General features: G+C 48.1%; 4 protein-coding genes, 1 long non-coding RNA gene, 1 other non-coding gene and 1 pseudogene across 11 annotated transcripts; 4 read left to right on the top strand and 3 right to left on the bottom strand.

Annotated features, from left to right (window-relative positions):
- Positions 1-24,022: 24,022 nt before the first annotated feature.
- LOC136157723 (eukaryotic translation initiation factor 2 subunit 3 pseudogene) lies at positions 24,023-25,445 on the top strand (annotated as a pseudogene).
- Positions 25,446-30,128: 4,683 nt separating this feature from the next.
- Positions 30,129-42,766, bottom strand: C2H19orf18 (chromosome 2 C19orf18 homolog). The gene is made up of 7 exons (XM_065919516.1): positions 40,328-42,766; positions 40,182-40,294; positions 39,589-39,627; positions 36,563-36,646; positions 35,624-35,726; positions 31,219-31,385; positions 30,129-30,477 (listed from the first exon to the last, which is right to left on the bottom strand). Exons 1-7 carry the CDS (start codon positions 40,486-40,488, stop codon positions 30,359-30,361), a joined length of 786 nt encoding a protein of 261 aa, XP_065775588.1. The 5' UTR covers positions 40,489-42,766; the 3' UTR covers positions 30,129-30,358.
- A 4,421-nt stretch (positions 42,767-47,187) lies between these two features.
- On the bottom strand, positions 47,188-69,466 carry LOC136161846 (zinc finger protein 606). Of its 4 annotated transcripts, none has more exons than XM_065926965.1 (7): positions 69,073-69,466; positions 67,936-68,045; positions 67,130-67,186; positions 66,563-66,651; positions 56,105-56,231; positions 55,764-55,862; positions 47,188-51,393 (listed from the first exon to the last, which is right to left on the bottom strand). In XM_065926965.1, the coding sequence occupies exons 2-7, from the start codon at positions 67,964-67,966 to the stop codon at positions 49,406-49,408; spliced, it is 2,391 nt and encodes a 796-aa protein (XP_065783037.1). In that variant the 5' UTR covers positions 67,967-68,045; positions 69,073-69,466; the 3' UTR covers positions 47,188-49,405. The 4 variants fall into 4 exon arrangements, with proteins under 4 accessions (XP_065783037.1, XP_065783038.1, XP_065783039.1 ...); XM_065926966.1 differs by having other exon boundaries at positions 47,204-51,393; positions 69,435-69,464; XM_065926967.1 differs by lacking the exons at positions 55,764-55,862; positions 56,105-56,231; positions 66,563-66,651; ... (1 more) ...; positions 67,936-68,045; positions 69,073-69,466 and adding exons at positions 53,876-53,980; positions 54,377-54,401 and having other exon boundaries at positions 47,205-51,393.
- Positions 69,467-75,757: 6,291 nt separating this feature from the next.
- Positions 75,758-88,763, top strand: ZNF135 (zinc finger protein 135). Of its 2 annotated transcripts, none has more exons than XM_065926983.1 (5): positions 75,758-75,877; positions 77,212-77,296; positions 82,621-82,747; positions 83,462-83,557; positions 84,306-88,763. In XM_065926983.1, the coding sequence occupies exons 2-5, from the start codon at positions 77,264-77,266 to the stop codon at positions 86,021-86,023; spliced, it is 1,974 nt and encodes a 657-aa protein (XP_065783055.1). In that variant the 5' UTR covers positions 75,758-75,877; positions 77,212-77,263; the 3' UTR covers positions 86,024-88,763. The 2 variants fall into 2 exon arrangements, with proteins under 2 accessions (XP_065783055.1, XP_065783056.1); XM_065926984.1 differs by lacking the exon at positions 75,758-75,877 and adding an exon at positions 76,206-76,329.
- Positions 88,764-94,056: 5,293 nt separating this feature from the next.
- Positions 94,057-106,717, bottom strand: ZNF329 (zinc finger protein 329). Of its 2 annotated transcripts, none has more exons than XM_065926997.1 (2): positions 106,595-106,717; positions 94,057-96,625 (listed from the first exon to the last, which is right to left on the bottom strand). In XM_065926997.1, the coding sequence occupies exon 2, from the start codon at positions 96,603-96,605 to the stop codon at positions 94,986-94,988; it is 1,620 nt and encodes a 539-aa protein (XP_065783069.1). In that variant the 5' UTR covers positions 96,606-96,625; positions 106,595-106,717; the 3' UTR covers positions 94,057-94,985. The 2 variants fall into 2 exon arrangements, with proteins under 2 accessions (XP_065783069.1, XP_065783068.1); XM_065926996.1 differs by lacking the exon at positions 106,595-106,717 and adding an exon at positions 102,710-102,834.
- Positions 96,498-106,675, top strand: LOC136161878 (uncharacterized). Its single transcript, XR_010661784.1, has 3 exons — positions 96,498-96,632; positions 102,718-102,841; positions 106,598-106,675. It is a non-coding gene; the product is annotated as an uncharacterized lncRNA (long non-coding RNA).
- An 841-nt stretch (positions 106,718-107,558) lies between the features above and the next one.
- On the top strand, positions 107,559-107,664 carry LOC136162074 (U6 spliceosomal RNA). The gene has a single exon (XR_010661924.1). It is a non-coding gene; the product is annotated as a U6 spliceosomal RNA (small nuclear RNA).
- The last annotated feature ends 542 nt before the right edge of the window (positions 107,665-108,206 follow it).

Raw genomic sequence — 108,206 nt, forward strand, 5'->3', positions numbered from 1 at the left:
CGAGTGTTTGGCTTTGGGAAAATGCAGGATGCTGTCCTCTGGGAAGGCAGTTAAGTTTCCTCAGGACCTGCTGGGAGGCGCCTCCCTGGGGGGAAAACTTGAGGAAACTGGGGGGGGTGCTGCTGGCTGGGGCCTGCGGGCAGAAGGAAGTCCAAACGCCCACAACCAGCAGAGGAAAGCTGGAGGAGGCAATCCTGACTTTGAGTGAGCTTTGCGTGTTGTGCGTAAGGAGGTGTGCTTGGGGTTTTTTGGCAGGGGTTGTGATGTTTCACGTTCTGGGTTTCATCTTAGAGTGATGGTGCTTTCACAGAGCAGGTCTCCAGCTTGCCGTTAAAGGAGTTGGACCACATGTCTGTTGCTTCCTCGAGTGTCTTGATGCCTCTTTTTTGACCCGTGAGTATATTGCTGGAATATCCTTTCAATTCCAATCATCTTTAAAAGGTTCATCTTCATGTCAATTTCATGGTGTTTTATTCTTGTGGGTGTGGGAGGCACATTTGAAATTTCAAGGTGCCAGCCTTCAAATGTGACTTTTTTTTCCATTTGCTTTAGAGGAGTGGACTGTGCTGTAGTTTCATATTGTGGGGTGTGATTTTCCGCTTTCCTTCAGTGTATGTATTCTCATCACATCCCCCTGACTGATGGACCTCCTCAATTTCTTAAGGTTTAGAGTAGGAGTAGAGACTCCATGCAAAAGAGCCCTCTTGTTTTTCTTTGGACACTGATTGGGAATACAACTGTGTGAATGCTTGCTGGCCTGATGGCTGGTCTGCAGGGGTGAGACTTGTTTGGCTTTGAAAAGGCTGCCTGTGGTTGACTTGAGGACACTTTACAGGTGTCCCAGCCTCGAGAAAGTAGAGTTCCTGCTACCTCTCATGCTCCACTAATCCGAATTGACCTTTCTCGAGGAGGGAGGCACTTCTAAGTGGTGTGTAATGCTGTCTTCTTTATGTAATTTGCCATTCCCTTGGCTAATACCGTGTGGATCATATTCCTCTCGACTTTCTCATTACCTTTTTATCTTTTGAGGAGAGGGCTCTCTTCAGATCAGTACTCATTGTGAATGTAGTTGTTTGCTTTCTGGTTCTTAGCCTAATGTGAGTAAAAATTCCTCATCTGGTGTGATGGGGAATACATTTTTTCCCCACTCTGTGGCTTAGCTCTTGGTCTTTGGAAGGAGGTTTCACCATGCAGGACCTTTTGTGTGTCTAATAAATTATGTGTATGTTCCCGACCAGAACTCATGATCTACCTGACCCGTGGCTCTGTCGGTCTTCCTCTGGGGCATCCTGTCCAATTTTTTCTTTGGTGACGTAGATTTTAAAATCGCTTGGGGACAATCTGGATGCCTTTTGGTGTGAGCCCTGAAGTGTGTTCCTAGATAGGTTTTAGGCCACGTGTTTGCTCGTTGTCCTGAAGTTAGGGTTGTGGAAGTGCTGGGATGCTGGCTTCGACCCATTTGAATTTCCGTAGTGTTGTGCCTTGAGCAGGACTGGCAGGAGAGACCTCGGCCTGCTCTGCAGTGGGAGCGGGCGCGGCCTGCATTCTCCCAGTTGACCCGCAGAGGGCGGCAAGCCCCTTCTCTTCCCAGGGCAGACCTGTGCGTTCAGGCCACAGGCTTGGCCCGGGCGCAGCTGACAGGCATTAGGTCTCCTCAGGGCGGGGCAGTCTTAGCTTTGGGAATATGCGGGGCTGCATGCATGTGGACGGTAACTAGTAACTAGATTTCCTCAGGACCTGCTGGGAGGGGCCCCGGGAGAAAAACTTGAGGCTGCGTCCTCAGTGAGGCTCGGCTCTGCTCCTCACAGAGTCCGGCTCGCTTCTCACTGCAGTTCCCTTCTCCTCCTCCCTGAGGCTTGACTTTACTATTCTGAGGCCTGGCTCCAGAGCTCACTGAGGCCCAGGTCTGCTTCACACTAAGACACGGCTCTGCTCCCCACTAGGGCCCAACTCCAGTCTCCAGTGGGCCCCGCACTGAGGCCTGGCTCCAGTCCACACTGAGGCCTGGCTCCGCACCACACTGGGGTCCAGATCTGATAATCAGTGAGGTCCAGCTCACTTCTCACTGCTGTTCCATTCTCCACCTCTCTGAGGCCTGACTTTGCTACTCTGAGTCCCAGTTCCGGTACTCATAAGTCCCGGCTCTGGTCCACACAGAGGCCTGGCTCCGGACCTCAGCACTGAGAGCTGGCTCTGCTCCTCACTGAGTCCAGGCTCTGCTCCCCACCGAGGCCAGGCTCCATTCCTCCCGGACATTAGGCTCTGGTCCTCAGTGAGGTATGCCTCCAGACCCGGCTTGCTTCTCACTGAGGTTCCGTTCTCCTCCTCCTTGAGGACTGACTTGTCTACTCTGAGACACGGCTCCTGTCCACAAGAGGCTCTGGGCACCACTGAGGCCAGGCTCAACTCTTCACAGATCCGGCTCCCTCCTCAGTAAGTGAGGGCTAGCTCTGCTCCACACTGAGGCCTGGTTAAGGTCCTCACTGAGGCCAGGCTCTGCTCCCCGGCGAGGTTCGGCTCCAGTCCTCAGTGAGACCCAGCTCCTCCCGCACTGAGGCCTGGCTCCGCTCAGCACTGCCGCACAGCTCCGCCCTGCACTGGGGCCTGGCTCTGTTCTCGGTGAGGCCACAGTGCTGTCCTCAGTGAAGCACGGCTCCAGTCCACGCCCAGGTATGCCTCCGGTCCTTCGTGAGCCCTGGCTCTGGTCCTCACAGAGATTCGGCTCTGCTTCTAACTGAGCTTTGGTTCACCTCCATGAGGCCTGCCTTTGCTACTCTGAGGCCAGGCTCCCCTCCTCACTTGGGGCCGGGTCTGCTCCTCAGGAAGGCCCGGCTCTGCTCCGCACAGGGGCCTGGCTCCAGTCCTGAGTCCCTGCTCTGCCCCCCACTGAGGTTTGGCTCCACTCCTCACTGAGGTTCAGCTCCAGCACTGAGTCCTGCTCTGGGCCTCACTGTGGTTCGGCTACCCTCCTCACTGAAGCCCGACTTTCCTTCACTGAGAGCGAAGGTTCACCTCCACTCTTCACTGAGGCCCAGCTCTGGTCCTCCTTGAGGACGGAATTTGCTTCATTCCATTCAAGACTCCATTCTGCACTGAGGCCAGGCTGCACTCCACATAGAGACTGGGCTCCAGTCCTCTCTGAGGTCCAACTCTGTTCCTCAGTGAGACCCAGCTTCTCTCTGACTGAGGACCGGCTCCACCCGCACTGGGGCCTGGCTGGGTTCTCACTGAGCCCAGCTCGCTTCTCACTGAGGTTCCGTTCTCTCCCTCCCTGAGGACTGACTTGACTACTCTGAGGCCCAGCTCCAGACCTCACTGAGGCCAGGCTCCGCTCCGCACTGGGGCATGGCTACAACCTCAGTGAGGCCCGGCTTGCTTCTCACCGAGGTTCCATTCTCCTCCTGAGGCCTGACTTTGCTACTCTGTGTTCTGACTGTAAGGCAAGCACGGAGAAAAAGAGAGTGAGGCGGGCAGTCAGGCAGAGAAATATTTATTATAGGAAGAAAGTGACTGGCTTTAGAGAGAAATCAGTGTTCTCTTTTCACAGCCAACCCTGCTTATACCGTATCGATGGGGAGTTGTGCCCCGGAGGGAGGAGTCTCAGTCTGTCTCTAGCCTGCAGCCGGGGTCTTGTGGTCACGTAGTTGAGGGGGTCTCACGGTTGGGTGGTCATGTAGTCGAAGGGGTCTCATGGTCCCATGGTGATGTAGTCTTGAGAAACTGGCACAGCAGGGAAAAGCAGGATGCCCACAGGGCGATGTGGCCGCCATGACTTCACCCCTCGGTTGTCGGGTCGCCACAGTGGGCCATATTTTAACTATAGCTGTGAGCCCCTTGTGAGCCCTAACACCGGCTCCGCTCCTCAACAAGGCCCAGCTCTGCTCCTCACTGAGACCTGGCGCCAGTCTTCCCTGAGGCCCGGCTCCCGTCCTCACAGAGGCCAGGCTTGCTTCTCACTGCAGTTCGGCTCTGATCCTCCCTGAGACCTGACTTCACTCCTCTGAGGCCCAGCTCTGGTCCTCCTTGATGCCAGACTTTGCTTCTCCGAGGCAAGGCTCCATTCTGCACTGAGACCCGGCTACACTCCACACAGAGGCCGGGCTGCAGTCCTCAGTGAGACCCGGCTCCTCTCCGCCCTGCACTGGGGCCTGGCTATGGTCCTCAGTGAAGCCCAGCTCCGCTCCTCACTGAGGTTTGGCTCCGGTCCCCACGAGGCCAGGTTTGGGTCCACACAGAGTCTGCACACTTCTCACTGAGGTTCCGCTCTCCTCCTTGAGGCCTGACTCTGCTTCTCTGAGGCAAGTCTCCGCTCCCCAGAGAGGCCCGGCTCTTCCTCCCTGAGGCCCTGCTCCACTCATCTGTATGACCTGGCTCTGCTCCTCACTGATTCCCAGCTCTGGTCCTCATTCTGACCCGATTATGCTCGTCTCTCAGACCTGACTATAACAAGTCTCCATCGGTATGGAACTTAAAACCACAACCTTCACATATTTTAAAACTGTTATATTAAAAATAAATGAAGATAATTTTTCGCAACAATGTATAGAAATTGGAACTTCTAAATGTTAGTTGTTGAAATGTGATATGGCACAATCTACTTATGCAAAACTTTGTCATCTCATCAAAAATATAAAAATGCAGTTATCATCAGTTTCAAAAAGTCCACTCTTAGAAACATACCCAAAGAATTTTAAATAAGTGTTGAAATAAAAGTTGTATAGCAATATTCATAGCAGCACTGTTCTCTAAGGCCCTCTGAAAAAATAACCAAAATGTCCATCACTGGGTTATTGGATAAGGAAAATAGGGTAGATCCATAAGCCATGCTATTTTACCATATAAAGGAAAATAATAAAATGGAGCAGTATCTGTAGAAATCAGTAGGTGGGGTCCTCAAACACTAAAACATAAAATTAACAGAGAACTCCTGGATTTGCCTACGGCCATGCCTCCCTGACCACGCCTAATCTCGACTGACACCCTAAGCTAAGCAGGGTCTGGCCTGGTTAGTACTTGGATGGGAGAATCCCTCAATTCCACTCCAGGCTATACCCACAAATATTTAAAAGCAAGGACTGGAACAGGTATTTGTACCCCATATTCACAGCAGCCAAAAGGTGGAATCAAAACAAGTGTCCTTCAGCAGATGAATGGATAAACATGATGTAGTATATACAGAATGGAATACAATTCAGCCTTTAAAGTAATTCTCACACAGGCTACAATGTGGATAAACCTGAAGTCAATATCCTAACTGAAACAAACCAGACACAAAAGGACAAAGGTTATCATTCCACTAGTATGAGACATCCAGATGAGCCAAATTCAAACACAAAGTAGAATAGGGTTGCCAGGGGTTGAGGGTGGTGAGTGTTTGTTTAATGGTTACAGTTTCACTTTAGGAAAATGAAGATTCTGGAGATGAATGGCAAGGATATTTTTACAACAATGTGAATGTAATTAATGGTATAGAAATGTATACTTAATATGATTCAAATGATAAATGTTATATGTCTTAATCACAATGAAAAGCTACTGATATATGTTACAAGGGAAAACACTGAAATTATCCTCAGTGAAAAAAGCCATACAGAAAAAGCCACCCAGATCATATTCATCTTATAGACTTTAAATCCATGAAGACTTTTAACATGAGGGAAAACCCCAGGGATGGTTCCAGAAAAAGAAAATTGCATTAGAATGGAGAAAGACCTTTGCACAAAGCTGGGGCACCTGGCGAAAGCTGATGCGGTCTTGTGGATGGGATTGCAATGTGGAAAGCATAATTACCCCTCAGTGTGGAGCTATGTGCTGGGAGAGAGGCCCTGTTTTGGGTAAAAGACACTCTAGTAGCTGGTATGAATGCAGCAAACTTTGTACTGCTATTTAAAATTTAAGTATTTGAAGCCGACTAGAAAATAAATTACTTTTCAATACAGCCATGTCGGGAACATGCCAGAAAATCCGAGATGACATCAAACACTGCTAGTAGCGGCCAAGACTGACTAACCCAATTCAAATTCACCCAAAGTGGTGATGCTAATTGCCTTGTAGAAGCCCACACAGCATAAAAGGCGCTGTGGGAAGAGTATGTTAGTAGCCATGTCCTGGGTGCTGGGGATGACCCTGATGTAGCTGAAACCGTGGGATTTCCGAATTCTAGTTTTCCACATAACCCCACCAAAAGATGCCAGAACTAAAAAATGAGCTCAGTAAAACTGCAGGATCATTTGTGATTCTCTACACTAATAAGGAAGTATCAGAAAGAGAAACTAAGAAAACCCACTTCCATTTACAATTGTATCCGCCAAAAAACTAGGAATAAATTTAACCAGGGACTTAACAGGGCTGCACGCTGAAGATGCTGACATTGATCAAAGAAACTGAACAGGCACAAAAAAATGGCAAGATATCCCATGCTCGTGAGAGAAAATATTGTTAAAATATCTATTCTACCCAGAGCCACACACACATGCAACCACTACCAGCATTTCAGTGACATTTTCCACAGAAACCATCTTAACATTTGCATGGAGCCACAAAGGACCCAGAAGAGCCACAGTGACCCTGAGAAATGAGAAGAGGCTGGTGGCCTCTCCCTCCCTGACTTCGACCCACATTAAGCAGTTAATGGTTCCACAAGACGTGTGGAACTGACACAGAAACAGGCAGAGATGAGAGCCCAAAAATAAACCTACAGGCCCATGGTCAGTCAGTCCACAAGAAAGGACCTAAGTGAATACACTGGGGAAAGGCCAGTCCTCTCAATAAACCAAGCTGGGGAAAACGGACGCCACACTCAACACTGGACAGCTTCCCATACCCTGGACAAAAACTGAGTAAAATCCCACGACTTCCCACATCAGACTCTCCAGTCCTGAGTCCTCTGAGGACAGACACACTCAGCATCAGCCGCACACAGAAACTCTATCCCCAATTTCCTCACCTTCTCTTTCAATGGCATCTCCTCTCTGCAAGTCCCGAGGAGACCAGATTCCCGTCAGCCTGAACTGAACCCCACCATGTCCCAAAGCTGAAACCCCAGCGGGTCCTGAGGAGACCAGGCTCCCATTAGCGTGGACTTGACTCCACGTTGTCCCAAAGGTCCCAGGCTTTCAGCGTGGACTCAGCCACGAGTGTTCCGGAAGCCAAAGCCCCAGCAGGTACGAAGGAGACCAGGCTTCTGTCCACTGCCCCAGAGAGCCAGGTGCACGGGCAGAAGGTGCAACGCCCAGCAGGTCAGGGAGGGGAGCTCTGCATTCCCTGCCAGCCACTGAGCAAGTGCAGACCCAGCTGCCCTCACAGCTTGGGGGGGACCCCGCACCCCTGAGGGCAGTTCTACTAGGTCCATTAAAGTGTGGAAATGCAAACTGAGACAGAGCCAAGGATCCCAAAACTTCTCCACAATAGTCAGGGAACAATTAATTTATTGGCATAAACACAGAAAATCTACATGATCTTGGGTTTAGCACACAACAAGTCAGTCCACAAAAAATATTGTGGACTTTAAAAATTAAAGATGTCTATCCTGAAAGATCTTATTCAGGAAATCAAAAGGTAACCCACAGACTGGGAGAAAAATATTTGCAAAACTTGTGTCTGGTAAAAGATTTGGACTCAAAACAGACCTCTTGAACCAAATCTGCAGACTAAAGGCAAATGGGCCTTTCATAGACAGTGGGCTTTAGTTTACCGGATTCTTTCCCAGGTGCAGTAGCTAACAACACCCAAACCTGTGCACATGAAACCAGACAGAAGCACCGCACAGGGCAGATGAGAGCCAGGCTCCTCCGGGGGATGGGAAGGGGCAGACACACGCGGTCTCATAATCGTCAGCTAGAGGCTACCGATGGTTTTGATGGTGCCACCCAGGAGAGGCAGCTTTGCAAGGTAAGCCCTGCTAGACTCCACACCGGGCCCCTTTCCACGGACAGGATGGGGTGGCTGTTTTCACGGGCCCTGCGGTGGGAGAGCTCACCTTTCGATGAGGCCAGGTCTTGATCTTTCCAGGTGATTCTGGGGTCCTCATTCTCCCCAGATGCCCACCCACCTGGCTGCTGTCTGTGCTGGCCTATACGGGGCTGCGGTGATCTCCTAAAATGAGGGTTATTTTATACACAAATAATGGGCTGAATTGTGGCCCCAAAAGCTGAGTCCCCCCAGAACATGTAAACAGGGCCGTATCTGGGGAAAACATCTCTGTAGATGTAGTTAAGTATCTCAAGGTGAGGTCGTCTCCGGTTAAGGTGGCCCTCAATCCAACTGACCGGCTCCTTATGAGACAAATGAGGGAAGACACAGAGGAGAAGCCAGGTGAAGACGGGGGCACAGATGGGAGGGAGGGGGCCGCAAGCCCAGGGACCCCTGGAGCCCCAGAAGCTGGGAAAGGAAGGACCTTATCCTGGAGCCTCTGGAGGTACCTCAGCCCTGCGCCACCTTGATCTCAGGTGTCTGGTCTCCAGGACTGGCGGAGGATGAACTCCCGTTGTTTTAATCCACCCAGCTTGTGATCATTTGTTAGAGAAGCCACAGAGCACCGGCACAGACCCTGCTCTGTGGGATCCGAGAAGTGTGGGTCTCAGTAAAGGCAGATGGTGGGTGGATTACAGAACCCTTGGAGTCAGCACTGGGCTCCCCCAAATCCTGAAGCAGTGGCTGGACCCCAGAATGTCGAGGGGTCAAGTCTGAAGCCTGTCCCTAGGGGCACCAGCTGCACACGCCTCCCCAGGTTCTTACACTGGTACACGTGGTGTAACGTCTCAGCCCTGACTGAGGACATTTAATGTCAACGGTCACGTTGCTAATTAACAACCCACCAGTTACACAGGTGAAAATCAATCAGGGCGCCTGCTACACAGACGGACAATTCTGAAAGTGGCCAAGGGTGAGGACTGACACGCAGCCAGCCGCCCTGCCACCCTCCCACTCACCCATCACCCAACTCCCACCGAAGGGAAGCTGGGGGACCCCACGGAGGCCTAAGTAAACGCTGACTGACCTCCAGGCTGGTTGGTCCTGAGCCTGCTCCAGCCTTCCCAGCCAAGACTCCTGAATATGAGCAAAGACCCCACAGGCTGGAGGGAGGGGCCTGGAGCCACCCCGGCGACAGCACGCTTGCTGAGTTGGTCCGTGCAGGCCAGGCAGGACGGCGCCGACCCCGGGCTGCAGACCTGGCGGGGTGGTGCTGACCGCGGGGTCTTCTGGAAGCTTTCCGTCTTCCTACCTAAGTTACTCCTCTGTCCTGCTCCCACTGCCAGGTTTTCGCTTCCTCACCTCTGCCTGGGAAGACTTCCAACAGCAGGTACCAGCGACACAGGCTCTTCCTTTTCAAGCGGCAGCCTAGCACCTCCTGCAGAAGGCCCAGCGGAGCCCCACGCAGGCCGGACCCCCTGACACGCCACAGCCCCTGAGTCCCCCTTGCAAGCCCAGCCCCATAGCCTCTGACAGCAGAGAAGGGGGCGTCTGGTACCGCTGCAGGCGCCCTCCTGCCTGGAAGCAGGGCCTCAAGCAGGCACACCGGGAAGGGCTGGCCAGCTGGGTCACGCGCTCGGGTCGGCCAATCCTCGCCCACCAGGGGCTCAGTTACAGAAAATGGGCCCTGCTGTCCCAGGTCCAAGGACCAGCCGTGTCCTGAGGGTCAGGATGGATGTGGGGCTGCAGCTCTGGTCTGTCTTCTAAGTATTTTAACTGGCCTACAAGTGGGAGACAATTTCAAGAAGACCTGCTGGGCGTCCCTGGTGGTCCAGTGGTTATTAATCTGCCTTGTAAAGCAAGGGACACCGGTTTGATCTCTGGTGATCACTGGTCCAGGACGATCCCACAAGCCTTGGAGAGAGTGAGGCTGCACCCCAGCTGCTGAGCCTGTGGTCTGGGACCCACGTGCTGCAACTGCTGAAGTCAGCCCATCTGGAGCCTGTACTCCAGGCAGGAGAAGGCGCCGTGATGGGAAGCCCGCTGACCTCAGCAAAGCGGAGCCCCCACTCCCGACAACCAGAGAGGAGGCTTGTGTGCAGTGATAAAGACCTATCACAACCAAAAAGTAAAATAAATGAATGAATCTTAAGAAAAGAAAAGACCTCTCCCTTGGAGAGGAGCGCAGGAGTGAGGAAGAGGAGGGGAGATGGGGAGGCCAGCTAAGCCCCACGGGCTGCCCGGGCGAGTCTCGGGTTCTGGAAGGCACCTGCCCGGGTGGGTTCCCGTCCTGGAAGTGCCTGTTCAAAAGTGCCCCTTGCCCTGGGGCCGTGGGGGAGGAGCAGCTTCTCTTTGCGACCAGCACTTTCTGACAAACAGCCCTGGGCAGCGCTGGGGTGAGGCGAGAGCCGGGAGCTCTGGGCTCCCGAAGCCGCCTGGGCACATGCAGAGATGGCGGCCGGAGGCGGCGATGGCGGTGGCACCGGTGGCTGCTCAGTCGCTCAGTCGTGTCCGACTCTTTGCAACCCCCTGGACTGCAGCACACAGGCCTCCCTGTCCCTCGCCAGCTCCCGGAGCTTACTCAAACTCATGTCCATTGAGTCGGTGATGCCATCCAACCATCTCATCCTCTGTCATCCCCTTCTCCTCCTGCCCTCAATCCTTCCCAGCATCAGGGTCCTTTCAAATGAGTCAGCTCCTCGCATCAGGTGGCCAAGATATTGGAGCTTCAGCATCAGTCCTTCCAATGAATATTCAGGACTGATCTCCTTTAGGATGGACTGGTTGGATCTCCGTGCAGTCCAAGCGACTCTCAAGAGTCTTCTCCAGCACCACAGGTCAAAAGCACCAATTCAGCCTTCCTTGTGGTCCAACTCTCACATCCATACACGACTACTGCAAAAGCCACAGCTTTGACTATGCTGACCTTTGTCAGCAGATGTCTCTGCTTTTTAACAGGTTGTCTAGGTTAGTCATAGCTTTTCTTCCAAGGAACAAGCATCTTTTAAGTCATGTCTGCAGTCACCATCCGCGGTGATTTTGGAGCCCAAGAAAACAAAGCCTGTCAATGTTTCCAATGTTTCCCCGTCTCTTTGCCATGAAGTGATGGGACCAGATGCCATGATCTTAACTTTCTGAATGCTGAGTTTTAAGCCAGCGTTTTCACTCTCCTCTTTTACCTTCACCAGGAGGCTCTTTAGTTCCTCTTTGCTTTCTGCCATAAGGGTGGTGTCATCTGCTTATGAGGTTACTTTCTTCTGGCAATCTTGATTCCGGCTTGAATTTCATCCAGCCCAGCATTTTACATGATGTACTCTGCATATTAGTTAAATAAGCTGCCCTGGTACCCGTTTTTAACGTAGCTGCTTGTTTCACAGCACTTTATATTATGCAAGTACAAGTTCTTTATCACACATGTATTTTGCAAGTATTTTTTCTTCATTTCTGGCCTGGCTTCTGACTTTCTGGACAAGTTATTTCACCAGTACAACTTTCGATTTTAGAAAATGTGTTGTTTTTTCCCCTTTTCTGTGGATTTTCCTGTGATTTGTTAGAAATAAAAGCTTGTGATCTACATGAAAAAAGCCACAGTCGGTTTTCTTCCTTAATTTTTAAAGTTTTATATTTTAAATTTGCCTTTAGACAACTTGGGGTGTCTTTTGGTTTGAGTTGTAAAGTCTGTTCCTACACTTCTTCTCTGGTTCCTAACTGCTCTGCAGTTAGGGTTGCATACGTCCTGGGATAGTGGCCTGGACCGCTTTATTTCCAGAGTGTTCCTTGAGCAGGATGGACAGGAGACACCTCGGCCCGCTCTGCGGTGGGAGGGGAGCGGGCGCGGCCTGCATTCTCCCGGTTGGCCCGCAGACGGCGACAAGCCGCCGCTCTTCCCAGGGCAGACCTGTGCGTGCTGGCCACAGGCTTGGCCCAGGGCGCAGCTGGCAGGCGTTAGGTGTCCCCGGGGCCGGCCAGGGCTTTGGCTTCGGGGAAATGCAGGGCTCTGTCCACGCAGAGGGTGGCTAGCTTTCCTCGGGACCTCTTGGGAGGGACCCCCTGGGAGACAGAGGTGAGGCAAGGTGGGGCGCTGCTGCCTCTCGGGGCCGGGGGCGGCACCCGCAGATGGCAGCCTGCCAGCAGACGCTGCTGTGGACACCCCTGAATTCTTTGCTGAGCATTGGGGGGCGGGTATGCAGGCAACAGGGGAGCGGGTTGTTCTGGTGGCTCTTGAGCAGAACTGGGGGACAGCGGCTCAGTCCCCAAACCTGAGATGTGCTTCCAGAATGGCAAGAGGCGGTTCTTCCACCTGCCAGGCATGGAAGAAGTGCGGGCCTGTGGGCTACCCTCATTCTCGGCGACCTTCTAGGAGGCTCACCGGGCTCGGCGAGGCTGGACGGCTCAGGCTGTGCGGTAGGGAGGGGCTCCTCCAGCTTCCTCGCGACCCCTCCTTTCCTCAAGGGTCTCGGAACGTCTCCCCTTCCAGTGACGGAGGGTGGTTCCCCAGGAAAACTCATTAGAGCCTTGACCCCCAAGTGGCCTAGTCACGTGGTGTCCACCCTCCCCTCCAAAACGCCAGGCCGCAGAAGGGGAGCCTCGCTCAGTAGGGACCACGTGGCGTGCAGTGGTGGTGCAGGGGGCCGCCCCTCAGGGGAGGGAGCTTGAGGGCACGAGGAGGGTGGTTTTCCAGCTCTCCTCAACTCTGCCACCAGCAGCCCCCGATCACCCCTTCCGCCACCCCCTGTACGCAATCCACAAAAGCCAGAGTCTGCGTCAGCACCGACCAGCCCAAAGTGAGCAGTGAGGCCCACACGGCCCGGGCGCTGCCATCGGATGTGCGCTGACCTCTCCGAGCCGGCAGGAGAGGCCCTCTGTCCTCTCTGGGCAAGTCGTTTCCTTCTTGGGCTACATTTATTCCCAGGCCTTAAGTCCTCTTGACCTTCCTGTGAGATGGTTTTCTTTCTCTCTGATGCTAATTAGTGTCTAGCAACACAGCTGATCTTTGTGCACTGATTTTTGTATCATGCAGCTTCACATACCACTGGTGTTTTCCGGTAGCTGCACATTGAAAACCACAATTGGAACAGCCAGGTCATCCAGAGCATCAAGACACACCATGCCCTTCCAACCTACACCATTCTACAGTGGTAAACCGCGCATCACTCTGGGGGAGCGGCCTGGGTGGGGCTTGGCCTTTGAAACAAGTTTTGATGTCTTCTCTAATTTCCGGCGCTTCGTTGACATGGTTGTTTTGAAAAGAAACGTAGGTAGCTTCCAAACTCTGGAAAATTGTCCACAGCAGTAGAATGGGCTCCCATTTGCCATCTCACACAGAATTCAGCCCTGTTTTACACAAAGTAGAAACCCTCTGCCAGGGAAGTGGCATGTGACCTCCAAGGGAGGACTTTATTTTGGTTTCTACATTATGATCCGATCCACAGGCCCATGTCCACTTCCACCAGTTGCCCCGATTCTAGAGAAATGTCTTTCCCATTCTGAGCCGTGTTTCTTTCTCTGGAACCATAAACAGCTACTCGCCCTCCTTGTCACAACCCTGATGGACTGAAAGTGCACCAGATGAGCGAGATCTGGGTGGCCCTTTCTTACGGTAACAGGGATCAGTGCTTCGTTCACTGTGACTAAACAGACATTGCACTTACCGTCTGAACCATTTTATGTACACAGTCCTATGGCATCAGCCACACGCACATTGTTGGATAAACATCCTCGGCATCCACGTCCAAATCTTTTCCATTTTCGCTGGTGAAACGCTACACTCTGTCTACTCTGTGCCTTTGAACCGCACGTCTCTGGATGCCGCCTGTACGAGGAGACTCACCATGTTTGTCCTCCTGTGACAGGGCTGTTTCACTGAGCATGCCTTTGAGGCTTGTGTATGCTACAGCGAGCATCAGCATTTCCTTACCTGTGAAGGCTAAATGGCACTCCTTTCTGTGTAGACCACACGTGGTCCATCCACTCATCCGTCGACGAACACTCGGGTGGCTTCCGCCCCTTCATATTGTTACAATTCACGGTGCTCAGAACGTGGATGTGTACCCACATCTGTTTCAGGCCCTGCTTTCAGTCTTTTGGGTATGATTCTCTCTGAACGGGTGTTTTAAAACTTTTTAAAAAACATTGGACAGACTTCCCAAATATCAGATTCTATTTAAAGTTCTTCTGAACTCCAGCTGACTTTAGGGTGCTTCAAAGGGCCCTGGAGCATCTCAAAGAGAGACCCAAGCTAACTAGGTTCATTTGGAGGGTTACACTGCATGGGAAACACTGTCCAAAGTTGCCGTTGCTTGTGTCAGAAGGAATCATGAGGCTCTCCCCAACTTTATCACAGCCGCCAAACAGGGGAAAGGATTCAGGGCGTCTCCCGCTGTCTATTCTCTCACCTCACACAGTGTCCAAGAAATCTAAAGAACTTCTTCATTTCCTGGCCTTCGGGTCTTGAACCCCATGCTGCCTTCCAGAGTGCCTAACTCTACTTTCTCCAGGGGTTCCTCTCTGCATCAACTGAGTGCCTTTCACTCCAGTCTCCTGGACTGGCCGCTGCCCATGTTATAATCTTTATAGATGCTCAATCGTAAGGAATACACCCCAGGGTAGGGAAACTTGCTGTTGGCTCTGCGCTTTATGCACAACAGATTCCCCCCAGGGAGAGCCTGGCAGTGCCCCGGCAGTGTGCAAATGCCCCTGTTCCCCCCCACTGGGGACCCGTGTGAAAGGCCTGGGTCCACCAGAGACATCTGGTTAGGCAACGGGAGACTAGAGGATGCTCAGAATCCCCCTGGGGGGACTTCCCAGGTGGCCCGGTGGCTAAGAATCCACCAGCCAATGCAGGAGACACAGGTTCGATCCCTGGTCCGGGAAGATTCCACGTGCTGCGGAGCAACCAAGCCCATGCGCCTCAACTACAGGGGCTGCATGCCACAACTACCGAAGCCCACGCACCCCAGTGTGCACCCCAAGAGAGAAGGCGCTGCAACGAGAAGCCTGCACACCACAGCTAAGGAGAAGCCTTCACTCTCTGCAACTACAGAAAAACCCTCGCACAGCGACAAAGAAACCAAAATAAGCGCAACCAAAAATAAATAAATAAATGAAATTTAAAAATGCATTAGGTTCAAAGGGGATTCGGACGATGCTCTGACCCCTTCAGGTTAAAGCCTCCTGGTAAATGTTTCCCGGACGCTGGATTCCATTTCTACGAAAGTCCAGTTGCAGGTTGTTCAATATGGGAGGATCCCCTTCTAAGCCAGAAGAAACACCTCTGGAGTGTATCCTTAAGAACTGGAAGTTCTTAAAAATAGTTGGGCTAAGAAAGGAAACACTTAAAGTTTATTGTAAGAGTACCTGTCCTTTATGGAAGCTGGGAGGATGGAGAGGAACTGGCCTGAAAATGGGTCTCTAAATTACATTATCACCTTGCAATTGGGTCTTTACCGTCACAGGAGGCGAAAATGGACCAAGGTTCCCTGTGTTCAAGTCTTCAAGATCCTTTCCCCAAGTCCCACCCTATGTGGCTTTTTTTTTTCTCCCTATGTGGCTTTTGTAATTAGAGCCCTGGGGAATCAGAAAACACTCCTGACATCTAAGGTGACCCCCTTCTAACCTGCCCCAGCCCTCAGTGGGGAAACCGGCCTCCCCTGCTCCTCAGGAGCCAGCAGCCTTTCCAGAGCCATCTATTCCTCCGGACCCCTCCGACTGACCCCAAATCCTACTTCCCTGGAAACTTTCATACCCTCCGTTACCCACGGAGGGCAAGCCAGCCCCTCCCTAGTGGGGAGCTCCTCTCGTCCAGGATCAGGGAAGGTGACAAACGGCGAAGGACGATCAGAGCATATCTGCCCTTCTCTCTAACCAGCAGAGCCCGACACGTAGATTAAGCTGATCTTCTAAGGAACCCGGTAAGTCTGCTGGACGCTTCTAGGCCTGACTCTGGCCTCTGATTTAACCTGGAAGGATGTCCCCGTAGTCCTACCTGCTGGGCTCAAGGGGAGGAAAGCACCCGGCCTGAAGCGCAGGCGCTTGCTGACCAGCCCGCCAGGGCCTCCATGCCGCACCCACCTCTGCCACTGTTAGGCCAAACAGGGAATAGGAGGCGCAACAGACCTGGGAGCAGTAACTGAGGCGGAGGCCCTGCGCCTTCCCTCATGGCTGGCGTGAGGACCGTGCCGCCACTGGGGAAGGGGGAGACGCAGTGGACCCTCACCCAGGGAGGCGGGAGTGCCCAGTTCTCCAGCGTCGCATCGCAGGACCGGCATCCCTGAGCCTCTCAAGGAGACCACACTCCTCCGGGAAAGATGTACGGCCACGTATTCAAAGGTCATGTCATCCTGCTCTGATGGTGACAGACGAAGCCACACAGCCACGACCCACTCTCCACCCGGCCCCCAACATCGACCCCATCCTCCTCCCACGGCTTTCCCACGCAGAGGAAACCCAGGTCCGGCGCCCCGTCTCCTCGCTGCATAAAGCCCTCGGCAGCAGGACGCATCTAAGCTCTGGGTGGAGAGAGGAGGAAGAGCCACCTCCACAGGACAGCACCGCGGTGTGGCCACGGCCACGCGACCCTCAGGGCGGACCAGCAGACGGGCGCCAGGCCCCGCGCCAGGGCCAGCGCGGCCCCCGCCCCGGCCACCGACGCCTCCCGGCCCTCCCGGCCCTGCTGTGCAGTCACTTGCCCAGTGCGTGGCCGCGCTGGGGACAGTGCAGTTTCCGCAGCGCGTGACCAGACGCGTGAGCCCTGGCAGGGCCGCATGCAGCCAGCAGCCACTTACTGACCCCAGGATGACAAGTGGGAGATTGCGCACAGGGCCGCCGGCAGGCTGCCCTCGGGACAGCGACCGGCCACGGGGTGTGGGGTGCGGTCTCTGCGGGACCAACGGGGTTGCATGCGCCGCTCCCCGGAGGACGTGGCTGGCTTGTTTAAATGCCTCTGCATGTTTGTAGGGAGCCAGCGCTCACTGCAGACAGACAAGCAGGAGCTGCGCCTGTTCCCTTTGATGGAAAGGGCTGTGCGCTTAGGAGACGTTACCTGTGAGACGACTGGAGGAAAACGCCTGCAGGCACTGGAGGGCATCCTTGTTTCACCGGGTGTCGGGGCACCGTTTCCATCAGCCTTCATTTGAAAACTCACAGCTTGGCAGACAGCAGCCAGAATATCACTAACAGATCTCACAGGAGCCAGGAGGACCACAGACTTCCCACGGTTCCCCGTAGTGATGGCAGCCGCAGATCACAGAGAACCGAGTGTGATCTCAGATGCCCATCGTCCTGCTTTTCCTATACTTGCTGTGCCCTCAGAAATTACAACCTTCCTCCCTTCGTCCAACCATCACCCAAAGCCCAGCCACACCGACGACCCACCCCAGGTCTGGTGACTTCCACAAAGGACTGAACTTGCCCCTGATCACATGCACTCGGCCAAATGAAAGACCCAAGACTCTGGCAAAATCCTCACAAAGTCTTGGTGAGTCCTCAAAATGGTGAATTCCAAGTTTCAGCCTGAGTATGTCCTTAAGATGCATAATTTATGGTAACACAATTAGTTAATCCTCATCTTTCCACAGATTCAGTATTTGTAAACTTGCCTACTTGCCAAAACTGTGGAAACCCCCCAAATCAATACTTACATTTTTACATTCGTTCACAGGTATTTCGTTGCTTAGCTGCTCAGCTGTGTCTGACTCTGTGACTCCATCAAGTGTAGCCCACCAGGCGCCTCTGTCCATGGGATTTCCCAGGCAACAATACTGGAGTCGGTTGCCATTTCCTTCTCCAGGGGATCTTCCTGATCCAAGATCGAACCCACGTCTCTTGCCATCGCCGGCAAATTCTTATCACTCAGCCACAGGGGAGGCCTCTCACAGATGTACAGACACACAAAAAATCTGAGTCACCCAGTGATGCTCTGCCTTCTCATTTCAGTTCTCACACTGGAAATAAGCATTCTTCCCATGATGTCTTTGGTACCCCATTTATGCTTTTTCTTGGTGATTTTGTGGCCCAAACAGGCCTCCAAACCTGGTGCCTACATGCCACCTAATGTTCCTAAGCACAAAGAATGTGCCTTAAAGAAAACACATAATATGTTAGCATTGTTCAGTCATGAACCAGTTGGCCATGATTTCAATGTTAACAAATCAACAGTATATAGTAAATGAGTTGCTTATTTAAAAAAAAACAACAGGAAAACAATGTTATTTACTGACTGGTGGGCAATTCTGTGACCAGAGGCTCTCAGGAAATTGTTATTTCCCCTAGAAACAATGGTTGTGCATCGATTAACTCAGTGAATTACAGAAAATGACTATTGTGAATGACAACTCATTGTACTTCAACAAAGCTGTTTTTTTTTTCAAATAACCTCTTAAAATTTGTAACTTTCTAATTTACTACACTTTACCATTATATATATGTTCTTGAAATTATCCATGTCTACTGTAGCATTACGGAGTCGACAGAATTTAATGCGGTACTTTCTCTGCATCTTTCTCTCTTCTCAGGTTGCCACAACAAAACCCCTGACTAGGTGGCTTCGAGGGATGTACATTCTCATATTTCTAGAGGCTGGAAGTCTAAGGCCAAGGTGCCATCAGGATTGCTGTGTCATTAAATGGCTTTTCCTCCTACAGAGAGCACGTGAGCACCTTCTGGCGTCTGGTCTTCTTATGAGGACACAAGTCACACTAAGAGGCCATCCTTGTGACCTAATTTGTCCTTAATCATCCGTCTCCTTATAGGCGACACCTAAAAATTCCCATTGGGTATTAGGGCTTGAACTTACAAATTTTCAGGGACACAATTCAGTCTATAACAAACTGACCAATATTATATAATTGTCTCTATTCCTTGTACGTTCTGGTACTTTAGCAGACTAGGGTTAAAGGTAAAGGACCTCCATTCGCTAACCTCTAAGGTCTTTCTCTAACGTGAACTTTCCGGTGATTAATGAGGTTAGAGCTCTGGCTGAAAGACTTCCCACACTCACTACATCCGTAGGCCTTTCTCCAGTGTGACCTCTTCGATGCTTAATGAGGTTAGAACTGTCACTGAAGATCTGACACTCACTACACTCCTAAGTCCTCTCTCCAGTGTGACTTCTTTGGCGGCTAATGAAACTAGAGCTGTGGCTAGCAGATTTCCTGCCGTCACTGCACTGACAAGGCCTTTCTCTAGTGTGGATTCTCCAGTGCTGAAAGAGTGTCAAGCTATAGCTAAATGACTTCCCACATTGCCCACAATCATAAGGCTTTGCCCCGTGTGAATTCTCCAGTGTGAAATGAGGTAAGATTTGCAGCTGAAGGATTTTCCATAGTGACTACACTCAGATGGCCTTTCTCCAGTGTGAACTCTCTGGTGTTTAATGAGGTTGGATGTGTTGGTAAACTATTTTCCACATTCATCACATGAGACCTTAAACAAGTGTGAACTCTGTGGTGTTGGAACAGGTGGCTGAAGGAAATAAAGACTTTCCCATTCACGGCACTCATAAGGCCTTTCTTCAGTGTGAACTCTTTGCCGTTTAATGACGTGACAGCTCTGGCTAAAAGACTTCCCACATTCCGTGCATTCATAAGGCCTTGTTCTAGTAAAAATTCTCTGGTGAGTAATGAGGTCAGACTTACAGCTAAAGAATTTCCCACATTCACTGCAATCATATGGCTTTTAACCAGTAGGAACTTTCTGATGCATAATGATTGCTAAATAATTTTCTACATTCATCACACTCATGAGGTCTTACTCCAGTGTAAACTTCCTGGGGTTGAAAGAGGCCAGAGCTTTGTCTAAAGGATTTTCCACATTCCCTACACACATAAGGCTTTTCTCTAGTGTGAACTCTCAAATACTCCCTGAAGATAGAGTTTTTTTTCCTGCACATGTAAGATCTTTCCCTCGTGAGGACCCCCTGGTGCTGAACAAGTCTGTGTTTGGGGCTCCAAGCTTTCACGCGCTCGAGTCAGTGAGTTTTTACAGTGTGGAAGGCCACCGCACACTCGGCTCTGCTGTTTGGCTTCTCCCTGGTGTGAGGGGCCTGCTGCTGAAGATGTCCTGAGCTGCCCAGGAAGTCCTTCCCGACCTCCTGAAAGGTGAAAGAGCTCCCTGACACTTGGAATTTGCAGCTCTTCAAAAACAAGGCTCGGTTGATGTTGTTTTTGCAGTGTTCCTCTCCAACATGCCGCTTGTGCTTCTGATAAAAGGTCTGCAGTGAATGAACTCGATTTCCACGTGCACTACACACGTGCAGGTTCCGTCTGTGCAAACTGTGTTCAGCCAAGTGCAAACTGTCTCTCAACATGGGCCCACACCTCGCACAAGTGTGCCTTCTGGGGAGACAGACCTGCTTTGAGGGCCCCGTCCTGCGGCATGACATCGGCAGAAACGCTCTGCTCAGAGGCTTCCTTACCCTCACTACACACCAACAACCTGAAAGAAAGAAATGCTGGTGAAGTGCATGTGGACTCAGGTGAGACAGGGTAACCTGTACAAAAGTGTGTGGGGGACATACCCAGGACCAACCGGTGGGGTTGTTCTGAGGACTAGCCTTGGGGGTAGGTTGAGAATGGTCTGCTCAGCGGCACTGGGCCTCTAAAGAGCACAGATCAGAGGTGGACTCAGGAGGATAAATACACCGCCACTGTGCGACAGGAAGGGTCTACATCTTCCCCAGGAGACAACTCTCAGGAGACCTGGGCGTCGGCTGACATGGATGTGTTACGTAGAACAGTGAGTTTAGGCCCAAGAAAATGCAACCGCAACAGAGTGCTGGTGTTCAATGACTGTCAAAATACTACGTGTGTGAGAGCCTCGGGGGTGCGGCCCCGCCCAGCAGACCCGGGCGGCAGCAGGCGGCAGCAGCTGTCAGCCCCCCAGGCTGGTCTGCTGGGCTGCCCCCCGAGGGCGCTGAGCTCCCTGTGTGCTGAGGGCGTGGCCCGGCTGCAGCCTCCCACCCGGCCCCGCCCGGCTCTCTGGAGCCTGACTGTCCCCCTTGCCCCAGCTTCCCCCAATCCAGCTTTGCTTCGACATCGGATCACCTCTCTTGCCTTTGGCACCTGCCCCTCCTCTGCCGGGCTTTGCCGACTGGCGTCATCATCCAGGTGTGGTTCCCATAGCAACGTGCGGTACAGCGGTGGCCAGGGCCCTCCAGGAGAGCTGGGTGGAGGTGGCCGTGGGGTCCCCTCTCCCCCAGGGCCAGCTCCCTCGTAACGCCCTCTCCCGGATCTCCAGGAGGACGTCCTGCCTCATGGCTGCCGGGCTCTGTCCTGTGAATCTTACCGACCCAGGCGGCTGCCTGCACCGCAGAGCCCGCAGCTCCTCCCAGCCTGAAGCCGCCCTGTAAGTTACTCAGACAGAACAGCATGACTCTGCATGACTTTAACTCTTGGGACAAAACAGTCATTCATACCTGCACGCACACACTTGTGTGGTCTAGAATATGCACTATTTCCGGCCCAGTTTGGTGGGGGTGGGTGCCGGGGGTGGAGGGCTTGTTTGGAATCGGGAGGGAGACCCTGATGGAACATGTGTCCATCCCGGCCCTCCCGGGTGCACGCAGACTGCGGGCTTTAGGAACAGGGGTGCCAGAGGGCAAGAGGAAGGTGGTGGTCAGACCTGGCCTGTTGGCAGGAGAGGCACAGATGCCCACCAAGGCCCCTCAGTGTGCGGAGGAAAATGGCAGGCGCTGTGGGCCACTGACCTGGGCCCCACGTGCGGGATTGTGGAGGGAGAGTTCTCGGAGGCGCTTTGAACAGAACCGAGCCTGGTTTCCCGAGGGGACTTTTGTGCCATTTGCAGAACACTGTACCAACCCTGCGCTGCCCTGAACATTCTCCCTGGAGGCGCCTGGTCCCTGATCAGCAGTGGGAGTTTTGTAGATTGTACAGAAATTGGCACACTGTTTTCTTGCAGCTCTCAGATTTTGTTAATCTGGATTATACAGAGTGACGTAAAGTGTTTCCCGTTCAGTTCATTTCAGCTGCTCAGTCATGTCCGACTCTTTGCGACCCCATGAACCGCAGCACGCCAGGTCTTCCTGTCCATCACCAACTCCCAGAGTCCACCCAAACCCATGTCCGTCGAGTTGGTGATGCCATTCAATCATCTCATCCTCTGTCGTCTCCTTCTCCTCCTGCCTGCCCTCAATCCCTTCCAGCATCAGGGTCTTTTCCAATGAGTCAACTCTTCGCATGACGTGGCCTAAGTATTGGAGTTTCAGCTTCATCATCAGTCCTTCCAATGAACACCCAGGACTGATCTCCTTGCAGTCCAAGGGACTCTCAAGAGTCTTCTCCAACACCACAGTTCAAAAGCATCAATTTTTTGGCGCTCAGCTTTCTTTATGGTCCCACTCTCATATCCATACATAACCATTGGAAAAACCATAGCCTTGACTAGATGGACCTTTGTTGGCAAAGTAATGTCTCTGCTTTTTAATATGCTGTCTAGGTTGGTCATAACTTTCTTCCCAAGGAGTAACCGGCTTTTAATTTCATGGCTGCAGTCACCATCTGCAGTGATTTTGGAGCCCCCACAAAAATAAAGCCTGACACTGTTTCCACTGTTTCCCCATCTATTTGCCATGAAGTGATGGGACCAGATCATCACTCGGATGGATTCCCCACGTCCGAGGTCAGGGGCAGCAGCCGAGAGGAGCAACACCACCTCCAAGGAGTGGCGGCTGCGCGGGCACAGGAGGGCCGAGAGGAGCTTCTCCACGTTCAAGGTCAGGAGCGGTGGCCGTGAGAAGATAACCCTCGTCCAAAGTAAGGAGCAGTGGCTGCGCTTTGCTGGAGCAGCCGTGAAGAGATACCCCACGTTCAAGGTAAGAGAAACCCAAGTAAGACGGTAGGTGTTGCAAGAGGGCATCAGAGGGCAGACACACTAAAACCACAATCACAGAAAACTAGCCGGTCTGATCACAGGGCCACAGTCTTGTTTAACTCAGTGAAACTAAGCCATGCCTTGTGGGGCCACCCAAGATGTCGGGTCATGGTGGAGAGGTCTGGCAGAATGTGGTCCACTGGAGAAGGGAATGGCAAACCACTTCAGAATTCTTGCCTTGAGAACCCCATGAACAGGAGGAAAAGGCAAATTGATAGGATACTGAAAGAGGAACTCCCCAGGTCGGTAGGTGCCCAATATGCTAATAGAGATCACTGAAGAAATAACTCCAAATGAAGGAATGGAGCCAAAGCAAAAACAATACCCAGTTGTGGATGTGACTGGTGATAGAAGCAAGGTCCGATGTTGTAAGCGCAATACTGCATAGGAACCTGGAATGTTAGGTCCATGAATCAAGGCAAATTGGAAGTGGTCAAACAGGAGATGGCAAGATTGAATGTCGACATTCTAGGAATCAGTGAACTAAAATGGACCGGAATGGGAGAATTTAACTCAGATGACCATTATATCTACTACTGTGTGCAGGAATCCCTTAGAAGAAATGGAGTAGCCATCATGGTCAACAAAAAAGTCCAAAATGCAGTACTTGGATGCAATCTCAAAAACAACAGAAAGATCTCTGTTTGTTTCCAAGGCAAACCATTCAATATCACGGTAATCCAAGCCTATGCCCCAACCAGTAACGCTGAAGAAGCTGAAGTTGAACGGTTCTATGAAGACCTACAAGACCTTTTAGAACTAACACCCCAAAAAGATGTCCTTTTCATTATTAGGGGACTGGAATGCAAAAGTAGGAAGTCAAGAAACACCTGGAGTAACAGGCAAATTTGGCCTTGGAGTATGAAATGAAGCAGGGCAAAGGCTCATAGAGTTTTGCCAAGAGAATGCACTGGTCATAGCAAACACCCTCTTCCAACAACACAAGAGAAACTCTACACAGGGACATCACCAGATGGTCGACACCGAAATCAGATTGATTATATTCTTTGCAGCCAAAGATGGAGAAGCCCTATACAGTCAGCAAAAACAAGACCAGGAGCATGATCTGTGGCTCAGATCATGAACTCCTTATTGCCAAATTCAGAATTAAACTGAAGAAAGTAGGGAAAACCACTAGACCATTCAGGTATGACCTAAATCAAATCCCTTTTGACTATATAGTGGAAGTGAAAAATAGTTTTAAGGGACTAGCTCTCCGGGCAAGATGGCGGGGGGGGGGGGGGGTGAGGCTGGTGTGACTTTAGGGCAGCCGCAGCTTTCTCGGCAAGATCTCGCTACTTTGGATGTTTCCAACTTGACGCCACTTTCACATGAAGTTATCAGCAGACAAGCCACAATTAATATAGGTACAATTGGTCACGTAGTTCATGGGAAATCTACAGTTGTAAAAGCTATTTCTGGAGTCCACACTGTCCATTTCAAAAAATGAACTGGAAAGAAATATTACAATCAAACTTGGCTATGCTAATGCTAAGATTTATAAACTTGATGACCCAAGTCGTCCTTGGCCAGAATGTTATAGATCCTGTGGAAGCAGGACACGTGGTGAGTTTCCCACAGACAATCCAGGGACCAAAGGGAACTTCAAATTAGTCAGGCATGCTTCCTTTGTTGACTGTCCTGGCAACGATATTCTGATGGCTACTATGCTGAACGGTGCCGCAGTGACGGATGCCACTCTTCTGTTGATAGCTGGTAACGAGTCTTGTCCTCAGCCTCAGACATCTGAACGCTTGGCTGCTATAGAAATCATGAAACTGAAGCATATTTTGATTCTACAAAATAAAATTGATTTGGTAAAAGAAAGCCAGGCTAAAGAACAGTATGAACAGATCCTTGCATTTGTTCAAGGTACAGGAGTAGAAGGCGCTTCTATTATCCCAATTTCTGCTCAGCTAAAATACAATACTGAAGCTGTGTGTGAGTACCTAAAGAAAATTCCAGTACCCCCAAGAGACTTTACTTCAGAACCCAGACTTATTGCTATTAGATCCTTTGATGTCAGCAAACCTGGCTGTGAAGTTGATGGCCTTCAGGGGGGTGTAGCTGGTGGTAGTATTCTAAAAGCAGTATTAAGCTCAAGCTGGAATCAAGATCGCCAGGAGGCCAATGAGGCAGATTGAAGAACAGGGCCGGGCACACACGCCCTGGTCCTACCCCCCCCTGAACCCAGCAATCCTCACTGCCAGCCCCGGGCTGGGACGCACTGTGTTCCAGGGCCCGTGACCGCCGTGTCTCCCTTCGCCGGGCAAAGCGGTGCAGACAGTCTTCTCTGCCTCGCGGAGAACTCGAGCTCCGAGGTCCCATCCCGCAGCTCTGCAGGGGCCGCGCCTTCGGCGTCACACCTACAGCCGGGCCGGGCTGCAGGCACCGAGCAGGCGCCCCGCGCTCTGGACGGCAGCGTCCGGTGGGGCGAGCGCGGCGCGGGTCCGCGGGACGCGCATCCGCCCGAGATGCTCGCGTGGCGCCGGGCGCGGGGCAGCGGGGGACTCGGTGCAGCAATCCCCATCCCGGGCCCGGCGAGGGGGACCCTGGGCCACGTCGGAGCCTCAGACCCGCCCCTGTGCAGTGGGGACAAGGCCTCTTCACAGACCTTCTGGGTCCCTCACGTCTGTCCGAAGCCTTAGGCACCGGTGCCCAATCAGGCCTGAGGCAGTTATAACCTCAGCCACTAGAGGTAAACCAGAAGTCCCGCCCCTGTGAATTGGTCCCAAGACGCTTGCTCCCTGGAAGGAAAGTTATGACCAACCTAGGCAGCATATTAAAAAGCAGAGACATTGCTTTGCCAGCAAAGGTCCGTCTGGTCAAGGCTATGGTTTTTCCAGTGGTCGTGTATGGATGTGGGAGTTGGACCATAAAGAAAACGGAGCGCCGAAGAATTGATGCTTTTGAGCTGTGGTGTTGGAGAAGACTCTCGAGAGTCCCTTGGGCTGCAAGGAGATCCAACCAGTCCATCCTAAAGGAGATCAGTCCTGGGTGTTCATTGGAAGGACTGATGTTGAAGCTGAAACTCCAATACTTTGGCCACCTGATGTGAAGAGCTGACTCATTTGAAAAGCCCCTGATGCTGGGAAAGATTGAAGGCAGGAGGAGAAGGGGACGACAGAGGATGAGATGGTTGGATGGCATCACCGACTCAATGGACACGAGTTTGAGTAAACTCCAGGAGCTGGTGAAGGACAGGGAGGCCTGGCGTGCTGCAGTTCATGGGATCGCAAAGGGTCGGATACAACTGAGTGACTGAACTGAACCATCCTCCAGTAAAGGAGGCAAATCTCCTATGGGAAATGGTGCCTCTGGGTTTCCAGGCAGAAGCAGGACTTCGCTCCTTCTTAAAGAGGCTGTACTCAGATTACTGGAGTGTCCTGTCTGCAACTGAAAACTCTTAGGTGTTTGGCGACCTATTTATTAGTTTGGACTCCAGGAAGTTCAGCATGCCCTCAGAAGCTAAACAGATTCAGATTCTCACAGAAGCTACAGATACAATGTACCTGTCCTCCATAGAATCACAAAAGGTGTGTCCACTAGTAGAGAAAACTTATAGATATCATGTGCAATTCAAGCGTCAAAATTATAAAAATTCAACCATCTTTTGAAATTCAAGAAATTATCTTTAACAATATGACAATGACCATAAATTGACAAAAGTAATTTATGTAAATTTAGAGTAATTGGTCTGAAAGAAATTGAGACATAAATCTAGAGTAAAAATTGCCAATTACAAATTGGCAGTTGGTGGCTCAGACGGTAGAGCATCGTCTGCAGTGCTGGAGACCCGGGTTCGATCCCTGGGTCGGGAAGATCCCCTGGAGAAGGAAATGGCAACCCACTCCAGTACTCTTGCCTGAAAAATTCCATGGACAGAGGAGCCTGGTAGGCTACAGTTCATGGGGTTGCAGAGAGTCAGACACGACTGAGCGACTTCACTTACTTACTTATCTACCTCTATGAGGATTAACTCATGTGCTCTGCAGCTGCTGACTTTCAACATCTCCTCGAAAGGAGTTCAAGGTGCAGAGCAGAAATGAGGCACTCTGCTCGGGGAAAATTAGCAGAATAGGTATTCAGATAGATGTTTTCAGGAGCCAATTTTATGAACCCCATTCTTGTATCTCTTCATATCTAGAAAAGCACTAAAACCCTTCACTGTGATGACTGCTCCTTGTGACTAGTGCTAACCTTGATGAGACTAGCAGAAATCTTTTGCAAAAAATGTGCTTGATGGCATGTACTCCCCCTTCACCAAAATTACATATATACTGACCTTCTCCTCTGCCTCTTTGGAGCAGTTTGTTAGCACTATCTGAAATGCTGTCTCCCAGGTTATAGTCCTCATTTTGCCCCAAATAAAACTTGATGCACAACTTTCACGTTGTGTATTTTTTTAAGTCAACAAAAACAAACACGGTGACGTTGGTATAGAGACACAAAACTTAAGTCACAAACGTAACAGAATGAACTCCCCTGGTGGTACAGTAGTTAAGAATTTGCTTGCCAATGCAGGGAACACAGGTCTGATACCTGTTCAGGGAAGATTTCACTTGCTGAGGAGCACCTGGGCCTCTGTGCCACCACTACTGAGAAGCCCACGCACCTAGAACCCCTGCTCCACAAGAGGCCACAGCAATGAGAAGCCCGCACACGGCAACGGAGAGTAGCCCCTGCTCAGTCCAATTACAGAAAGCCTGTGTGCAGTAATGGAGACCCACCCCAGTAAAAAATAAACTAATTTTTTACTTTTTATTTTTATTTTTTTAAACTAATTTTTTAAAAGGCCTATATTATTTAAAAATGTAACAGGACAGATTACGAAGAACATTTAAAGGCATGTGTATATTTTGATCCTGGATTTATGGGTAGAGTGGTACCAGATAGCAGTGAGAAATGTAAACATTTAAATACGGTCTGCATGCCACAACGAAGATCGAAGATCCCACATGCTGCAACTAAGACCTAGAGCAGCCAAATAAATAAATAAAACTAAATATTAAAAAGGAAAAGAGTTCTAAAAAAAAAAGAGTCAAAGTTGAACCAGAGGGGCATCAGTAAATGGCAGAGTAGGAAATTATAGGTCCTTGCTCCCCCTAAAAACTCTAGATAAACAACATCATGGTGGTCAAAATAGTTGTTCAAATACTGTAAAAACCAGTGAAGGATCTGCAGAAACTAAGCAAGCACCCTAACCAAAAACATTCCACAAATCAAAATGATAAATTTGGGGAATGTCCCAGAAGTCCAGTGCTAAGACTGCACTTCCAGTGCAGGGGACACATGTTTGATCTCTGTAAGGGAACTAAGATGCCATATGCCATGAGTCCAGAGGTCTAATGGAAAAAAAGATAAATTTGAGGGCATTTTCAACGGCTCCATGCCCTCCTCCCAGGCAAGCAGAGTGAGGTGGAGGCTGCCTATTCTCAATTCTACTTTGGGAAAGGAAGGAAAAGCTTGGCACTTAACTGCAATATTCTGGTTTGTCCGAAGGCTGACCAACAGTCTGGTTTCTTACCTCAGTGCCGCTGACAACAGTGGCGATAGTCTGAAAGTCAGGATAGAGGCCAGTAAGCCCCCTGGTAGACTCCAAACCTTGGGAGAGCAACAGGGAGATGGCAGTCCTGCCATGTCTGGGGATAAAAAGACTAGGGCAGAGGAATTTGATAGAATGTTTAATGCCCTGAGAAAAATCAGGTGTGGGGGAGTGAGACTTTAGGGAAATTAAGACATTTAATGCAGCATCCTGTATATGGCAGAATTGGGGGAAAATACTCACCTACACAACAGGGAAGATGCATGTCCAGAAAAAATCTGAGAAAGGGTTGATTAGCAAAGGTCTTTCCCTGCATGGGTTGTGGCTTCCCAGATAGCCCTAGTGGTAAAGAACCTGCCTGCCAGTGCAGGAGATGTAAGAGATGCGGTTCAATCCCTGGATCAGCAAAGATCTCCAGGGAAGATCCCCTGGAGAAAGAAATGGCCACCCACTCCAGCCTGGAGAATTCCATGAACAGAGGAGTGGTGGGCTAAATAATAAAGTCCATAAAGACTTGGGAGAGACGGTTTAATGTAACAATTAAGAGTGACAATCCCATCACCTTTGCCTAATCACAGGACTGACATCTGTCATATTCCAAGACCCACACTCAATGGCAGGTGTGTACACACAGCTGGGTACACTGGGGAGCAGGATTTTCAGGGGCTGTCTCAGAATTCTGCCTGCCACCCTGGTTTTGGCTAAGACATGTCTGCCTGAGACGATTTATGCTCTTCTCATGTCCTTGATACCTGATAAAAAGTAGTCCAGGGATTTCCCTGGTGGCCCAGTGTTTAGGACTCAGCACTTTGAATGCACTGGCCCAACTTAAATCCATATATCTGAGTCACTTTGCTGTACAGTGGAAATTAGTATAATATTGTAAATCAAATATAACACTTGTGTCTTGAGTATTGGCCTTTGCAGCAGTGAGCAGCTGAACTTGGGTTTGGTGCCAGCCTTGTCCAGTTACACTGAATTTTTTTGGTAAAAATTTTCATTGCCCTCAAAAGAATACTCATACCCACAAACCATTTTTCTGTTTTCTCCCCACCCCAGCACCTAAAACCACTTGTCTACTTTCACCCTCTGTGGATTTGCCTAGTCTGGGTATTTCACATAAGCAGGATCATATGATGTGTGACCTTTTGTGTCTAATCTCTTTTACTTACGCATAAGGTTTTCAAGGATCATCTGTGTTGGAGCATGTGTGGGTGCTCCTTTTGTCCGGCTTAACAACACCCCACTGTACAGGGGGACCACATTTTGTCCACCTGTTTATCAGCTGATGGACAGAAGTGGTGTTTCTGCCTTTCTGCTCTTATGAATAACGCTGCTGTGAATGTTTGTGGACAGCTTTCTCTTGTGTGCAGGTGCATATATTTTCAATTCTTTCAGATATATACCTAGGAGGTGCTGGGTCATGGAGTGACTCTATATTTAACTTCTGGAGGAACCATCAGACTGTTTCCCAAATCAACAGCCCTGTTCAGATTAAATCTTGCCTCTTTTCATGTTTCCCACACCTCTCAGTGACTCCTAGCTCTGGAAATGTTTTCAGCTCTTTGCCAGCAGGTTTATTTCCCTCACCAGGTCCCAGATCCTTAAAAACAAAGGTTACTGTATCTTAATCTAGTGTCATATTCATTTTGACATTCTCACTCTCCTCATAGTAAAATGGAAGCAAGCTACCGGAATTGACAGATAATGTCACTGGGGAAGCTTTATTTTATGAAAGTGGTTCCCTGGCATGGCCTGGGAGACTTGCCCAAAGAAATTACTGGTTAGGAGTGAGAAAAGAAAATCCTGACAATTTCTCTTTCACACTTACAAAGTCAGATTTCTCTTCCAATTAAGCAAGAACTGCCACATCGTGTGAATTTATTTCCTGCTCTCACGTCTGGCCGTCATCATTCAGGGCGCTCCTGTACAAGGTTCTCCAGAAGCAAGCCAGGCGCGCTCCCAGCCCAAGTCCCCCCGCAGCTGCCCCTCCGCGCTGGCGGGCGCGTCCTGCTCTCACAGGCCCCCCGCTCTGGCAGGCCGTGCGGGATCCTTTACTTCCACTTCCTTTACTAGGGTTTGGGCTGCATTCAACCTCTTCTTTTCAAGATGCTTTCTTCTTTTCGATCTAATAACTAAAATATAGACATCATGTTGCTGAGATACTAATAAGCGAGGAATTATAAATGGAGACAAAAGAAGTGAGGAAAGACATGGAAATATAAAGGAAGGAACAACGGAATTTTTAGGCTACACTGAATGCTATTTGCCTGATAAGGAAAACGGCACTTTGAAATTATTTCCCCACTTTCTGTACTCAAGCTTTGTAAATTCCCAGTTTTAACAATGCATAATATTGTAAGTCAACTATACATGTTTTTAAAACTTAAGCAGCTTGGCAAGCCCCCCACACGAGCATACATGTTGCTATCTCCTCACGAGAAGAGGCAGGGGTGGCGGGCGACTCTCAGCAGGGGTCTCCGACCCGGGGACAGTGACCTGCTTTGTGCGCTTGGATCCCATTTCCACATCAGGCTGAGGCAGACGGTGTAGGAAGGCATCTGCCTGGCATTCAAAACTCGAGAATAACACAACATCAATAAGTATGTGTGAGGGAAATGTTTAGTCCAGGGAAGGTTTCGTCTCCTGAACTCTCTTTCCAATCCTCGGAATCGCCTTGCAAAAGGAACCAAGCAACCAGACAGCTGTCTGCCCCTCTGTGTGACTGAGGATGGTTTACCCCCGCAGGTGTGGCTAGAGACGTTCATCTTTCTCACCTCCCACTTAGCTTTGCTTTTGAGAAAACCAAAGCCTCACTGTCAGCTCAGCTTTCCTGCAGTTTTGGATCTGACAAGATAAACTGGCTGACCACCTACCTGAATGAATGAAATTTTCCAGTTCCTTCTCATTCTCTGGAAGCAGGTACGTGGACTCGTCCTGGCTCTCATCCTCAAGGAATTCCTCTTCATCTCCTAACGATGGGATCTTGATATTTTTATAAAGTGATGCAAGTTGTTGTTTTTCCTCAGCCTCTACCAGTCGACTGCAGAACAAAATACATAATTTCGGGGGAAGGCTGTGCCCTATGGCTCGCAGAACCTTAGTTCCTGACCGGGGATCAAACTGTGCCCTGTGCAATGGGCGTGCTGAGTCTTAACCACTGGGCCACCAAAAGAATTCCCAACACAGAGAAATTCCAAAGCATACTTTTCACACTAAATCATCAGGTCTTAATCCTTAGTGCTGTGATTTTCTGACTAAAAAGCAGTCACTAGTACATGGTGGTACTAGTACATGGGGAGGGAGGCAGAAATAGACTTTGAACAAAATGTCAACATTTTATATAAAGATAGCATACGTACTGTTGGTTTTTCCTTTTGCTCAGTCTCCAATATTTTTTGGCCTGGCACTGTTGCTGATCCTGTATTTAAAATGTTCATCATGGGGCTGGGAATGCATAAATTTAGATTAAAAAAATACTGTATTATTATTTATCTTGACTACCAAGTTTTTGGCACTGCCTTAAATTTTGCACCTGAAGCGAGTGCCTTGTTCACCTCACCTAGATCCAAACTTGGAAGTGGCTCATTGACCAGATATTTCTGTGTGAAGTGGAAATGGATAATACAGTGTTTAATTTTTTCTAACATATGTACCTTCTTAATTATGTTTGACTTATGTAATAATGGGCTTCCGGGGTGGCTCAGATGGCAAAGAATCTGCCTGTAATGTAGGAGACCTGGGTTAGATTCATGGGTCAGGAAGATCCCCTAGAGAAGGGAATGGCTGCACACTCCAGTATTCTTGCCTGGAGAATTCCATGGACAGAGAAGCCCTGCAGGCTACAGTCCACGGGGTTGCAAAGTGGGACACGACTGAGCAACTAACACTACATGTAATAATAAATCATTTTAGGCTTAGCTTAATCGTGTTCTAAGGAGCTGAGATGGAGGAAAGGGTGTAGGGGTAACATTCCAGAATCATGCTGTGCAGCAGCAGAACTGATTTGACTGTAAAAACTGCTGCAGATAGTCAGAAAACTGGGACAGGAACAGGATTTGGGTGAGGAGACTGAGGTGCTCACTTCATGTGAAAAATTTAAGGGGGTGCCAAAAAACTCAGTAATGATGATAAATATTTTTAAAAACTGAAATGAGTGAATTCCCTGGCCGTCCAGTGGTTGGGACTCAGTGTTTCCACCGCCAAGAGCCCAGGTTCAATCCCTGGTTGGGGAACTAAGATCCCACAAGCAATGCAGTGTGGGTAAAAAAAGGAAAAAAACTGGAAAAAAACACAATAAACCAAATATCAAAATTTAAAAAGCAGGATCCATCAGCACTGTGATGAACTGCATGAGAGCCTGAGTCAAAAGGGAAAATATTGAGTCCCTATATACATGCTTTTATGTATTATTCTATGGTTCTTCTTTTCTAAAACATTAAAGTAGTTGAGAATATATTTTAAAAAATTGAAAAGTCCTCTATCAAAACTCACAGCATTATTTTAAGTTTAAATACTTTATATCAGAAACAAAATTTATTATAATTTTACTTTCCTGGTTTAAATGAAATAAAACTCACTAATATGACTGTGTGGATCACAATAAACTGTGGAAAATTCTGAAAGAGATGGGAATACCAGACCACCTGACCTGCCTCTTGAGAAACCTGTATGCAGGTCAGGAAGCAACAGTTAGAACTGGACATGGAACAACAGACTGGTTCCAAATAGGAAAAGGAGTACGTCAAGGCTGTATATTGTCACTCTGCTTATTTAACTTATATGTAGAGTACATCATGAGAAACACTGGGCTGGAAGAAGCCCAAGCTGGAATCAAGATTGCCGGGAGAAATATCAGTAACCTCAGATATGCAGATGACACCACCCTTATGACAGAAAGTGAAGAGGAACTAAAGAGCCTCTTGATGAAAGTGAGAGAGGAGAGTGAAAAAGTTGGCTTAAAGCTCAACATTCAGAAAACTAAGATCATGGCATCCAGTCCCATCACTTCATGGCAAATAGATGGGGAAACAGTAGAAACAGTGGCTGACTTTATTTTTCTGGGCTCCAAAATCACTGCAGATGGTGATTGCAGTCATGAAATTAAAAGACGCTTCCTCCTTGGAAGGAAAGTTATGACCAACCTAGACAGCATATTAAAAAGCAGAGACATTACTTTGCCAACAAAGGTTCGTCTAGCTGAGGCTATGGTTTTCCCAATATATGGATGTGAGAGTTGGACTATAAAGAAAGCAGAGCGACGAAGAATTGATGCTTTTGAGTTGTGGTGTTGCAGAAGACTCTTGAGAGTCCCTTGGACTTCAAGGAGATCCAACCAGTTCATCCTAAAGGAGATCAGTCCTGGGTGTTCATTGGAAGGACTGATGCTGAAGCTGAAACTCCAATACTTTGGCCACCTGATGTGAAGAGCTGACTCACTGGAAAAGACCCTGATGCTGGGAAAGATTGAGGGCAGGAGAAGGGGACGACAGAGGATGAGATGGTTGGATGGCATCACTGACTTGATGGACATGGGTTTGGGTGGACTCTGGGAGTTGGTGACGGACAGGGAGGCCTGGCGTGCTGTGGTTCATGGGGTCGCAAAGAGTCAGACACAACTGAGTGACTGAACTGAACTGAATATATTTTCATTTTTTATACTTATTTATTTATTTAATTTGGCTGCACTGGATCTTTGTTGTGGCATGTAGGATGTTTAGATGTGGCATGTGAACTCTTAGTTGTGGCTTCTGGGATCTAGTTCCCTGACTAGGGACCGAACTCGGGTCCCCTGCATTGGGAGCACAAAGTCTTAACCCCTGGACCACCAGGGAAGTCCCTCATTGATATATATCCAAAATATACTTCTGGAAAAAATTAATGGCTAAAAAGTACATAAAAACGTGCTCTGGGGCACATATTTTTCCTTTTGCCTCATGTTTTAAAATGTCACTATGGGTAACACAAACTTAAAAGCTATAAATGTTGACATTAGCTCAGTAACTTAATTTCTCACTAAGAGTTCAGGATGAAATGCTTTAGTGAGTCATTTTAGGAGTCTTCATATCTGTTGACATCTTTGTTTATACTAATGAAATAAACTGAAATTGAAGTTCCATAAATTGAGTCAAAGGAGATCGTCAGATTAGAAAATCCAGAACCAAACATGCTGGTGACACTCACTCATTAGCAAAGTCTCTTCAATTTCACCTTTAATTTTACCTTCATTTGATATACTTCAAGCTAACCTAAAATGGTTACCTTAAAAGATATTCCATACATGGCAATGTATTTCCCACGTGCACACTTAATCCTAACAAAGAATTTAGAACTTCCTCAAGATGTTTCTGATGGGATATAGTGGAATCCTGGAAGTAAATCCTAGAATAGGAATCAACGTGCTGCTCCTGATCACAGTCACATGATGTCACAGTGTGGCTCGCTTTTGTCTGATACTAATTTCAAAATGATCACATAAACTGGCTTCGCCACAAGCTTTATTTGTGTGAACAAGATGAAGTGTCTTCCCTAAATGCCACTATCACCCCAACCACAATGATGATAAGTTTCTAGTGAAAGAGACAGTGGTTACTTTTCTGCTTTGCGCTATTAAGATTTCTTTCCAAAGCATCAAGTTCACTCTAGAAAATCACATTGTGAGAGGGTGCCAGCATCTCAGAACATTTTTGATCATGAGCCACAGTAAGAGATAACTTTTTCTTTTAATCTTTTTTCTTTTTTTTATTACAAACCCTTGTTTGGAGGGCTGACTTTCAATAGATCGCAGCGAGGGAGCTGCTCTGCTACGTACGAAACCCCGACCCAGAAGCCGGTCGCCTACGAATGGTTTAGCACCAGGTTCCCCACGAACTTGCGGTGCCTGATGGGCGAGGGGGCAGCCGCCTTTCCGGCAGCGCCCCGTGTCCCGGGACGAGAGATAACTTTTACTTCACAATCTTAAGTCTGAAAAGTTGAAAAACAGCATTTCTATTCTACTAAATTGTATTTATTCTGTCCTGTTTCTTTTTTGTTATTTAGTCATACTTTTTATTTATTTTTTATTTTTTGTCATGTTTCTTTTTATATTTTTCATTTATGTCATGATCCACCATGAATATAGGCCATATTCTGAAAAACACTGAAAATTTATAATGACTGTAATTATTCAGTGATTATAAGAATTACCAACATCATCACCATTATTAACATTACTACCATGAAATAATCTAGTTACTTTATGTCTTACTAAAGGACAGTAAAGATTATTGAGCATAGACTTACTATATCACGTAGGAAATAATGGTCCCAAATATCAGGGCAATAGTGAGGGCTATACATGCAATTGTAATTACTTTAACAAGAGCAGGTCTATGAGGAATCCATGCTAAAAATAGAAGGAAAAGAAGTTTTCATAAAATCTCATTTTAGCTGTGACTATCAGTTATTAGGGCTTCCCTGATAGCTCCGCTGGTAAAACATCCACCTGCAATACAGGAGACCCTGAATCAATTCCTGGGTTGGGAAGATCCCCTGGAGAAGGGAAAGGCTACCCACTCCAGTATTCTGGCCTGGAGAATTCCATGGACTGCACAGTCCATGGGTTGCAGAGTCAGACACGACTGAGCGACTTTCGTAGGCGGCGCTAGTGGTAAAGCGCTCACCTGGTAATGTAGGAGACATAAAGAGATTGGGCTCAATCCTAGGATGGGGAAGATACCCTGGAGGAGGGCATGACAACCCACTCCAATATTCTTGCCTGGAGAATCCCATGGACAGAGAAGCCTGGCAGGCTACAGTCCACAGGCTCACACAGAATTAGACACGACTGAAGTGACTTAGCACACACACATGTATCAGTTAATGTATTGTTTTAGGGGAATGGGAGAGAAAATCAGAAATAACATTAAAAATAAAATTCTTAATTTACAAGAAAACCACGCAAGCCAGATTGCACAGCCTGTGTGAGCAAGTATAATTTGAATTCCCACCCAAACCCTGACTCCTTTTTTCATCTGTCTCCTGTCTTTGGCCAAAGCCCTTTCTTATGAGACCGGTCACTGATGCATGGCAGAAACCACCACTGATACAGCTGCAAGGAGAGTGGCCTCACACTCAAGTGGTTTTACAGCTCAAGTGTCGCCGGATGGCCTTAGGTTGTACACTGCTGTTTTTAAATAAAACAGGATATTACAGGGCAATTTGAGATCTAACCCCACAAACCTGCATTCCAGGGACTGGTGTTTAGGCCCATTGAATATCCTATAAAACCAAGGGTGGTCCTTGCAGGCTCACTCTTCTCATCATCTGAAATGAAAATAAACAGAGCTACTATAGGTACAAACTGAACAAAGGCGCAACTGACTAAGTACATTCCTCAACCATTTGTAAATTCTGACAAACTGAGGTGCCTCCTCCTCGTCTCACACGGAGCGCTCCCTCGCTTTCTTCCCCTTCTCGGGCCCAACAACTGAGCTGAGAAACTCTTCGAGACTGGCACCTCAATGTGAAGTCAGCTTGACATGAAGAAAAGAACCTGGACTATGAAAATGCTCAAAGATTAAATGCTTAAGCTTTCAGTTCAGTTCACACGCTCAGTCGTGTCTGACTCTTTGCGACCCCACGGACCGCAGCACGCCAGGCCTCCCTGTCCATCACCAGCTCCCGGAGTCCACCCAAACCCATGTCCATTGTGTCGGCCATCCAACCATCTCATCCTCTGTTGTCCCCTTCTCCTCCTGCCCTCAATCTTTCCCAGCATCAGGGTCTTTTTAAATGAGTCAGCTCTTCCCATCAGGTGCCAAAGTATTGGAGTTTCAGCTTCAATATCGGAACTTCCAATGAATACGTGGATGTTCATTTAATGATTCTCTCCATTTTTCTGTACATTTTCAGGTTTTCATAATGAAATACTGACGTGGAGGACAAGGGTTACAGATGGTTTCAAAACCGTGACTACTGCAAACTGGCTGTTGGACTTGGCAGTGGGAAGGTCATTGCAGACCTAGTCAAAAGTGATATTACCCATGTGCATGAGTGACAGAAGGTCACGAGAGAATAGAAGGAAAGGGATTACAGAGAGGAAAAGTTTTGAAAACTTTCTGAAGACGTTTGCTGTCATGGCAGGAAGAGAAATGAAGGCATCTCCCAAAAGGGGCTGAGGGATCGGGAGACAGGTTTTGCTTTTTAATACAGAAAAATTGACATTATGATCTCATGAGCACAGGGACAACACTTTAAATTGTGATGCTACTGGAAAGGGAGAAAGAATCGACCAGCGTCCCAAGGGGATGGAAGTTGGTGCAAAGGTGAAGGGTCAGCCTTGACCTGGCCGGGAGGAAAGATGAGAAAGTGTTATTCAACTGCTAGTCAGGGAGATGCAGATGCTCGCTCAAGTGCTTCTGTTTTGTCAGTGATGGTGGGAACAAGGTCATTCTGTAAGATCAAGGCTGGGGTAGATACGGTGGGGGTGTTTGTGAAGCAGAAAAACAGAGGAGAAAGTCACCAAGCAAAGGGGAAGGGCACCTGGACTAGGAAAACAGACCAGCATACTTTAAATAAAATTTCCTATAAACAGAAGGGCTGGGTACACTGACTATTTTTTTATAGCCACTCCTGTACCCCGGAGCCCACCAAAATTATTCAAACTATGCAACACTAGTCAGTCCTAAAGGAAATCAACCCTGAATATTCATCGGAAGGACTGATGCTGAAGCTGAAGTTCCAGTACCCTGGTCACCTGACGGAAAGAGCTGACTCCCTGGAGAAGACCCTGATGCTGGGAAAGACTGAAGGCGGGAGGAGAAGGGGTGACAGAGGGTGAGATGACTGGATGGCATCATGACTCAATGGACATGGGTTTGAGCCAACTCTGGGAGATAGTGAAGGACAGGGAAGCCTGGGTGCTGCAGCCCATGGGATCACAGAGAGTCAGACACGACTTAGCGACTGAACGGCAACAGTCACAAGTGCCACACTGAGCTCACCCCATGTACCTGCCCTGCCTCGCCCACTCCTTTCCCCAGACAGTCACCAGGAGCTCCGGGTCATGCTCCCCTCTTTCTGCCCCCTGCCTCCTGACAAGGCTGGTCCTTCCCCACAAGGCTTGGCATGGTGTGCCCTGCCTGCCGCTTCTAGGATTCTGTGTGTATAACCTTCCTCCTTCACAATGATCATTTCTGAGTCTGTGGGTCTTATCATACCTGATTAAAACAAATCCTGGGTGTATTTCAAAACTGTGGGTCAAAAAGTGAATGCATTCTTCTTATAAGAACTCCCAGATTGCCCTCTGAAGAAACTGCACTTGTTCCTGGCTTACACACAAGACAGATTAACTTTCCCTACTCCTTTGCCGGTACAGTTTGAGATATTTTGCCCACTTTCAACATAGCTCAAAACTGGAATTAGAATGTATTTTCAAGGTGTATTTTCCTTTTATGAGGTAGGCATCTTTCCATGTAACCGAGAGCTGAGAGTTACAGGAGCAAATTGGAGTCTTCCAGTGGTCCAACTAGAGAAACAATTTTGTCTTCTATGTCTGTATCATAAATTACACTTGGGACTGAAAGCTCAGGGATGGCAGAGGACTCAGCAAACCTCTAGGGCCACCTCACAAGAGGTTAGTGTTGATAGTTAGTGTCAAGATAGACTAGAATGTGGGCCTTCTAACACTTTGACCCAGCTTCCTTTTCTGGACTTTGGTGGTGGTGAAGTGAATGGGGAAATGAAATACTATAGCTGAGCTGTGTGTGTGCGCGCGCTCAGTTGCTCAGTCGTGTCCAGCTCTTTGTGACCCCATGGACTGCAGCCAGCCAGGCTCCTCTGTCCATGGGATTCTCTAGCCAAGAATACTGGAGTGGGTCGCACGCCCTCAGAGGATCTCCCCAACCCAGGGATCAAACGTGCATCACTTACAGGTTCTTTACACTGAGCCACCTGGGAAGCCCATGGCTAAGCTTTAGGAAGAGTAATAAAGAATGTCTTTGGGATGGACAGATGTATTAACCGTGATTTTTTTTTCTATATTTCCTGACACTTTGACATCTGTGCTATTTTCTAATCTGTCCCTAGCAGCATGGTTACTAACCCAGCCATGGGGGGCAAGGCGTGCCTTTTTCTAATTTGCACGGAGTAGGGGGGAGCTGTACAGGTTATGGAGCATCATGGGACGCCCTCCTGGAGGAGCCATACGACACAAGAGCTTTGCAGATATTCATGGATCCCATGTGCACTCCCAGATCCCGACTCACCAGTGCTCGCTGGGGGCTGCGTGGGCGTGGTACTCGGAGCTAGATGGCCATTGACGGGGAGCAGAGAGGAGAGAGAGGTTTAGGATACATTTAGGAAAATTACAACGTAACTTGGTATTAGATGACAGGGCATGACACGTAGTTTCCAAGTATTAATTGCTGAGATGGTAAATGCTCTTAGCAAGTTTACTCCAGTGCCGAGCAGATGCACGGGGTTAGCCTGCAGAAGAGCGGTGCTCTGCTCGCAGCCAGTGTTTCCTCTGACGCACATGGACATCTGGGTGTGGCCTGCTTCTGCAGTCACGCAAGCTGGGAACCTCCTCCCAAGCAGAGGACCGAGAGAAACGGCGCAGAGCTGAAGGGCGCGGTGCTGTCATCAGCTCAGAGAGGTGGTGCCGGGAGGCAGTGACAGCCTTGCCATCACCCAGCTCACACAGAGAGAACACAGATCTAGTTTCCAAGCAACGTCTATCTAATCTTATTATTTTATGGATCACGATACTAACAAAGAAGACAAGACACATTGAATAGCAGCTAGGAGGAGCACAGAGTGCAGTTCCCATTCCACTGACCGAGTAGAAACGACGACTCACCTCTGGGTCTTGGGATAGCTCCATGGACCAAACGAAATTGCTTACCCAACTGTATGGGTTGTTTGGTGACGTTTGGCTGTCGTTCTAAGGGAAAATGATCTGGAAAAGAAAACCTACAGCAGTGAGGTGTAATCACCCCTTCTTACTTCCCCTGAAACGAGTGAAAGCAATGGTTGAGGCAACCCATTCGGCCTGTTGTTTGTCTGACTGGTTTGAACTCACCTCCATAAGGCACACACAGATGAAGTGGGTACTCCATTAAAAACAAAAATAAAACAGCAAAAGAAATTGGAACCTTGTCCATCATTCCAAAACTGCTAGTTTGTTATCGTGTGGGTGAAAGGAAGTATTTAGCTACCTCCACCATCTGCCCTGTATTTCTCTGAGACTCAAACTAAGGAGCTCTTCTCCCTACACAATGCCTCCGTTCTGACTGGGAGCCACCAGTGTGAGGTCAGCTCGCGTCGCTACGTGGCATTCTTTGATGGAACCAAGTCAGCCAATGGGGAGCCTAACAGAACGAGAGGGTGTGCTGGGAGTGAGTGGGACCCTCAGTGCCCAGACTCTTGAGGAGACAGAAGGGAATCAATTATAATTCAGTGTGACACCTCACAAGAAGCAGACGGAGGAGACAGCGGGGCTCTGTAGGCCCACTCTAATGCTTACCTCTGGCTTCCTGGATGTTTGAGCTTCATCAAGTTACTTAACCTCTCTGAGCGTCAGCTTCCTCATCAGTAAAACAGGAGGAGGAAAGAATACCCGCTTCACAGGGTTACAGGGATGGCTCAATAATGCAATCCACACAACGCTCGAGAACAGGCTGGGCACTGAGAGTGAGTCAGTTCTGGATGTAAAATGTGAGTGTGTAATCTTTGAAAAAAAGCAGTTTGGTACGCCTCCAACCTCTGGGGTACCGTCCAGAAGCCTAGACCCAAGTGGCTGTCTGCAAAAGTTTAAGGGAGAGATTAATTGAATCATCTCAGCCTGTAGAAAGGGGATTGAACAGTGAGATGGTGTAGAAGGCTGTCTCCTGGATTTGTCCTCTGCCCAGCCGGTAGTTCACATGATACACAAAATAGGCTCTCATCCCTCCTACCAATGGTGGTAAGAACAGCCCAGACACCTCTTGGTGCTTATACAGCCCCGAGGACCAGGAGCCAACTCCACCTGTGCTGCAGCCCAGAGGGCGGCTGCCCCCCCTAAATGTCTGGGGGATGACAAGGCTAGGACCCGCCCCCCCCCCAAGACTTCCTCCCGCTGTGGACAATCAAGGGGGCCTTGCTCTGTTCTCTCAACACCCAACCTGTCTTCCCGCCATCATGCTGTGCCCCCGGGACGAGCCTGGTAAGGATGCGGCTCCCATGATTTCCAAATCCCAGTCTCACAGCTGCCTCCGATCAAGCCCATCTCTTTTGAGCTTCGTATTGGCCTGCCTGTGGGCACTGTTCAGACTGGACTTAGGACTGTCAAGGTCCCTGGGGACACTGCTGTCTCTGGAGCTGGCCTGGAATATCGCTCTCCCTGTGCTCACTGCTGCCTTGCCCAGTCCTTCCCCCTGGGTCTGTGAACACCGGGCTCCTAGTCCAGGTTTCCTGGAACACAAAACGTTGGACAGAATAAACTGTGTGTTTTCCAGGAGCCTGGAGGTGAAATTTCACACCGCCACCCCGCATCTCCGAGTTCCACCCCACCTGTATACTGGAGCCCTTCAGGTGGCCCCTCTAGGCCATGAAGCCTAGGCCACCACCCTCCTCCACGCTGTAGTCGCTGCATGGGGCCAAGTTACAAGTCCCTAGCACTTTGCTGGGGTCCTGCGCAAAGTGGACCCACAGTGACCTCAAGCCAAGCTGCTTCCTCCCTTGTGGGGTATAAACCGTGTCATGTCCCACTAGACGTCTGCTCCCAGGACGATAAGAACCTCCAGACCCCTGGTTGAAAATACATTTCTGGGGCCAGGGGGAGGGGCCTGTACTTTTAAGATGCCCCAAGTAACTTTCAGGATAAGAAGTTTGGGGAACAAGACCAAACTTAGTGGTTTCTGGCTGGAAAATCTCATCAGGGTCCTCATTTCTCCACCGGGACACTCCCTCTTTGGGGCACGAGTACTTCTGCAGACCCTTCACCGGTTCCTCCCACCGTGAGGACCCGCCTTGAGCAGGGTGCTGCCCCTAAGCGCCACACCTGCTCCACCCGCCGAGGGGTTTCGTCTTTGTGATGCCGCGAGGAGGCACTGTCCAGCTTCTGCAGGGGAGGCTGGCGTGAGCTCTGGCTCTCCTGACTGAAGGCTGTTGCTGGCAGCGCCCAGCACTACCCACATTCCCGGGCCCTTCTCTCCTGTCCACAAGGCAAGGCTGCCTCGTTGCTTCTGAGTTAATTGCTTTTTTTTTTTTTTTTTTTTTTAGCATTTAAACACTTATTCTTCAAATTAAGAAATTAGACATTTTGATAATGGCCATTGTCTTCAAAGTGTCATTCAGTTCCCGCACATTTAAAAGGATAATGCTGATTCTGACCAACTCCTGTAACTGTCTCCTTGATATCCACCCCCAGACCCCATCATATGGCTGACCACTCCTTCTCCCACATACAGGGCTTCATGACCATCTGCTGAGACCGCAGAGCCCTTCTCCCTGTGCTGCACCCCCTCAAGTCCCCCCACATCTCCGCGGTCAGGAGATCCAGGTGAAGAGGTTGAGAAGCACAGCCGACAACCTGCTGGTGTCCCGAGCACTTCCGGAGCCACAGTGCCATGCTGGGCCCCACAGACATGGCAGACCAGGGTCAAGGAGGTCCCCACTCCACGGAGCACAGAGCCTGGTGCGCGGCACTGGGAGACAGAGTGGACAGTAGGAAAGGAGAAAATGTACGAGCTGATGCCAAGCACTGACGCATGCAACGAAGCAAGTGAAGAGAGGGCGGTGAAGTGGGAAGTGAGCAAGGCGTGCTGGTTGGATGGTCCAGCATCAACACGGCCATGAACGGCCCCTGGTCCAGGTTGCTGAGGGGTGGAGTCAAGGCTGGGCAGTAACCTGTGCTTGGGAGTAGCTGAGAAACAGGCAGAGACTCCATGACACCAGGCACAGGTTTTTCCACCCTGACTCTACAAAGCCCTGGGCTGGTGGATCACACTTCAGAGTAACCTTGGGAGGTGAGGAGTCACTGACTCAGTTACCTTGGGAGGTGAGAAGCCACTGACTCAGAGTTACCTTGGGAGGTGAGAAGCTACTGACTCAGAGTTACCTTGGCAGGTGAGAAGCCACTGACTCAGTTACCTTGGGAGATGCGAAGTCACTGACTCAGAGTTACCTTGGGAGGTGAGAAGCCAGACTCAGTTACCTTGTGAGGTGAGAAGCCACTGACTCAGAGTTACCTTGGCAGGTGAGAAGCCACTGACTCAGTTACCTTGGGAGATGCGAAGTCACTGACTCAGAGTTACCTTGGGAGGTGAGAAGCCAGACTCAGTTACCTTGGGAGGTGAGAAGTCACTGACTCAGAGTTACCTTGGCAGGTGAGAAGCCACTGACTCAGAGTTACCTTGGGAGGTGAGAAGCCAGACTCAGTTACCTTGGGAGGTGAGAAGCCACTGACTCAGAGTTACCTTGGCAGGTGAGAAGCTACTGACTCAGTTACCTTGGGAGATGAGAAGCCACTGACTCAGAGTTACCTTGGGAGGTGAGAAGCCACTGACTCAGAGTTACCTTGGCAGGTGAGAAGCCACTGACTCAGAGTTACCTTGGGAGGTGAGAAGCCACTGACTCAGTTACCTTGGGAGGTGAGAAGCCACTGACTCAGAGTTACCTTGGCAGGTGAGAAGCTACTGACTCAGTTACCTTGGGAGATGAGAAGTCACTGACTCAGAGTTACCTTGGCAGGTGAGAAGCCACTGACTCAGTTACCTTGGCAGGTAAGGAGTCACTAACTAGCTTTCTGGTGCCTTCACCTTCCCATCCTAGGATCCATCCTCCCAACCCTGAACTCACTGGGGTTCATAGGGACCAGGATCTGATCCCATCCCATGTATGCATAAAAACAAGCAGCTGATGAAAACAAGAGAAATAAATGTGCTCACTGGCCAAGGAAATAAGCAATTTTCTAAGCATACTTATTTCCAAAAGAAAAACAGCACACTGGATTACGGATTCTATCAGAGGCACACATATTAGAAGAGATGGACCAAAATTTTAAAGTAGTCACATACATTTAGAGAGATAAGGCATGACATTAGCAATAGGGAATGAAACTAATAACATATAAAAGAGAAGCAAGAAGAAATATTAGATATGTAAAACAGTTGTTGAAATGAAGATACAGTAGAGGAAATAAGTAGCAAATAGATAGCTGAGAAACAAATTAGCAAACTGGTATAGGAAACAGGAACTGTCCAGAGGAAAGAAAGAAAAAGGAATTAGAGAACATGAAAGCAAAGGTAAGACATACTGACAGCAGACACAGACATGCTAACATCTAAGTATTAATAACAGAAGTCTTAAAAAGAGAAAAAATTTAAATATATAGATGAAATCTTAAAAAAAGAAGAGATAAATTTCCCAGAATGTAAAACAGAATAAAGACAATCAGATGAAAAGGCCCGTAGAAGTAGCTTAGGAAGTTAAATATATACTTACCATACAACTCAGCTATTCCACTGCTAGGTTTTTGCCCAAGACAAATGAAAAGCTGCACACACACAAAGCACCGAAAAGGAACATCCATAGCAGCTGTATTTACACCCGCCCAGAGCTGGGCTCAAGGTAACGTCCATCTACAGGTGAACGGGATGACTGCCTGTGGCTCATCCATGCAACGCAAAGTAAGCTGCTGACACAGTACAACGTGGAGGAGCCTTCAGAATCATGCTGAGCAAAGTATCTGGATACAGAATGTAGGATACGAACAGAACACTGTACAATCCTATCTGTATAAAACTCTAAGAGACAATTCTTATGTGTATTCACAAAACAGACATGTGACTGCTCAGGCCTTAGGGTTGTGGTGGGGATTAACTGTGAAGAGACACGGGGAACTTTCTGGAGAGGGGAAAAAATTCTATAGTTTTACTGTAGTGGTGGTTACAAGGATATGGACTTTTTTTTTTCAAAACTCACCAAACTGCAGACGTAAAGGGAGATTTAACAGCATACCTGTGGTATTTATAGAGCCTCAAGACTGGATGAGGTCAAGGCAGCGTGAGCAGACGGAAAGTGGGGAGGAAACAGCAAAGGGGACCTGAAATGCAGGCCAGAGGGGTAGGGGTTGAGCCCTGAAAGCCAGGTATTTCAGGAAGCAAATGACCCATCACCTGAGGATTTGAGATGCTGCTACTAAAGTCAAGGAAGAAAACAGAACTGACCACTGGATTTAGCAATGTGGAAGACATCTGGCAGCAAGGTAGGTTTTGGAGTGGGTTCAAGAAAGAACGGCTTCCCCAGGGCCTCAGTGGTAAAGAATCTGCCTGCCAATGCAGGTGACCCAGGAGACGTCAGTTCAATCCCTGGGTCGGGAAGATCCCCTGGAAGAGGAAATGACAACCCACTCTAGTACTCTTGCCTGGGAAATTCCATGGACAGAAGAGCCTGGTGGGCAACAGTCCATGCGTTCACAAAGAGACAGACACAACTGAATGGCTGAGCAGAAGAAAGAACGGAAGGGAAATGAAGACAGCAAGAAGAGACCACCTTTGAGAAATTTGGCTTTCTGTAACAAAGCAGAGAATGATAAAGGAGCTAGAGGGTTTTCTTTTCCTTTTTTAAAGTATGTTTGCACGTCCATGGGGATAACCCAGTATATATAGAAAACCTGATGATACAACAGATAAGGGAAACGCAGGAACAATGTCCTGAGGCAGTGGACATGGAACAGGCTCTGGCACCAACCCAGTCAATTTGTACAAAGGCAACAGTGGGAAGGCACGGATGTTACCAAAAGTGGGTAGAGGAGGTGGAGACCTCCGATGGAAGCCTCTGCTGGTGGCTCCTATTCACTCAGGAAACAAGAAGCAAAGTCATCTGCTGGGAGCAACCCGGAGGGAAGCTTCAGGCAAGGGATTGTTGGAATCTTGGTACTAAACAGCCAACTAGCTGAGGAAAAGATACTTGGAACAGATGGTGGGCAGGTCCTAGTCCTGGTAATGGAATGGTCCTGGGATGACAATGGCAGCGTCTGCTGCAGGCTGGGTGGGAGGCAAAACCACTGGCAGAGAGGTCGAACAGCTGTGAGGTCAGGACGCAGGAAGGTCGTCTACACGCATAATGGGACTGGGAGTATGATGGGGTGGTTTTAGACGCAGTACTGCAAGAGTAGAAATCTTTGCAGACAGGTGAACCATTCATAAGATGACTGCAACAAAGAAGCAGGAGTGATATGACAGTCTGATGTTCCAAGAGTCAGAACTGTTTTAGAGAAAAGGGAGGGAGAACAATCTAGAAGCAACGAGTGAAGAAGAGTAGGAGAGAAAGCAGCCACTCCCTGCAAGGATCTTAAGAGGCGCTGCGCAAAGAGGAGACTCATGTTTCAGCAGATGATGGATGAGTGGAGACTTCCAACCGGGCCCAGAAGGTTTCAGAGTTGGGGCAGAGTGAAGTAGGGCTATCAAAAGGGCAATGAACTGAGCCATGTATAGGTGAGAATAAGGGAGGTGAGGGGACCTCGGAGTCCTGGACACACAAGCTTGTATAACAGGTGGTAGGGAGATAGGGAATCCTCCTAGGAGGAAACACAAGACTGGGATCCTTTTAGAAGGACACTTTAGAAGTCCAGGAGGCCCTTTTAGAAATATTTTTTGGGGACTTCCTAAAGTGGTCCAGTGGTCCAGTGGCTAAGACTCTATGCTCTCAATGCAGGAGGCCTGGCTTCGATCCCTGGTCAGGGAACTAGCTCTCACATGTCACAACTAAACAAGATCCTGCATGCTGCGACTAAGACCTGCCGCAGCAAAATGAATAAATAAAATTTTTTAAAGAGAAATACTTTTTAAAAAATACTAAGCTTGGTAATATAGTTACAGAAGAACTTACCAGGATGCTTGTGGAATATGTGGAATATTGTATATGACTTCCAAAACCCTCTGGAGTCACTAAATCAAGAGAATCTGGGTTCACTCAAAGTGTATTTCTTTGGGTATTAGAATACAATTCCCATATATTGGCAGTATGACTCTTGATACATTAGATTGCTTTCTCTTACAGAGATAACGCTGATAACCCTAGACTTCAACGATCTTTGCACAAATCACATGAGAAATCCAATTAATTTACCCCTGCGACATTTATTGGGTTAACTATACATTAAGGTAGGGATCAGATGTTACACACCTGTATGAGCACCAGCTACAGGTATCAGATAGTGAACACAGCATCCCACAACACCAGCAGGCGACTGCTTCTCAGCCCCTGGAGCGTCACGGACCCCTAGAGAACTAGATGGACCTTCTGTACCCTGGATTTCTAACCAGTAACCTTGAAACCTATCCAGGAAGGACTGCTGGTCCCAAATTATAGCCCAACTTTAGGGAAACACAAGAAATATTTATTAACCAAAGAAACAGCACCCAAGTCCTCCTATTCATCTTATCCCCCCTTTCCACTCTGAGTGCTCAAGAGAAACTGCCTCACTTTATGAGATGATTGATATCTCTTCCCTTCTGAGTCCTCCCTACTATCAAGCAATCTTTTCATCTAGAGAAGATAAGGAAACACTGCATCCCAGGGAGACCTTGAAAAACGGGGATCTCCTGTGCAGAGGTGTTTCTTGTCCTCTGCCTCATGAAGGGTAATTCTAAACCCATCAAGGGGCATTCCTCTGACCTGCCCAAACCTCCAGTGAGTCCTTCAGCCCCTGGCTGACTATCATCTTCAGGGATGGAGGTGGTGAAATTCTTGGGAAACCAGAACCCAGAAAATGCAGTGATTCTCAATGTCCAATCCAGACTTCATATTTCAAAGGGAGCTTTGCTCTCATATTACCAGAAATTCCACAGGCAAAGAGCCAGGTAACTTTATTTCTCATTGTTTAGGAATTTGATTTTTATTATCAAATATCTACTATAAAAACAGTGAAGAAAAATTTTAAAAACACATTAAGGGGAAAAAAAAATCACTGCAGAGGCAGCGTAACACAGTGGTTATAAACATGAACTCTGGAGTCAATCTCTCTACTCCTAACTAGTTGTGTGTCCTTAGGCAGGTTTCTTATGATCTCTGCCTCAGTTTCCCCACTTGTAAAATTGAGATAATAATAGTTCCTATCTTATAGAATTAAGGGGATTGAATAAGTTAATATCTGAAAAGCATTTTTAAAAAAGTCTAGTACGTGGTAAGTGCTGTGTTTTTAAAACTTAAAATCTTAATTAGGTTAATTTACCCATGAGTATTTCAAGTCCTTATGCAAATACACTTTTCAGATGTTCTAGTGGATATATACATACAGTTCTATGTCCTCTTTATTCCTTTATGCTATGCGTTCTGACTCAGTGTCCATAATTATAACTTACGTGATGGCCTAAAACAGATTACAAACTAATTGTCCAACTGCAGTAACGAGTAAACCATGGACACCGACACACTGGGTTATTAAGGATCAGCTTTTGTTCCAAGAACATCAGTCTCATACTTCTGCACAATAACCTTTCCATCATTAGTAATCTCATTTACTACTCTAAGGCTAATCCTGATTAAAGTAAATATCCCATTCAATACTATTTTTCTTCTTAAATTCAGGTTTAGTATTCCATATTCTATTCTTAAAGGGCACCCGGACCCTCCTCTTACAATAGCACAATCTGTGTTTCCATAATGATGCACAAATGTTATTGTAAAGCTTCCATTCAATACTCCAGCTTGATGCAAAAGAGTGTATTTCCAGTTGAAAATACTTTTCTAGGATAAAGTTTTTCCCATAACAATGCACTCTGAGCCACAAACAGTAGAGATCTCTTACTAAAAGACGTTTCATTCCCTATGTTCATGTTGCTCAAGTAGGATTCCTGGTGAACCATGAGGGGAGTCTGGAGTTCTCTTCACTGTACTTATTTGATTTTAAACAAGGGCTACATAACTGTGGAAGGCTTTTACTTATTCTTTTCATTCACAGGTTTCTTCTACAAAGATAATTTCTACTGATTAATAGGGGAGAAGTCTTACTAAACTCTTATTAAAATTTCCCCACTTGATTATACTTATAGGGTTTTTTCAGTGTGTTATCAAGTGTACAATAAAATAAAAACCTCATCAATTCAATTCACAGAGTTTCTCTTCAGTATGAATTCTCTGGTGTTGGAGAAGGGTTGAGTGACCACTAAAGGCTTTTCCGCAGTTGTTGCATATAAAGCGTTTCTCTCCACTATGCATTCTCTGATGAATAATAAGAGATGAATTCTTACAGAAAGCTTTCTCACAATGATTACATTTGTAGGGTTTTTCTCCAGTATGGTTTCTCAGATGTACAATAAGGGAAGAACTCTCATTAAATGCTTTTCCACACTCATTACATCTATATGGTTTCTCTCCAGTATGAGTTCTCCGGTGAGCAATAAGATGAGAGCTACAGTTAAAGGATCTTTCACACTGATTACATTTGTAGGGCTTCTCACCGGTGTGGATTCTCCGATGAGCAACAAGGTGACAGCTCTGGCTGAAGGATTTTCCACATTTATTGCATTCATAGGGCTTTTCTCCAGTATGAGTTCTTTGATGTCTAACAAGGTGAGCCATTTGGCTACAGGATTTTCCACATTTATTACATTCATAGGGCTTAATCCCAGAATGAATTATTTCATGTTTAGTGAGGGCTGAACGTTCTCTGAATGCTTTACCACATTCCTGACAGTTATAGGGTTTCTCTCCCGTGTGAGTTCTCTGATGGGCAATAAGGTGAGAGCTCCAGCTGAAGGATTTTCCACATTCAGTACATTTATATGGTTTTGCTCCAGAGTGAGTTCTTTCATGTTTACTAAGGGCTGAGTAATCCCTAAATGCTTTTTCACATTCATCACATTTAAAGGGCTTCTCTCCAGTATGCATTCTCATATGGGCAATAAGATGGGAGCTCCAGCTGAAAGATTTCCCACATTCAGTACATTCAAAAGGTTTCTCTCCAGTATGAGTTCTCTGATGCCCGATAAGATGGGAGTTCCAGTTGAAAGACTTCCCACATTCATTACACACATAAGGCTTCTCTCCTGTATGAATTCTCTTATGTACAATAAGATGGGAATTCCAGCTGAAGGCTTTTCCACATTTATTACACTCGTAAGGTTTTATTCCAGTGTGAGTCCGTTCATGTTTAGTAAGGGCTGAACGATTCCTAAAAACCTTTCCACATTTATCACATTCATAGGGTTTCTCTCCAGTATGAGTTTTCTTATGTTGGATAAGGTAAGAACTCCAGATGAAAGACGTTCCACATTCATTATACTCATAAGGTTTCTCTGTAGCGTAGGTGCTTGTATGTTGTGTAAGGAAGGAGTCATACCCAAAGACTTTCTCCCATTCGTTGTATTTAGATGCTTTCTCTACAGTACCAATTTTTTGATGTTCCATAAAGGATGAAAAATAAAAGATGTTTTCATATTCTTTGTAATCATACTGGTTTCCTCCAATATGAATTCCTGGATGTTCACTAAATGATGGGCTCTGGTTAAAGATTTGATGGCATTCCTTATATTCATAGAGTTTTTCTCCTGTATGCATTCCCATATGATCACCAAAATGCAGTATGTGATTGAAAGATTTAACAGCATCAGTACATTTTAAAAGATTATCTCCAGTTTGTACACTTGCAGGGTGAACAGGCTGCATGGACTGGTAGAAGGCTTTGTCATACTCATTATTTTCACAGGTAATCTTATCAGTATACATTATGGCTGAGTTACATCTCCAACTTTCAGCATTTACATCAGGCTTATAGAAATGTTCTATTTGAGAAACTTTCTGAGATGGAACAATGCTTAAGCTCTGGCTACACCCTGCTCCAAGTTCACAAAACTCAGAGCCTCTTTGAGATAGTATCTGCTTTTGCATGAAGACCATCTGCCTCATAGCTGTACTCTGGTTCACGTGATACATTTCTAATTGGTCTTTACATCCCAAAACTTGTAACCTGGAGAACCAAGGATCATCCCATATGTATCTCTCCAACTTCATGCTATGGGACTGTTCCTCCTCAAGTATGCTCTGTGTTGGGATCAATGCTTTGCTTTCAAGATTTTTCATCCATTCTGAAATAAATAGAAAAAGTCCATGAGAGTATAGAGAAAACAAATTCTAAGAGTAGGGTGGACAAGGTAAGATTCATTGCCCATGTTATTGAAAAGGCAAGTGTGAACTTGTTTCCAAATAGACTGGTAACCCAGAGAAAGATCATAACAGGAAAGAGGAAGATAGTGAAGAGTGAACATAAGTAGTTAACCAGAATACAAAATGTGTACTGAATATGAATAAAACCCATTTAGGAACATTTCCCCATGTAAAGGAGGACCAGAGAAAGGGGCTACTGAAAGCCTGCACTTGGCTTCCTCTGGACTTAGCCCCACACACCTTACCCTCTGCTGATGCTGCTCTGCATCCTTCCACTGTAACAATCCATTACACTGAGTGGGATGCCTTCTGAGTTCAGCGTGTACTTCCAGGGAACCACTGAACTTGGAGGGGTTGTCTGGAGGATCCTGACACATTTAATACTACTAACGTGAAAAATAACTGGTTTAGCAAAAGACAGACGACCAACCAGCCCCTCAGCAACTAACATTTAAATTATTAGAGCGGGTCAATTCATTTCTATGTTATAATGTCCCACTGCTCTCCTATTCGGACACCTACCAAAAAAAGGAGGGGTGTTAAGTCAAAGTATCACCAACAAGGCTTCTAGCCTTGTTTCCTATTCCACAGAGTTCACTCAGTAACACAAAATCATCTGCCCAAAGGGCAAAAATCACATAGTTTAAGGATACTCCTAAAGTTCTTATAAACTGCAGAATAATTTGTAGAGTGATGGCAGAAGAGACAGACTTGAAAGACAGCATACTGCAAAGAAAAAGATACAGGAGTTATAGTCTGATAATCTGTATTTAATTACTGGCTCTGCCACTCCCCTTAGGTGAGTTTTCTGAAGATTAAATGAGATTGTAAAACCAACAAAATGTCTGACAAATTCAATATGTGGAAGCCACCTATCATCACGGCTGAGGTATTAGTCCTCCAACAACGGAAAGGTCTTTACTAGTTTCCAATTGCTGCTATAACAAATCACCCATCTCACAGTCTGAAAGTCAGAGGTTATCAATGGCTTTCACTGGGCTAAAATAAAAATAGCTTTCCCTCAGAAGCTCTAGGGGAGAATCCATATCCCTGCTTTTCCCAGCTTTAAAAGCTGCTTGCATTCTTTGACTTGTAGCTCCTCTTTCTATCTTCAAAGTATATTATTCCTATCTCTGCTTCTGTCAATCATATCGGTGTCTCTGACGCTCTTATAAGGAACTCATGATTACGATGGGCCCACGGAGACAATCCAAGATAATCTCTGCATCTCAAAGATTCCTAGTTTAATTCACATCTGAAAAGCCACTTTTGCCACATAAAGCACCATATTCAGCTTCGGATGTGGACATTTTGTGGGGGGAGGAGGGTATCATTATTCAGCATACCACAGTGTCTAAAAGCTACAGGGACCCAATAAGGACCTAGACCCTGGTTTTCTTCAGGTTTTTCCTGCTTTCTTCACTATATAATATTTTCCCCTTTTACTACCCAAGTCCATTACAACAGAGAGAGATTCTACTCTGCTGAAGAACTGGCACTTATTATCAATTTTAAGCTTGGCTCCTAGAAGTGAGGGAGTCCTGCTTTGTGCTCTGTTGCGTCCAACTCTTTGTGACCCCATGGACTGTAGCCCACCAGGCTCCTCTCTGTCCATGGGATATTCCAGGCAAGTATACTGGAGTGGGCTGCATTTCCACCTCCAGGGGATCTTCCTGACCCAGGGATCAAACTCGCATCTCCTGCATTAGCAGGCAGGTTCTTTACCTGCTGAGCCACCAGGGAAGTCCCAGAAGTCTGGGAATGATCTTCAAATAGCTTTTGAATTTTCCCAGTAAAAAACTTTTTTAAATGGTAGCTGATCAAGTCACTGACCAATTTCTGACCCGCTTTACAATCAGTACTTGTGGCCTGAGCGTATCTTCCACCTGTACGTTATAATCTCTGTGATGAGAGGACAATTGAAACACTGTGATTGTGGGGCTGTAGATGCTAAGCAGGTGAGAGGCCAGAAAAGGAGATCAGCATGACAGAAGCCATCCAGGAAGATTTCACCCACAAGAAACGACATGAGCTCAGCCTTCGAGCATGGCTCAAGTACAGACTGCCAGAAGAGCATGAGCAGAGGCATCCTTAAGGATGCCAGCTGAGTAAACTCCAGGAATTAGGCAGGAAACAATGAGAGAAAAAGAAAACAGAGAAAATTGAAAGGTCTTGAAATCAAGTCAGTTATTTAAAAGGTAATGCAAGTCATTGTAGGTTTATTGGCAGAGACCTCATAATGAAAGACTTCAGGGATGTAAATCTAGAAATACCACTTGAGAGGCTCATAACAAATAAAAATTTACTCAGCAATTTGAGCTGGATGAGAAGAGAGATTACTTCTTAGAGAGGAAAGAGCAGGGAGTCAGGATGACTTCCCCACTTCCAGCTCTGGGGACTCACAGAAGGCTGGCACGAGGAATACACATCAGGAAGACGGGCATACCAGCCGGAAGGGAAAGCTGAGACTCCTGGTTCTGTCAGTATCAAGGAGACAGCTGAGACGATCTGCAAGGAGGCAGAAGTGTAAGGCTGAAGCTGGTGGAACCACAGGGCTCAGGGTGATTCCTCAGAAAGGTCAGCACATAAAAGCTGCTGGAAATTACGACTCCTTGGTACAGGGTTTCAGATCCAGATGGGGGCAACGGGAACGACTCCACAAAAGCCCACTTGGTTAGAGTAGACATGAAGATGTCCACCTTTAGGACTCAGGAGAGAGCACAGTATACTGCTAAATTAAAAATAACAAAATACAGAACAATGTGTACTGTATTTTACCTTTGAAAGGTGAAAAGTAACTGTGTGCCTATATGCTTAACCAAAGCTGTGCAGTGACCCAAAGAGAGTTTATTCAAGGAGAAGAGTTAATTTTGATAGTAACAGATTTGTAGCATTTTAACTTACCCTAATCCCATCTCTGACTCCTCAACTCAGCAGTAGCCTTGGAAAATAACATCCCATATTTCTGGTGCTGGAGGAAACAGAACAAAGCTGGAGCTTTTTCAGAGCCTCACTCCCAAAGAATAGTCATTATCTGAGCTCTTTGGTGGTTCCCAGAAAGATCCCACTTGAAAGGCTTGTGGGAACTTGCACAGTGCTAAAAGTTTCCAAAAAGTAGGGATCTATCAAACATTTCCAGGCAAAGTTTTAAGAAGCCTTTTTTTATTTTAAATTACTGTCCAAGATGATGGAAAATGGTTGGGGCAAACAATATACAAACCAAAAAATGAAAGGAAAAGCTGAGGAGTGAGATATGTCCAGGAGCTTTGAAAAGTTCTAACATATTCCTGGGAAGCTAGAAGGCCATGTGCATACACACTACACTTAAATTTTCAAAAGTCAAAGAAAGAATCCAGAAAGCAACGAGAGAGAAGCAAGTCATCACACAGAAGGGATCCTCAACAAGATTAACAGCTTATTTCTCATTAGAAACCAGGGAGGACAGAAAGAAATGTGGCAACCACAAATTCTATACCTGGCAAAACTATCATTCAAAAATAGAAAAATCAAGACCTTCCCTGATAAAACAAAAGGTAAGAGTTTGCTAGTAAAGCTGCCCTATGAGAAATGCTAAAAGGAGTTCTTCAGACTGAAATGAAAAGACAATAACTCAAAATACAGACCACCAGTAAAGGTAACTATATAGGTGAATACAAGACTGTATAAATGCATTTTTATTTTGTTTCCTATCTGATTTAAAAGACAATTACATAAAATCCAAACTAAACTGCTGCAAATTAAGACATTAATTATAATTCCCAGGACAACCACTAATAAAATAACCCCAAAATTTATAGTAAAAGGAAAGGGGTTACCTGTGTGTGTTTTTGTGTGTCTCTCTGGAGGATAACAACAGTGTGAAAAAGTATAAATGAAACTTTCTTTCACTTACCCATTTTATATAGCTTTGAGCTTTTAAATCATGTAAATACATTATCTGTATTAAACAATCACTTTTGCTGTTTTTTTTTTTTGGAAAGAAGAGTCTGTGACTACAGGATACAAGTTTTGCAATAAAAAATTAAAAAGCAAGTAAATGAATGAGAAGTCTTTTTAGACAAAAGGGACAGCAGATACTATGAGAGGTAAGGAGGGAAACTGCAGCATACAAAAATTGCTACCTTGTTAAGAAGGTGGGAATCTTTGCTCTGAAAATAGTACAAGGGATGAAGCTCCTTGGAAGGAACTGTGATGCTATCTGAGGAAGTGAACTCCTCATGGCCTCAGCCCTTTTCTCAAAAAGTAGGGCTTGGAGGAAGGTTCCTCTCTCCCACCTGGGGCCTGCTCTCACCTGGACAAGTGCCTTGAAGAGGATATGCTGGTTCCATTGACCATGGCTCTTCTCCTTGCTCCAACAGGGAGATGACCTCAGGCTTGGCGATCTGATTCCCTACATGAAGAAGAAAAACACAGACGTGTATAGCCACGTAACCCTCCTTCCCCTACTCTTTTCATGAGTGACTTCAATTCATACTTTATGATCAGTAGGGACTCCATCCTTGAACCTCAGGGCTCATGATCACCTTGGCCCTCCTGAGGCTCATATAAGGTGGTAAACAGGGAGTAGCAGAGGGTATTGCAAGGACAGCTTCATCATTCATTCGGTATTCATTCGGTCAGCCACCAGCTTACCTACAGACAGCAGGTGCCCATAGGTCTCCAGCATTACATCACGGTACAGGGTCCTCTGAACAAGGTCCAGCTGCCCCCACTCCTCTTGTGTGAAGTCCACAGCCACATCATTGAAGGTCACTGGTTCCTAAAAGACCAGACATGTTCCTATTCAACCGGGAGACACCTCTCCCTGCCCCCTCCTCCATCTAGTGTTTTCTGGAGAGGGAGTAGGGCTGACAGCGTTGGAGAGGAAACAGGACATAGAGGATTGCCCTGAATGTATTCAATATTCTGACTGATGTGGGTAACGTCTCACTGGGAACCAGCCAGGGCTCTGCATTTGGGATGTACTCTTAGGAAAGTGGATACCTGGGCTCACAGTAACCACAATAAAAATGAGCAGCTCTCTCCCACGTCTTGCTCAGTTCTAGTAACACTGGGTAGTATCTGGGCAGTTCTTCCTGCTTCTCCAGAGCTGCAGACACTTAATGAGACCAAGACTAGGACCAGGACCAAGATGGACACAGATCATGAACCTTGATCCACAGAGCAGAGAACCTGGGGTGACATCTGCTCTACAAGTGGATCCAGGACCTGCAAGGGTTCTCTAAACATTCAGAGGCTGCCTTCCTGGGCACATAGAGGTTTCCACTCCCAGATTATTTCTGAGGACAGCCTCCCAAGGACTGGAGGTGGGGTGGGCCAGGACTGAGCAGAACTGACCGAGCCAAGGAGAACCACTTACAGTTGCTATCAAAGCACTCTGAGTTCTAAAAAGTTCAAACTGACGTTTTTAAGAAAACGAACCAGGAATACCCACTAGAAAAATTAAGGGGCGTCTGATTTTTGCAACAAATGCATCCTGTACAGTCCTTTGAAGCCATCAAAGTGAGTTTAAGGTATCTGGGCACTTCCAGGGTGGGGCAGGGGCATGTCTTCCCTCATGAGGGCAGTGGGGAGTGAGCTGTGTGTTGTGGGAGGTATGCTACAAACCCCACAGCCCCTGCTCCTTTTGAGGCCTCTCTCTTGGCCTGTCTATCCACAGTGGTCCTCTCCTCCAGGTCTGCACAGAATTCCCTCAGGACAAACACCCACTGAATGGACACGTGTGCAGTGCACTTTCCCTCATAGCATCTGGTGAACCTCTACAAAGCCTGTTAAACACTTCTCTTCCAACCACATACGGCCGCCTTTCTTCTGTCCCTGTGGGTCATGGCTCATAAACCAAGCCTGTCATCTCTGATGAGGGCCAGCTCTCATGCTGGGTCTTCAGAGTAGATTTCTCTGCTGGTCTGAACTGCTCCCCTCACCCCCTTCACACAACTGGCTTGAAACACAGAATTACTTCTGCTCCCATGATTCTCTTACTCCAAAAAACATTTACAACGGCTGATTACAATCTCCTATGGTGAAACCCTCCCAAAACTCAGACTCCTCAATGACAACGGGTTTTCCTCTTGAAGACCTGCCCAGGCCCCAGTTTTCTTAATGGTAGCTGCCTCTACATTTTTGGGTAACGTAAACATTTTTACTTAAATGTGACATTCAGGTAGAGAAGTGCACAAAACCTAAGTGTGCACAAAGCATAAACTCACTGTACTTCCAGAGTGATACACTCAGGGGTGTTAGGGAAATTTTTTAAAAAAACGGTCTTGTTTAGGCTTCAGAGACAAAGCAGAAGAGGCCTCTGACCGTGCTTCTAACCTGTGTGGATGGCGCCCAGACTGGGAGTAACTGTGTGCTGAGTCCAAGACTTGCAGCACCTTAGGTAAGATGAGGGAGGAACCTTGAGGTCCTTGAGCCCCAGAAGGGGGCCGGGCCAACCAAGCCCCAACCAAACCCCAAGCCCCAGCAACATTCCAAGTTTTACAAGACAAAACAAACAGCATTAACAGGAAACCAGGCTTGCAGTTTGGCCACAGATTGATGATGATACCAGTTTGCTGTCGTCCTGGAACTGAGCAGGAACCTGAACTGCAGTCTCTGAAGTGTCACCCACAGAGTGGATGTGCTGCTTGGGACCCTTTCCCAGTTGGGACTCCAGATGTGCTGTGCCTTGGGACTTCCCAGCACTGTTTAAGTCTGGATGTTGGTCAGAACACAATTTGGTGATGTATCCCTGCTCTATTTCTCTTTTAATGCTAGTATATTGAAAGGAAGGCAGATAATTCTCTGGCAAATATTTGTATTATTTATTTGTATATAGCGAGTGGCTTATTTTGCTAACAAATCCTTTAAACCTGATACGAAAGTGAAAGCTTTTGGCAAAACCCCAGGCAGGAGGCCATGCTTCCTGCCCAGGGTGCTCTTAGGATGTTATCTCCCTGGAAGGTGACACCTACTAACACGGCTTCAAAGTTCAACAGTTAACAATATCCAAGCCCACACCCTGGCAGCAGTCAAGCAGGTGGAATAAGCCACAAGTTCACCTCCCACTCCTCCAAAGAGCCCAACGGATCCCCACACAAATACTTAAAAAGGAACAACCACCTTTAACAGAGACAGAACGAAAAAAATCACTAGAAAGAATCCGCAACCCCTAATAAAACAGTGGACCCTGGCACTCTAGCAATGATCAGCAATGACTGCTAAACTACGGGTGAAAAGCAGACGGGGAAATTTATGACGGAGGGATCAGGCTGACTATACCTGCACCCACTAATCAATCACGTCATCTGGAAATGGGACAACAGACAACTTGTGCCCATGCATGCCGTACAGGAGGGACTCGGCACCACCTATCAAGGACTCTTGCCCAAAATACAAAGCCCGTAACTGCTCTAGCCTCTAATTCAGTTACCCGTCTACAGGAGACAGCAGGATGAAGGAACGCATCCAAGGACATCACAAGGGCAAAATCAGGCAAACCAACAAGAGAGGCGACCTGGTTTCATCAGCATATGAAATACAAGCAATGTGCCATCCTCGCTTGGATCCTGATCTGAGTAAACCAACTAACTGCAAAAGATATCTTGGGGACACGTGGGGAAAACTAAATGCAGGCTTGGTACTAAGTAATGCTAAAGAATTACTGTTAATTTTGTTGGGTGTGATAAAGGTATCGTGTTCATTTCCTAAAAGGTGTGTATGCCTCAGATACATACATGGATGATGAAACAATGTAATATCTGAGCTTTGCTATAAAATACTTTTTTTCCCTAATATTTTACTTTAAAAAAAAACTTTTTTGTTGCTGTTCTATTTTTTATTTATTTTTTCCATTTATTTTTATTAGTTGGCGGCTAATTACTTCACAATATTGTAGTAGTTTTTGCCATACATTGACATGAATCAGCCATGGATTTACATGTATTCCCCATCCTGATCCCCCATTGGAAATCAACTATATGTCAATAAAAATAAACTTTTAAAAAAACATATTGACATATACTTGATTTCCAATGTTGTTTATAACTGTTGTACAGCAAATTGATTAGGTCATACATATAAAGTGAAGCTGCTCAGTCATGTCCGACTTGTAGCAACCTATGGACTGCAGCCTACCAGGCGCCTTCGTCCATGGGACTTTCCAGGCAAGAGTACTGGAGCGGGTTGCCGTTTCCTTCTCCAGGTTATACATATATATATTTAAAAAATACACTCTTTTCCATTATGGCCTATCATAGGGTCTAGCTTTTTTTTTAAGGTATCCAAATAGACACAAAGGCAGAAAGCTGGAAGGTGACATTTGTTTGCTAAGGTTGATGAACGCGGATGTCCGTGGTCAGCTGAAGGATGGTCCTGCCAGAGACGTCCACATCCTAATGACGGTTCCCCCAACATGACAGAAGACGTCACAGTTACAGCAGTGAGATCACAGTAAGGATGCTGAGGTGGGGAGACTGCCTTGGATCATCCGGGTGGGCTCTGCGTACTCACAATGGTGGTTACAAGTGAACGAGGCAAGCGCGTCCGCCTCAGGGAAAACGGGACAATGGAAGCAGAGTTCAGAGTGACGGCCCACGAGCAAGAAATGCAGATGCCTCCAGAACTGAGTAAAAGCAAGGAAGCCAATTCTCCCCTGAGCCTCCAGGAAGGTAAGAGCCCTGTAGTCCCATTCTAGACCTAGAGCTCCAGAACAAGAGAATAAATTCATGTTGCTCTAAGTCACTGTTTCTTGTAATCCGCTATAGCACCACAGGAAACTAACAGGTTTAAAAATCACCTGGCTTTTTTTTTAATATTTATTTTTATTTATTTCACTGTGCCAGGTCTCAGTTGCAGCATGTGGGATCTAGTTCCCTGACCAGGGATTGAACCTGGGACCCTGGCATTGGGAGCACAGTCTCAGCCACTGGACCACCTAGCCAGAGTCCCCAAAACCACCTAGTTTTAAAGAAAAGCCAGTCAGCTAAAGAAAAGAAGCCATCAGCACGTGGTGGTCCACACATTCCTGTAAGATGGGGAGCAGAGGAAAGTGTGGCTGAACAATGAAACACCAGAAACCCCCACCCTGCACGTGAGAAGGGGCTGCAGTGGAAGCAGCACCCCAGGAGAGGCTCTGGGCTCTGGGCTTAAACGCCACTGAAGTCAGGAGTGAAAATCAGGCTTAAAGGCCTGTACTCAGGACACCTTTGCCACTTGCCCCTCCTCCCTGCCAGCCACTCTACCTGATGGGAAAGTGCGTAAGAGGTTCTCAGGTTGCCCAGGTGAGTGACAGCCTTGAAGTTGAGACCCCCTTCAGCCCAAAACAGGGAGAGAGGAGGGTCTGTGGATGACCTGACAGTCAGCTGTATACCCAGGAAACTGCAAGCAGAACTGATCTGGTGATCATGGCCCACCCAGGCCCATGCAGTTTAGCATGAGACTAGTCAGGAGAGACAGAAAAAGAGACAAGGACGGAGTGAGGTCAGAAACCAAAGCCGCTCAGCTGCAGAGAGCCACAAAGTTCTCTGGTAAACAGAGACAGATAGGAGGGCCCCTGAACACAGGAGAAACACCTGCACAGGTGGAGACGGAGCTTAGCAGCCAAGGGGACAGAGAACCCAGGTTGCAGTCACTGAACTTTCAATGATCTGAAATTATAATCCCCAGACTGGAAAGTTTCAGTATAAAACAGGACAGGATGATACAAGAGGCTTGGAGTACAAGAACCCACAGAATACAAAGAGACAGAAAACACAGCAATCAGGTCAGGAGGTCATATAAATAACCTCAGAAAAACAATACAAAGGAAAAGGACAGGAAGGGATTTTGTTTTAAAATAAAGGACTTCTTTACATAAAATGCTAACCATAAGCAAAAACAGATACATTTGACAAAAATATACCAAAAAACATTTCCCTGACAAAAGACACCATAAAGTTAAAGAGGAGAGGGAAAAAGTTGGCTTAAAGCTCAACATTCAGAAAACTAAGATCATGGCATCCAGTCCCATCACTTCGTGGCAAATAGATGGGGAAACAGTGGAAACAGCGGCTGACTTTATTTTTTGGGGCTCCAAAATCACTGCAGATGGTGACTGCAGCCATGAAACCAAAAGACGCTTACTCCTTGGAAGGAAAGTTATGACCAACCTAGACAGCATATTAAAAGGCAGAGACATTACAACAAAGGTCCGTCTAGTCAAGGCTATGGTTTTCCCAGTAGTCATGTATGGATGTTAGAGTTGGACTATAAACAAAGCTGAGCGCCAAACGATTGATTCTTTTGAACTGTGGTGTTGGAGAATACTCTTGAGAGTCCCTTGGACTGCAAGGAGATCCAACCAGTCCATCCTAAAAGAGATCAGTCCTGGGTGTTGATTGGAAGGACTGATGTTGAAGCTGAAACTCCAGTACTTTGGCCACCTGATGTGAAGAGCTGACTCATCTGAAAAGACCCTGATGCTGGGAAAGATTGAGGGCAGGAGGAGAAGGGGATGACAGAGGATGAGACGGTTAGATGGCATCACTGACTCAATGGACATGAGTTAGGTAAACTCAGGGAGGTGGTGATGGACAGGGAGGCCTGGTGTGCTGCGGCTCATGGGGTCGCAAGGAGTTGGACACGACTGAGTGACTGGACTGAAGTGAAAGTTAAGACAAGCTACAGACTGGGAGAAGATAATCCGTATACAGCAAAGATTCAGGATCCAGAAAGCATGAAATGCTTATGTATCAAAAGAGTCTACAGAAACCTAGAGATGGGAGTGAGACAGAGAGAAGGCAATACAGATGACCAATAACTACATGCAAAGATATTCAACCCCACAAGCAATCAAGGACATGCAAATTTAAGTAATACACTTTCTTGGTCTCCAGGTAAGCAAAAATTAAAAGACCCAATATCAATACTGTAGAGTGGCAGCAAATATGGAAACAGACACCTTCCCTCAGAGTGGGGAGACTGCAAAGGGGCTTTGCTCTCTCAGAGCCACAAGGCAGCGCTGGTCATGCTGACAACACATACACCCTAAACTCAGCAAAATTCTGCTTCCAGGAGTGTGCCAGGATGGACTCACATGTGCACACACGTAAAACTAATGTCCACACAGCTTTGCTTGAAATAGGAAAAACGGTAGAGGGAGGGAGGACTTATGAGCCTATCCACAGAGATGAATATAGAGCGCATGTCTTTGATGGGGCAAAAAGAAATGTACCTGATCTTTACTATCACAAGGTGGGACCTCAAAATTGACCTTAAAAGGTGTAAAGAAAGCATGCATAAAGCATTGTTAAAAACTGTAAGATTATTTATTACCTTATATCTACAGCTTATTATCTACATGTATCATACTATCTATATAGTATGAAAATGGACTCGCTGTATATGTATTTTAAGTGGCTGTTCTCAGGAAGGGTAGGAGGAGAATGTAATTGGGGACTAAAAAAGAAAGCAAAGCAAATACAGCAAAACATTAACAACTGTTCATTTGGAATGATGGGAGACACCCTGTCTAGCTTATCACTTTTTATATTTTTCTATAGTTATAGAATTTGTCAAAATAAAAATCTAAATAAAACATATTTCCAGAGTTGAGAGATGTCATCAAAATTGAAGGATCCATGATCTACCAAATAGAAAGAAAAAAAGACCCCCAGCAGAACTTGCCCCAACATCAGGGTCCAAAACTGAGGCAGGTGATGAAACAGAAGAGATGGCAGGAGACAGGCACCCAGTCTCACCAGCTGTGGAGCGAAGAGGTGGAGCTGGGAGAGGAGTGTCACTGTTACCTAACGCTCAGGAGCAAGGCGGCAGGGCAGAGAAGGGCCCCCTCTAGGTAGGAGTGAGCCCTTCCAATTCTCAGGTAATCCTTACCTGAATTCCCATGTTCCAAATTATTATCTGCCATGATGAATTGCAAAGATATTTCACCCAAATTTTGGTAAACATTTTTGGACAGATGGCTTTGCATACACATATAAGCATTTATCTAGACATTCTAAGGCAGTTTACGAAATCTGATACACCAGCCACACATAAACCATGGGAAGATGCAGGGAGTGATGAGCTGGGTCTCAGCTGTTTGCCTGACAGTATCTCATCTGACTACTCCTGCATTACCTGCATTCTCTGACCAGTGGCCCCCTCATGGAATCTAGTAATTCAGATGGACTCTTTGGCATCTTCAGAACTTCATGATTTATTACTATTTTAGGGCAAGCTCTTTGCAGAGAAGGAAAATGTAACTAGAGTGTGTTCATCCTTGAGACAATCAAGGATGGGGGCAGAGTATTCCATTAACTGATGTCTTATATGAACATTTATTGTGCAGAAAACTTTGGTGGATTGTTAAGGAGGGGTTTAAGAGTTTCTACATTTGGAGTGGCTGGTTGGGATTTTTTAATGGGCTGGAATATTATTATTTTCCCTATTCATCAAAATAAGGGACTCCCACTAGCTGAAACTTCACTAATCAACATGTTTCTAAAATCAGACTATACCGATAACAAGGGAGGACAGCCATTTGATGTTTTCACCAGGTGAATGCTTTATTTCAATAAATATTTAATTTGGAGGGAACAACAAAGGCCTAAGGGGCTCTTGTCTGTGTTTCTCAAAACCTCACTCAATACAAAACTCACATATTCAAGGCTTGAGTTTCCCAGAGGGAAAGATCCAAAGCGAATGTGGAGAGAGGGCCAGGAGTATGTGCTCATACTCTTCAGACATTCTTCAGACTCTTCAGACACTGGAGGGTGGTGTTATTTGAATTCTCCATTTTATTTTCTTGGTATTAACTCTAATAATTCTCAGAAACCCTCACAAATATTGCCAGTTAAGTGCAGCACAATGGTTATTAGAACTTCATAGCATTTCACTGCAGCTGACATCTATTCCCAAACAACTGATCAGGGCCCATCTTTCAACCTAGTCTAGGTTCACTACTGACTATGTTACAGAATCTAAAAATGACTGCACACTGTAACAGCAGCAAACATCAGTCACTCAACTTTTGATGCCAGACAACCACCACCCTGCACGTGATTCAGGCCTTGCCTCCCAGAGACAGCATCGCTGCCATGTGGGGACAGCACACTTATGACAAGCTTCACCAGTCAGCTTTTAAACTGTGGGAGGTTTTGTTGATTTTTTTAACTTGGTGGGAGACACAAAGTTAGGCAAAGATACTATTAACATTTTAAAATCACAGTATCTCCCATTTGCTTGCCTCATTATTGTAACTTAGAAATTAAAAACCTAAATATAGTAATGGAACAATTTTTGTCTTTCATAGCAGAAAATCATTAGGATACACCTAAATTCAATGAATTAGGATAAAAATCTCTCATTTAGAAGGAACCCTTCTCTCATGGCTGAGACAGTAAAGAATTTGTTTCTGCAATGCCAGAGACCTGGGTTTGATCCCTGGATTGGGAAAATCCCCTGGAGAAGGGAATGGCTAACCACTCCAGTATTATTTTGTGGAGAATTCCAGGGACAGAGGACCCTAGCAGGCTACAGTCCATGGGGTTGCAAAGAGTTGGACACAACTGAGCGACTAACACACTTCTAAAAAACTGAAACAGTAAGTTAAAAATGGCTATTTCTGTGTCGTAAGCAAGAAAAAAACTGATAAATGATATCACATCGATAACCTGTCAAAACATGCTAAGTGACAGAAGCAGACACAAAAGGACATATATTATTTGGTTCCCTTTATATGAAATGTCCACGATGGGCAAACAGAGAGAAGTAAATTAGTGGTTACCAGGAGCTGGGAGTTGGGGAAACAGGGAGTAACTACTAATGTGTATAAGGTTTCTTTTTGGAGTGATGAAAATTCTAGATACTGATGATGGCTGCAGTTCTGTGAATATACTAAAAAGTCCACTGAACTATGTGCTTTAAAAGGTTGAACTTTATGGTATGTGAATAATATTTTCATAAAACAGTTATAAAAAATTCTTAAGTGGCTGCCTCCAGTAAGGAGGCTTGGCAAGAGGGGAGGAGGGGGATGACACCTCTCCAACATCATCAACTCTGCTCCTCTGTTTCTCTAGGGAGCCAATCTTCTGCCCAAACAACCACAAAGTCCTCCTGCTTCAACTCCCTCATACGTATCAGATCTTGCTTCCAGGTGCCGATCAGACTGAAGCCTGATTCGCCAGCCTGCCTTCCAGTCCCCTTCTTTTCGCTTCCCTGCCAGGAGCATCCTTCCAGCTACATTTTAGACCCTGGTGCTTCTCGCTCCCAACACTCCTGTGGCTCCTTACTACAACCAGGATGGAGCCCCAACTCTGTGGCAGGCATTCAGGATGCGGCAGGGTTTTTCCTGGCTTTCTTGGCCTAAAATCAAATTATGATCAGCCTTCAACCAGATGCTGGTCATGCAGTGTGTCCCCATGGTGCTAGAGAAGGAAGATTCCTCTCACCAGGCTATGCCCATCCGGCGGATGTGTCCCTTTCACCTCTTGGCTCAGGAGCATCCTATCTCCCAGGCAGCCTCCCTCTCCACAGCAAAAGGACCCCAGCTGCGGCACATGGCCTCTATGCAGATTCTGTCCCACCTCCAAGGCATCCGTTGTGCTCAGCTCCTCCAGGGCTCAGGGTCTTTCTGAGCACCTCAGGCCTGTGTCCTGAATCACATGTACAGCACCAGGCAAATGGTGAGGCCTTAGGAGCTGACTAAACCACCCTTGAAAGGGGCCTGGGAGCTCCTAAGGATGGGGGCTCACAATTGACCTTGTTCCCCTCTCTAAGCACAGAGCTCAGCAAACAGGACCAATGTGAGTCAGGCACTGAATATATGGGAGGGGAAAAGGGGAGGGGACTGCTTGCCAAAAGGGACTGACCCTTATCTACCAGACAGCCCACAGCACATTGGGGCTCAAGGACTCTGAATAGGCTGGTTGACAGTGAGGTTCCAAGTCATGGAAAACTGAATTTTCCCTATCTATGCTCAGAAATCAATAAACTTCTGGCTGATTCCTTCTCTATCCAAACCTTGGCTGTGGTAAACTGAGGAGCCATATCAACTGGGATGGTCAGGGACACCCTCAACACCTTAGGAAGAGGGCAACCCATCAGATAAAAGCAGAAGCCCCATCTCACCTGGGCCTGGGCTGTTGGGAGCCCTGGGACCCTCCTTCTCTCCTCGGCGGTCTCCTCCACTTGCCAGGTAGAGTCCTGAGGGCACAGAGCTGGGGGAGGAAAATGAAGTCACAGAGGCAGCTCTCCCTGCCAGAAGTGGCCCACCTGAGTACTACTTCCAGACCCTGTCCCTCCCTTTTGGGCAAGGGAAAAGATCCACTTCCTCACATTACAGATGAAGGCAGTGGGATCCAGAGAAGTTAAACAATAAATCTAAACACAAGACCCATCCCCTGTTGTCCTGAGGCACTGTCATAGAGAAAGTGCCTGTTGACAGCCTTTCTGGGTCTGAGCCCGAAATGGCCTCACATGCATTCTCATGCATCCTGTTCTGGAGATTTCATCACTAGATCCCCCAGTAATGTGTTCAGATCCTTCCCTGTTCCAGCTCTGCCAAGAGACAGATCTGGACCAGTCCCCCTCCTCTCTCCCCACCAGCTCTGATTTCCAGCAATGGTAGGTTACTAATGGGAGAGACCACAATATGGTAACCAATGTGTCTGATGAGGAAACAGGGTCTTGACTCACCCCAGGAGGCCCATGGGTCAACAGTCGTCATCCCCCAGGACTGGTCCATAAGGATACCTACATCAGAGGGTCAGGTTAGGACAAGGAAAGGAAAGGACTGTGACACTGATCCTAGTGAGTAAAGGCAACAAGATGCAAAAGGAGACCTGTCTCACTAATGTGCACAACAAAATTCCATAAATAGAGCCCAAGGACGTGTGGGGAAAAAAAAAACATAAGCTAGATTTATAGCAAAAAGGCACAACTGGGTCACTTTCAGGAAATTTATTAATATGATACAGCTACTGAACAATTAAGAACAGAACTCCTTAAGTGGCTGGAGAAGTATCTGATAAAATTGAACATCATTTAACTTTTGGGAAACATTACTAGTCTTTTGATGTCTTTAATGACAGATACATGAAACTTCACTTAAAAATAAAACCCACTACTGACAGCATTTAATGATGTTCTTAAATTATAAACCAATGCTATACAGTGAAAATAATACAAGTAAAAAACATGGGGATGGTAGAGAAATTTTGGTTGTAGATGACTGTCTTCCAAGAAATTCCACAAATCACCAGAAAAATCTCTTAGAACTAATGAGACTTCTCAGGAGAGAACTATAAAATATATGAAAATTACATTACCTTTTATACAAACAACCAATTAAAAAACAAAACAACCTCACTTAGTTCTAATTCTGTACCAAGATAAAGAAACCCCCTCCAATCCCCAAAACCCTTAGCCCCTCTACAGCTCTGACCCCTAGCTACAGCAGGTCACCACTAGGGAGGCCCAGAAGAAACAGGATTTGAACTCACCCCATGAACCCCAGGGGTTGATGGTAGCCATCTCGCAGGATTAGTCCACCAGAAGCTTGCCCAGGAGCAGTGGACTTGGGTGATTATTGAAAACCAACTGCAAAACCCACCTAGTAACAAAGGTAGGAAAAGACAAAAGATGGTTTTTCTCAAATACAGTGGAAATAAGAACACATCCACAGAAACAATAAAAGACTTCTACAGAGCACTGTAAGAAAACAATTTACAAGTCAAACACAAATTTCTGAAGAAAAATGAAGAATGACTCAGTTTAGCTGTCAAAACGGCATGGTCCAGGATGCGGAGGGAGAAATTTGTCAACAGTTCTCATGAGACGGGTACTGATGAGGACGAGGTAGCTTTTCTAATGATTTAACAAAAATCGTTGCAAAATCTACCTACAACCTTCATTTGTAAGGAGTTGCCTAGAGCTGAGGGGAGGGAAGAACGGGCGAGTGGCAGCCTAATGGTTCTGGGTGGTTTTTTCTGGGGGGTGGGGGGAGGGGTTGAGAGATGATGGAAATGTTCTGGAATTATATAGTGGTGATAACTGCAAAACGCTCTGAACGCACAAGAAAACCACAGACTTGTACGCTATGATAGTTAATTTTAAGTTATGTAAATCTAATGTAGGAAAAAAAAATCTGTCTCTTGGTGCAGGGACCAACAGAAAACCAAATTTGGAGGCCAGACCAATCCTAAATTCTAGAACTTTATGCAAATTCCGCGACCTCTCGGAGGGCACCAACACCAACTGGCAGAGCTCTGCGGATTCCTGGGAGCGTGTATAGAGCACTGGAACGCCCAATGGGCACCGGGAGCACCGGGATCTGCGCCCAAACTCCAAGTTGGCACACTAAATATTCTGCACGCTTGTTTGCAACTTGACAAAGTCATCCGGTCACTGCACCTTTAAAGGAGCCCCGGGTTGTTCCCAGGTCACTTTTGACTTTCCTCTGTGACAGATGAGAACGGGTTCTCACGAGAAACGCCCGTCGGGAAAGACAAGGTGGACTCCTAGGGACAGCCTCGGAGGCGTCCTCGTCACCTGCCTTCTGGCCTCTCACCCCAGACTTCCTCCGCACTCCCGCCGCGGGTGCGATGCTCACAGCCCGTCCTGGGAACGGCGGACCTCACCTGGTTCGCAGCCGCCGGCCTCCCACCCCTGCTGGCCGGTGACCCCTGCTCTCCGCGGGCAGCTAGACCAGCTCGCGCTCGCTTCGCCGAGGGCGTTCGGCTTTTGTTGCGCTCACATTCGGCCCGGCTCGGCCGAGAGCTTGGGGTTCCCGCCTGGGGGACAAAGGCCCGACGCGCCGGGCTCATCCGGGCCCGCCCAGCCGATCCAACGCCTCCGCGAATCCAGAGGCGGGCCAAGGGACCTGCCCTGGCGACGAGCCAGCCGCAGGTGTAGGCGCCACCTCTCCCTGCCGGTTCTCCCTACCCTCCGGGTCAGCGGCAGCGGCAACAGTAATAATCCCACCGCCCCGCGACCGCTTCACCTCAGCCGCGGACAATGGCGGCCTCTCCCCCAGTGTCGACGGGGACGCGTCGCGCGGGCTACTGGGAGTGGTAGTTCTAGGGACGCGCTTCCGGTCTACCGGAAGCGCCTCCTTGGCAAATTCCCCAAGCGGCACTTGTCCCTAGTTGCGCCTCTTATGGACTCACAGGGACAGCAGTGTCCGAGGCCTTGGCGAGGTGGGCGATGCTGTCCTAGACGCGGACCGCGCCGGCTAGGGGCTGGGCTTGGTAAGTCGCCGCCCGGCGAGCCTCAGTTTGCCTGTCCCTAAAATGGCAGCTCATGGTAGCCGCACTTTGTAGGAACTTTACTGAAGTCTGTTGAAGTCTAACCCTTTTCATTCAGTAGTTAAAGGGTTCTAAGGAAGGGGCTCTTATATACCGTTTTCGGACGAGGAACCTAATTTTGAGCTTCGCCTCACATATGAAGCTCTACCCCTTGTTAGGAATCGAATTTGAGGCTGCTGAACCGAGGCCTCCATCCCAGGAAAGGAGTTGGGAGGGACCCTTGCCCAGAGGATTCTGGCCCTCTTGGCCCCTACTCTTTACTCCTCATTCCCCTCACCTGTTAATTTGTCCACCCACGTTTCTATTGTTTAGTTGTAACAACAGTAAGATGGTCAGAGTGAGTGGCGGGTTGGAGAGAGCCTTGGGGGCATCAGAATGGCTCTGCTGTGAGCCAGGGCATGGGTCTGAGCAGAGCAACCATAGGCCCTGACCGCATCAAAGGATCACTCACTCTGGCTTTTGTGAGAATAGGCTCAAGAGGGTGAGGGAAGGACCTTGATGACTTTTGAACCAATGCAGTAATCAAGGTGGGTGGGAATCAGTGGTCAGATTGTGGACCGGTTAGTATTTTTGGGGTAGCGCTAACAGGCTGGGGATTCAAGTTTGTGCATCATGGACTGCAGTCCAGCCCCTAATATGGAGATCAAGGCGTGGAGAAGGCCTCTCAATGCAGAGCTGTTTACCAAGGGTGAGTGGAGAACGTGTTACAGGTGTGTGACGAAGCTGCTTCCTTTTTGTCCAGGCCCTCTTCTACTTCAGTTACCAGAGCTTGCTGGATGGTACCCTATTCTCTCTGAGTGATGGGGTGGCCAAGACTGGGCCAAACAGCCATTTTGGATGCCTCTATTACAGAAGTTTGGGCTGTGTCTGAGCAGTTATTGAGGTTTCTGAATCGTAAAAGACCAGAGTGGTAGTAGAATCTATGCTGTCTGTGGACATGCTCCCTCTGAGAGATGTCAAAAATGTGATCGCCCCATGGCAAGTGAAGGGCTCCAGCCGGTTCCATTTCGTCATAGCCAGATGAGAATGAAAGGTTAAGGGAGGATGAGTCAAGGACACTTATTTGGAAAAAGTAGGGCATTTTATGAGCTGGGTTGTAGGTCACCAACAGTAAAATAACTAGTACAAGTCAGCTAGACTAGAAGTTATTAGTTTTGTGCAAAAGCAGTTGCAGTTTTTGCTTTTTTTAATTTGCCATCTGATACTGTTGTTGTTGTTGTTGTTGTTGTTCAGTTGCTAAGTCGAGTCTCACTCTTTGCAACCCCATGGACTGCAGCACACCTGGCTCCCCTGTCCTTCACTTTTTCTGGAGTTTGCTCAGATATTGATATTGGAATACATTCTAAATAAATGTGGTTATGTTATATATCATTTTAATGCACATTTCTCATTTTACGGTTTTTTTGGTAATGACGTTACTTGCTGTTGATTTTATATTTATTTTAGACTGAGAAAGATTGAGGGCAGGAAGAGAAGGGGGTAACAGAGGATGAGATGGTTGGATGGCATCACCAACTCAATGAACGTAAGTTTGACCAAACTCCAGGAGATAGTGAAAGACAGGGAAGCCTGGCATGCTGTAGTCCATGATGTCGCAAAATGTTTGACACAACTTAGCGACTGAACAACAACAACAACAGTGGAAATGATGTTAGACAAAAAGCAAATTCCAGAAATTTTCTTATTTGAGTTCAAAATGGATCATAAAGCAGCGGAGACAACTTGCAACATCAACAATGCATCTGGCCCAGGAACTGCTAATGAACCTACAGTGGTGGTTCAAGAAGTTTTGCAAAGGAGACAAGATCCTTGAAGATGAGGAGTGTAGTGGCCGGCCATCAGAAGTTGACAATAACCAAATGAGAGCATCATCGAAGCTGATTCTTTACAACTACATGAGAAGTTGCCAAAGAACTCAACATCACCCATTCTATGGTTGTTTGGCATTTGGAGTAAATGGGAAAGGTGAAAAAGATCAATCAGTGGATGCCTCATGAGCTGACCAAAAAAAAAATTGTTGTTTTGTAATGTCCCCTTATTCTGTGCAACAGTGAACCATTTCTCGTTTGGATTGTGACATGCAATGAAAAGTGGGTAGAAAGAGAAGGGGGAGATAGAGGATGAGATGGTTGGATACAATCACCAGCAACAACCAGCTCAATGGTTGGACTGAAAAGAAGCCCCAAAGCACTTCCCAAAGGCAAACTTGCACCAAAAAATGGTCATGGTCACTATTTGGTGGTCTACTGTTGGCCTGATCCACTACAGCTTTCTGAATCTTGGTGAAATCATTACATTGGAGAAGTATGCTCAGCAAATGTGTGAAACACACCAAAAACTGCAACACCTGTAGCCGGCATTAGTCAACAGAAAAGGTTCAATTGTCCATGACAATGCCTGACCAAACATCAGACAACCAATGCTTCCAAAATTGAACGAATTGGGCTAGAGTTTTGCCTCATCAGCCATATTCACCTGACCTCTGGCTAATCAGCTACCACTTCTTCAAGCATCTTGAGAACTTATTACAGAAAAGCCACTTCCACAATGAGCAGGATGCAGAAAATGCTTTCCAAGAGTGCACTGAATCCTAAAGCACGGGTTTTTATACTATAGGACTAAGCAAACTTATTTCTCATTGGCAAAATCTTGATTGTAGTGGTTCCTGTTTGGATTAATAAAGATGTTTTTGATCCTAGTATAATGATTTAAAATTCATGGTCTGAAACTGCAATTACATTTGCACCAATCTAATACCTCATGCTCTCAAATCCTAGGATTAACTTATTTTCTCCAGCTAACATTCTAAGAGTCACAAAGGTCAATACTTGGGGATTCTGAGTACCTCCCCACCACCCCCCCACCTCCCCCCCACCAGATGAAAGTCAAGATGTTTCTCTACAACTGGTGACCATGTAGAGGCTCCCCTTTCACAGGTCTGCTTTGCCACCAGTTCAACATTCAGCATCCAATTTCTCATGTGCCTGGAATTTAATGTTAGATGTCTGCTCCTTTTTCTTTTAAGAAAAATATGTAAGACATAAGAATTTTAAGAGATTCAATGAAACCTGTGAAAAGACTCCTAAGCTGAATGAAAAAATGAAAAAGAACATCATCAACCTACAGGCCTAAACCCCTTTGTTCCCCTCTCTTCATTGGAAAAGACCCTGATTCTGGGAAAGATTGAGGGTAGAAAGAGAAGGGGGAGATAGAGGATGAGATGGTTGGATACAATCACCAACTTGAGCAAACTCCAGGAGATAGTGAAGGACAAGGAAGCCTGGCATGCTGCAGTCCATGGGGTTACAAAGAGTTGGACACGAAGTAGCTACTGAACAACACTCCCCTCTGGAATAGTAACCTCCCTTCCTCTGGGGGCAGCCACTGTCCTGAATGAGATGTGAATCATGCCATGTGTTTCCTGAAACTTTACAATGTGTCTGTTTCAAAACAATACAAAGCACGTTTTGCATTCATATAAAAGCATATAATTCCATCTGCAACTTGCATTTTTTGCTCCATAAATTTATCATTACAAGATTTATCCTTTCACCTTTGTGTAGGGCTTTTTGTTATTGTTATTTGTTTTGCCATGTTATCTGTCAGAATCTTAGTTCCTCAACCAGGGACTGAATCCAGACCCCTGCAGTGGAAGTGTGGATTCCTAACCACTAGACCTCCAGGAGAGTCCCAAAATTTATCCTTTTTGATATGTGAGACTCAATTTCATTTATTTTCTCTGCTGTATAGTTTCCCATTGAATGACTATACCACAATTTGTTTATCCTGTGTACTTTTGATGGCCACTTAAGTTCATTGAAAAATACTCATTAAAGCAACACCCTAGAGCCCATGCTCCACAAGAGAAGCCACCATGATAGGAAGCCCATGCACTGCAACTAGAGGAAAACTCACACATTAATGAAGACCCAGCACAGCCAAAAACAATTTTTTATAGCAACGATGTCATCATGAGAGAGTTTATGCTAAGTTGCTTCAGCCGTGACTGACTCTGTGACCCCATAGACTGCAGTTTGCCAGGCTCCTTTGTCTATGGGATTTTCCAGGCAAGAATACTGGAGTGGGTTGCTATTTTCTCCTGCAGGGGATCTTCCCAACCCAGGGACTGAAACCACGTCTCTCTTATCTCCTGCATTGGCAGATGGGTTCTCTGCCACTAGTGCCACATGGGAAGTTTTCATGCCTTTTGATCTGGTAAAAGAAAACTGGGGAGGAAAAGGGTACATTTTGTGAAAGAAAAAGGAAAAACAGTCTTACTTTTCATTTGGATTTGCAGGTGAGGGAAGTAGTAATAGACATTTTATGAACACTTTAAAGCTTTCTTACTTCAGCAGACAGAAGAGTACCTTTCAGTATGACAATCACAAATATGATCCTTTATAGTCTCTAAATGACACCTGAAAAGAAAAACTAGAGCTTGCATCATGAGAGCATTCCGATTTTGAGCCATCAGACATATCTTCTCATAACAACCACTGTTACAAGGCTTACTAGATTTGAAGTCTTTCACTCATGTGTGAACCAGCCAAATCTTTTCACCTGTTATCTGTAAAAAAGAGATGTCACCGGCTGTTTTTTCCCCCTAACATAAGAATTCTTATTGTTTGCTGTTTTCAGCATCAGAGTTTTTCCAAATAAACAGCTGTTTCAGTCAAAGAAAAGATGCCCTTGGCTTGAAACTTTTTCTCAGCTTCAGATCCATCATGCAAGCCCCAACTTATCTGAATCAATCAATCCCCTCTTAAAAGGGCAAAGGCAGGTGAGGTGGCTCAGCCTTGGTTAGATTCTTGCTACACTGGATGTTCACATGCTTTACTGAAAATAAGTCCAGCTCGAGTGGGGGAATGGTGAACGGTCTCACCTTGTACGCTTGGCTGCCGTACCCTGGGCATGCCACCTGACCTGGTTGGCCTTGGCCAGTGTTCACCAAATGGCGAATTCAGTCATGTGAGGGGACGTCAACTTTTAATGTATTCATGCTCAGTGGCATCTGACTCTTTGCAACCCCACGGACTTTAGCCTGCCAGGCTCCTGCGTTAGTGGAATTTTTCCAGGCAAGAATACTGGAGTGGGTTGCAGCTTCCTACTCCCAGGGGTCTTTCCCACCAGGGATCAAACCCGCCTCTCTTGCACTGCAGGCGGATCCTTTACCACTGAGCCACTTGGGAAGCTTTGCGTACTATGTGCAGGTGCCAAATCGCTTCAGTCCTGTCCCATTCTTTGCGGCTCCCTGGACTGTAGCCCCCCAGGTTTCTCTGTCCAAGGGGTTCTTCTGACAAGAATACTGCAGTGGGCTGCCATTTCCTGCTCCAAGGGATCTTCCTGACACAGGGATGGAACCCGCGTCTCTTACACCTTCTGCATTGTCAAGCACGTTCTTTACCACCAGCGCCACCTGGCTGAATACTATGATGCTATTGAAACGCAGTTCTGACAGTTACGAAGCAGTGTGTAAAGCACTTTTCAAATATCCATGTTTCTTATAACCGTGTACTAAATACTGGCACCTACTGAGCGCCGGGCTACAATCAAAGGCTCCTCACCGCGGCGGCGGCACGGAATGTTTATGATGGGGACAGAGAGGTGTCAGGACTCGAATTCGGGTATCAGAAGAACCCGACGGGCGGGAACAGACGCCCAGGGAAGCCGCGAGTGGCCCTCTGGGCGACGCAGTTCGGCGCTCTCTGCGCAGGCGCACTCCCAGACCAACGCGGTCGCAGCCTCACGCGTGTCCCAGGAGTGAGGCGTCAGAGGGGCTCGAACTTCTCAGCCTCAGCCCCAGGCGGGGTGGGACGAGCTGAGAGACGACCGGAGGTGGGCGCACTGCTCTCTGGGAGTTGTAGTTCGGCGCCCGCCCAGCTAGGCGCGATCTCGGCCAGCAGCGGGCGTGGCCTTCCTCCTGGCAGTCCTCCAAGGAGTGCGGAACGAGAGGGTCCCAGGCTGGAAAACTAGGCGGAGCCAGGATTCAGAGCCCCTCAACCTCAGCCACCCAGGAGGGGCGTGGCTAGCGGGAGGACGATCGGAGGCGCGCGCCGCCCTCTGGGAGGTGTAGTTCAGCGTCGGTACGCAGGCGCAGTGCGCTCCGTGGCGGCCTCAGTCTTTGTCCTACAGTCCAGCGGTAAGTGAGGCTTGGGTTGGCCGGGGTGGGGGAGGCCGGGCGGAGCGCGGGTCCAGGGTCTCCCCTGGGACGCCGGCCAGGGTGTGTAGAGAGCCGCGCGCGCCTGTGTCACATCCCCTCTACTGCTTCGGCCTAGTTTGGGCCGCTGTGGGCGGGGTGGGCGGGCCGGGTGGGCGGGGCCCAATCGGGAGGGGTGTCTCGTGCCCGAGGGGAGGAGTTGGGGCGGGGGCTGGCTCACGGCTGCGAGGGAAGGGACTGAGGTCTTTGGCTTCGGGAGCATAGTCGTAGGGATTAGCTGGCCTGACTCCTCAGAGCCTGGAGCCAGCCCAGCCTGCATGCCTCCCTGGACTGGGCGAGACCTCCGCGGTTTGGAGGCGGAGAAGGAGGTCCCACCACCATGTCAGCTGTGGAACCTCACTTTCTTGAGGGGCTTCTGTCCGTAAAGAAGAAAGGTAAAGGAGACCCAGAGCAACGGATTTTGGCCTTATCCACTTGGGACCCAGGAAACAGACGAATTAAAATCTTATTGAGCATCAGCTGCATGCCAGGCACCATCCAGATTCCTTCGTTACTTCAACAAGCAAGTGTTTACATGTTCCGGGTGCCAGGCCCTGTCCTCTGTCGCCAAGATTGTCTCCGCCCTGGATGCCACAGGAGAGTCAGGGAGAGGATGATAAGCCCATAAAACATCACTGAATATTATAACTCCCATCCAGGGAACTGCAATGAAGGCAACTGGTCAGAGTGGCTGGGGCAGAATCAGGTGCCAATAGGCAGGGTCGTTATTTATTTAGCCGCAATGCATGGCTCATGGAACCTCAGTTCCCCAACCAGGGATTAAACTCCAGGCCACAGCAGTGAAAGTCCAGAATCCTAACCACTAGCCCACCAGGGAACGTCTCCATTTCACATTTTAATTCTCATAAGCTCCGTCCTGGGTCATCATCCTCATTTTATAAGAGAAAAACCTTTTGTAGAAACAGGCACACCAAAGAGTGCCAGAGACCCCAGTACTGCCTGGTTTTCTGCCTTCTGCACAGTAACAGAGTCATCACCCTGGGAATCATCTGTGCGACCTGGGCTGCACCCCTTGCCCCTCTGGCCATCCATTTCCCTGTCTGGAATCAGTAAAGGAAAGGGAGGTCATCTTTCAACAGTGCCCAGAATAGCATCGGGTGCACAGCAGGAGTTCAAGAAATGCCACGCTGAAGCGGCAATCCTATTGCATCCCACCTGGGCACGGAGTTCCTACTACATGCACACAGGCCTTCCGGGGCCTGGAGTCACTCGTCACTTGTCACTTGCCCAGTCTCTCGTATCCCCTTTCCCCCCAGAACTGCCTACAGAGGAGCTGACTATTCCTGCAAGAGGCCCGAGGAGGAGGGGATGACTGCTGGGCTCCTCGCCGCCGGGGACCCGGTGAGTACAGTGCCCCCTCCCACCCGGCCTTCAGGTGCCACCCGTGGTCCCCACCAGGCTTGTTCTGCCCTCAGGGCCTTTTCCATCACTCTGTCCCTGGCCCGGCCTGTGCTTTCGTCAGCTCCGTGTCCCTCCACATCTCACCTTGCCACTCTGAGAAGATCAGCTGGGTTCCACCCCCCAGCCCCTGCCCTGCGCCACCCTGGCAGACATCGCTTATCCATCCCACTGACCTGGAGCTTTCTCGACACAGGGCTCAGGGTCCATTCTCCCAGCTCACACTCCCTCCAGTCACCTGGCCAACATGTACTGAGCACTGGCCGCCAGCAGGCACTGTTACAGGTACTGCAGGTGTGGAAACAGACAAGAAATCTCCGCCCCACGGCTCACAGAGCACGTGAGGAATGTAAATGTGCCATGTGTTGGGCAGGGAAATGAGGCCCCAAAGAGGGTGGGCTTGGGGCCCAGGAGGCCTCCCTGAGGCCGTGACCCCCAGGCAGAGATCTGCAGGAAGGGAGAGGGTGGGGTCGAGCCCAGAGGCGGAATGCTGCAGGCAGAGGGGATAGCAGGAGCAGAGGCCTGGGGGTGGTACCGCACCGGGCATTTAGACCAGGCACATGTGTGGCAGGAAGACAGAGAGCCAGGTCTCCTAGGCCAGCTGCAGGGGCCTGAGGCCTTGGGAAGCAGTTCTGGTCATTTTTACCATGTGCAAAGGACTGGCACACAGTAGGCACACGGAGAACGGGTGAAGACTGAGTGTTCTGAACCCTGGTCAGTGCTGGACACGTTTCACCGGGTTCAGCCTCCACATCAGTCCCACGAGGGATGAGGAGGGACCACGGTGCAGGGGCAAGTGACACAGCTGGGAGTGGTCGGGCTGGGCCTGAACTCCGACCCCTGAGGCCCCAGAGCCCCGCGTACGTCCCGCTCCTTCGTGCCTCTTCCTCCAGGTCCCTCTGCCGCTGCTGCATCCCCATCCCTCCCACTTTCCCCAGAGCACTGAGCCTCTCTGGGGTTTGCAGTTTTGCTCCCTCCCCAACCCAGCAGCTAGCACACAGCAGCAGGAGGCAATGTGTGTGTGTGTGTGTGTGTGTGTGTGTGTGTGTGTCTTTTCTCCACGGCCTCTGCAGGAGGCAGTGTGTGCAGCAGGAGGCAGTGTGTGTGTGTGTGTGTGTGCGTCTTGTCTCCACGGCCTCTGCAGGAGGCAGTGTGTGTGTGTGTGTGTGTGTGTCTGTGTGTGTGTGCGTCTTGTCTCCACGGCCTCTGCAGGAGGCAGTGTGTGTGTGTGTGTGTGTGTGTGTGTGTGTGCGTCTTGTCTCCACGGCCTCTGCGGGAGGCAGTGTGTGCAGCAGGAGGCAGTGTGTGTGTGTGTGTGTGTGTGTGTGTGTCTTGTCTCCACGGCCTCTGCAGGAGGCAGTGTGTGTGTGTGTGTGTGTGTGTGTGTGTGTGTGTGTGTGTGTCTTGTCTCCACGGCCTCTGCAGGAGGCAGTGTGTGTGTGTGTGTCTTGTCTCCACGGCCTCTGCAGGAGGCAGTGTGTGTGTGTGTGTGTGTGTGTGTGTGTCTTGTCTCCACGGCCTCTGCAGGAGGCAGTGTGTGTGTGTGTGTGTGTGTGTGTGTGTGTGTGTGTGTCTTGTCTCCACGGCCTCTGCAGGAGGCAGTGTGTGTGTGTGTGTGTGTGTGTGTGTGTGTGTGTCTTGTCTCCACGGCCTCTGCAGTGTCCAGACCTGTGCTCAGTAGGCCTCTTCAGATAACTGAGCAAGATCTAATGAGTCTGGAAAGTATGGAGCAAGCAAGGAGAGTTGGTGAGAGAAAAGAAAACCACCCCGCCCTGCCCTCAGCATAGTTTGAAGCAGGGTCTGCAGGTAAAGCAACCACTATGTGGCGAGTCCTGAGCTCACTTCCTATGACTTCCCTCATTCCTCCCAGTAGCCTTCTCAGGGAGCTTCCAGCAGCTTGCAGATGAGGCCAGAGGGGCAGAGTGCAGTGCGAAGACACCTGGGTCTGGGGTTGGAATCTCCACCATGTGGATCCGCCACCAGTCTTCACATCACCACCCCGCCCTTGCCCCCCCCACTGACTGTTCTGGTGGGAGAATCTCTAGCAGAGGTGGATTCTGCCTGGGAGACCAGGGTCCAGGAAGTGGGTGGCCTTGTGTCCCTGACCACCCCCTCCAGATGGCCAAGTTCTTAACTCTGCCCTCCACTCTGGCCATCTGATATGAAAATCTCTTTGTGGAGGATGTGCGTGCCCAAACCTCATGTGCCTTGGAAAAAAAAGCATAAATTCCCCACCTGATCATGGAAGAAACTGGCCTTATTCTCTCTTTGTGAGTCTGTCTTTGTTTGTTCACTCGTTTATTTTTTAGATTCCATATATAAGAGCGAATGTTCAGTATTTATCTTTCTCTGACTTATTTCACTAAACATAATACCGTTCGGGTCCATCCATGTTGTGGCAAATGGCAAAACTTCACTTCTTATGGTTGAGTAGCACTCCAGTGACTGTCTGTAGGTGTGCATGTGTGTACCAAGTCTTTACTGCTTCATCTGTTGATGGACACTTAGGTTGCTTGCACATCTTGGCAATTGTAAATAGTGCAGCTGTGAACACTGGGGTGCATGTGTCTTTTAGAATTAGTTTTGGTTTTTTTTCCTTCAGATATATACCCAGGAGCAGGATTCCTGGGTCATATGGCACTTCTATTACCCCAGTATTTAAAATGGAAGACTAGGAAACAGTCCTCGGGGGTCCTGGCCCTGGACATCCCCACCATTTCATTTTTCTCGCCACTCTCCATTGCTCTTTCTCCCCACAGTTCCTCTTTGCATTCAGGCATTGTTTATGCACTGAGTAGACTTTGTGAGTGTGCAGCCTGGTGCCCGCACATGTGGACACCAGTGGATGGTCCAGCTGAGGCGTGGGGTTCCCAGCCCTGGGGCTCCCAGTCGATTCTGCTGTGACATCTCAGGGGTCCATCTCAGTTTGTCCAAGGAGGAGCCAGATAGGAGGGTGCGAGTTCCCTGCCTACCCCCAAGGCCCAGAACTCCCATTCTGACCCCCCGGAGCCTGTTTTTTCTCTCACTTGTCTTTCAAGGAATTGGCTTAGCCCCATGGCCAACAGGCAGTCGATGGACCCAGACTTCCTAAGTTCAAGTCCTGGCTCAGCCCTTTGTCCGGGTGGTTTTGGGTGACTCCGTTGTCGTCCTCCCTGGGTGAAGTGACTGAATGTGATCACCCATGGCTGGGGCTATTAAGTGAGCAATCCATGTGCATCTCTCAATACCATCTACATGTTTGCTTTGACATTTTCTTTTTTTTAAGGTTCAGAAACTCAAAGTTCTTAATGTGTCAAAACTCTGATATCTTCTATAGTTGGCTGACTTTTTTAAAGACCAACAGTCCCATGATGACATTCTCATTGTGAAAGTGTCAAGCAGACTTAGAAAGTCCCCCTTGCTCCTCAGTCCCTCCTAGGCTTCCTTCCAAAGCTGCCGCTGTTGTCACTCTGCACCTCATTTTCCGGTGCTAATATACATGTTTTCAAACAAATAGGAATTAGAACTCTGTTTTGTTTCACATAAATAGCACTGTGCTGGTGATGTCCCACCCGCTGGGATTTTTCCATCTGGAAGGTTATTCCCCAGCTGTGTGTATTAGTGCCCCTCATCTTGTGCTTGGCTGCAGGTTTTCCAGAAACTAACTGGCTGCTCCCATATGACAGGCATCTAGACTATTACCAGTTGTCTGTCATGTATAGACAGCGCAGCAAGGGAGTGAGGTTCTTGGAGGGATGGGGAGGTGGAATTGCCAGCATAACTACTATATGTATTTTTAAAAACCTGCCAGTTGTGCAAGTAATCCATGCCTGGGTACTCAGCCTCCCTCTTCTCAGAAGGGCCAGGCTGTCTGTCCTATTGTTTGCCTTTTACTTACTGATTTGTCAGTTCTTCGCATGTGCTGGCCAGTAATCCTTTTCCTTCCATTTATGTTGCAAATATTCATTCTGCTTTCATGGTCCTTGTGGCTTGTAAAGACTTTGTCATCTAGAAATCATGAATTTTGATTGCTGAATGTATCATTTTCCTGTTGGTTCTGTAACAAATCCCAACAAACTTAGTGGCTTAGAAACCACACAAATTATTGTTTTATACTTCTGGAGACCAGAAGTCTGAAATACGTCTTTTTAGGCTGAAATCAAGGCGTCCGCAGGGCTGTGTTGCTTCTGGCAGCTCTAGGAGAGAATCCACTGCCTTCCCTTTTCCAGCTTCTAGATGCCTCCTAGCCCTTGGCTCCTGGCCCCCTTCCATCTTCTAAGACAGCTTCCGCCATTTGAGTCTTCCTCACATACCATTACTGTGAGGCTGACTCTTCTACCTCTTCCTCACTGAAAGACCCTTGTGATTACATTGGGCTCACTAGGACATTCCAGGGTAACCTCCTTATTTTAAGGTCAGCAGACTAACAACCTTAATTCCATCTGCCATCCTAATTCCTCCTTGCTATGTAATCCTGGGATGGTAGAGACACAGTTCTTCCTACCAAACTCATTTTTCTTCTTTCTGACTTTTAATGTTTTATTTGTGAAGACTTTCTGTGCCACCCGTTTATTAAATTAATGGTCTATACTTTTCCAACTTTTTCCTTTTTTATATTCATCTCTTTAAGATTTCTCAAATTTATTTACGGTGTGAGGTAGAGAGCTACTGTTTTTCCCCCAAAGGGCCAGTTGCCCCAGTGTGCCCCATGGCTTTGAAATGCTCCCACTACCACACTGACGTTCCACTAATGCATGGATCTTCATGTACTTGAATTTACACGGTAAGCAGATTCTTAATAAAATCTCCCAGATTCAACCCTTGGACTTGCTGCTTACTAGCTTTATACCTTTGGGCAAGATACCTAAGTTCTCCCAGTCTCTGGAAAATGGACTTGTGGCAGCATGGACCCTCTTATCTCTTAAAGAGGGCTTTGTTTTATTATGTATATATCATGGAACCCTCAGATATGATTTTGGCCAAAGGGTGAGGCAGAGAAACAGCCTGACAGTTTTCCAGGTGCTCCTTCCCCGCGTTCTCCCTGAGGGACACCCACGCAAGCACACTTCCTGTGACCCCAGCATGTCAGGACCACCATCCTCTTCACTGTTACTCCTCATTTTTTCATCTCAAGAGTCTCTCCTCCACCAGGGCTCCTGGCCCCCCAAGGGAAACCTGACCCAAATCCCCTGACCCTCTCACCTACGTGGCTGAGGCCCCCATTCACCAGCTGCTTCTTCCTGACGCCACGCTGGGGCCTCTGAGGATGAGTGTGTGTGATGTTTCAGGAGCAAGTGACTTTTGAGGACGTGGTCGTGGACTTCACCCAGGAGGAGTGGGGGCATCTGGAGCCGGCCCAGAGGACCCTCTACCGAGATGTGATGCTGGAGACCTTCGGGCTCCTGGTCTCTGTGGGTGAGGCCACCCCCGTGCCCTGCTGATCTGCCCCCAGCACAGGTTCTCATTTTCCTCAGATAAAAGTGGGAGTACATCTAGGCCTTAAATGGGGATACCTGGGCTGTGTCTTGGGCTTCAGGGACCTCATTGTTTTAGTGTAGGTAACATCAGTTATAGTGTTTTGGTTGCAAATTACAGATCCGTATGAACAATACCAGAAGCAGAAAGTCCTCGGGTAAAAGGGACATATCGGTCCCGTGACCACAGAACTCCAGGGCAGACCTGGATCTGCCTTTGGTGCTGGTGGGAACCCCTCCTCCCCCCATACCTCTTTCTTCCTCCATTCACAGATGGGCCCCCTCTGAGGGTGATGAGACAGCTAACAGTGTGCCTCTCCCAGGCTTGAGACCAACAGGAGAGGCAGAGCCCGTGTCCCGGGCACCCATAGAAGGTCCTAGGTTGCCTTGGTTTGGCAGCCAGGTCCCGTCCACACTGGTCATTGGTGCCATGAGGCAAAGGAAAAGCAGAGCTCTGATTGGCTCCCTGGGGCCAGGGATGGGGTCCGGGACTGAGTAGGGGGAAGCGGCCTCTCAGGAAGGGCAGAAGCTGTTACAACAACCGTGTCCTCCCAGGACCCTGGACACGTGGTCCTGGAAGACTGATGGTGTGGGCAGAGGGCGAGGGAGGCCCCTAGGACACAGCTGTTCACCCCATGGGTCTCCCCCTGAGCAGGACACTGGCTCCCAGAGCCGGACGCCCTCTCCCTGCTGGAGCAGGAGGCAGAGCTGCGGGCAGCGGACGAGGGAGGCCCCCGAGGTGTGTGCCCAGGTGAGAGGAAAGCCTGCAGTCTGGGGGGAGCCTGTTCACCCCCGGCTTCTTCTCCTTACCCACCCTGGTTCTTCAGAGCAAACTGACTGCTCAGTCTCTCAGGGAGCACTCGCCAAGCACCTGTTCTGCTGTGAGAGGGGTAACCTCAAAGTCAGAGCCTCCAGAGATGAGGACCTGGATATGTGTGGGAGTCTCTGTTCTGCCAGCCACATCCTGCTTGACCTTTTCTATGTAACTTTTCACTGGAGTGTAACAAATGGGAAAGGTGCCCACGTCACACCTTTAAGCCAGTGTAGTGTCAGGGTGGGGATGTCAGGCACCGAGGCCACGGCCGTACAGAGAGAGTCAGGTCCCAGGGCCAGAAGGGAGGAGGAGGAAATGCATCTGCTTCTTCCTTCAGCACACCCACTGAGCTCCGCTCTGAGCCGGGGGCGCTCCAGGCCCAGGACGTCGGTTGGCAGTCTCCCTGGATGCGTGCTTTCTCCTCAGCATCCCCACTGCCCTCATTCTCTGTGCTTCCCTGAACTCCCCGTCCGCACCTCCTGTACCATGCCCCACCTGTGATCGTTCTCTGTGCTTCCTTCCCTGATTTGTAAAAATGTACTTTTTAATGGACAAAGCCACCTGTGCCTTGGACCTTTCAAAACTATAAGTTTTATTCTTCTGTCTACCCTCCACCCCCCCCACACACACAGACTTCCTTCAGAACCAGGATTAGGGGACATTTCCATTTCTCTGCTTCTTTCAGATTTGGAAACCAGATCCCAAAGCAAGCTATCAACTGAAAAGCAAGGTATAACTGAAGAAATACCCAACAGTGCCCTGGTAGAAAGGTTCCTACAGGAAAGTCTGTGGCACTCTAAGGATGAAGATGCTGCAGGCAACAGGGAACAGGGCCCTGAGAAGTCAGATAGCTGTGTGGTGCAGGCAGCCTGCACACCTGTGAAGACACCGACACAGGAGCAGCAGCAGGGGAATGGGTGTGGGGAAGACTTGAGTCTGAGGCCAGATCTCCCAACTCAACCAATGACTCCTGAAAGGCAAGGTGCCCCAATGTGGGGAACACATGGACAGAGGGAGAATTCAGACTCAAATGCTCAACAGAAAACCTGTGCAAAAGAGAAGCCCTATGGATGTCAGGAATGTGGAAAGGCCTTTAGTCACAGCTCAGCACTCATTGAACACCACCGAACACACACAGGAGAGAGGCCTTATGAATGTCATGAATGTGGAAAAGGCTTTCGAAACAGCTCAGCGCTTACCAAACACCAGCGAATCCACACTGGTGAGAAGCCTTATAAGTGTACTCAGTGTGGGAGGACCTTCAACCAAATTGCCCCATTGATCCAGCACCAGAGAACTCACACGGGTGAGAAACCCTATGAGTGCAGCGAGTGTGGGAAATCCTTCAGCTTTAGATCCTCCTTCAGCCAACATGAGCGGACGCACACAGGTGAGAAGCCCTACACGTGCAGTCAGTGTGGGAAGGCCTTCCGACAGAGCATCCATCTCACCCAGCACCTGCGAATCCACACTGGGGAGAAGCCATACCAGTGTGGAGAATGCGGCAAGGCCTTCAGTCACAGTTCATCCCTGACTAAACACCAGCGGATCCACACTGGGGAGAAGCCCTATGAGTGCCAGGCATGTGGAAAAGCCTTCACCCAGATCACACCACTGATTCAGCATCAGAGGATACACACAGGCGAGCGGCCTTACGAGTGCAGTGAGTGCGGGAAGGCTTTCAGCCAGAGCACACTCCTGACTGAGCATCGGAGGATCCACACAGGAGAGAAGCCCTATGGGTGCAACGAGTGTGGGAAAACCTTCAGTCACAGCTCATCGCTTAGCCAGCACGAGCGGACACACACAGGCGAGAAACCCTATGCATGCAGGCAATGTGGGAAGGCCTTCCGGCAGAGCACACACCTCACTCAGCATCAGAGAATCCACACGGGGGAGAAGCCCTACAAGTGTAGTGACTGCGGCAAGGCCTTCAGCCACAGCTCATCCCTGACCAAACACCAGCGGATCCACACTGGGGAGAAGCCCTATGAGTGTAATGAGTGTGGCAGAGCCTTCAGCCAGCTTGCTCCACTCATTCAACACCAGCGGATCCACACAGGAGAGAAGCCCTATGAGTGTAATCAGTGTGGCAGAGCCTTCAGCCAGAGCTCCCTCCTCATAGAACACCAGAGGATTCACACCAAGGAAAAACCCTATGGGTGCAATGAATGTGGAAAATCCTTCAGCCACAGCTCATCGCTCAGCCAGCACGAGAGGACACACACTGGGGAAAAGCCCTACGAGTGCCAGGACTGTGGAAAGTCCTTTCGGCAGAGCACCCACCTCACTCAGCACCGGAGGATCCACACAGGAGAGAAGCCATATGAGTGCAGGGACTGTGGGAAGGCCTTCACACACAGCTCCTCCCTTACCAAGCACCAGAGAACTCATACTGGGTAGACCCACTCCACGTGTGCTGGGACCCAGCAAAGCCTTAAGCCATAGCACATCGCTTACTACATTTGACCCAGTCACACTCCTGATAAACAATACACTGTAAACAAGCCTTTGTGCTCAACACACCCCTAAGACTCCCACACAGAGTTGACATTTATGGAAATGACTGTGGGAATAGCAAGCTCTGGGTCATCTATCCCAGACAGCCAGTCATCCAGACAGTAGGGAAGTGTGAAGTTAATCACTGTTGAGGACCTTTAGCCATGAGTGCCCACCAATGCTTCACTATAGAACCTACAAAAGGGAGAAATGGAAAAAATGTAGTGGACATGGGGTGGCTTCTAAGAAGTCACCATATTCTAAACCAGACATTTTCAAAGTGGTGAGAAACACAACAAATGCCTTTCATATAAAAGAATCAGATGCAGTCGGAATTTGTCATTATTGCACATGACATTCTTGTGGGTAGGTGCTTATGAAAAGTGCAAGTTGACTTTCATATTTGCTAAAACCAATATGGCAGAATGTTCCAGACATGAGAGTGGCATTTTTATGGAATCATGAATATTCAAATATCTCAGCACAGAATTTTCTGATTTGTGTGTAATTGTTTGAACAAAGTACATGGCCACCAGCCTCACAAATGTGAACGCCATATGATAATTATCCATGTATATAAACAGATTTTAAAATAGTTGTATGCATTATGTGGCAATAAGTTAATTTTTATATGCAATGGAACTGAAAAGGTTTGTATAGGAAGACTTGAAGGTAGAGCCCCTTCCACAGAGCCTTGCAGATTCTGAGATGGCTTTTACTGCTTTGTTCTTGCTATAAAATTTTCTACCAGACTCAAAGGCATTAGAAATGCAGATGTTGCTGTTTCACAAAGAAGATTTATCTTTGCTAAGTCACCATCTTGGGTCTTCTCAGATGACTCAGTGTTAAAGAATCCACCTACCAAGCAGGAGATGCTGTTTTGATCCCTGGGTCAGGAAGCTCTCCTGGAGAAGGAAATGGCAACCCACTCCAGTATTCTTGCCTGAGAAATCCCATGAAGGAAGGAGCCTGGCAGGCTACAGTGCATGGGGTAACACCTAATTTTATCTTGGCAGTTTTTCATTTTTCCTCCCAAAGAGGCACTCAGTTGTGTGAGCTTTGACTCCAATGAATCTGGACTGATCCCTGACTCAAGATACTTAAGAAAGACATTTATAGTGATGATGCTTATAGATTTTATATATGCATTGAAGACATACATACCAAATCTTGTACACAGAAAAATGAGTCATCTGTACACTGAAAAGTCAAAAGTAATAGTTCCTACGTGCTGGAAACATGAGAAAATATTTTTTCTCCCAAGTTTTCCGTGATTGGGAGAAGTTTTTTCAAAATGGTGGAAAGTGAATTTTATAGAAACCCAGTAAATAATTTTCAAGAAAAATTTAAAAGCAAAATCAAATATAACTAAAATTCCATGACTCCAACAAAACTATTTTAAGTTTTACACTTTCTTTGCTATGATTTGACCACATTCACTGTCTTATAGTTACAACAAAATAAATATTTATAATTTGCTTACTAAGCAGTGCTTAGAAATAAATTTTCCATGTTGCCTCACAGTCTTCTTAATTATCATTATGCTTATTATTCCTTTGAATAACTCTACCAAAATTTAAGTCATAGTTCCTCTGTAATTGGGTATTTAACTCCATGTAAATGAACATCCTAGTCACTTGTGTATATTTTGCTTTTAGTATCCCACAAAGGTCCAGGAAGGATTTCAGCCTCAATGTATACAGCCTTCTCCTTCCCCTGCCCCACCCCCCACCAACTAATCCTTTAAAAAAAAAAATTATTTTTGGCCCTGCCACACAGCGTGTGGGATTTTCGTTCCCCAACTGGGGATCAGACCCATGCCCTTTGCATTGGAATCTCATCGTCTTAATCACTGGACCACCAGGGAAGTCACTCCTCACTAACTCTTTAGGAAAAATCATCATGTCTTTACATTTCAAGAAACACAAATGTCAAAGTAAGTCTTAAGAAATTGGGCTGTTTGTGTTCCAAGTATTTGCACTGGTTGACACTGATTTACAAAGCTCATCAACCCAGGCAATGATGGGGGGCATGTATTAGTCTGCTTGGACTCCCATAACAAACAGGTCAGCTGGCTCAAACAACAGAAATTTACTGCTGGAGGCTGGAAGTCCAACTTATGGAGCTACGGAGTTACAGAGACTGAAAGTCCAAGGTCAAGGTGCTGTCAGGGTTGGTTTCTGGTGAGACCTTTTTCTGTAACTTCCTCTGTGCACACTCGGCAAGAGAGAGTAATCTCTGCTCTTTCTTCCACTTCTTATGAGGCCACCAGTCTTACGGGAGTAGGGCCCCACCTGTGTGACCTCATTTAACCTTAATTATCACCCTAAAGGCCCTATCTCTAAATTATGGGTTAGGGCTTCAACAGATGAACTGGGGAGGAGGGGCATGGCAGCACCCGACTCAGTCCATAACAGAGGGTGGTAAGCATTTCCTTCGCACTGGAATTCATTGCCATCTTGCCCGGTTGCCTTTTATGTGAATTTACCTTCCCCTGTCCCTTTGAACACAGGCACCCTCTGACACAGCAGGCTTCCCTGGTGGCTCAGTGGTAAAGAATCTGCCTGCCAATGCAGGAAACACAGGTTCAGTCCCTCAGTCGGGAAGATCCCCTGGAGAAGGGAATGGCACCCCACTCCAGTCCTCTTGCCTGGGAAATCCCACGGACAGAGGAGCCTGGTGGGCTGCAGTCCGGGGGTTTGCAGAGTCAGACACGACTTGGGGACTAAACAAACCCTCTGAGACTCGTGTGAACCCAACACTCAAGCAGCAGCAACAACTACTAGACAGGGATGTGAATGAGGAAATAAATCCTTGATTATGTTAAGCCCCTGTGATTTGGGCATGACTACAACAGAAATGTGTTGCTGGAGAAGACTCCTGAGAGTCCCTTGGACAGAAAGACCGAACCAGTCAATCCCAAAGGAAATCAACCCTGAATATTCATTGGAAGGTTGATGCTGAAGCTGAATCTCTAATACTTTGGCCACCTGATGTGAAGAGCTGACTCATTGAAAAAGACCCTGATGCTGGGAAAGACTGAAGGCAGGTGGAAAAGGGGACAACGGAGGATGAGATGGTTGGATGGCATCACTGACTCAATGGGCATGAGTTTGAGCAAGCTCTGGGAGATGGTGACGGACAGGGAGGCCTTGGCGTGCTGCTGTCCTTGGGGTTGGAGACTCAGACATGACAGCAACGAACAACAACAGACTTCCTGCCCCAAAGCTGACAGAAATAGGCAACAGTATCTATAGAAAGCAGTTAAGTTTATGCGCAGGCAAAAAAAAAATAAAAAATGAACAATGCTAGAATCTGAGACTGAATGCAGAAATCAAAAGATCACCTTACACAGCCCAAGGAGTTAAGTTCAGACAGAGCTCGTCAACCTTTACTTGAGTTTTCACTTTTTTTGATCACTATCCCCACTCCCTGCCAAGTAAAACACACATTTTACATTGCATCCAGTTTTCATATTTAGATATATGGCTGAAAACTTTCATAAAACAGTATTTGCCTTTACTAAATTATGAATTTTGACTTATTTTATTCTATGTCATTACTTTGTAATGCTGGTGGTCACCTTTGATTTCACAACTCACTAATGGGCTGAAACACATGGTTTCAAAAGACTCCATTACTAGGCTCTGAGTGTTTTTGTGACCTTCATAAGCCACTCCATACCTATAAAGACATGTGAGTTAACTGGAAAATAGTATACTACTGAGGATTCAGAAGTGAACGTGGCATCACCTGTTTATGAAAAGGCCAAAACAGCTGGCAAGATTTCTGCTTGAACAACAGCCTTTGGAAGTTCTACCAAGAGGAACAGAGACAAGGCCGACTTGGAGAAAGAGCTGGCAGATGACAGACTTTAAGGCAATTACACGCTTCGCACAGAGACCAATGTTCCAACGTGTGGGTGGTGCTGAAGTGGGCCTGGAAGAAAGCAGAGTCTTCTTTCGTACTTGACGACTTCCGCTCAAGGGTAAGCCCTCTTTAGTTGTGTTTGCAAGGCCAGGGCTTCCTCGCAGCCCTTCCGGGGTTCTACCTGCTTTAGCCACATTAGCTCATTTAGAAAACAAGCAGACCTACACCCACACAGACACCACAGGACTCAAGGGCTTCAGAGGAACCCGGTGTGTGATTCGGAACATTCAGGCAGGCAGCTGTCCTGTGCTGGCATGTACAGCAAAGCGGCTCATCTCTGCCTCGGAGTGAACGGGGCAAACGTCACCTTCCACGTGTTCCGGGACCCACCGAGCCTCCCCGGTCTGGGCCAGGTGAGGCCCGGTGCCCTCTCAGAGGCACAAACTCTTTCCTCTCATGGTCTCCTGGTGCCCGGCCAGGGCCAAGCTGAAGTGGAAGTTTCCAGCAGGCCTGCCCACCTGGACCTTCCGGATGTGGCTCCTGACATGATCCGTGAAATGGTGGGTCCCCCCACAGGGCCTGCAGGCCCCCGGCTTCCCTTGGGACCCCCGGCCCCCAGCCAGATTCACGCACTGCAGGGCAGCAGGTGGCTAGAAGTGCCTGGTCCTGCCCGGCCACAGCGGGCGCCTTCTGCGTGTGGCGTTGCCGGCGGCTGCTCCTGCTGGAGACACCCCGGGGCCCTGCCCACCACACCCTCTGCGTGAGGCCGTTCTTGCCTGGTCTTGCTGCAGGTGCCCGGGGTGACAGGTGTTCGGGCTCTCCCCAGCTGTGCCACTCCCCTGGCTGGCTCGTGGATGACTGACAGCCTGCGGGCTACGGTGAGAAGCCCTGGTCCCCCTCCCGAGGGCCCAGAACCTCCTGCAGCTGGCTTTCCTCCCATGTGGCAGTGCCCCCAAGAAGCAAACGAGAATTTCCCTCGTGAGCATCTCACAGGATCTCTTTGCTTTCCTGCCACCTGAAACAAGGCCACAACGTGCGTGGTCCTGACTCACGGGGCTCAGAGAAGGAGACAGCCACGGGAGCAGTTGTGGGCGAGGATGGAGGGCTGGGCAAGCAGGGAGGAGTGGGCAAGGGCACGCCGTCATCGATGAACCGAGGGAGCTGAGGACTCGGGCCGGATCACAGTTGCTGAGGCTGTGGCGCGGGCCGGGGTGGTCACGTCTGCTTTCCTGTCTCTGAGTGCCTGAGCTCGTGGCTGCCTGAAAGAAAGACCCTCACTCCCCGCCCACCTTATCGCTAAAGTGGCCACATGACCCAGTGGTGGCCCAAAAGCTCAAGTGGAAGGGCTCCTACTGCCGTGGGAGTCGGGCCAGTCTGCCCAGACTGCGAGCTGACGCTGGCAGTGGACTGTCTGGGCCGGGACTGTCACCAGGAAGGGCCAACGCACCCGTGTTGTAACTAATGTTACGCTGGAGGCCCCAGCGATGCACGTCCCCTGGGATTTATGCCCTTGGGTACGCCCCCTGCTGCTCCCGAGCCCACCCCCCACTGGCTTGGCCACGTGGCCTATATAGTCTACCGGACGTTAGCACCCATGACGCAAAGGCTTGATAAGCACCCGCACAACAGTACTTGCTGTGTTAGTCGCTCAGTCGTATCCAACGCTTTGTGATCCTGTGGACTGTAGCCCAACAGGCTGCTCCGCCCGTACGATTATCCAGGCAAGGACACTGGACTGGGCTGCCATGTCACAGTGCCTACCCTCCTGGAGTGCTCCCTCCTGAACCCAGCGGCCTGCCCCACCGTGAGGCAGCCTACGTGAAGCAACATGAACAAGAACCCAGGCTGAGCGCTTCAGCTGAGCTCTGTGCCTAGGGCCAATGCCAACCGCCAGGGGTTGAGTGAGGCCACCCGGGACACGCCAGCCTGACTCAAGCCTCCAGGTGCCATGGCCCAGCAGAAGGGCTGCCCGGCTGACTCAGTCAGCCCACAGAATGGTAGCGCCTGACGCTGCTGTTCTCAAGTGCCCATGTATTCGGGTGGTTTTAGTACACGGCAGGAGATCACTGCAGCAGCCAGCGTTTGGGGACAGGTGGTGGGCGGATGAGTGAGGTCAAAGGGGAGATCTCTACCGAGGATCTTGGGAAACGTGTTCAAGGTCAAATACATTTAGCACGTCTTTAAAACAGGGTGGGGTCCCAACTGAAGGCCCCCGTGGGGTCAGGATTCGTGAGACCAGCAGCGCTGGGGGAGGGTGAGCAGGGAGGCTGTGGAGGCAGCTCTCGCCCGCAGCGGTGGTGTCTAAGGATCTTCGTGCTTTCTCCAGCGGGGTCCTGCTGGTCCCCTCGCCGCCCTCCCCTGTACGCAGGCACCTCTGGAAACTTCAGCTTCTGAAAAAGCGCAGCCACAACTGAGGCTCTTGATCCAGAGAGGCCGGCCCCTCCGCGTCAGGCCCACAGAGAGATGCTTGGGGAGCAGCGTCCTGGTTCTGCCCAGGGGCCCTGTTTCCTGGCCTGGCTCAGGGCTCCGCGGCTGCAGAACCGCCGACCTTCTCGGGGCTAGGCCCGCCCTGGGCTCGCAGGGTGCTGCACGGCACCCCGGCCTCTCCCTTGTAGATGCCAGGACGGACGCCTGAAGCAGCCCCCATTCAGTGCACATCACCCCGCGCGGAGGACCAGGACTTCAGTCCCCGGAGGCTCCTCTGTCCTTCCACCGCACACGGGCTCCAGGCCTGCGCTCGGGGTGGCAAGGCCACGACAGGGCAGGCAGACATCGACAAAAGCCACGCAGGAGATGGTGGGAGCGGGAACCCAAGGAGAGCAGACGCAGCAGGAAGGGTGAGGGGGGGACCAAGAGCACACGGGGCACGGCCAGAGAGGCAGGGAGGAGGCTGCAATTGCCACAGTGGGTCGGGGGGCAGCGTGCGGTCAGGGGCTCACGTCAGAGCCCCTCCCGATCTCGGGGAGCTCAAATTCCCCACCTCCAACTTCAGCTCAGGACCAGGCTCATCCCTGTTTCCCAGGGAGGCAGCGGCCTGGGTGCCCACCCTGCTCCTCCTCTGGCCTCCCTGGGGTGGCTGGGGGTGCACTGATGATGGGGGGTGGGGGGGAGACGCTGACAAGCCACGGTGGATGGGCCTGGGAGCGGCCGGGAGAGCGTGCCCTCTGGCGTCCACTCGGCCTCTGTGAGCTCGGCCTCTCTGATCCCTCCACGACGTCCCCTGTTCCAGAAAAACAGGATCTGGAGCTGGAGAGGCTGGGAGAAGGGAAGGCAAAGCTGAGGACACTGATCCCACGGCTTTGTTGTTGTTCAGTCGCTAAGTCACGTCCGACTCTTTGCGGCCCCACGGACCGCAGCACGCGAGGCCTCCCTGTCCTTCACCATCTCCCAGAGCTCGCTCAAACTCACGTCCATTGAGTCGGTGATGCCATTCAACCACTTTGTCCTCTGCCATCCCCTTCTCCTCCTGCCTTCAATCTTTCCCAGCATCAGGGTCTTTTCCAATGGGTCAGCTCTTCTACCACAAAACTAGCAGCTTAATATAATGCAGATTTATCATCTCATGACCTTAATTACCTCAGTGGCCTTCCCCCTGACTATTCCTAGGAGCTGGTCACAATTCCAAGGGGAGCCACCCAGGGCTCTGAGGCCACCCCAACCAGTGGCAGCAGGTCACAGTCAGTGCTGCTCAGCCTAGGAGGGAGGCCCCAGGTCCTCCTAGACCTCTCTGTGGCCGACTCCTCCCATTGTCCATGGGAACACCCTCTCATCATCCAGGTTCTGAAGAGGGAAATTATCCTCGTGCTCTGAACTGTGGATGTTCAACCCAGAGCAGCTTCTGCCTGGATGCTCCCACCCATGGGGTGGGGGTGGGGGGCGGTCCCCCCTGGACACCCCTCCTCCATTTCCCCCATCCATTCTTACTAAACTGCCCTGAGACCCTGACCCAGGCACTTCCGGTCTGAAAAAAGTCCAAAGAAACCCCACCTTTTCACTCCTCAAATTACTGAAACAACAACATATGATTTGTGATGGAGGCAAAACCATGCAGTCAACAGTCTCTTAGGAAAACGACATGTTTATTTCTCTGTGCTCAGCTTCCAACCTACATCCGTATGCGTGCATGCCTTTACAGGGCTGCAGCAAGACAAATCCATTTTAAGCTTTCAGTTGCTGGACATATTATGAGTATTTTCAATACAACAACAAAATCTTTTATCGTTATGATTCAGCACGGCTGCACGAAACAAATCCCAGGTGTCCCGAATGAACAGTGAGGGGTGACAACACACACATGACAACTCAGTGTCTTGTTTGCTTGGCTCAACAACTAAAGCAGTGCCTCGCCTTTCTCAGCAGCAGCCCCTTCCCTCTTGGAGGAATCCACTCCGTCTCCTCTTAGAAGAAGCATCACTGTTCATTCACAGGCAACTTCCTCACCCAGCTGCCCCTGCTGAAGGGTCCATGGCACCTGGCAAGACAGTAACGTGGGAATTCATTCAAACAGCGATGCGCTGTAACTCTGCGGTCACTGCAGGGCACAGCAGCGTGTAGGCTTCTGCTGATACAGGTAAGCACGTGGGGGCTCCAGCCAAGTCTCCCTCCCTGGACTCCAGCAGGAGCCTGCTTACTGACTGAGGCAAACACTCCCTGTCAAGGACTCCTCACCCCGATGAGAGGGGAGCCTTGCGGCTCCAGGACTCCACCGTTCGGGCAGGCGGCTCCTCCAGGGGAGGAGGCTTTACCCCAGTGTGTGCACGCTCATGCGTGTGGTGCACACGTGGTGCAGGCGGAGTCATCCATGAGGCCTCCACCACGTCTATTAGCACCCCGTACTCTCTTCAGGAGCTCCCGAACCTGAAGGCTGAAGAGTGTGGCTCAGGGACGGCTCACATCTGTCGACTCACTGCAGGGCTCAGAGAAGTGCTTTCCCCTGGAGGCCCTCCTCCCACACGGAGGCGTACGAGAGCCAGTCGGGGGAGGGCACGGCCCACGCTCACTGAACGCCCACGGGCTGCCCGCCGGGGTGTGAGCTCTGGTGCCGGGCGAGGGCGGAGCCCCTGCGGAAGGCCTTCCCGCACTGGGGGCAGTGGCCGGGGCCGTCCCCGCTGTGGAGCCTCCGGTGCGCCGCCAGGTGAGAGTTCTGCCTGAAGGACTTGCCGCACTCCGGGCACTGGTAGGGCGCCTCCCTGGTGTGGGTCCTCCTGTGCTTGGTCAGGCAGGAGCTGTCCCTGAAAGCCCGGCCGCACTGGCTGCACTCGTAGGGCTTCTCGCCAGTGTGAGTCCTCTGGTGCCGGATGAGGCCAGCGATGTTCCTGAACAGCTTCTGGCACTGCTCGCAGCCGTAGGGCTTCTCGCCAGTGTGAATCCTCTGGTGCCGGATGAGGTAGGCGCTCTCGATGAAAGTCTTCCCGCACTCTCTGCACTCGAACGGCTTCTCCCCGGAGTGGATCTTTTGATGCACGATGAGGTGGGAGTTGCGGTTGAAGGACTTCCCGCACTCGGTGCACTCAAAGGGCTTCTCTCCAGTGTGAGTCCTCTCGTGCTGGGTGAGGTACGAGCCGTCTCGGAAGGCCTTTCCACATCTGCTACACTCGTAGGGCTTCTCGCCAGTGTGGATCCTGAGGTGCACGGTGAGGTGGGAGATGTCCGTAAAAGGCTTCCCACACTCGTTACATCGGTATGGCTTCTCCCCCGTGTGAGTCCTCTGATGGAGGATCAGGGACGAATTTCGGTTGAAGGTTTTCCCACATTCTGGACACTCATAAGGCTTCTCCCCGGTGTGAATTCTCTGGTGCTGTGTCAGAGCTGAGCCGTCACTGAAGGCTTTCCCGCATTTGCTGCACTTGTAGGGCTTCTCTCCTGTATGGATTCTTTGGTGCACGATTAGGTTGTAGTTCTTGCTGAAGGACTTTCCACACTCACTACAGGTGTAAGGTTTCTCCCCAGTGTGAGTTCGGTGATGCAAGACGAGAGAAGAGTTCCGCTTGAAGCACTTGCCACAGTCAGTACATTTATGCGATTTCTCTCCAGGGCTGTTCCTCCTGCTTTCATTAAGGGATGGACTCAGGGTAAAAAGGTCCCCAAGGTCCTCGCCTTCACACGGTTTCTCCCCTCGTGTCGTGATCTTCTGTTGGCCAAGAAGGGTAAAGCGGCTGAAAGACTTGACGCCGTCAGGGTATCTACAGGGCTTCTCTCGGGTCTGAGTTCTTCCAAGCCGAGTCACTTCCACGGAGTGGCTGAAGGCTTTCCCGAAGCAGTCCCTGTCACCCGTTCTCTTGGCTGCGTGGCTTTTCTGACCATCGTGTGAAGCTGGGTCACGATCCAGACTTTTAACATCTGAGCCGCGTACACGGAAACCGTTTGCTGCAGGAACTCCCTGACGCTGTGGAAGATCTGCGCTCGCACTCAAATGCTTCACAAACCCAGGATGTTCAGGAGCTGCCGCTCGGGCCCCTGGCTGCTCCTGAGTTAAGGGTGATCGCCTCGAACGTCCCTCTGGGTTCTCAGAGTCCCAGCTGGCCCCTAGAGTGGAGAGACAAGGAGTCTCTTTCGCGAATGCCTCCATCTCCACGTCACAGGACAGTCCTTCCTCGGGCACGTTCCGAGCTGTCATTTTCAATCCTGTGTCCCAGGCTGGAAAGTAAAGAGTGAAAAAGACAGACTTGAGTACACGAAGCTGAGTCTAGAAGAGGAATGAAAGAAGGTGACAGGCCAGGTGTGTGGTTGTGTCTTTTCACCTGTTTTCTTGGCTGTGTTTTTTTACTTGTTTTCTTTTTGAAATTCAGATATGAACATGGTGGAGAGACAGTGAAAGTCAAGGGCGGAGCCAAGAGCAAGTTCAAGAACCATGTGGCATTTTCCTCTTCCCAGAGACCAGACAGGAGGAACGGTGCTGGGGGTGACAATCACTAGGAGGACTAGTCTGAGACGGGAGACCAGGGGCCGTGTCACCACTCACACGGGAGCGCCATCTCAGCCGCCCTGTGCTTGTCCCCGTGACCCCCGCCCCCCGCCACCAGCGGTCAGCACACACTCCAGAGCCACAGCCAACAGTGGTCTTACTTTGGCACTGAAGAGGCAGTCCTCAGCCCACCTTTGTGGTCAGAGCTCTGCATGTATGGACTGGACACAGAACAGGCCGCCTTTCCTGAAAGTTCTGACACTCCGAGATCTGTCATCAACCTCCCTGAAAACTTCCAAGTCCACAGAGCAGTGGTTCTCAACCCCCAAAAGACACCAGGCACCATCTGGGGACAGTTTTGGTTGACATGACTGGGGAGCAGATGCTACTGTAAGCTAGGGATGCTGCTGAACATCCTTGAAAACCCAAGACAGCCCTTCCCAACAGAGTGACCAGACCCAAAGGTCAACAGTGTTAGACGGAAAGATTCTGTTAGAGGAGGAAAAAACACACAAACACAAAACCCAGACTGGTCCAGAAGGTGGTAAGGGTAAAAGTTCAGAACGGACACATCAGAATAGAAAGTATAAAACAGGACGTCACCAACAACAATAAATGTAAATGGCTTTGATGGGTAAGATAAAGACACTGTGTCAGACTGCATTAAGAAAATGTGTTTGTAACAGACACCAAAAGCAAAACGAGGCAGAAGACAAAACCAAAGTTTCAAACTGACACTCCTCTCCAAACAGAGACTATTGGTTCTTTGCTAACCAACAACAAGCTTCAAAGATGACGACAGGGCTCTGTAACAGTCTGTGTTAACATTTTGCCTGCAAACACACAGCAAGGTCAGCAAATCTAACCATGCTGGGTGGGTTTAACAGGCCTCCTTCAGAAATGGAAATACAGAAAGCCTGAATACAGACGTGCATGAGAGTGTAATGAGTCAGCCTGGCCACACAGCTGCATGAAGGACCACTGCCAAACCAGAGCCAAAGGCTTCCCAAGCCCAAGTGGAACATGTGCTACACCGGCCATAAACCAGGCCAAAGAACAGGTTCAACAGGGGCCAGACCCCAGTCTTTTGACTACAGATGTGGTCAAGTTAAAAACCAGAAATAGAAAATGTGGCAGTCTGGGTGGGAGCAGGGCCTGGGGTAGTCTGGATACATGTATATGTACAACTCAGTCCCTTTGCCGTTCACCTGAAATTATTATACCACAACATTGTTAATCACCTATACCCCAGTACAAAATAAAAAGTTTAAAGTTAAAGGGGGAAAAATACAGTAACAAGAATGAGCACCAAATACACAAAAGAATAATTAAGTTTTTAAAAACCCTCTTTATTTGGAAAAGTGAAAACTTGTTTCTCAGTAATTCACAGATCAAATAGAAATCCTGATGAAAATTAACAAGCACTGACTTAGAAAACAGAGAACAGAACAACTGATGATGATGGCACAGCTCAAAACACGTGGCAAAGGAAGATGCAGCTAAAGTAGTTCCTTCCTTGGCAGAAAATGTTGGTCTTTAATGCTTGGGCATCTGAGGGCGGAGGTGGGTTTTTTGTTTGCTTGTTTGCTGTGTGCACTGCTTGAAGGACCTTAGTTCCCCAACCAGGGACTGCACTTGTGCCCCCAGCAATGAAAGTGCAAAGTCCTAACCACCAGACCGTCAAAGAATTCCCTAAAGCTTGTATTTTAAAGAGAAGGCTGAAAGTTAGTGAGATCATTGTTCAAATTTAAGAAGCTACACAGAAAACCAACAGGAGGTGGTAGGAAGGTGATAATAAAGGTAAAAGCAAAAATTACAGAAGCCAAAAACAAGGAAACATACAAGAAGATGACGAAAACCGAAAGTCTGTTACATGAAACAACTAATCAAATCATTTTTGACAATAATAATCATTAAAAAATAACAAGGCATACAAGGTGATATTCAGCATAAAAGAAGAATTTAATTACAAAGTTATCAAAAGTTAGAAGAAAGTTATCAAAATGGCAACACTGGATTTATCCCAGGAAAGCAAGGACTATGAAACATTAGAATATCTACTGATACAATTCCCCACATTTTCAGATCAACATAGAAGACACCCCCTGCACACAAGAGGAGAGTGAAAAAGTTGGCTTAAAGCTCATCATTCAGAAAACTAAGATCATGGCATCCAGTCCCATCACTTCATGGCAATTAGATCGGGAAACAGTGGAAACAATGGCTGACTTTATTTTTGGGGGCTCCAAAATCACTGCAGATGGTGAAATGACTGCAGCCATGAAATTAAAAGATGCTTACTTCTGGGAAGGAAAGTTATGACCAACCTAGACAGCATATTAAAAAGCAGAGACATTACATTGTCAACAAAGGTCTGTCTAGTCAAGGTTATGGTTTTTCCAGTAGTCATGTATGGATGTGAGAGCTGGATTATAAAGAAAGCTGAGCATAGAAGAATTGATGCTTTTGAACTGTGGTGTTGGAGAAGACTCTTGAGAGTCCCTTGGACTGCAAGGAGATCCAACCAGCCCATCCTAAAGGAAATGAGTCCTGGGTGTTCATTGGAAGGACTGATGTTGAAGCTGAAACTGCAATATTTTGGTCACCTCATGCAAAGAGCTGACTCATTTGAAAAGACCCTGATGCTGGGAAAGATTGAAGGCAGGAGGAGAAGGGGACGACAGAGGATGAGATGGTTGGATGGCATCACCAACTCAATGGACATGAGTTTGGATAAACTCCGGGAGTTGGTGATGGACAGGGAGGCCTGGCGTGCTGCAGTCCATGGGGTCACAAGGAGTCGTACACGACTGAGTGACTGAACTGAACTGATACGATTCCCCACATTTTCAGATCAACAAAGAAGACACCCCCTACACCCCATCTCAATAAATTCAGAAAGAAATCTGAACAAATCTCACCCAGACTCATGATCAAAATGCTCTCAGATTGAAGCAGTAGACCCCTTTACCTTATGTCAATAAACTGATAAAGTATTTTAAGGCTGCATGTTTCCAAATAGGTCTTCTGATTAGACCAGAGCCTGGGCGTCCTACAGCTGTCCTGTGGAAACGAGAGATGGAGCGCACCTCCCTACATGTGTGTAAGGGGAGGATGAGTGTGTGAACTTAAAAGAAATGAGGTAAGTCAGATATATAAGTCATCATATATAAGATAATACCACTTAGTGAAAATTTTGACACACAAAATATTCTCAAAGTAAAAATATTAAAATGCCCTGGCAACATGCCTACCAAAGCTGTGATCATGACTGTTCTGGAAGTGTGGAAGGCAACAGGCCTTGAGGAAGAAAAGCAATGCCCATTTCTTCTATAATAAATACTTCCTTTATTGAAATGAGATTTATGTATCACTAGGCAAGTAAAAAGACAAGCTACCAAATCAGAAGAAATATTTACAATGCATGAATCTGATAAAGGACTTGTAGAAGGTATTAAAAAAAATTCTGATAGCCCAATAGTAACAGGACAACCCAAATTTTTTAAATAGGCAAAGGATCTGAATGGATATTTCTCCAAAGAAGACCAACAGATGGCCAGCAGCACACGAAAAGATGCTCAACATCACCAGTCATTAGGGAAATGTAATAAAAACCACAGTGAGATGCCACTTTACACCTACCAGTGTGGCCAATATTAAAAAAACAGACAATAACTGGGAGTTCCCTGGCAGTTCAGTGGTTAGGACTTTAACTGCCATGGGCCTGGGTTCAATCCCTGAGATGGTGGGACGTGCCCTCGTGGTTATTGCAAACAGAACAAATGATCTCAAGTATACAGGAGGACATTAAGACAGACTTCAGGGCAATAGTATTAAATTAGGGTAATTAACGAAGGAATTGAACTGAATTTCATTAATTAAGGTTGTTTTGAAAATCTCCTATTATTACACTCATACATATCTGTGTATTGCTATTTTTGGCAGTACAATGATACAAAAATTATGTGGTAAAAAATTCATCTTCATGCTGTTTACAAATTTGGGGAGTTCTCTGTTTCCTCCACACACACACACACTCTTCCTCTGACCTGACCTCAGATATTCACACCACTTCTCTGGAGCTCCAGCATGACTAATTTCCCCTAGCCTTCTCTTCCCCATGGCCACCAAAGAAGGTGGTCTTTAAGGCTTTTTACACTGAATGGTGCCCCAGCACATGCTGAGACTTCAGCTCTGTCCGGAGAACTGTTTTCTGAAATAAATCATCCTGATGTTGCTGCAGATTACAGCAGAGGGGGTGATGGATCCCACAACTGTCACCCCAGATCATCCAGACAGCCTGGGATAGTTAAGTGCTTAGAACCTGCTTCCACCAAGGTACGTTCTTCAATTCCTATTTAATACACCTGGTCTGGATCCACTCACAATACTCATGTTCCAGCAGGATTCAGTCATACCTCACCTCATCAAATTTCACTGAGGACAATGAGTTCTGACTGTACTATTTCTCTTAATCCAAACCTATAATTTCTAGCACCAGACTTCTTCCTATGTCTTTAGGTACCTGTGCCAAGCATTTAAATAGAGAAATACATTTTTAAATACAAATGCCTTTTACTGATTCTTTACATTCACTTTTAAAAATTATATGGATATTTAATATTATCCATAAAATTCTTTTCAGGATGGTAAAAGGCACATTGCAACTATCGATCTTAAAAGAGTGAACATTACTGAAAAATTAAGTCAAAATGCATCATAAGTGTAAATACACAAGCTAAAACTATAAAACTCTTAAAAGAAAAACACAGGCACAAATCTTCAGAAACCTAAATATAACACCAAAAGCACAAGTGACACTGGAGATAAAATGGACTAATTAAAATTAAAACTGTGCTTCAAAGAATGTTACTAAGAAAGCTAAAAACACAATCCATGAGATTGGATAAAATGTTTGAAAATCATATACCTGATAAGGCACTGGTATCCAGAATAAATAAACTACTCTTACAATTCAATAATAAAAAGATCAATAACCCATTTCATAAATGGGCAAAGGATCCAAATAGTGTTACAAAGAAGATATACAAACAGCCAATAAGCACAATGAAAAGAAGCTTAATATCACTATCAGGGAATTATAAATCAAAACTACATCGAGATACCATTTCACACCCCCGAGGATGGCTACAATTAATTCCACTCCTAGGTTATCTAAGAGAAATGAAGACATATGTCCACAAAAAAAACCCTACAAAACTTGTATGTGAATGTTCACAGAAGCATTATTCTATGAAAGCAACTTAGATGGCTATCATCTGATGGATGGATAAAAAATTTAATATATTCATACAATGGAATATTATTCATCTATAAAAATGAACCAAGTACTAACACATGTTACCATGTGAATGAATCTACAAAACACTGTTAAGTGAAAGAAGCCAAAACAACAGATTACACGTTGTATGATCATCAGTGTGAAATGTCTAGAACAGGCAAATTCTGAGGAGGAAAGTAGGGTAGTAACTGCCTAGGCCTGAGAGGAATGGAGCAAATGGGAAGTGAGAGCTAGTGCTAATGTGCATTTCCTTTCAGAGGATGATGAAAATATTCTAAAACTGATATTGGTAATGGATGCACAATTTAGTGAATTTACTAAAAAGCAGTAAATTGTATATCTTAAGAGAATGTATTATATAGTATGTGAATTATACTTTAATACAACTATTAAAGGAAAAAAAAAAGGTACTGAAACTGTTGGGAGTCAGAATTACTGGTCCAGACTCCACTTGGCATGTTTCTGTTACCTTGAGACTTAAAGCTTGTGGAGAATTCCATTCCCAGGTACTCACCTCTGAAGGGCTTTCCCCCAGTCTCTATGACCCTGCAGAGGAATTCATTTAACCCCGACGACTGGGTGTTTCACATCAGCGGATGCCAGACTTCAGCTGTCTGACCCCTCCTGCATGGCTCCTGACATCTCTGTGGACCAAACATGACAATGTTTGCTTGTTCAAATGATAGATGCTTTAACAAAAATAAACTGTTTGCCACTAATGTTCAGTTCAGTTCAGTCGCTCAGTCGTGTCCGACTCTTTGTGACCACATGAATCGCAGCACGCCGGGCCTCCCTGTCCATCACCAACTCCTGGAGTTTACTCAGAATCAGGTCCATCGAGTCGGTGATGCCATCCAGCCATCGCATCCTCTGTCGTCCCCTTCTCCTCCTGACCCCGATCCCTCCCAGCATCAGGGTCTTTTCCAATGAGTCAACTCTTCACATGAGGTGGCCGAAGTATTGGACTTTCAGCTTCAGCATCAGTCCTTCCAATGAACACCCAGGACTGATCTCCTTTAGGATGGACTGGTTGGATCTCCTTGCAGTCCAAGGGACTCTCAAGAGTCTTCTCCAACACCACAGTTCAAAAGCATCAATTCTTTGGTGCTCAACTTTCTTCACAGTCCAACCCTCACATCCATACATGACCACTGGAAAAACCGTACCCTTGACCAGATGGACCTTTGTTGGCAAAGGAATGTCTCTGCTTTTTAATATGCTATCTAGGTTGGTCATAACTTTCCTTCCAAGGAGTAAGCTTTTAATTTCATGGCTGCAATCACCACCTGCAGTGATTTTGCAGCCCCCAAAAATAAAGTCAGTCACTGTTTCCACTGTTTCCCCATCTTATTTCCCTTGAAGTGATGGCCCTGTTCTAATAAAGTTACCCATCTGATTACCGATTGTGATTAACAGTCTGACTTCATTTTTGATGACTAACTGCTGGCAGTTTTCAATTCCCATCCTTACCACCTCCTACTGCCCCTTCTCCTTCTGCAAACTAGACAAATGAACAAGAAAGCCTGAAAAAGAAAAGAGAGAGAAACAAAATGCTTTCTCCTTGCAGGTGGCAGAAAGTTCATACCATCCAAGCCCCAATCAATGCAAGGCCACCATCATCCCAATTCCATTCTCTAATCACTATAAAAGACCAAAGAAAGACTTCAATGATGGTCCAGTGAGTAGGACTCTGCACCTTCAATGCTGAGGACCTGGAGTTCAATCCCTAATTGATCCCACAAGCGTCTCAGAAATAAATAAATAAAGCCTAGCTAGCTTCTTCCTGGTCTCTCTTGATTTTTTTGGATCACTTAAGGAAGCCTACCCTTCTCTCACAAGTTAAGTCTCATCCTGTGAGTAATAGACCTTTTATCTTCTTGGGTTGTCTGTAAAAGACAAAAAAAAGAGTGTGTCTTTATGTGTTTGGGGCTTCCCTGGTGGCTCAGACAGTAAAGAATCCACCTGCAATGTGGCAGACGTGGGTTCCATCTCTAGGATGGAACCTGGTTCCTCCTCCAGGTTGCTCCTTCCTGGTTCCTCCTTCAGGAAGATCCCCTGGAGGAGGGCGTGGCAACCCACTCCAACATTCTTGCCTGGAGAATCGCCCTAGACAGAGCAGCCTGGCGGGCTACAGTCCATGGGGTTGCCAAGAGTCAGACACGACTGAGCGACTAGGCACAGCACAGTGTGTGTGTTTGAGGCAGGGAGAAAAGAAAGGAAAGCTAATGAGGCAAAGTGTTAATAACTTGATAATCCGGATGGTTTTACAAGTGTTCATTGAACTATTCCTGCAACACTTCTGTAAGTGTGATACTTTCAAAATGAAAAGTTGGGTAGGAGGAAGAGAAACAAGCAGTAGAAGGGAGAAAAGTTACTGGCTATGGGTGGAAAAAAACAAAAAAGCTTGGTGTTCAAACATATTTTTTTACAAGCCCAAGTCCTTAGCAAACTTTTTTTTTTAATTGACAAAAGATAAAGGAGTATGTCAAGGCTGTATATTGTCACCCTGTTTATTTAACTTATATGCAGAGTACATCATGTGAAATACTGGCCAGACTGGATGAAGCACAAGCTGGAATCAAGACTGCCAGGAGAAATATCAATAACCTCAGATATGCAAACGACACCACTCTTACGGCAGAAAGTGAAGAAGAACTAAAGAGTCACTTGATGAAAGTGAAAGAGGAGAGGTAAACAGCCGGCTTAAAACTCAACATTCAAAATACTAAGATCACAGCATCTGGTCCCATCACCTTGTGGAAAATAGATGGGGAAACAATGGAAACAGTGACAGACTTCATTTTCTTGGGCTCCAAAATCACTGTGGACAGTGAGTGCAGCCATGAAATTAACAGATGCTTGCTCCTTGAAAAGAAAAGCTACAACCAACCTAGACAGCATATTAAAAAGCAGAGACATTACTTCGCCGAAAAGGTCCATCTAGTCAAAGCTATGGTTTTTCCAGTAGTCATGTACGGATATGAGAGCTGGACTACAAAGAAAGCTGAGCACTGAAGAACTGATGCTTTTGAACTGTGGTTTTGGAGAAGACTCTTGAGAGTCCCTTGGACTATAAGGAGATCCAACCAGTCCATCCTAAAGGAAATCAGTACTGAGTATTCATTGGAAGGACTGATGCTGAAGCTGAAGTTCCAATACTTTGTCCATCTGATGCAAAGAAATGATTCATTGGAAAAGACCCTGATGCTGGGAAAGACTGAGGACAGGAGGAGAAGGGGACGACAGAGGTTGAGGTGGCTGGATGGCACTACCGGCTTGATGGACATCAGTCTGAGCAAGTTCCTGGAGTTGGTGATGGACAGGGAAGCCTGGTGTGCTGCAGTTCATGGGATCGCAAAGAGTCAGACACAACTGACTGAACTGAACTGAAAGGATTTTTTGGAGTAATGGTAATTTGGATAAAGTCTGAATTACATTTGTCACAACTCATCCAGTGGTGCCTTTCACTGTAAGTCAGTTTTCCCTCAAAAAAGTAAAGAGCAATACTGAACTCTAATTGATGTTAAGCATAGTGAGGTGTTTGAGGGGGTAAGTAATAATAATAATCTGTCATTTATTTTGAATGTATCCCCAAAAGATCTTTGAGCAAACTCTGGGAGACAGTAAAGGACAGGGAAGCCTGGCGCCCTGTAGTCCATGGGGTCGCAAAGACATGACTTAGCAACTGAGCAACACCACAAAAAGATTAGTGGCTGGCTAAAAGGGTGGACAAAGGGAACAAATACAGGGCATATAGCAAGCAGAGCAGATGTTAATGGATTAGTATAAGGACGCACGAATAACTCAATTTCACTATATGTAGAAAAACTTACCCTAACCCACTGGGTGAAGAAGAGCTAAGGAAAGGAACCACCAAACCAAGAAAGAGGACCTCCCTGGTGGTCCAGTGGCTAAGACTACACTCTCCCGAAGCAGGGGGCCCAGGTGTGAGCCCTGCTCAGGGAACTAGATTCCACATGCCACAACTAAGACCCAGAGCAGCCAAATAGTACCAAAAAGCCAAGGAAGAGGAAAGTGGAAAGGCCACCAACAGGTGGGAAAACGCGGTTTTCACTGAGAACCCGGCAAGACCTGATTTTGCAGCTCTTAGGTGGTGAAAATACAGGTGATCTGACACCTGCTGGTCCGCCGGGCGGTGGGAAACCGCACAGTCCGTGGGCGCGACGGGGCCACCTTGGCCCGACACCCGCCTACCCATGCCCACACCGGCTCGCCCGACATCTGGCAGGAGAAGGGCGTTAGGCCTGGGCGTCGCCCAGCAGCCGGGCTCGGACACCTAGCAGGCAGGGGCAAAGCGGTCCCTGGCGAAGGGCCGGCTGGCTCCTCACGAGCGCGGAACCGCCGGGCCGTGAGCTGGAAGTGGCTGGGGCGTTCTCACCAGGAGAGGGGCCGTCCACACCCGCAGAGGAGCTCCAGACTCGCAGGCGAGCGTCCACACCCGCCGAGGGGCATCCTCACTTGCAGAAGGAGGGGGCGTCCTCACCGCAGGAGAGGGGCGTCTACACCCACGGGGGCGTCCTCACTGCCGCCGGGCCGACGCGGCGCTCTGGAGCCCCTGGAGCCCAGCGGAGACCGCCCCCGCCACACCCCCCCCGCCCTCGAGGGGAAGCCGCGGCACTAAAGAGCGAGCGGCGCGGCGGACTCACCCTCGGGAGGTCGGCAACACAGGCCACGGCGGCGGCCATGTTCCCGCTAGTGCGCGTGCGCCCGGCGGGGCCGGAAGTGCGCGCCCGGGACTCCGCGGCGCCCCCGCCCCGCGCGACGTAGACCCCCGCGCGCGCCTGTGGCTTCCCCCTTGGCCAGGGCGGGCCGCGCCGGTGTCCGCTCCCCGCTCCCTGGGCTGGGGTCGGCCGCAGGGTTCCGGGCGCCCGCTGCCCGCCCTGCGCGCAGCCTCCGCCTCCAGCCCGCGGCTTCAGAGAAGTGCGTCGGCGCAGAGAGGTCCCTTCGCCGCATCTACTAATTCGGTTATTTATGGCGATCAGTGTGGGTTCGCCGATGTTTATTTTCGCCTCCGGCTTTCATCCGAGGACATCATTATTGTGCAGCCTTATTTTTGTGTACTGCATAGATTGCCGAAATAATTCTATGCCATCCCTTGTTTGTTGTTTTTAAGAAAAATATGTTCAAATTCATATAAGGGCAACTCAGTATCAATTAGCAGTACAGTTATTTACTTAGAAATCTAAACAGAAGCTACACATTTTTGGATTTGATGTGACAATTAGTTAAGGATTTTTCGATGGATTAGGAATGCGAATGAATGTATGTGTTGTGGAAAAAGCAGTATATGAAAATAATATAACAAGCAGTTAGAAAGTATGCTTTGAAAAGGTATTAGTTTTGTGCTCGCTTCGGCAGCACATATATTAAAATTGGAACGATACAGAGAAATTAGCATGGCCCCTGCGCAAGGATGACACGCAAATTCGTGAAGCGTTCCATATTAAAAAAAAAACAAGGTATTAGTTTTGTGTGTGTGTATAAAACAATCCAAAAAGAAATCATTCGTGTATAAACAAAAAATAATAAATGGCCATACTTCCAGCATGAATGTGGCGGGGGGGGGGGGGTGACCCTCAGAGCAAGCCCAGCCAGGACTTGTCTGGGAGGGCTAGGACACCAGGCTCAACCCCTACACAGCCCAAGTCAAGGTTAAGGAAACAATTCTCAAAGAATCTCGCCCAATATTTATACCTGGTTGCTTTCATATTGGTGATTATAGGTTTTTTTTTTAATTGAAATAGTTAATTTACAATATTGCCTTAGTTTCAGGTGTGCGTGCCTGCTGAGTCGCCTCGTGTCCCACTCTCTGCGACCCCATGGTCTGTAGCCTGCCACGCTCCTCTGTCCATGGGATTTTCTGGGCAAGAATACTGGAGTGGGTCATCATGCCCGCCTCCAGGGCATCTTAGTGACTCAGGGATCAAGATGATAGTTTACGGTGAATGATGTTGGATTCGTGATATCCGAAGACAAAGATTTAGCTTCGG

The sequence above is a fragment of the Muntiacus reevesi genome, chromosome 2, assembly GCF_963930625.1.
Source record: "Muntiacus reevesi chromosome 2, mMunRee1.1, whole genome shotgun sequence".
NCBI lineage: Eukaryota > Metazoa > Chordata > Mammalia > Artiodactyla > Cervidae > Muntiacus > Muntiacus reevesi.

Coding starts and splice junctions, on each gene's coding strand:
- C2H19orf18 (XM_065919516.1), bottom strand. CDS start 40,488: ATGATGGACAAGGTTCCAATTTCTTTTGCTGTTTTATTTTTGTTTTTA. Junction 35,727..36,562: donor CACCAGTCCCTGGAATGCAG/GTTTGTGGGGTT, acceptor TTCTATTTTTAG/CATGGATTCCTCATAGACCT. Junction 31,386..35,623: donor ATTATTTCCTACGTGATATA/GTAAGTCTATGC, acceptor TTTGTTCTGCAG/TCGACTGGTAGAGGCTGAGG.
- LOC136161846 (XM_065926965.1), bottom strand. CDS start 67,966: ATGGCTACCATCAACCCCTGGGGTTCATGGG. Junction 55,863..56,104: donor TGGGCACCTGCTGTCTGTAG/GTAAGCTGGTGG, acceptor TTCTTCATGTAG/GGAATCAGATCGCCAAGCCT. Junction 51,394..55,763: donor TCTTCAAGGCACTTGTCCAG/GTGAGAGCAGGC, acceptor TATTTATTTCAG/AATGGATGAAAAATCTTGAA.
- ZNF135 (XM_065926983.1), top strand. CDS start 77,264: ATGACTGCTGGGCTCCTCGCCGCCGGGGACCCG. Junction 82,748..83,461: donor CGGGCTCCTGGTCTCTGTGG/GTGAGGCCACCC, acceptor CCCCCTGAGCAG/GACACTGGCTCCCAGAGCCG. Junction 83,558..84,305: donor CCCCCGAGGTGTGTGCCCAG/GTGAGAGGAAAG, acceptor TGCTTCTTTCAG/ATTTGGAAACCAGATCCCAA.
- ZNF329 (XM_065926997.1), bottom strand. CDS start 96,605: ATGACAGCTCGGAACGTGCCCGAGGAAGGACTGTCCTGTGACGTGGAG.